The following is a 119,654-nucleotide window of genomic DNA, read 5'->3' on the forward strand; positions in this document are numbered from 1 at the left end:
TTTAATGAAGAATTTAAAATTGCCGCTCTTAAATCACGTGATCAAATGTAATATACATCGTGTAGAAAACTTGGCACGTAATATACGTAGTATTATACACGTAGAAAACCACGTATTATACGTCATGTATTATACGTACCCATCACTGAATAAGATAGAAAAAGACACAATTAAATATTTTTCTATCTTTTTCTGTCGTATTGGAAACAGGGATGGGTAAGTATTATACGTGACGTATTATACGTGGTTTTCTACACGTATAATACGTGGTATTATACGTCTTTAGTTTTCTACGTATGTCACGTATAATACTTAGATCACGTGACGCGCGGGATTTTTAAATTTTAGAATGTGAAAAATGTGATTTTAATAATTTATTTCACAAAATTTTCAAGTAATTTCTATTTAACAATTTATTAATTAATATGAAAGGTAATAAAAGAATTGTAATTAGGATTCAGAGAGTGGGAAATTTTTTTAAAATGATCTGATTCAATAACTGAAAATGGAATGTTACATCCGAAAAAGAATTTTCCCAAATATAAATTCATATCTTGAGGAGTTTTTGTGTTTTGCGATTCCTGTAAAATAAAACCGGTATAATAATTTTTAGAATATAAATATAAGTAAATACAAAGTACTATATTATACTATATATACTACATTATACGATACATTGGTATCGTATAAGCATAATTTTAATTAATAATATAGAAGTTTATTTTTACATACTTTTTTCATGGAAAAACCTTTGAATAAAAAAATAATAAAAATACATATTTAAATTAATTTACAAGGTTTTTTAAAATTCCAATAACTTTTTTTATTCTAATTAGTACAGGTAAAAGTAGGTTAAAATTAAAAACCAAATGAAAAATTAACAAATATATATTATATACATTTTTTGTAAACTTACCTTGCATTTAACTGTTTTTTGGTTTTTTCTTGGCATTCTTGGCTACCCATCCCTGATTGGAAATACAATTTACCGATTTACGTCTTATTACGATTTCACTGTGCATTGGCCTTAGAAATCAGATCAACAAGTGTTTAAATGTATCTTAATTTAAAATAATTAACTACAATTCTGATCCTAATAAAATAATTAACAAATTGTCTGTGGAGTATTCACCGCATTCAATTTATTCGAAATTTGTTTGTTACCTTAATTAAAAAATTTCGATATTTTTTTTTTTTTTTTCGCTTTTAAAGCAAAATACAAAAATTCGTGCCTTTTTAAAACACGTGAGTATTACAACAAAAAAGACTTTTTATTTTTTTAATGCAATAAATCTTTTAAATTTATATTGCATGCGTTGATATCATACAGTATGTAATATATTAATTCAAAAATTGAATTGACATTTTTATTTACTGATATAATTTATCGAAAATAACAATTCGACAACCATAACCTCTATCTATATACGCATTAAAAGTTTTTTAAACTATAAATTAAAAATTTTTTTAATTATCATTTAATATGATCGTATAGATTTTTTTAAATTGTGAAATTTTTTGCAAAGTAAAAATATTACTTTAGAGATAAAATTAAGATTATTGCTGATACAGTGATAATTTTTAAGATAAAGAATATTGTTCCATTATTTCGCGCGACATTCCGAAATTTGTTTCCGAGCCAATTAGTTTCTATTTGGATCTAAATTTTAATGAAACTTAATAATATTCTTTCCAAATCAATTTCTTTCATTACGAAGCTAAATTTTAATTATTTTTGATTCCTTTTTCTTCCGAATCAATTCGTTTTATTTTGAAACTAAATTTTAATTTTAAATTCTGTTTTTTCTTTTTGAATCAATTTTAATTTTTTTTTTTTTTTGTATTTTCTTTCCCAATTATTTCGTTACATTCCGAAACTAAAATTTTAATTTTTTTCAATTCTGTATTATTTTTTTTTCCGAATAAATTCGTGTCATTCCGAAACTAAATTTTAATTCTATATTAAATCCTTTTTTTTATTTCCGAATCAATTCGTTTTATTTCGAAACTAAATTTTAATCCTTCTAAATTCTAAATTTTTTTCTTTTCGAATCAATTTGAATTCTTTTCAATTCTGTATACTATTTTCTTTATTCGAATTAATTCGTTTCATTACAAAACTAAATTTGAATTCTTTTCAATTCTGTTTCATTTCGAATCAATTTAAGAACTAATTGAATCAGAATGAAAAAACAAGATTCTAAAGGATTAAAATTTAACTTTGAAATAAAACAAATTGATTTGAAATAACTCGGAAAGAATATTTTGTTGATTTACATTAAAATATAGATATTCGGATAGAAACTGATTGACTCAGAAGAAATAAATTTTGAAATCTCTCGGCATAATATTTATTAAAACTGTTTGAAATAAAATCTGAAACTTTAGTTAAGGCCCTAAAAAAAATGTCAGAATAATATTTCATTAAGTTTTAATAAATATTAATCCGAGTATTTCCGAAATTTTTTTTCCAAGTCTATTGGGTTTTATTCTAATTTAAATTTCTATATATATTTTATTCTATAACAAAAAATTATTTCCAAATAATTCCAAATCCCATTGAATTTCGAAATTGAATTTCAATACTTTTGAATCGTGAAAAATTACGAATCAATTCTGCGAGGGATTGTAAATAAATAAATAAATAAATTTTATTGGCTTAAAAGCGAATTGATTTGAAATTAAATTTCAGGATTCAATATAAAATTTGAATTTAGTTTTGAAATAAAATGGAAAAATAATATTGGTTTAGAAACGAATTGATTCGGATTTATTCGAAATAAAATTTCAATTAAAATTTAGCTTCGGATTGATTAGTATTGATTTGGAATTAAATTTCAAGATTCAAACTTTTTTTTCGGTATAATAAATAAAAATTAATAATTTTTTTTTAATGATTTTTAAAATTACAATATCATTTTAATATTAGGGACAAACAGTGATTATGATTTAATGATTTTTTGCTTTTTATTCTGCAAAATTATTTTAACACTATTTTTTGTATCCTCAATACGGGAAAGTCAACGCGAATCTGATGCATGAGATAGAAGAGGACATAAAGATAATTCCCTCTTTTTCTATGTCTCCTTTCTTTCGCATTCGCATATAAATTTCGCACAACTTATTGTGCTGAGACCTTTAGAAAAGATGTCTAGAATATGTTATTATCATTATTATCAAATTTATTCATTACTAAATGGATTAATTTTTTGTAATTATACAATTATACATTTACAGAAAGTAAATGTATTTAGTAAATAAATTAATTTTTTAATTTTTTGTGAATAATTATATTGACGCATTATTTAATGAATTTTTAAATCATGTTTTGTTTAATAAAATATTTAAAATTGAAAATCTCAATTGCACAATATTTTTTTTATTAACAAATGTGTTAATAGCATAATATTAATAATACAATTACGAATACATTATTAATAAAAGACACATGAATATGTTCTAAAAATCATTAGTTAGAATTTTCATTTTATGGAATTTCAATTTGTCATAATTATTTTTGAGTCGAATTTTTATTTGTTCGAATTAGTATTCTGCATAATTTTTATCTAACTGATTTTCTATATTACAGAATTGGCATTTTAAAGAATTTTATTGCATAGAATTTTCTTTCAGATGAATTTTCATTTGTTCGAATTATTATTTCATATAATTTCCATATAACCGATTTTTCATACTATAGAATTTTTACTTAACCGAGAAATCATTTAACAGAATTTCTAATTAATAGAATTTTCATTTGTCCGAAAATTTGCAAATGTCTGAACAAACAATCGACAGAAAGATTTCGGCGCGATTTTTAAAATCAACCAATCAAAAATTATCCATAAAATTGTTTTCTCTAGAAATTCTTAAAATTAATTTCTTTTTACAGATTTGAAAAAATTCTCGTTTTTTTTTAAATTCCTTTCTTTTTTTCCAAATTACTTCCTTGCTAATTGTAAGATGGCTTTTTATTTCCTTAAATTTTCTATTTTCTTTTCATTTTAATAATTTTCGTTTCAGTAAGCGACTTTTTTATCTCTAATTCTTCTTCCTTTAGAATTCCTAAAAAAATATTCTCAATTTTTCCGCAAATTCTTTTTTTATTTTAGAAATTTTTTAAATACTTGATTTTCCTTTCATTTTTATTCAACATGGTGTTTTCTTAAATTTTCTATTTTATTTTTTAAAATTGGAATTTTGTAGGTAGGGTCAGTTGGGATAAATGGGGACAAGAGGTTTTGGAGCTTAATTTACAGTTTTAAAATGAAGTTCAACGTCAATATTTTAACCTCAGATCACCTGCAAGAGGTTATGAGTATTGACAAGCTTTTATCTTGACAATTGGCAGCAAGATAAAAAAAGTTATCGCTTAATGCATAAAAACTTGAAAATCAAAGTCAAACTGTTTTAGTATTTTGTCGAGCATTTCAAATAAAACAGACTTCAAAATCATACCAAATTTTTTTCTTATTCCTTATGACTCCCATAACATAAATTCAATTGAATTTTTGATTTTTGTTAATTTGGTTAATAATGACAAGCTGTCGCCATTTACCCTGAGTTTTTAAATTTTTGGGGTAAATGGGGACAGCTTGTCATTATTAACCAAATTAACAAAAATCAAAAATTCAATTGAATTTATGTTATGGAAGTCATAAGGAATAAGAAAAAAAATTGGTATGATTTTTAAGTCTGTTCTTTTTTAAATGCGAGACAAAATACTAACATAAAAAAAAAAATAAAAAAATTTCAATTGGTTCAACTATTATATATCTACTACAATTTTTTTCAAGTTTTTTCATCTCTTAATACAGTAATATACTTAAGGAAACTTTTTTCTTAAAACTTCCTTAGAAACTATGCTGTCCCCATTTACCCCAAATTTTATGAAATTTTCTAAATTTTAGGGTAAATGGGGACAGTCAGTTTCATGCGACCCTATATGTATATTTTAATTTTTTTATTTATCTTTGAGAAAAATTACCTTTAAGATATAATTTCAATTTTTTTAGATTCTTCCATTGTAGTTATATTATTTTTTTATTACATACTTAAAATGTTAAAGAAAAATCTAATAAATTTCTATTAGTAAAATAGAGAAAAACACATTTCAAAAATACTTTGCTTTTGACGACGTTAAATTTAAACAAGTTGTAAATTCAGATGTTCATTACATGAACATTTTGCTTCCTCTTTACGATCAGCAAAAAAATAATTTGCTTCCTCGTGGAGAAAGCATTAACATTTAAATAAACATACAAAAATAATATAATAATATAAACATTTGAGTTAAATTTAAAGAATTAATGGAAGTTAAAAAATCAAAAATTCATATTTTAACCGAAATTTCTAAATATTAATGAAAAATAATATATAATTTATAATTATTTACAATTATATCGATTCGTTTGAATGCAAGGAACACAATTATTTTATATTTAAACTTGAATTTAAATAAATACAAAATTTTTCAGCTAAAATGTAAATTTTTTATTTTTTAACTTTCATTAATTTATTAAATTTACCTCAAATGCAAATTTTATATATACCAATCGATTCGTTTTCATGTAAGGAATACAATTATTTCATCTATAAACTTAAATTTAAATAATCACAAAATTTTATAGCCAAAATGTGAATTTTTGATTTTTTAACTTTCATTAATTCTTTAAATTTAAATTAAAAGTATACTTTATATATACCAATCGATTTGTCTTGACGTAAGGAATACGATTTTATTATATATATAACCTTAAATTTTTCTATTTAAAAATTTTTTCGATTAAAAAATAAATTTTGGAAAAAAGACAAAAAAAATTTTTTTTTTTGGGTATTTTTTAAAATCCTTTGGTCAGATTTGAGATATTAATATGATAAATGAGTCTACCAAATTTTATCTAAATCCATTAAAACCTGTTAAAGTTATCTTCTAAACAAAAAAGGAATCCACACATACACATACATCCGGACAATTGATCAGGATCTCATATAACATGTTTCTATATAGAGAAAAATTTGTTTCCGACACTTTGAAAATTTTTATAAACGAAAGGTCTACAAAGCTTCCTCCACGAGGAAGCAAAAAATCATAACTTCCATAATTTTTATCGAAATAAAAAATCATTTTTGATTAATGCATTAAAAATGTTGCAAAAAAATTTACAAAAAATGACTGTTTTCATTTTTTTTCTGTTATCTATTTTTAAAAAATAATCTTAATTTTTGTCATATTTATTTTTTATTTTATTAGGTCAGAAATTTTATTATTTTAAATTTGTGCTAGCAAATTCAATTGTCAATAACTTTTGAATGTAATAAAAATTAAAATTGAAAATTTAACAGATTTTTTTTTGTCTTAAGGAACAACAGTTCAAGAATTTTCAGCCAAATAAGAATAGTATAAATAACAATTTTCTAAAAAAAAAATCAATTTCGACGTGCATAACTTTGTAAGACTCTACGTGTTTTGGTCTTGGTGTTTACGTTTATTTTCATGAATTTCAAAATCTCTTTTGATATTGTAAATTTTTGTTTTTTTAAAGATATTATGATTCAGTGGAGTATACTCTGTAATTGTTAATAATCAACAGGTCATTGCAATCTTGACCTATGTTATGTCAGTTTAGTTGAATTTCACAACATATTTTTCTTATCAACACCATGCCGCAAATGCTTAGTCTCTTTCTTGCTTTAGAAAGCTGAGTTTGATACAATTAAACTCCTGTGTATTAAAAAATTTGTACATTAACGAAATTTACAAAATTAAATTAAAATTTGTATCTTTCTTTTTCAGAAAGTATCATTATGATTTTAAAATTATATAAATCGCCCGGTTTGAAAGGCGACCACTTTATAAAAAAATTGAAAGCTGTTAATAAAATACTCAATGATGTTGAAAATTTTGAAACTGAATTATGTTATTACATCGAATCAAAAAATGATCTCAACAATGAGGAAATCAATCTTTTGAAATGGATTTTGAGCTCACCTATTGAAAAAGAATTGTTGAGCGAGACAAGTGTTTTTAAAACTGAACAACATGAAGGAAGTGTCTTGATAGAAATAGGACCAAGGTAAATTATAAATAACATATTTATTTTATTTTTCGAGAATTTACAATATTTTTATTTTTAAAGAAATTAATATACCTATAAAATTAGGTATTTCATAAGTTTTTTTTGTTATAAGTATTACTCAAATTTTGTTGATAAAATAAAGTAAAATGTTTTTTCTTATTAAACTGTATGAAAACTTTTAACTACATATTCTGTAAATTATTTTTAAAAAATTGCTAAAAAATTATTATTTTAGGAATTTTATTACAATTACTGAATTGTTTTTAGGTTAGAAATGATATTTTAAACAAGTTTTAAATTTAAAACAATTTAACAAGATCGATACGAAAATATTATTCTTTTTTCTCTGATTTCTAGTTAAAATAAAAAATTTTTTCCTGATTCTAATGAAAATATTTCAAGAGGTTTTCAATAACAGACCTCGGATTACATGACTTATTCGACTTTTTTTTATTTTTTAAAATTAAATTATTAAAAAAATATATTAACTTGAATTGTTTGCAAAATGAATTATTTTCAATAATTTAAAATAAATTCTTCGAAAATTACATGATTTAAATGAGTTTTTAATTGAAAATTCACTAAAATTCAATTATTGTCTAAAGTTTTTCAAAAAATTTCATCAATTCAAAATGAAAGTTTCAATTAATAATCTCCTGAAATTCAATTATTATTTCTAAAAATTTTTACTCGAACTCTTCTAAAATACAATTATTTCTAAATTTTTTATCTAAAATTCTTTGTTAAATAATTTAATTTTAATAATTTCAATCAACATTTTCGAAAATTCAATTATTTAAAACATTTTTTAATTGAAAATTCTTTATAATTTAATTATTTTTAAAAATTTTATTTAAAATTCTTTGATAAATTAATTTTTTTAATTAGGTACTTTAATACAGTTTTTCAACAATTCATGGAAATGAAAAGTTTTTTTAATTAAAAAGACTCTAAAATTTTATTATTCTTTAAAATTTGTAAACAAAATTTTATCAATTAAGGTTTATAAAAGTTTTCATTTATAATCTCCTGAAATTTAATTACTTCAAAAAAAAAATTAAATCGAACTCTTCCAAATTCAATTAGTAATTGAATAATAAATAGGTAAGACCACTCAGCGGCGCCATATTCGAAAAATTAAAAATGGTACATGAGACATTTTTTTGTTCTTTTTAGCCGCCAAAAATAATTTTTTTGCTCAACGCCCTTCCAAGATACCAGGACGCCGCTAGCTTGGTGGCAACTCAGTGCTCAACTCTGATGAATTCATTTAATTCAAAATTTCCATTGGACCATACTTTTTTGCTTTTTTTTTGCTTTCAAATGGCATCCCAGTTGATTTTCTAAAATTAAAAATGGCGGATCTAATATGGCGGAATTTTCTTTAAGTCTATCAAATTCATTAAAAACTGGTACTCTGGGGTTTTTGGGGTCGGTGAATACGAATCTGATGTCACTTTTTAAAAATTTTAAAAAGCGGAACCAAAATAGAGGATTAATTTTTAAAAATGTCTAGATTTGATAACAAATAGTTACTCGGGGAATTATGGGTTCGATAATTACGAATTTTTTTTTGGTCGTAATAAGCGACACTCCAAATTCCTGACTAACAAATTTCAAGCAAAATCTGTTAAATAGGAAAAAAACGACATCTTTCTTAACAACTTCGAAATTATTTTGAATTTTTTTTTTTGTTTATTTCGGTTTTTAATTTTAAAGTATTTTCTTAAAAACTTAGAAAATTTTTTGATTATTTTGCTCTCTGATTATTAATTTAAAACTATTTTTTTTTGCTCTTCGCTTTTTAATTTAAAACTATTTTTCTAAAAACTTAAAAACATTTTGGATTTTTTTGCTCTCCGTGTTTTCAATTTTAAAGTATTTTCTTAACAACTTAGAGACATTTTAGATTTTTTTGCTCTTAGTTGTTAAGAAAATACTATTTTAACAGATTTTGCTTGAAATTTGTTAGTCAGGAATTTGGAGTGTCGCTTATTACGACCAAAATAAAAATTCGTAATTATCGAACCCATAATTCCCCGAGTAACCATTTGTTATCAAATCTAGACGTTTTTAAAAATAATTCCTCTATTTTGGTTCTGCTTTTTAAAATTTTTAAAAAGTGACATCAGATTCGTATTCAGCGACTCCAAAAACTCCTCAGTAACAATTTTTAAGAGAATTTGATAAACTTAAAGAAAATTCCGCCATATTAGATCCGCCATTTTTAATTTTAGAAAATCAACTGGGATGCCATTTGAAAGCAAAAAAAAGCAAAAAAGTATGGTCCAATGGAAATTTTAAATTAAATGAATTCATCAGAGTTGAGCACTGAGTTGCCAGCAAGCTAGCGGCGTCTTGGTATCTTGAAAGGGCGTTGAGCAAAAAAATTATTTTTGGCGGCTAAAAATAGCAAAAAAAGAGCAAAATAATGTCTCATGTACCATTTTTAATTTTTCGAATATGGCGCCGCTGAGTGGTCTTACCTGAATTAAATAAATGTTAATTCAATTTGTAATTTTTTTCTCAAATTCTTATCTATTTAATTCTTTGTTTATTTAATTATTTCAACAGTTTTAGTCTAATTTTTCAAAAATTCAATTATTTAAATCGTATTTTAATTAATGTTTATATTTACAACAAAATTATAATTTTTGAAATATCAAAAAATGCAATTATTTCTAAAAATCTTAATTGTTACTCCATCGAAATTCAATTATTTAGAACATATTTCAATTGAAAATCTCCTGAAATTCAATTGTTTCTAAAAATTTTAAGTCAAATTTTTCCAAATTCAATTATTTTTAAAATTTTAATTAAAAATCTTCTGAAATTTAATTATTTCACAAATTTACGTTTAAAATTAATTTTTTTCAATAATATTTTAATGAAGTTCTTCGAAAATTTAATTATGTAAAATATTTGACATAATTTTGAATTCAAATAATGTGCATAAATCAGACTTGAAAAATTTTCTTTTTTTTTAAATATAAATTATTTTTGAAAATTTGTTCTAAAACTGAAATGAAATCTTGAAAATTTGTCTCAGTTTAATTCGGTGGTTTAAAAAGACTTTTTTTTAATAAAAACAATTTTTAAATGCAAAATTTTTTAATATCTAATTTTTCATAAGGTGGTTTAATTAATTAGTTGTAATTATTTTAATTTTAGAAAATATATTAAGTAATTTTTATTCAAAAAAACCAAATTTAATTATATTGTAGGCTTATTGTAAGCTTACTTAGATTAATTACTAATTAATTTTATTAATAAATTAGTAAGTGTTGTACTAGTAATGCGAATACAGAATTCCGAACAGCGGAACGATGCGCGATTTGGAATCATGTAGTTAATGAAACATGTTTGCAAAATCGCTAACAATAATTTATTATTTTGAACTACAAAGTAAAGTAAATTACAGTAAAAAATAATTAATATATTATATTAATATATTAAAGTATAATTATAACATATAAAACTTAATTCCTGTCAGGGAATTGTATTTATTTGCAAATATGATGCAAATATGACGTACATGTATGTTTCCAAATTTGTTGTTCGGCAAGCTCATAAAACATAAAAGATTATTATTTGAATCACAACAATTCTGTAATACTTGTTTTCTTTTCCTTCAAGTTACAGAGCATTTTTACGTAGTTCTTTTTCATATATTTAATTTTTCATGTTATTTGCACAAACTTCAGCGGCGTAGTTGGTAGAGCGTTTGATTTGGAATTCGTTCTTAACGGCGCCTTACGTTCGAGACCTCGTGATGGTTTCTAAGGAAACAAATAAAGTATAAAATTTTAATGCTTTATGAATCAATTTTTTAAATTATTATTGTTTCATTATTTTTTGTAATATGTTAATTTTAAAATTCTCGCCGAAATCTTTCAGTCGATTGTTTTTCGGCTATTTACAGTTTCGGTCAGATGGAAAATTGTCGTTTTAAGATTTTTGTCAAATAAAAATTTGGTAAATTACATTTTAGATTAAATAATTGTTGGAAAAAAATATTTATTATACAAAATGGTAATTAGAAGAAAAAAAATTATAAAAAATGGCAATTATGTAAAATCAAAAATAGTATAAACAGGTTTTTGGAAAAATAAAAATTATGAAAAATACTAGGGTCATTTGGGGTAAATGTAAACGAATTTGCTTAGTTTCGACAATAACGTAAGTTTTTTATTTTAAAACGCAATACTTCCGGTTTTCTACTGCATGAACTTGTTACTTCACTTCCCTATAAACATTTTATGAGGTACAAAAAAATATTGATCAACTTGAATCGCTTAAAACTGACTGTTTACATTTACCCCGAGATTTTGAAATTTCCCCAAAATTCGGGGTAAATGTAAACACCCCTGTAGTTTAAAGAGGTTTAAGAAAAAAGTTATCCCAAGTATACTACTGTGTAAAGGGATGTAAAAACTGAAAAAAAATTCTTGGTAGATGTAAAATAATTGAACCAATTGATTGATATGCAACATATAAAATAAGCAATCATTACCATAACAAAACTAATAATGTAAAAACTTGAATAACTTCAATAAATTTTAATAGATTTTCATTCAACTTGATGAAAATAAGTCCAAAATGGCAACATAAAAATATTGTTAAAAATTGATCAAATTTGCTTGAATCTCGCTACTCGGGGGTTTTTGAGGTCACTGAATACGAATTTGAAGACAAATTTTAAATTTTCAAAATGGCGATCTATAAATCAATCATCCAAGCAACCAATCTATCCACCAATCAATCACTCAATCAACCAATCATCCAATCAATTAATCAATCAATCAAGAAATCCATCAATCAACCACTCATTTAACCAATCTATAAATCAATTATCCAATCAACCAATCAATCCACCAATCAATCAAATCCACCATTCAATCCACCAATCAATCCACCAATTACTCAATCAACCAATCCATAAATCAATCGTCCAATCAATCAATCCATCAATCTATCAATCAATCAACCAATCACTCACTCACTCACTCTTATTCTAGGATTCCTACGTACCTGAGTTTTATTCACCAATCGTGAAGAATCGCTTTCCTATATTTTAAACACGTAAATGCACTATGCAATACTATGCAGGTCTATACCTGCAACTGACTAACACGAAGGAGATATAAAAGAAGATCCAATTTCGTTTTTTATGTAATTTTACAGGGCCAAAATAATGTAATTGTGAAATAGAAGCAAATTTATTCAATTATTTTCTTTTAAAATGCAGCAGAAATTCTGTTTACATTTACCCCAAGTTTTCGAATTCTCGGGGTAAATGTAAACACTTAATTATCTATTAACTGAATTGACGAAATTAAAAAATCAAAGTCAGCTTTTGTTAAGCGATTCATAAAGAATAATTAGAAATTTTAGTTTGAATTTTTAGTTCATTTTTATTCAAATGCGAGACAAAATACTGACACAGTAAATCTTTGATTTTCAATCTTTCATGCATTAAGCGACAAATTGGAGTATGGCTTTGACAATTGTCGAAAAAAAAATTGGCAATACTCAGAACCTGTTGCAGGTGAGCTGAGGTTAAAATATTGGGGTCGATCTTAATTTTAAATCTGTAAATTAAGCTGCAATATCTGCTGTTTACATTTACCTCTTGTTTACATTTTCCCCAAATGACCCTAATTCTCTACAATAATAATTATGAGAAATGATTATTCGGTAAATTGAAAATTATAAAAAATGTTCTTTCGAAATTAAAAAATTCTGTCAAATAATAATTCGAAAGTATTTTTATTATATAATCTGACGATTCGAATTGAAAAAATTATAGTCAATTCCTTTTAAATAAAATGATTTTCGAGAAAATAAAAATTCGAAAAAACAAATTTGGGGTTTATTCATGCGCCCCGTATTTTTTAAATAAAAAGATTGATAAAGTGTAATTCTATAAAATAAAAATTCTGTCAAATAAATATTCGGTATTTAAAAATGTTGTTTATTAAGGGGGGGGGGTATGGTATTTAATTTTTTTTAATTTTTTTAAATGAATGTATAATATTTCAAGAATATTGTGTAAAAATTTCAAGCCGATCGGAGAAAAATTGATGAAGTTATGAGCATTTGAGCATTCAAGTGTCGGTTGCTCCGCGGGCTGTGTTTTCGTATATTTTGAATTTAGTTTGTGTTTGAACTTTTGCGGGCATTTCTGAATGTTTTTTGATGTCGTTGATGTGTATATATAAGTTTTGGGGTCGCTGATTACGAATCTGAAGTCAGATTTCAAAAATTGTCAAAATTTAAAATTGCGTTTTTCTCGAAATGACATTTTTGAAGTCCGTGTTCACGATATCTCAAAATCTATTGAACCAATCGTTCTGAAATTTGTCACAGTTCTTCTTGACTAAATTCCCCAGGTAACTACGAGATTTTTTTTTTTTTTTTAATAATTATTAATTATACAGTAAAAAATAGATCGATTTTTTCAGTGAAAATCGAGTTTTTGAGTTTCAAGTGCTGCGAAAAATCAAAAAATCGAAAAAAAAAAAAATATTATATTAATATGTGGAAATTAAAAAAGTGCCTTTTTTACACCAAATTAACCATACCTCCCCCTTAAAAGATTTTTTAAAATGAAATTTCGACAAATAAAAATTCGTCTGCAAAATAATTATATAATAATAAAATGCTTGGTCTGTCCTTCTGTCCTAACTTGAAGTTGGCCTTTTCTGATTTCACGTGTTTATTTTAAAAAATAATCTTATGACGTGTCAAATTTTGACAATTCTTTTTCTCATTTTTGCCAAAGTTGTATAATTGTGTTTCCAAATTTCGGAATAAGTTTCTTTAAAATTCCAAATTCGAAAATTCAATTCACGAAGCTGAAGTACACAACGTTTACCAACGAAATCTTTTTTAAAGTTGTATATTGATTCAAAAATTGTATACAAATACAAAAAATTTATGATGAGAAAAAAGATGCGCCAGGTAATTTCGTACAAGATAGTGATTTGAAAAAAATTAATTTTTAAGGTACCAGGGGCCAACGAATACCTATTAAATATTAATTATAAAAACACAGGCCTCGAATCAACTTAAAGACACAAAAAGTTGTTTTAGTCGACTTATATTCCAAAAAAAGTGTATTTGTTTTTTATTTTAACAAAAATATTTTACAGATTTTTAAATAAAATTTTTTTTTAATAATAATCCTTTTCGAAGGGTTAAAGTTGAAATTTTTAGAAATAATTAAATTTCAAAAGATATTGTTAATTTTCAAACAATTATTAAATTTTACAGCACTAAAAATAATTTATCAAACAATTTTTGGAAAACATTTTTTAAATTTAATTGAATTTTCAAAGATTTAAAATTGAGATTTTTGAAATTAATTGAAACTTTAAGTGTTTTGTAATTAAAATTTTAGATGATTTCACTAAAAATTTATTAGAAAATGCGGACAAAATACAATAATTTGAAAATCATTTTTAATTGAAAAATGGTTTCAGATAGTTGAAATTTCAAAGAATATTATTAAAATGGTTAAAAATAATTGAATTTCCTTAGAGTTATAATTGAAATTATTAAATTTCAAAAAAAAAAATTTACGATGGAAAATTTTAGAAATAATTAAATTTTAGATGCTTTTAATTTCAAATTATTGAAAATTCAATTAATTTTGAATTCAAATTTTTGAAAATAATGAAATTTTATTTGATTTTACATTTGGAAAATAATTGAATTTAAGTTCATTTTTGATTGAAAATTTGGATAATTAATTTTGAATAGAAATTTTAAAAAATAATTGAATTTTATTTCATTTTAAATTGAAAACTTGGTAAATAATTAAATTTTAAATTGAAAATTGTGGATAAATAGGTATTGGATTTTGAATTGATTTTGAATTAAAATTTCGGGTAATAATTGAATTTTAGTTTATTTTTAGTTTTCGAGAAAAACTCGTTTAAAGTTTTCATAGCATAATACATTGAGCTAGGACTATCAAACAATTTTTGATTACAACTTTTGTTTTTTTTACATATTTAAAAAAAAACATTTGGGGCAGTAATTTTATGATACTAAGGAACATTTTCAAGCAAAAAAAAGAAAATCGATTTTTTTGCAATTCTAAACCAGAAAGTCCTTTTAATCTGAATTGAATTTTTGTTCGTCAATCTTTTTGTTTGTTTATGAGGATGAATTTCTGACTATTTGATGATCAATGATGAATGTCTTTGTGAAAGTATGTTTTGTCAGTTTTCTTAGAATGAAATTAAAAAATTTATATAATAAATTATGTTACCTTATTATTGATTTCATGATCAGGCCAAACAATTTCTTCAATCCAATCAACATAAGCAGCAACACGTGTATAAATTCCTGGAATTTTGTCAATACCGCAAAATTTTCCACTGCTCGTAATACCAACAATATTGTAAAGACAATTGTTTGGATGACGATTTTGTAATGGACTTCCAGAATCGCCGGTGCACGTGTCCTTCTTCCAATTTCCAGTTAAATCACCAGCGCATATAAAACTATCATCAATACCCCATGGTAAATTCGTGGAATTCTTATAAATTGTCGAACAATAGTTATTCTCAATCACATCAAGTTGTGTTTTTAATAAATATTCATTGAGATCACCACCATAATAAGAAGTACCCCAACCACTTGCCAAGAGTTTTGTTACATCCACTGAATCATCAACATGAAGACACGCGGGTTTCAAATGCAAACCAAATTGAACCTCCTCTTCTAATTCAATCAATGCAATATCTGCATAGGAGTAACGTGGTCTAAATTCCGGATGTATTATTAATCGTTTAACATTAATAACTTGAGCGTTATTAGAATCCATTAGACGATTTGATCCAAGATAGACAATTGCTGTTTTGATGAAAATTTTATATGAACAATGAGCTGATGTTAATATCCATTTTTCAGATATTAAACTAGCAGCGCATGCATAATTTATTTTATCGTTTGATTCTCGATAAGCTAAAATTGCCATATGAGGAATTTCACCAAATAATGCATTTTCACCACCAGCTATTAGTGGATTAATTAATCCAATTAAATGATGACGATCACAATTTAAAAGTGTAATTGGAATTGGATCATAATTTGTTGGATATTGAACCCAAATTCCAATTTTTGACATTTTAGCATATTGCTCACACATTTCTTGACTTTTTCTTTTATGGAAAAAATTTGTCTCTCTTCTGTCACTTTTTTTTGTTTGTAAGGTATTTTTATTTTTACTATTTAGTCTTATTGTCGTTGAAAAATCCCATGATTGAAAACTAGGTCCGTTTGTATTAATGGCTGATTTTTTGTGTATTGGCGATTTTTGAGAATCAATGCTTTTTATCGAAAAAATGAATATAATAAAATATAAATTTACTTTCATGTTGAAATTAAAAATAGTTTTTTTTGTTTGATTTGAAAAAGATTGTTGTAAAACAACAGCGAACTCAATAGAAAAGCACTAGCAGAAGTACAAATGTGAGTGTTGAAGAATATATCAAAAAAGCGGAACGTCGGAACGGGATGGCGCGCGAAATTTTGAAATTTTTCTACAAATTTTTAAAATAAAATGACATTAACAAAAAAAATAATTTAAAAAAAATTTATGTGTGACCTTCCGCATAAAAAGAGACCACTTTGTTAATTACAATAAGGATTATTTTTGCGTTAAACATTAATGCGAATATCGCTCTTATAAATGATACAAAAGTTGTCCCTTTTCATGCGGACGGACACGCATAATATTTAAAACAATTATCTACTTAATTATTTATTTAATAATAGTAATAATAATTATAATAAATAATTAAAAAATACAAGTAATTATAAATGAAATCAAATGTGTTTTACTAGCAAAAATACATCCAGTTTTACCTTCTAAGGATAAAAATTTTAGATTCTAGTTGGAAAAATATAAATTTTTAAAAAATTTTCCGATTTTTAATAAAAACTTTTATTTAAAGCAATTCAAATCAGGCTTGTTCTATTTTTTCTTAAATTTACAAGTGAAAAAACATTAGGTTGTCGATTATGTAATCTGATTTGATTTTGACGTCAAAGTCAAATAAAAAATGAATTTCCCGATTTAAATTTGACTTTGACGTCAAAATCAAATTAAATTACATAATCGACACCCAGCATACCAAATTTTAGCTCAGTAGGTAAACAAATTGTAGATTCTAAGTGGAAAAATTCAGTTTTTAAATTTTTTGTATGTTTTTCGATAAGAAAAAACACTATTAAACTCAAATTCAATCAAATTCGATATACTTTTCCTGAAATTTACTAGTGAAAATACATCAGTATAACTTTTTAGGTTAAGAATTATAGTTTCTAGGTATAAAAAAATTAGTTTTTCAAAAATGTTGGTTTCTTTCTTAAAATAATATTAAATAAAATTCAATTGATTTCGCTATATTTTTCCTAAAATTTACTAGTGAGAATATACTACCATTGCAAGTTTTAACTTCTTATACTAAAAACTGCCGATTCTAGTGTGGATCGTTTTTCAAAAATCCTGAAATTTTTCCACAAAAAAAAAACATTAAAAACAATAAATTCTCTACATTTTTATAAAGAAATGCAAGTAAAATATAAATAAAAATAATAATATACATAAGAGTATCGAATGGTCTCTGAAATTCTTTGGCAAGAAGAGTAATTTAATTATTGCTGTATAAAAACAGCACTGAACGTGAAAATGATAAATATTGATTTTAAAATACCTTTTTTCTCGATATACGGACACTTTTTACAAAATTGGTCAAAATACCGAGGATCCTTATCTTATAAATTCCCTAAATACGAAAGATTGTGCAAATCCATTCAAAAACACGATTACAAAACGAAAAGTAGGAAAGTAATATAATAATAACAGATTCATTACGTCCTGCCGCCATCAGATGGCAGAAGCATGCAGGGAACACAAAGTCGCAGCTGTTTGCATTCCTACTTTTCGTTTTGCAATCTCGTTTTTGTATGGATTCGCACAATTTTTCGTATTTAGAAAATTTCGACGCCTCCCGTCCATATAATCGTAACACAAATGTCCGAACTATATAATCGTAACTCGGAGCTCAGTTCAATATGAACGTAGTTAATTTTCAGAAGAATAAAATCGTATCTCAACGATCAATTCTATATAATCGTATCTCAAAACTCAACGTAATTATTATAATTATTATATAATAATAATAATAATAATAATAATAATAATAATTATTATTATTATTATTATACTCTTTTCAATGAAATCTTTTTATCATTATCATTATAAAAATGATTTTTTGTTTATAAAAGATATAAAATAATTATTTAAATTTAATGATTTTTCTACAGAAATTAATTTTATTCGAAAGAATTCTGCAATGCAATAATTTTATTAAAAAAATTATCTTTTCAAATGGATTCTGAAACATCGATTTTCACCAGTGTATTTAGTTATAAACAAGAATATTTATTTAAAAAAATGTTGTGTACTTTAAATAAAAATTAACTTTTAATATCTTTTTTACAGATTTATTAGAAGATAAGATTATTAATTTATTTTTATTTTACGAAAGCTTAAATAATAATTATAATAATTACGTTGAGTTTTGAGATACGATTATATAGAATTGATCGTTGAGATACGATTTTATTCTTCTGAAAATTAACTACGTTCATATTGAACTGAGCTCCGAGTTACGATTATATAGTTCTGAAATTTGAGTTACGATTATATAGACGGGTGGCGTCGATTTTTAAGATAAGTATCCATGGTATTTTGGCTGATTTTGTAAAAAGTATCCGTATTTTGAGAAAAAAGTTTTTTCTTTAAATTCAATGTTTATGTTTGTTGTGAATTAAGTTTATTTGTTTCAGATTGAGTTTTTCAACTCCATTTTCAAGCAATGCTGTGTCAATTTGCAAATCCGTACATTTGCTAACAGTATCGAGAATTGAAGTCTCAATTCGATACTTAATAAATACTCGAACAGCTGTAAATAAATTAGCAGAACAAAACGTAAGAATTTTTTGACAGAATATTATTATTTATACATTATATACAAATATATGAAATACAATTTAAAACTATCAATTAAATTGAAAATTAAATGTTATTTACAGTTTAACGCCTTTGAAATTTTACAATTTTTTTTATAAATAAATAGATAAATTTTTTTAATTTTCAACTTATGGTTAATGTTGGTTTTCATTTTTATTATTTGTTCTAAATATTGTTGCTAATTTAGTGTTAAAAAAGTCAACCTATGATTCTCTGTATAATGCAACTTCGAATTATTATTGTTCCTTGAATACAAAAAAAAATATGTATTTTTTGTATTTATGACAGAAAATTGAAATTTTTTTCTACTAAGTGTAATGTTAAGAAATCGAATTTTTTATATAGATTGTAGATGCTCTTCATGATCAAATGACAGAATGCCGTTATTTAAAACCAATAGAAACTTTCGATCATGGCTTTCGTCCTGAAAAGTGGTTTGAAGTTGATGTATTAAATTGTGGTCGTAGTGCCTTAGAAGATGTCAATTCAAAATTGGGTATTACTGTTTTCTTTCTCTTTATTTTAATATTTATGAAATTTCACGTTTTTTTTACAAGAAAGATAGAGGTTTATGTAAACTAATCAAAAAATGAAAATGTTTTTTTTTATTGTAATCTTATTGAGAAATAATTTCTACTACAATTGAGTTACCTGTTGGTGTCTTTTACGCCTTCACCCTGCTGAAAGTATAAAGATATCTTACGAAATCTTAAAATTCTAATTTTTCTTTTCTAAAGATTTCTTTTTTTTCAATGTGATAATTTGCAATAATTCAGATTCAGGCTGGTCAAAAATCTGAATCCGAAATGAGTTCTAAATTTTTATGTGCAGTATCCGAAGTTGGTCTACAATAAACCTAACTTAGTCTGCACTAAATTATTCTAATCCAAAATTTGAATATAAAAAATTTCATATATCATATATATAATAAATACTAAGTCGGAAAAATAACGATACTTTACAATATAAACATTATCATTATATTCACGAATATTTCTAAAATTTCAGGTTTAGCATTTGACAATTGGGATTTGGAATTTTATACTGAATTGTTTCAAACAAAACTAAAGAGAAATCCCACAAGCGTTGAATGTTTCGATTTGGCACAATCAAATAGTGAACACAGTCGACATTGGTTTTTTAAAGGTGAATTAATTATTGATGGAAAGAAAAAAAATGAAAGTCTTCTGGACATGATAATTGAAACGCAAAATACATCAAATCTTAACAATGTCATTAAATTCAGTGACAATAGTAGTGCTATAGAAGGATACGATGTTGTTACTCTGTGTCCTGAAAAACCAGATGCTCCGAGTAGTTTCTTTTTAAAAAAATTAAAGCAACATCTAATTTTCACAGCAGAAACTCATAATTTTCCAACTGGAGTTGCACCGTTCAGGTAATTTTACTTTTATTATAAACAAATCTCAAATAATATAAAACTTTATTTAATCAAAATTATCTAAATCAAACATTCATTTGTTCTTAATTGAATTGGATTACATATTTTAATTATCATTTAGGATAATTTTTATTTGACATATTATTGTATTCTTTATCCTTGTCTGTATGTTGATTTTTTATTATAGTGGAGCTACGACAGGTACTGGTGGACGATTAAGAGATATTCAAGGAATAGGTCGAGGAGGTAACTTCATTGCGGGAACTGCTGGGTATTCTGTTGGAAACTTACATATTCCGGGTAGGTAACAAAAGATGAAACTTTCTAGCTTTTATTTGGCTTAATTTTGTTTAATATATATTTATATAAAAATTGCCGTCCGTTATAGTCGGACAATGAAAATTCACTAAATGTGCTTTTATACCTTCTTGGTTTTTGACGAGTGATAAATTTTGTAACACACTTCGCGAGACTTTAGATATTTTAAATTAAATAGAAAGTGGGGGTTCTGCTCGCAATAGCCGATACAAATAAATTGAGCGAAAATCCAAGCGAAATACAAAACTCAAAAAAGGCGATTCGACCTGCGACTCAGTCAAATGAGCAGCTTGCGAGCAATTGATTAGAGACGAGTCCATCCAGATGAGGAATAAAGATCGATTGATCGAACTCATGACATCCTTCGTATATGGCACGATGACACCCCACAGTGTGCCAGGATCGCCGATTTTTGACCAAAAATCCAATTTTTTCACTTTAAATAAGTAGTAAAGAGTTGTCCCGTTGTAATCTATAGTAATTCAAGAATTCATTACATAAATTATATGTAAAAATATTAAAAATTACGTCTTGTACAATTAGTTAAAGTTTGATTTTCAACTTAAAAAAATAATACGTTTCTTTTTGAAATATGTAATATATCTAAAAATTAATGAATTATTTTTAGTTCCATGCTTATTTTTTCTCATCTATAGACATATTTAAGTGAAAAGAGTCAATAACTGGTTTAAAAAAAATAATTTTATTAAAATACAGCGTCATTGTTGTTAACAAATAGCAGATATTTTGAGAATGTACTGACTTTGAATTGATCGTGCCGTTTTGTTCCGCTCAGAATTACAAAAAGTAAGGTATATAATTATTCTTCAGCATATAAACAATAATGCCAATATGCGCCTTTTTGCGCCTTTTCATATTTTTATGAAAAAAAGACAATAGTGCGCATGCCCCACATTGAGCCCATACTGTAATTACATTTTTAATATAAAAAATTAACCAAATTTCATGAAACTTAGTATCCAAGGGTTTTCGGCGTCGCTGATTACGAATCCGGTGTTTTACAAAATTCAAAATGGTGGATCCAATATGGCGGACATCAAATTTAAAAATTGAATCAATTTTTGTGCAACTTGGTATCTAGGGGTTTTCGGGGTCGCTGATTACGAATCTGCAGTCATTTTTTAGAAATTCAAAATGGCGGATCCAATATGGCGGACTTTTTTTAAAAATTCATCGGATTCGCTTGAAAATCGGTACTCGGGGGTTTTCAGGGTCGCTGATCACGAATTCGATGTCAGTTTTTAAAAAGTTAAAATGGTGGATACAGTATGATGATCATACAATTTTTTTATTGAGTTTCTAAAAACTGACTGCAGATTTCAAATCAGCGACACCAAAAACCCTTAAGTAACGATTTTCAAGCCAACCCAATAATTTTTTTTTTAAAAACAGCTATATTTAATCAGCCATTTTAAATTCTTAAAAACTAACTGTAGATTTGTAATCAGCGACCCCGAAAACATAAGGTAGCATACTTGATCGTAGTAAATATCTCCTAGTTTGAAAATTATGATTTTTGGCCAAAAATCGGCGATCCTGGCCCACTGTGCACCCGAATATATGATTCGGTTAACGACCGATCATTGTCGTAGGCTTCAGGCTTACGGCTGGCGCGAGAAATTAGGAAGTAGGGAAACAGCCGGGAACGGCATATTTATCCGAGAAGATAGAAAACGATATGGATTGTTACAATTTTCACGGTCGATTCATCACTAAATTTAAATTTCTCTGGTATAGTGTTCTAAAATTCTTAGTAAAATAAAAAACGGGGAAGGTAAAAAGATTGAGGTAAATTAGCGGTAACAAGAAAATTTATTAGAATATTCTTTTAAATGATAGTCTCAGAGTTTTAAAATAGCAAAACCTTTTTTAAGATCTGAATCTGAGTTCAGGTCACTATCTTCGAATGAATTCTCATCATTCACTGCTTGTAATTTATCTGCTTATAATCAATCTATTTCTTTTTTTGTGTGTATATTTCCATATTTACTGAATGTTCGTTCAGTTGCGGCACTTGTTTCTGGCATACTAAGGACATCAAATGTAATCGACTCTAACTTTGTATCTGAATGATTCCTTTTCCACCAAATTATAGGTGGTAATGTTTTAATTGTATTTTGCAAAAAAGCCGCACTATATGTCCTTTCCTTTTGTTTATAATGAGCGAAATCCGTTAAAACTTCGGTTACCGCGTCACTATTTTCTCTATATAAATAGCTTGCTCTAGTGAGAATTAGTTCCATTCCTAAAGTTTTTTGTGTCCGTGTAAAATTTTCACCGTTGTTTCTCGGGTCCAGGATGTTTGCAGCAAAGTGAATAGCTTGCATTGATGAATCGCTCATTTCTTTTACTTTTTCTCGAAGCGAACTACGAAATTCGCGGAGCATTCGTGGAACACGAGACTGAGATTAAAATTCTGTCCAAAATGTATAAAAAATGATGAAATTGATAGTATTATTGTTATAATCAATAAGTTTTATGCATTTTAAGATGATTATTGTTAAATAATTATAAAAATTTAATGTTTAAATTAATTTCAATCTATTACAATTTATTATCAACATTTGTCGATAAAATCAATACAGCCGCGCTTTTTAGCAGGTAGGTGGCATCACTTTTTTTTATTTTTCTTTTCTGTATTTTTTTATTAAGGGGACTTTCTGGTTTAGAATTGACAAAAAAGGAAGGTTTTAAAACTTTTATTGTAAGAACAGTCTTAAAGAAATTGTAAAAACTATTTTTGGACATTGTAGCACATTGCGTAGAGAAAATTTAAAAAATTTCATAGCTGTAGGTGGCGTCTTCCAAAAGATACCTTTTTTTTGGTACGTTAGATTCCGGGCAACCTGTAATACATAAATTCAAGTTTCAAACGGGAATCTCTTCATAAGGATTTATTCTTGTGCCTAAATCTCAAAAACGATTTTTTTAAAAGTTTTTTTATTTTTTATGTACATTTTTCTCAAAAACTCGCAAAAACGCCGTGTTTTTGGGTCAATTTACCTCCATATAAAAACACAGGGGGTAGAAATATGAGTTTTTAGAGGTTTAGGCACCAGTTTTTTAAATAAAGAATCGAAAATTTTTTGGGATTTCAAAATCGGTTTGGTAGATTTCGAGAAAAGCTCTGTACCAGTTTGAAAAATGAGTTTTCGAGAAAAACGCGTTCAAAGTTTTCATAACATAATTCATTGAGTCATGAATATCAAACAACTTTTTAATACAACAGAACTTCGTATCCCGCTGTTTTTGGGGTCGCTGATTACGAATTTGATGTCCGTTTTGAAAAATCCAAAATGGCGGATCCAATATGGCGGACGAAAAAATAAAAATTCAACCGGATTTGCTTAAAACTTGTTACTCGGGGGTTTTTGGGGTCGCTGATTACGAATTTGATGTCCGTTTTTGAAAATTCAAAATGTCGGATCCAATATGGCGGACGATAAAATAAAAATTCAACCGGATTTGCTTAAAACTTGCTACTCGGGGGTTTTTGGGGTCGCTGATTACGAATTTGATGTCAGTTTCTGTATATGTATTTAAAACGTTCCTAGAACGTTAATGTTTTGTGCCTATAGTCATAACTAGCAATCTCAAAAGGCCACAAGTAACCATTTTCAACTAAATTTAATTAATTTCTAAAATCTTTGTCCGCCATATTAGACCCGCCATTTTGTGTTTTCAAAAACTGACATCAAATTCGTAATCAGCGACCCCAAAAACCCCCGAGTAACAAGTTTTAAGCAAATTCGGTTGAATTTTTATTTTTTCGTCCGCCATATTGGATCCGCCATTTTGTATTTTCAAAAACTGACATCAAATTCGTAATCAGCGACCCCAAAAACCCTCGAGTAACATGTTTCAAGCTAAATATCAATATAAGAGGAACACCAAATATGTAAATAAGATAACTGTAGATTGTTGTTGAAATACATACCGTCATAAATATTGCTATAACTTTTGTTTTTGTACATATTTTTTAAAAAACGTTTTGGGACAGTAATTCTATGATACTATGGAACATTTTTAAGCAAAAAAAGTCGATTTTTTTGAAATTCTAAACCAGAAAGTCCCCTTAAAAGTAAAACTCGTTATTTATTAACAGCATGTGGGAGAAACCCACGTGACCTAGTTTGGAAAAATGTGTTTTGCAATATTCCAACTTTCTCTAAAATGAAAAAAGATTTTAGGCTAAAATTTAGAGGGTTGATAGATTTGGGTACAATGCACCGCGCTGTTCCCCTGAAAAAACTTAATTTTGTGTTAAATTATTTAAAAACTAAGTTTAAAAAGTTTAATTTTTAAATGAAAATGATAACAAAGAGGCGGCGCATACACAGACGTTGCTTGAGTGTGTCAGTGCTCCAGTAAACAGCGACAATTCGAGCGAGTGGTTGCTGAGTGACTTATGATATAATACATTACACGAATTTTTAAAAAGTAGTTGGATTTTTACGAAAATTGGTATCTAGGGGTTTTGGGAGTCGCTGATTACAAATTTATCGTCAGATTATTCAAATTCAAAATGGCGGATCCAATATGGCGGACGAGTTTTTTAAAAATAGTTGAATTTTTATGTAACTTGTCCGATACTGGGGTTCCGAGTCCCTGCATCGTAATACGTTTCCTACGTGTGTCTGCCATGACGGCATCAAAGCCATTATCCAGGGACTTAGACGGATAGCGGACAAACTCCGTTGCCCACCGTCACCGCGCACAGTGGGAAAAAAATGACCCTCTGTGGACAAAAATCTACCGACAACACAAATCTTAATCGATTTTAATATGTTTTTTTTTTAAAATACTCGGAGAGGTTTTTCCTGTAACGCACAACTGCGATAAATTTGATTTATTTCAAACTAACCTTAAAAATGATACCTATATATAAAATTACGTTATTAGGATGGTTTAAAAAATAAAAAAATGATTAATTTTGATATAGCAGAGAGTATTGTGAACCCTTTTTGATCACTGAATGCGAATTTGACATTAAAATTGCAAAATTTTAAAATTCAAAATGGCGGGTGCAATATGGCAGGCAATGTTTTATAAAAGTCACCAAATTCACTCGAAAGTTGTTATTCAGGGGTTTTTAAGGTCGCTGGTTACGAATCTGAAGTCAAATTTCAAAAATTCAAAATGGCGGATCCAATATGGCGGATAAGAAAATCAAAAACTAATTGGATTTGCTTGAAAGTTGTTACACGGGGGTTTTTTGGGTCGCTGATTACGAATCCGATGTCACATTTCCAAAATTCAAAATGGTGGATCCAATATGGCGACCAAAAAAAATTTTAAATTCACTAGATTTGCTTAAAACTTGTTACTCGGGGGTTTTCGGGGTCGCTGATGACGAATCTGATGTTAAATTGTCAAAATTCAAAATAGCGGATATAAAATAAAAAATAGGAAAAGAACTAAGCGCAATTGCGCCTACATCTAGGGTTTCGTGGCGCTTTAAATTTTAATTAAAAAAATCAAAAATAAATAATATAAAAATAAATAATAAAATTTATTTTATAAATTTACCTAAAACATTAGGTAAAATGTCCATTCGATAATGTCCACTATTAAGACATGTCAACTCTTGGACATGTCAACTATAGAGACATGTCAACTATAGGGACATATCAACTACTGGGACATGTCAACTATAGGGACATGTCAACTATATGGACATGTCAACTATTGGGACATGTCAACTATTGGGACATGTCAATTACTGAGATAGGTCAACTACTGGGACATGTCAATTGTAGGGGCATGTTAACTGATGGGACATGTAATGTCCATTCATGTAATGTCCATTCGGGAAAATGTCCATTCAGTAAATGGAGATTTGGGATCTGTGGGGTCCCAAAATTTGAATTTGGGAGCTATGGTGCCCCAAATTTTGAATTTTGTCAACTATAGAGACATGTCAACTATAGGGACATGTCAACTACTGGGACATGTCAACTATAGGGACATGTCAACTATTGGGACATGTCAATTACTGAGACAGGTCAACAACTGGGACATGTCAATTGTAGGGGCATGTTAACTAATGGGACATGTAATGTCCATTCAGTAAATGGAGATTTGGGATCTGTGGGGCTCCAAAATTTGAATTTGGGATCTGTGGTGCCCCAAAATTCAAATTTGGAAGCTATGTTTGCCCAAAATTCGAATTTGGGATCTGTGGGGCCACAAAATTTGAATTTGGGATCTGTGGGGCCTCAAAATTTTAATTTGCGATCTGTGCCTTAAAATTTTATTTTGGGAGCTGTGGTGCCCCAAAATATACTACGGACAGTCGGACGCCAAAGTGAAACTATAAGGCTTTCGGCCATGGGCAACGAAACCCTAAAAATTAATAACTTTTTAAAAATTTGATCGCCATATTGGATCCGCCATTTTGAATTTTTTAAATTCGACTTCAGATTCGTAATCAGCGACCCTAAAAACCTCCAAGTAACAACTTTCATGCAAATTCAATGAGTTTTTAATTTTTTAATCCGCCATATTGGATCCGCAATTTTGAATTTTTGAAATCAGACTTCAGATTCGTCCCAATAGTTGACATGTCCATATAGTTGACATGTCCCTATAGTTGACATGTCCCAGTAGTTGATATGTCCCTATAGTTGACATGTCCAAGAGTTGACATGTCTTAATAGTGGACATTATCGAATGGACCTAATGTTTTAGGTAAATTTATAAAATAAATTTTATTATTTATTTTTATATTATTTATTTTTGATTTTTTTAATTAAAATTTAAAGCGCCACGAAACCCTAGATGTAGGCGCAATTGCGCTTAGTTCTTTTCCTATTTTTTATTTTATATCCGCTATTTTGAATTTTGACAATTTAACATCAGATTCGTCATCAGCGACCCCGAAAACCCCCGAGTAACAAGTTTTAAGCAAATCTAGTGAATTTAAAATTTTTTTTGGTCGCCATATTGGATCCACCATTTTGAATTTTGGAAATGTGACATCGGATTCGTAATCAGCGACCCAAAAAACCCCCGTGTAACAACTTTCAAGCAAATCCAATTAGTTTTTGATTTTCTTATCCGCCATATTGGATCCGCCATTTTGAATTTTTGAAATTTGACTTCAGATTCGTAACCAGCGACCTTAAAAACCTCTGAATAACAACTTTCGAGTGAATTTGGTGACTTTTATAAAACATTGCCTGCCATATTGCACCCGCCATTTTGAATTTTAAAATTTTGCAATTTTAATGTCAAATTCGCATTCAGTGATCAAAAAGGGTTCACAATACTCTCTGCTATATCAAAATTAATCATTTTTTTATTTTTTAAACCATCCTAATAACGTAATTTTATATATAGGTATCATTTTTAAGGTTAGTTTGAAATAAATCAAATTTATCGCAGTTGTGCGTTACAGGAAAAACCTCTCCGAGTATTTTAAAAAAAAACATATTAAAATCGATTAAGATTTGTGTTGTCGGTAGATTTTTGTCCACAGAGGGTCATTTTTTTCCCACTGTGCCGCGTGGAGGTGCCCTGGATGCAGACACATGTAGAAACATAAAGATATTTGACCACCGTACTATATCTGCCATTTTACATTTGAATAATCTGACGTTAAATTCGTAATCAGCGACTCCAAAAAAACCCCATGATACCAATTTTTGTAAAAATCCAACTACTTTTTAAAAATTTGTCCGCCATATTGGATCCGCCATTTTGAATTTGAATAATCTGACGATAAATTTGTAATCAGCGACTCCCAAAACCCCTAGATACCAATTTTCGTAAAAATCCAACTACTTTTTAAAAATTCGTCCGCCATATTGGATCCGCCATTTTGAATTTTTTAAATCTGACGTTAAATTCGTAATCAGCGACCCCAAAAACCCCCGAGTAACAAGATTCAAGCAAATCTGCCATGATTTAAAAAATTTCTCCTGTCATTTAAAATCAGCTATGTTTTTTGAGGTTATGTCAAAATCCTGACGTGATGGAGCTAAACGGACTTCAGATTCGTGTTCAGCGCATCAAAATACATCAAGAAATGGTGGTCTCATTCCCCGGCCCGGGTACTTTTTTTTGTGTGGCTGTGTTATTTTACTATTTATTGCTTTATTACATTCTCATCATAATGAGAAAGTATTACATTTGCCCGATTTTGACCAACCTCTAATTCATGTAAATCTCCACGTTTCAAGCCTTTCTGATGCCAAAAAAATAGGTTTTAAAAAAATGTCTGTATGTATGTATGTATGTATGTATGTCTGTCTGTCTGTCTGTAGACAAAAAAGTTTGCTCGACGATAACTTGAGCAAATTTTAATTAATTGACCTCAAATTTGGTATACACTTTAAGTGTACCAAAATTTCGCCTGAGTTCGTTGGGCAGACAATTTCATAAAGAAACAACAAAATTATTCAAATTTTTAATTTTCAAAAATTTTCATTTTTCAAAAAAAAAATTTTTTCAATTTTTTTTTGAAAAATATAAGTCAAATGAAACACTTTTTTCCTTTAGCATTTTTTGATTCGAGTGAAAACAAGAAAGTTACTCATTTTTTTAAAAAAATGACAAACAAAAAAGTGTGAAAAATGGGTAAAATACAGGGCAAATTTACTTTATTTTTGAAGAAACTGTCCTATTATGTATTATTACTGTTTAAATTACTTTAAAATAACACAAATATCATTAACGTACTCATAATTTTCAAAAAATTTAAATATTTTTTAATTTTTTTGAAATTTTTAAATTAATATTTGTTTTTACATTCTCATCATAATGAGAAAGTAATTACATTTGCCCGATTTTGACCAACCTCTAATTCATAAAAATTTCGTTTTTTTTTTTTTTTTATAAGTCCAACTATTGTTTTCCATTTCCAAACATTGCAATTGTTTTCAAAAAATCCTCTATTTTAAAATAGTTTATATTGCACTGCTTATACCAGAATTTCGTATTTTTTCGATTATTTACTTTTGAAGTGGTTTAAATTTATTTATAGATTTTTTAAATTCTCATCATAAGTGAGAAAGTTTTCGTTTTGGTCGATTTTGACTTTTTTCAAATTTTAGTGAATCTGTACGTTTTGAGTCCTCTTGATGCCAAAAAAGTATGTTTTGAAAACCTGTCCTTCTGTTTGTCGTTTGTAGTCTGTCTGTGGACTCATTTTGTCCCCACGATAACTTGAACATATGTTAACGAATCGCTTTGATATTTGGTACACGTTTTGAACAAGTAAAAATGAAGCCTGAGTTCGTTGGACAGACTAATCCGTCCAAAAATTTAAAAATTATTCAAATTTAAAATTTTTAAATAATTTAATTCTTCTCGAAAATTTTTTTTTTAATTTTCTCTTAAAATACTTCCAAAAGTAAACTTTTTTTTCTTTAACACTTTTCGATACAGATTAAAACAAAAAAGTTATGTTCTATAACGTTTAAGGTATCAAAATTTTTTAATTATTTTCGATGTGATATTTTACTCATTAATTTTTTGTGGCACAGTTTTAACCTATTTTGCCACCTTTTCTTTTAGCAACTTTCCTCTCTAGATTTAAAGTTTTTGAAGCAGTATTCATAAAACATTTTTTCCACTATAACGAAAGCATTGTGAAGTGAAACAAAAATAATAAGTGTAGCAGGCAAAATTATAAAGAATTATAAATTAACTAAGTATAAACATTGCTATTTGTTAAAAGAAAATTCATTTTTCAACAATAATCTTTTTAGCAAATTTAAATAAATCTTTCTACTCCTTGGTTTTTTAGGTCGCTCATACGATTCTGAGATCAGTTTTTAAAAATTCAAAATGGCGTATTGAAACATTTTTGACGCGATATTTTTAGCATTTAAAGCATTTGAGTGTCCCAATCAAATAACTCGACCGACGCTCGGACGAACGCTCTATTACCAGTCAAGTAGCAGTGACAGCCTGTGGGCGGCTCACTGCTACCCGACTACCATTAGAGCGTGCGTCCGAGCGTCGGTCGAGTTATTTGATCGGGACACTCATTTGAAAAGATTAAAAAAATCTTCTTTTTACTGCTTGTAAATTGTTTATTTAAAAATTTTCGGTTCTTTTAGTACACTATTTGATAGAGCCTCAAAGTACCTGTAAAAATTTCGTTAATGGGTGCCTACTTTTCCTATTGTATGTTTCTAATTTTCGAGCGTGAAACGCGAGTGTCGTGATGAGAATGTTATCCTTAAAGTCAAAGTACTTTAAGAAAATGAAATTTAATTTATAAAAACTAAAATTTTCACTTATATAAATTGTACAAAAAAATTTTTATGAATAAAAACATGAGGGCAAGACCTCATATAATAAATTTGTTGCTTTAAAAATGCATTAACATTAAAGTTCTTTTTTTAATGTTTTTAATTTTTCAATTAATTTTTTCTTTTACTTAATTGAAATTAGTTCGAAGCGGAATATCTTATTTTAGTAAATAATTTGGTTTGTCGATTTTCGTTAATTACCAAGACCTGGCCAATCCACGGCGCAAAATTAAGGAACTAATTGTAAGTTTGAATAACTGCAGTGCCGCCATTCTCTTTTTTTGCTCGATAAAAAATTTATTCGGGTGTACTTCCGAAGTAGGGGTACCTCCGATCTTAATGAAACTTGGTATACTAACGTATTTTGGTGCACTGATTGCGAAAAAGATAGTGAAAATTGGCGCAAATTTGATTATCATGGTAAGAAACATAAAAAACACCATAAAATCATGGTTTTTTTACGATTATCTCGTAAAAAACAAAAAATTTCGAAAAAAGTTTTAGACAAAAGTTGTAGATCTCAAAAATACACACATTTTATTTTTTATGCATTTTTTACCAAAAGTCATTATTTTTCGAGAAAAATCCAAAAAACCAAAAACACCATGATAATGAAAACATATACAACAGTCATGGTTAGACATATTATTTGACTCGTATATAGTATATTCACCATTACTCAGGATCCATCGAATTCTGCAAAATACTTTCGGACACATCCACCCCCTCTCGCCAAGATTTCTTAAAAAGAGAAGCGAGCAGTAATTACGCGGCCGAAGGCCGTGTTTACTGTTTTGCGTTTACCGCTGCTGTAGACTCCACCCCACAATTTCCGCAAATTACTTTCGGACCATTTTTCTCGAAAAATAATGACTTTTGGTAAAAAATGCATAAAACATAAAATGTGTGTATTTTTGAGATCTAAAACTTTTGTCTAAAACTTTTTTCGAAATTTTTTGTTTTTTACGAGATAATCGTAAAAAAACCATGATTTTATGGTGTTTTTTATGTTTCTTACCATGATAATCAAATTTGCGCCAATTTTCACTATCATTTTCGTAATCAGCGCACCAAAATACGTTAGTATACCAAGTTTCATTAAGATCGGAGGTACCCCTACTTCGGAAGTATATCCATTTATTCTAATACCTTTATAACTTACCTATTTGTATAATTCAATTTAAAGCATTTTAATATAGACTATGAGTTGTTTCTAATAAATCAACTACAAAGTCTGAAACAACTACAAAATCTCATTCTAACAAATGGATTCTTGGGTCATTCATCTACTTTCAGGTAGTATAATTAATACAATTTTTGAATGTAATTGAAAAATTTTTGAATTACACAGTGTATTTAAAAAGTAATTAATGCTACTAGGTTTTGAATGGTAATAAACAAGCAAAGCGCGTAGGGCGATGCCTAAACAATGCGCGCGAAGCGCGTATCAATATCGGACCGCGAAGCGGGACGATCATCCTTTGCGCGCCCAAGGCGCGCTCAAACTAGCGAGCGAAGCGCGTGATGAGAATGTGGCCGCCCCCGCAGGGGGCTGCCGGATTTTTTTTATTATTTTTACGTTAAGTCAAGAACAGCACTATGCTTTGCATCCTATTTTATCAAGTCTTGAATATTATAACCCGAAATCATTATTTATTTCAGAGAAAGTTGGAATCCACAAAAAAACGTCCTTTGCCCACATGGCCTTAAACGGAAATATTGGTAAAAAAAAATGTATTATTTTATCAAAAAAATTAATATATTAATCAAAACTTTTGGTAATTATAACGGTAATATTGGTGAAAAAATGTATTATTTAATCAAAAATATTGATGAAAATTTATCTTTTTTATCAAAAATATTCGTGACAAAATGAATTATTTTTTCAAAAATATGGCTAATGAAAGATTAATTTTTATTTATTTATTTACTACAATAGTGAATTTTTTAAAAAAAATATTTATGAAAAAAATAATTGTTTTATCAAAAATATTAATTTTTTGGAGAAAATAATACATTTTTTCACCATTATTTCCGTTTAGAATTAATTTTTTTCAACTTTGTTTGATAAAAAAAAATTTTCATCGATATTTTTGAATAAATAATAAATTTTTGTCACAAATATTTCCGTTTGAAATTAATTTTTTTCAACTTTGTTTGATAAAAAGATTTGTTTTTTTACTAATATTTTGATTAATATATTAATTTTTTCAACTTTTTTTTGATAAAAAAATTTATTTTTTTCACCAATATTTTTTATAAAAATATTAATTTTTTTGATAAAATAATACATTTTTTACAAATATTTCCGTTTAACAAATAAAAGTTTTGCTTTTGATAAAAAAAATACACAAAAAATTTAAAGAAATGAAAAAAGTGCTGCCACCTACCTGCTAAAAAGTGCGGCTGTATTGATTTTATCGACAAATGTTGATAATAAATTGTAATAGATTGAAATTAATAAAAACATTAAATTTTTATGATTATTTAACAATAATCATCTTAAAATGCATAAAACTTATTGATTATAACAATTGTACTATCAATTTCATCATTTTTTTAATACATTTTGGACAGAATTTCAATCTCAGTCTCGTGTTCCACGAATGCTCTGCGAATTTCATGGGGCATTCTCATCATACAATCCGCCATTGGAGAAATGGCAAACGAAAGAAATAATATGTCTGACTAATTACTTCGTCACATAATATTTTGTTGTATAAATAATGATTCAGTTTTAGATACTTCTTCGAGTAGCTGTTCTTCCTTAGAGTAATTCCACGTGAACTGATCGATTATTTTTTAGTGTTGTTAGCAATTTTTATGAAACTTTTTTTCTTGTAGTGTGAAGGGTACTAAGTGATAAAGTGAAGATGATTTTCAAAATTTAAAAATTTTTCTTAAAATTTTTTACACGTCAGTCGAAAACTGCTTGGGAACACTTCAGGGGAAGTGGGTAGAATTTAGGTTATGACTGACGCCAGTTTCGTACTTGTGATTTTTAAATTTAAGGTGTATTCAGTGCCCCACTAGTGAAAATCCCCTAGATAAAATTCACATTATTGCGTAAGGCACTTCATACGGCCCTAATTGTAAGTGTTTTTATTTATGAGCGATAAAAATCGCGTCAATCGAGAACGGCATTCGTCTGTTCTCGATTGACGTTTTAGTGTATAAGAAAAGATCGCCGTGGCGCTCCCGGCTTTAGAATAGGGCGCCTGTAGTCCACTGCATGTCGTAAAAGGCGACTAAAATGGGTGCGGAGGGTTGTACCCATCTAAGTACCGCTTCGATGGAGACGCTGAGATGGGACATTACCGATGATGTATGAACGCACTACGCCTGTCAGGTGTTCACCATGTGAAATGGGACCCTCCCCGTGCAAGGTGGCCGTGGAAGTCCGGCCGGAGAATTTGTTTTCCCGTATCCCATCGCGTGTCGTACGAGGGGACTAAAGAGGGAAATTTGAACGCAGTACGCCTCCTCGTCCGGAGGCAGGGTGAGACCGTTGTGGTTTCAGACTGCGGTCTGACACTTTGTTCTGGGCGCAGATGTTCCACGTGGTCCCCGTTGGAAGTGCAGGATTCTTGTCCTCGCTAACTCACGCACACACCTGTTGGGGTGTTATCGGGTCCAAGATGAATGTTACTAACCGTTCCGCCATTTCATTGGGCACCCTATTGTATGAGTGTGTGTGTGAATGAGTGTGTGTGACCTACCAGACCATCGGTGGGTGGAGCTTAGCTCGGAGACGGAACCTTCACGAGGTCCCCGCTGGGTACTTTGATTCCCTTCTTCCGCTCAAGTTCTACTTGCACGGGCGAAGGGAATCAATGCTAACCGTCTCCTCCTGGAAGGGCACCCGGTCTTCTTCGTTGTTTTAGTCCTTAAGGACCTTACAACGGCCATTTTTCCCTCCTCTTTCCCCATGGTGCATCGGTAACGAGGCGGCATGCCAAATCGCCACCGTTTCAAAATGCCGGTAGTTCTATCGCTAGGGAATAGATATGTTTATTTTAAGATCGGGAGTTATAGTCCTTAAGGACCCAGGCCTCCCAGTCGGCCTCGAGCACGACGATAAGCGCAATTCTTTATAAGAAAAGAAAGTTTCATAAAAATTGCTAACAACACTAAACAATAATCGATCTGTTAACGTGAAATTGCTCAATTAAACTACCTTTGTAACGTTTTCCTTACTTACAATAAACGATTTACTGTGACTCAATTCGGTGGACGACGTTGTTGGCTGCAACTTTCAACTGAGAGATAAACAGACACCGATAATCCCAATATAATTATATTTATTGATCATATTCCACTTTATATACTCGATATTTAATCGAACACTCTAATGCGATTCTTATAACTTCACAAATCGCCAACAGACAAGTGTCTTCCATGACAGTCCGAATTGATCTGACAATCGATCACCGCGCGCCCTCTTCCTTCCTTCCAGCTGGTCCCTGTTCCGTGAGATTCCGGAAATATTCAGATTTCCCATTTCTTCCAATGGACTAAACGATCACCTAAGTCAAGAAAGAAAAAAAGGAATAACGTGACACAATAAATATTCAAATTCTAAAGAATATTTATTATAACGAATTTTTCATTATTGAGAGGTGAGAGAGAATCACTAAATCTTGTTCCGTTTTATCAAGTTCCATGAAATTCAACCTGCAAAATAATATGTGTTATAAAAATAAAACCCATGAATCTTTTTAGTAAAAATTATCCATAACATAAATAGAAAATTATTTTAATACTGATAACAGTAAAATTAATTTTCTAAGATATAATAAAAGACGAAAGAGACATTGTAAAAGAAAAAACTCCAAAGAATTCGAGGACCGCATGCAAATTACACATTTTTTTGTTGTTTATCAAGAGACATTAAAAATAAAATAAAATTGAGTTATTTGAATAACTTTCCTTGCTTGTTTTATTTTAATTTGTAAAAGGTATTTTTGAAAAAATTCTTTTCCTTCATCGCTGAGGTACGGTGTTGATTTTTGATCGTCATTAATTTTTGTTTTCGTAATTCCGACCATTGGGATAAATCTTTTTGAAGCTCTTCCATCTTAATAATTAAATTTAACTGAAATGTTTGTGCACTTTCTTCTAAATAATTTTCAAAAACTTGAACTTCCTTGTTGGGAAAATATTTAATCATTCGAGCTTCAGAAATTTTTATCCCTTTTGGTTTTTGCAAGCAGTTTTCAAAAGCTTTTTCGTAATCGATTAAAAGATCTTTTGAATTTTCAACTACAGTAAAAGGAGGTTCTCGTGCATTTTTAATTAAATCGAAATATTTTTTGCTGTCTCCATTCACTCCATTTTTTTCCTTTTTCTCTACGTAAATCCCAAAATTACGATCGCACTGACAGTACGAATGTCTGCGAATTGGAAAAACATGCAAAATCTCTATATTTAATTTGTTTGACAAAAAAAAAGTAAAAACACAGTAATTACGGTTTTGACTACCCGCAGCATCCGAAAACAAAATAATTTTTGAATGGCAAGATTTATCAAATTCGAGAATAATCGCATATTCCAAAAAAACTACAAATTGTATTTGCACCCCTTTTTGGCGTAATCCTCAAGAAATGGGAACATATAACTATTGCTGTGTTATGAATGTGAACGTTGAAAACCCACTTGGAAAGATTCCCCGGAAAGTGCCCCCTGGAGGTTATATCAGAATTCCGCCGGAACATCCAACGTAATTCCGTCGGAATTCCAAAGAATTTCCGATGGGATTCCGAAGGAATTCCGATTAATTTTTTTCAAAATGTTTAGAGTCCTAATTCCGTCGGATTCCCATCGGAAATTCTTTAGAACTCCGATGGAATTACGTTGGAAGTTCCGGCGGAATTCTGATAGAACCTCCAGGGGGCACTTACCGGAGAATCTTTCCAAGTGGGAAGGTAAAAATAAAGTTTTCTTTTATAAAATTGTTCACTGAAAAGCAGTTTAGGCAACATCAAATTTTACGCATAGTCGAATTCGCAGTTAGTTTCTCTCATGAATTAAAACTTGTTAGGCGGAAAATTAAAATTAAATTTTGCATGTTTATTAGGGTGGATATTAAAATGGTCATTTTTTAATTCGATTCATTCTATCCCTTAATTCGATAGGATATATAAAAAAATTCACATAGAATTGAATACAATTTAATGAAATAATAATCATGTACATAGGCTTTAGTGTACATGTGTGTACAAGAGATTTATAAGGTTTTTTAATTTGTAGAATTCTTAAAAGATTCTGAAACATTAAATAATCCATTTATCCAAACCCACATAAAATTAATATTTAAATGTAAGCCGCTACAGACACTTTCTTATTAAGAGATAGGGTTCAATTTTATGTGAAAATTGTTATTTTTTTATTTCCTATCGAATTAGGGAGTGGATTGAATCGAATTTAAAAATTACCAATTTAATTGCCACTAATGTTTATAAATTAAAATAGATTACGATTTACCATGGGAGGAATACGATACCTATCCAAGCAATCTTGCTTCACCCCTTGAAATCATTGTGGAAGCCAGTAATGGTGCTTCTGATTATGGAAACAAGTTTGGAGAACCTGTTATTTCTGGATTCGCAAGAACTTTTGGAATGAAGAACTTAGGTGGAGAAAGACGCGAATGGATTAAACCAATTATGTTCAGCGGTGGAATGGGAAGTATGGACTCCAGTATGACTAAAAAATTGACACCAGAAAAAGGTTTTTATCTTTGTAATAATACATTAGTTTTTAAATTTTTGTGCGTTTTATGTATTAATCAAAAAACATTACTTTATGATTTTTTTATCTGTGCGAGGAAATTAAGATATTCCTAGGATGTCCTGAGAACATTCTAATGATATCTTAATTTCTGGATACTTCTAGGACCCCTGTAGAATATTTTGAAATATTAATTGTTGTGAGGGTAAGAATTTAATTTTTTAAATAACATATTAATTCATATTTTAGGCATGAAAGTTGTGAAAATTGGTGGTCCTGTATACAGGATTGGAGTCGGCGGTGGTGCAGCAAGTTCTGTTGAGGTAAATATGTTACCTTATTTACTTTTTCGCATGTAATTCACTTGTTTTATTCGTTCAGTAACTTGAGAAACTTCAAGTTACCTCAAGATTATGGCTTTTCAATCAGGAAGTTATTCTGTGGAGTCCATCTAAGATGAACGTGATATTTCTTTCTCCAATAATTAAAAATAAGGTTCTTTATTCTGCCCTCTAAAGTTATAGAATGCTTTGATTTGTTATTTCTTCCCTTACTATTATCATATACATACAAATAACTAATTGATGGAAAGTTATAATTAGATTTTATTAAATGAAATAATAAGGAATACACACTTTACTAGGAATAAAATTCATTAACTTCTGCAATCTCAGAAGTTTTAGTTTCCACTTCTACCAGTTCCTGGACAATGTTGACTTTTTGTGCTCTTAAGGCCTTTCTCCAATATGTTCCTAAATGTTTGGGTTGCGTGACTGACACGTTGGTTCGCAAGCGCAGTGACGTCGTCAAAGCATTAATACCAATCGCGAACAAAAAGTTTGGTTTATGTTCCTCTTATCCATATCTTCCAACTTTACAATTTTTAATACAAATGTTTCTCGACGGCTTTTAATAATTTTAATTATTTAATATTTTTAAATAAAAAATCCAGTGACTTTAAATCATTAACCAAACTTTTTGTTCGCGATTGGTATCAATGCTCTGATGACGTCACTGCGCTTGCGAACCAACGCGTCAGTCACGCAGCGTAAACATTTAGGAACATATTGGAGAAAGGTCTTTACTAACATTCGCACGGCTAACTCTACATCTATTCCGTCCATATAAATTGTCGGACGATATTGATTAATGATGGCTTAACTTAACTTTTGAGTTCTTTGAACGTTTCGGAGTCGATTTCACACTCTCTTCTGCACATAGTCTATACGTTCCCTTTTTATAATTTAAAAATCATCCCCATAAGCATTCTCATTGAGAATTGATGCAAAAGTCTTGGAATCGCCATGGCCTATGTAATTGCTTTTTTTTACGCCATACCCTTCTTTTGATCACAAAAACATCTTTTTTAGATTCCACTTCCATTTCTCCTGCAGATCTTTCATGATTTTTGGTACATTTTTCGTCGCCATGGTTTTCTTTCCATTCTAAATATAGAGAATTCTTGGATTTATTCTTCCCTTGTCCATAAGCATGACAGTAACTGCTTCGCACGTCCAGGTCGATTAGTATTATATGCGATACGGGTTGTTACTCCAAACAAAGATTTAATTCGTCTTTTTTTCCAGGTAACGTCTCCAGACACTTTGAAATTCGAAATCGGTATTCATTTTTTGTTTTCTTCTCCAACAACTTTTTTACAATGATAATCAAAAACTGTCTTAGAAGCAGCCTAAGGGCTAAATTACATTTTGATGTAAATGCAGAATGCAAAACCGAAAATAATAAAAGTGAAAAGGATAGTGATATATCCTTTTCCTTTTCACTCTCATTATTTTCGATTTTGCATTCTGCATTTACATCAACATGTAATTCCAACTTAAGAGTCGCATGACAAATACTATTTTGCGATTTATTAAGAACATGAATTTATATATCTAAATCCAGTTACACTTGACAACGAGTTTGAAATCAACACCACAGATTCCAGTTTCTTTAAACCAGGATTACATTTTGCTTGCATTTTTCACAAAATAATGTCTGATAATACTGAAAACAAAATAAAAAATTCAACAATTCGATAAAAATGCAATGGATTAACAATCACATTTTCACTCATAGCACTGGAGAGTTTTATAGAACTAACACTTTGACCTTTCCTATTATCACTCTGACTTTTATTGTGCAGGTTCACATGAAAGGGTCTAGGGGGATAAGTATACAAAAGTTGCCCCCAGACATATTTGGTTCATACTGGCACCATGAATTCCTACCCATAAAATTCTGCAAGTGTGTACCTTCTACCTGCTTTTTGTAGGTGTTATGGAGGGGGAAAAATCAAAAGAAAAACTTATTTTTCTCGAAAGCTACTGAACCGATATTAATAAAATTTAAACATGTTATAAATATGAGTAACACAAGTAGAAAAAAAACTTCTTAACATTTTTTTTTCAAAACTACAATACGAAAAACTGTTCTGTTTTCATTAACGCATTTGCATGTGTTGTCCAGAATTCCTGAAACACCATCGGTATTAGGCTTACATTTTACAAAGCATTTTTATGACGTGCGAGACTCATAACGAAATGGAACTTTTAATTTCAGCATATTACTTTGTTCTTTAACGTATTCAATTTTTACATTTCCATTAGTGTCAACCATTTCAGCTAAATAAAAAATCGATTGGGTGAGTTCGTATGAACCAGTAAACAAAATTTTTAAATCTCGTTCTGTCATTTCAGGGAAGTCTTCAAGATCTTCTGAAGAAATACTTTTAAAATGTACCGTGCGTCGAAGCCACCTGTTTTCCTCTACCTCTTGCAAAAATATTTTCTTTACCTTTTTGGCTGTGCATCCTTTAGAGAACTTCATCAGAAATGTCAATATCAGAAAGAAACCTTTTTCCAAACATGTTGTTAAGAAATGCTGCTATTTTAAAGTAAATTCCAACTTTTAGAATTAGTTTCTTATCAATTTTATGATCTAAAAGGTGATGTTTGTGTTTCATTATACCGGCACACAAGACAATTTTACTGACAAAACGAGAGTCATTGGATTCTTCTGTTGACAATTGTTTTCTTTTTCCTTTTAACGCTGGCATTAAAACACTGAAATTATCTGCTTCTAATTTATCTAAATAATTCTAATTTGGATCTTTCATTACCTCTTCTAAAATTGTAGCATCATTCTAGTTTGCAAAAAATGGCCCAAGTATGTCAACAACAAAGCCGTCAGTTGTGTATATAGTGAACGGTCTACACCGAGGAAAATTTTTCTGACCAGAAAAAGATTTTCTCTGATATTCGCTGTTAGTACCTTTCTGATGTCAAGTGTATGCACCGTCACAAATCAGAAACAATTTATCATTAGCATTTACAATTTTTTGGTATTTCAGTAGTGTGATTCTGAATAAGCTCTTCTCCATTTACAGAATGAATACCAAAACAAGTTGGTAAAACGTCAATTTGGAAAGACTATTAAAAAAGAGCAATAATCATAAACATCGTGCTCGTCTTTTAATTTAAAAATAGAAGTTATCATTCTATTAGAGTTTACAGTTCTTAGTCTAAATAAGAAAATGACAAGCGCTTGAATTACGGATAGATTTTCGGTGTTTCGTAGAAAATTTAACATGTCTTTTAAGCGTTTCAATTCTTCCCAATTTAATCCAGTAAATATTTCTATTTTTGAAAAAAAATTTTAAAAATTTTTCTCCACTTGTTTCACTTATATTTATAACATTTAAATTATATTAAAATCGATTCAGTAGTTTTCGTGAAAAATGAGTTTTTTGATTTTTCTTTTCGCCTCCATAACTCCCATAAAAAAGCAGGTAGAAGGTTTAGACTTTCAGGATTTTTTACTTATATTGGTAGGAATATATGGTGTCAATATGAGCCAAATATGTACGGGGTCAACTTTTGTAAGGATCTTCTACAATACCTCCGAAAGACAAGTCCAACTCCAAGTGCCTTGAAGTTGGATGCGCGCGCATAGTGTTACCAACTGTCACTGAGTTGAAAGAGGACAGTATATTTGCTCCATTAGTAAGAAAAGTTCATACAAATGTAGCAAAATAGTCTTTCATTCTATAGGTAAAGCCTTGATTTTTCTCTCCGAGTACAAGGACAATTTTCCCGTTTTTGTCCTTTATTGATTTATTATTTCCTTTCATTTTTGAAGACAAATCTCTATAATTCTCTTCAACTCTCGAAGAAAGAATACAATCAATATTCTCCAGTTTTGAGCAATCTTCGCATAAAAACGGCTCTACGTTTTCGGCATTTCCAAATTCGTATAACTGGCAACACAACTTTGTATTTTTGGTAGGTAGAATCTCTGTAAAGTATCAATTTTAAAAATAAAATGGCACTATTTTAAACAATGTTGCTACGGTCCTGCAAAATGAGGAAACGTTCTGATTTCCTTTTAAGGGGTTTCCTAAATTTTTTTGCCCTAAAATAGAAGGTTTTTAAAAGATCGTGTACTCATAAGTTTTAAAATATAATTGATCAAAAGTTTTTACATGTTACTATATACGTCAAGAACTATTCAAAAAAAATTGCGATCTTAAAAAATATTATTATGCTCCTTCTACAGAGGTCGCTATGTACACTGGTCAAAATCAAGGTCCTTTACGGTAACCCCTGTAGCTCATCGCAGAATCATCTAAAATAAAAAAATCAAACGTGATTTTAAAGTTTATGACCTAATACAGGTCCTAAACTTCGAGATATTAAAAAAAATCAAAAATTAAAAAAATGGCAAGCTTTGGAACCCAAAAAACTGAAAAAACACCATTTTTTTGACAATCAATCACTCACAAAAACCTGATTATTGAATATTTTAAATATATTAGAGGTTTAGGACCTGCAAAAACTTCCACTGAATCGAATGCAACTTGAATTTTTGAAATCGGTCAAACGGTTTTTGAGTTCTACTGGTTACCATTTTTAAATATAGTGTTTTGAGAAAAAAGCGTTTAAAGTTTTGATATCAAAAGGTTATAATGAGTCAAGCAGAAGTAACTAAATCAGCTTGAAAATTCTTACTCAGGGGTTTTTGGGGTCGCTGATTACGAATATGATGTCAGAATTTAAAAATTCAAAATGGCGGATCCAATATGGCGGACGAAAATTTTAAAACTAATCGGATTTGCTCGAAAATGATGAAATGATATGAATATGATGAATTGTCCGTACTGGGTCCATGACCATGTCGGGTTTATTATCAGCAAACCAAAAAACCTTCTTTATATTTAAATTTTCGAATTCTGTCATCATATTCGTAATCAGCGACCCCATAAATCCTTTGAGTAAGAATTTTGAGCCAATCCAAGCATTTTTGCTTCCTCGTGGAGGAAGCTATGTAGTCCTTTCGTTTATAAAATTTTTAAAAATGGTGAAAACAAATTTTCCTCTATATAGAAACATGTTATATGAGATCCTGATCAATTGTCCGGATGTATGTATGTGTGTGTGTGTATGTGTGTGTAGATAGTTTTTGTGAACACGATATCTTTAACAGGTTTTAATGGATTTGGGTAAAATTTGGTAGGCTTATTTAACACATTAATCTCTCAAAAATGACGAGAGGATTTTTAAAAATACCCAAAAAAAAAATTTTATCGTCTTTTTTCCAAAAATTTTTTTTTAATTGAAAAAATTTTTAAATCGAAAAATTTAAGGTAATATATAATATAATCGTCTTCTTTATGTCAAGATGAATCGATTGATATATATAAAATATAGATTTGATTGAAATTTAAAGAATTAATGGAAGTTAAAAAATCAAAAATTCTCATTTTAGCTAAAAAATGATGTGTTTATTTAAATTCATGTTTATATATGAAATAATTTTATTTCCTGCATTGAAACGAATTGGTTGGTATATATAAAGTATAGATTTGATTGAAAATTTGAGAATTAATAAAAATTGAAAAATCGAAAATTCATATTTTAGCTAAAAAATTTTGTGTTTTTTTAAAATTCAAGTTGATGAATAAAATAATTGTATTCCTTGCATTAAAACGAATCGATTCGTATATATAAAGTTTATGTTACACTCAAAATTAATTAAAATTTTCTTTATTTTTCAAAAAATTTAATTAATTTAAAACATTTTTAACTCGAAATTTTTTAAATCAATCAATTGAATTGGACAAATTTATTGCTTCCTTCACGAGGAAGCGAATTTTTTGCTTCACATAATGAGGAAGCATAATGTTTATGAAATAAACATAAAGGACCCCCTTCTTGTTTAAATTTGTCCGTCATCTTGGATCCGCCATTTTGAATTTTAAAAATATGACTTGAGATTTGTAATCATCGACCTCAGAAACCCCCAAGTAGTAAATTTCAAGCAAATCCAAGCATTTTTTAAAAACTCGTCCGCCATATTGGATCCGCCATTTTGAAATTTGAAAAATGGACACCGGATTCGTAATCAGCGACCCCATAAACCCCCGATTAGGACATTTCGAGATAATCTAAACACTTTTTAAAAAACTTGTCAGCCATATTGGATCCGCCAATTTGAATTTTTAAAATCTGACATTAAATTCGTAATCAGAGACCCCAATAACCCCCGAGTAACAAATTTCAAGCAAATCCATTCGCTCGGTTTATCGTGGGCACGAAAGGGTTAATTATACGATCTGTAGACGCATATATATATATGTATTTTGTTAAATAACTTAAGATTATGAGCGAATTACGATCTAATGATTTAACCACACATTCTTAACATACTTTCCTATCAAAAAAATGAAAAAAAAATTCGATTTTTTTGACCAAAAAAATTTAGGAAACCCCTTAATTTCAGATAACCTCCAAACGATGATCACTTCATCTTCACTTCACTTTCACTCCATTTTCACCTCTTTTTCACACGATGTTTTCTTCATCATCACTTTCATTTCATTTTCACATTATGTTTACTTCATCTTCACTCCATTTTCACCTTACTTTCACACGATGTTCACTTCATCTTCACTTCATTTTTACTCCATTTTCACATCATCTGAAAAGTCTAATAAATTTAATGAAATTATAATATTTAGAAATAGTAGCATACTTGTTAACCCCTTCGCAGTCGAGTAGAAATATCGTTTGTGGGCCCAAAACGGTCCGAAAAAAAATTTCCAAAAACATTTTATACATATCATATGTAATGATGGACTTTCGCGCGTTATAGACAACCCGCTTGCACCGTCCACATTATCGAAACACTCAAACCCACTAATAAAAACTCTCAAAGGGAGATTCGCAACCAACAAGAATCGCTGGTGCATTCACGATTCACAAGATAAAGATGCGACTCACCTACGTTGACCCAAGACTGCCGGACGACGACGACGCTGACAGAAAATAGTCAAGGATAATGAAATCACTTTAAAACTCTATTTAATTAAATTCTATTTATTATAATAATTTAGTTAATAATAACACTGTGCAACTGCACTTAATTCAATAGCGACAAGCAATATATACAGCTACGGAGAATACAGACTCGACTCGACCACTGCGAAATATCGACTGACCATCGACCCGCCAAAACTGCCCAAAATCACCACCAAAAAGAGGGCGCGCTGTCATCCATCCTTGTCAACCCCTGTCGCTCCATCCTTCTCGCTGACGAACTTGGCGGCAACCTGTCTCGGGAAACGGGAACCAACGCTGACAATGAGACCTTTACTCTACACACACGTGCGTAAATTCCAATCTCGAGACTTGCTATGAACACCTGTTTATAGCACGCTGACAACAAACGAACAGCTGACTGATCGAGAGGGGTAAAACGCTAACTTACAAAATTTAATATAAGTAACGATTCACATCGTTACAAATCCCTCCCCTAGGCCGATAATAGTCCGCTATTATCGCCGATCAAACCCAAAACGAAATTAAACGCTGATATCAAAGAACAGATTTATTTCAAAAGAGGGGGGGATACAAAATATTAATAATAGGGGGAGTGTTTAACCCGTCGCTCCTCCAAAAATTGAGCCCCCGCCATTTGGGCCAATTCGTCTGGCCAACTGGCCAACTGGTTCTCCAATAAACGCAAATCCTCCAGAAGAGACCCACTCTCTCTGGACGCTGACAAGGGGCTCGATGAAGGCAAATCGGCGGAGGCACTAATCTGTAAAAAACCTCGATTAGTACCCCTGTTGTATGGCCGACTAACCGCTGTCCCTGTTACGAGAGACGGACGAGGGATAGCGTCAGTGTCCCGCAACAGGGACGCACGCTGAATACCTCGCTCATATTGTCGCTGAACTTGGTGCCACTCCTCGAAATAGTCGGCGCGACGACGCCGAAGTTCGTTGTAACTGGACTCACCGAACTGGCGAACCATGTCCTTTTTGTGCACCCTGGCACAACGCGGGCACGCAGAGAGGACAACTCCTCGCCTGACACAATTCCAGCAGAATGAGCCCAACTCCTGGGGACACTCCGTCAAACGATGTCCCTTCTGCCAACAGTTATGGCACGCGTTCTTTGGCGGATCCAGTTCCCGATCCGTGGGAATGACGTCCAATCCGCCAAACATTCTGCCATGTCGAATGATCGGCAGAGAAACACGATCGTCCGACCTGCTCTGACTGGCCGGCGGGTTGGACGGACGCTGAAATTGCGGGGATCTCGAACGGCGCTGACAAGTACTGGTTATAGTAGAGGACCGTAATGGAGGTCCTGGTTCTGCGGACAACTTTGAGCGGACGGCTCGTGCCGCTGATGATGAGCGCCCAGAAACAAAATCCTCCTTAAAGAGCTGGCCCTCCCTCCGACGACGAATCTCCTCCTTCTGCCTAGCCCTCAGCTCGTCCACCTTGGACCTCTCTTGCTGGGGGGGAGAGTCCAGAAGGACTTGGTCCAATTCGGCCACCGCTTGCCGACTCTCCTGAGCCTCCTTGCTCTCAGCCATCGACTCAAGCCGAATTTGAACCCTTTCGACGCTCGGACGACAGGCTTCTCCGTTGCCTGCGAAACGGACTCAAGCCTCGGACGCTGCGTTTTGGGGACAGCACCGAGAGACCGCGTTACGGCGCTTTCCGCCAACACCGATGGCAATCCTTTGCTCGCCCCGGAAGCTCTTGGCGACGAAGCCTTGCTTGCCTACGCAATTTCGTCTAAGAGATACTTCCGGGCGACATCCATGGGTGGCGGGAATTCGGGGAGGCTACGACGAGCCACGTCTTGCCTACCCGACCACTGTCGACGGTGTGCGGCGGAACTCCACCACATTTTATTACTCCTGGTGGCACGCTTAGAATGGCGGTGATGGTGACTCCTTGCCGACTCCCGACGGCACGCTGGCATTCAACACCTGCAACAAACAAACATCAAGTTGCTATTCCCTAAGAATGCCCGCAACGAGGAGGTACAAACCGTTTCAAGTCAGAAACATGCACCTTAGCAACACGGCGATTATCTTCGGATTTTAACTCGTAAACCGACGCTGACAACTGCTTTATTATTTCATACGGACCTTCATACTTGGGTGCTAATTTGGCCGAAAACCTTTGTGCCGCATTAGACAACTTATGTGTCCGCCGTAAAACACGATCGCCAACGCTGAAAACCGCTTCACGCTTATTCCGATTATAGTGAGCCGTTTGCTTTTCCCTCGCTGAATCAATAAATCTGGCTACCAGATCGCGCAAAGCGTCCAAACGTTTCATGCGATCGACCCATAATTCCGGATCAAGACGCTGAATTTCGCTTTTTTTCTCGACTTCACGACGTAGACTCTTGACCGGCTCTGGCTGACGACCGTAATTCAAGAACGCTGGCGACGCTTTAGTCGATGACTGCACAGCCGTGTTAACAGCATGTCGGAACTCATGGACATGTTTGTCCCAGTCGCGATGGTCCGCACCAACGAACGTCGCGATCATGGTTTTGAGGGTACGGTAACTCCTCTCCACCGGGTTGGCCTGTGGGTGGTAGGGTGGAGTCGTTAAATGTTGCACGCCATATTCTTCCAATGTAGCTTTCAGGACTTTGTTGTCAAATTCTTTACCATTATCGGTCAACAAAAAACGCGGAGTGTTCCAACGAAATACTACTAATTCCACGAACGCCCGGGCTATCGACTTTCCGTCCGCTGACCTAATCGGTTTGACTTCGATCCACCGAGAAAACAAATCCTGGAACACCACTAGATGGCGGCACTGACTCTTACTAGGCGGAAACTCCATACAATCCGCCGCAACTACCACCCACGGATGCTCAACCACACGCTGACCCATCAACCCTTGAGGTCCCTCCTGAGACACTTTAAAACGCTGGCAATCATCACACGACTTAACGAAATTATGGACATCGAACCAGATTCCCTGCCAATAATAATCATCAGCAACGCGCTTATACGTTTTCTCGACACCTAAGTGTCCCGCTGACAACTCGTTATGTGCGTCGCTAATGACACGATCTCTAAATTCCGCTGGCACTACTAACTTCCAACCTTTTTCATCGTTCGAAAAGGGCGACAAAATCGGACAAGCTTTGTGGCGATACAACTTATCACCCACTACCGTCCAACCTGGAAAACGTTGGGGAAATTTCTCGACTAATTCCTTACGCTTTAAATACCATGGGTCGCTAACCGTTTCGAACGCAGACAGTTCCTCGCTTTCTTCGAACATTCTCGATAAAGCATCCGGAACATGATGGTGAATTCCCCTTCTATGCACGATATCGAAGTCCCACTGTTGTAACTCGAGGGCCCATCTTGCCAGCCTACCTGTGGGGTCTTTGAGGTTACGTAACCACTTAAGCGCGCTGTGGTCCGTAATCACCGTAAATTTATACCCCTCAATGTACGGTCTAAACTTTTTGATGGCCCAAAGCAGTGCAAGACACTCTTTCTCGGTCACGCTATAATTCTTCTCAGACGCTGATAACGCTTTACTGATATAAACTATGGGGTGTTCACCATCCGCTGACTCTTGGGTAAGGACCGCCCCAATCGCGAAATCGCTCGCGTCGCATTGAATCGTAAACGGTTTACTAAAATCAGGTCGGGCTAAAACCGGCGCTGATACCAGTTTAGATTTCAATGCCAAAAACGCTTCATTTTGGTCGTCCTCCCACTCCCATTTTCGGTCTTTCCGTAACAGACGTAACAATGGCAACTTTAATTCGCTATCATTTTCAATGAAACGCGAGTACCATCCGACCATACCGAGGAAACGCCTTAATTGTTTTAAATTCTGCGGCGCAGGGTACTCAACAACCGGCGCTATCTTCTCGGGGTCTGGACGCAAACCGCTACTGTCGAGAACATAACCTAAGTAGGTTACTTTCGAACAACCGAATTCGCATTTTTCTGGATTAACCACTAATCCCGCTGACGCTAACTTTTCCAAAACTACCTTCAACCAACGCACGTGTTCATTGTAGTCATTGGTTACCACGATAATATCGTCTAAATAACCAAAAACGACCGGTTCAAACTCGGGACCGAAAAGTGAGTCGATTAAACGCTGAAAAGTCATAGGGGCATTGGTTAACCCAAACGGCATACGTTTAAATTGGAAAAGACCTAATCCAGGAACCGAAAACGCCGTGTACTTCTTACTAGACGCTGACATAGGTACCTGGTGATAAGCTGCTTTTAGGTCAATCTTCGAAATGTAGCGTGCTTTTCTAAGCTTATCAAGGATCGAGTCCACGCTAGGTATCGGATAAGCGTCCTTTACGGTCACTTTGTTAAGATCCCTAAAATCAAAACACAAACGCAAAGTGCCGTCGCTTCTTTTGACCACGACTGGAGCCGTGCTCCATTCGCTCGCAGCTTTTTCTATTACCCCTTGTTGAATTAACTTTTTGACCTCCTCTATCAACCAATGTAACATCATCGGTGACATTCTCCGCGGCCGATGTTTAATCGGCGTCGGGTCTAACACGCTAATATGATGTTCGGTAAGGGTTGTCATACCATGCTCTACCTTTTGGGGTAATACTAGTTCATCAACCAGACTCTGGACTTCCTGACGCTGTTCAAGCGCCAATTCACAAATACCCGCACACTCTGCGTTAATTGTGCCGTCCAGACGCTGATTTCTACTCTCCGCGAATTCATGCCATTCGCGGCCGCTAATTCTCCACAAACCTTTACCTAACTGGACCTCAATGTCCATTTCTTTACAAAAATCATTACCAAGCAACAAATCATGGGACAAAGAGTCGATGGCTATCAACTCAAAAGAGTTGGTGCAACCATCAACAGTCAACCATAACTTCAACTTTCCAAGAGATTTGGTGGATCCGCCTATAGCACTATGTATTGCTGACTTTATGCCTACTAAACGATCCTTGAATTTTTGCGCGAGTTTGGGACCTACAACTGACACTGTCGCTCCCGGATCAAACAACGCTAAATACGGTTGATCCGCTAAAAATACTTTAAAGAAACGTCTGTTGTCGCTGATACTCCCGAAATCCGTCTCGTCGATGATTGGGGATTCAACTGCACCATCTGCAGTTCCCACCCCCTCCTGGACTACACGTGCTGATTCTCGAACAGCACTTGGAGCTCCACTAACACTAGGAGTCGCTAATTCATCCTGCCCGATCGAGACGCTGATAACATCACCCGACAATTCACCGAAATCTCTATTATACCTTTTATTTAACCTTTGCTCAGACCCCTGAGACTGATTCGGATTAGTTATTGGACGTTGCTCACAACACCCGTTCTCCCTAATCGGAATATTATTGCTGTTTAGAACAGTATATTCAAACCTTTGAACATCGTTCACTAGTGACTCTAGGCGTTGTCCACGACACACGTCCTCACTAGTCGCAATAATATTGCTGGGAATTCTCTGTTCACACCTGTGAACATGATTCACCAGCAGTTGAGGACTCTGTTCCCTACAGATGTCCTCATTAGTCGCACTTTTGCTGTTTCGAACATTATGTTCAGACCCTTGAACATCGTTCACTAGTGACTCTGGACGTTGTTCACAACACACGTCACTAGTCGCTCGGTGGCCGACCACCTGACAGACACTACAGGGGGCAAAGTACGGACGCTGATTTGACGCTGGCTGACCAGCGTCACTCTTAGGTCCCCACTGAGGGCCACGCTTCTGCCCATAATTAGGTCCAACCTGGGGTCGGGGTGGTCCGCTATTGGGAACACCTTGAGCAGGTCTAGGAGGTGACGACTTAGATTGACTTCCGTTAGTTCCCCTAGGTGGCGCTTGATCCGCCCTAAATGCTTCGACCACGGGTTCGCTTTCCTTTACACCTGAATCCTTTTGTTTCGGAGACTTTTTCTTACTCTTTTTCTTCTTGGGGGGTTTAAGGGCACTGCCGTCCCCTTCCGACTCCGACGCTGAAATATCTAATAACGCATCTATTTTGTGCGCCTTATTTACTCCAGAAGGAGCCGCTGACGGTACTCTCATTTTATCTTTGGGGGGAGGTGGGGCATACCGTTTATCTATATCGCGTATGCGCTCGTAGCGATGCAAAGTTTTCTCCAATTCGCTAAGCGAAATGTTCTCATACGTTGCTATGAATCGGCGGTACTCCGGTGTCAACCCTATAAACACGATCTTCAACATTTTAGACGCTGAAATCGGACGTTTAAACTGTTGAGAAATTAAACGAAGGCTGGTTAAATAAGAAGAAATTCGCTCTCCTTTTGCCTGAGTGCGCGCTTTTAATTCTTCCCACAAATCCTCTTCGTCGATATCGCCACTGAATTCTCTTAAGAATAACTTTTTGAAAACTCGCCACGATCTAATTTCTCTTCTGGTGACATGATACCAACGACTCGCTGAATTTAATAACACGATAGGGATTGCCGCTAGTAGCTCTTGGTCGCAGATTTGGTAACATTCTCTACAATCCTGCACGCGAATTAAAAATTCGCCCGGATCTTCTTTATCGGACGCTGAAAATTTTAAATTCCAGCTCTTTAAAAGCTTAGCTGCGCGTGCACCCGAAATTTCGCGCGAACCCGGTCCCTGCCCATAGTGAGCCTGGTTTGGGCCGTATTCGTCCTCCGATCCTGACTCGTCCGAAGACAAGTTCAAAAGTGCTGCATAATGGCCTCGCGCTGAGTTACCGCTATGTGAAAGGCCATCCCTACGCTGATTCGCGCTATTTTCCCGGTTTTCCCCATAGTTAAAATTTTGCTCTGTGTTACCGATATGGCTCCCCCCATAAGATTTAGCTTCCTCCCTCCTACCTCTCTTTGCCCACTCATCCCTTTCGGGCGGGTCTAAAACCTTTTTAATATCGTTGACCAGACCGGACACGCGATCATGACACTGATCTGGGAAACTTAAGGGAGGTTCGCTAAATGAGTTTTGTGGTTGTGAAACTTTTGGTACCGTACCTGAACCTAGGTTACTATCGGTACCCTGCATAGGCAGAGCCGACGCTGAATTACGTAACGCTAGTCCCTGACGCTGACTATTTTGTTCGGGAGGCCGCGGCGCCCAATTAACCTCGGTATTAGTGTTATGGGTAAACACCGTACCGTTATGGGGGATATAGCACATTCGAGTGTCGAATTGACTAAACCTCCCTATAGGTGGCACAAAACTAGGCGTAGCCACGCCAGAGTTCGGTAATGCCCAAGTTACTGTTGGAGACGTCCCAGACGTTCCACTTGTCACCGTCGGCGCTACTGACGTTACATTAGACACCGCACTGCTAACAGCCGTATCAGCCGCTGATATTATGGCTGGAGTCATACCCGCTGACTCACAAGTCGTTAGTATCTGCTGATCTAACCCGGTGTTATAATCCACGTCGCTGGCCACGTCACCGCCCAGATTCACCCCCGCTTCGTCGTTCGTGTCAATTTGATCGATTGTCAAATGCACTTCCGGTATAGGTAATTTATCTAGATCCGGCATAGCCTCCACTAGAAAAACCTCCTCCGAATCGCTAGCATCAAATCTTTTTATCCACGGAACAAAAACTATTTCGCCAAAAACTAGTCTTGCCCGTACACGCAATAAACGCTCGCGCAATACCTGCACCGAACCTAATGTGCTCACATTATGACTCATCAGTTCTCTCACGACGTCACTGATAGGCATACGCGTTATCGATTGCCAATTTGCGCTAATATTCGGATTTTCCAAAAGTTTCGCGAAGTGACGCTGATATACCTCCATTGTCGATGAAAGCAAATTTTTCACTCTTCGCGATAACGAAACTAATTCCGGAAAATTATCCACTTTAACCGATCAAATAAATAACGCTGACGAAAAACAAAATACTCTTTATTTAAAAGAAAAAAAACTCTGATATTAAATCGCGGCACTCATACAACTCTTTCCGTTTTCCGAAAACAATTAAGTTGTCGCTGAAATGTCGCTAATAACCTTGTAACGATTTACCGAACACACAAAAAAAAATAAGAATAAGAGAGAAAAATATTTTCCGTTTATACGAAAAGGAAAAAAAAAAAATTCTCTATAAAGTCCACAAAATAAATTTCCAAAATAGCTTAACGAATAATCAATTCCTTAATTTATTCCGATTAAAATTGGACGCTGAAAAGAAACACACTTTTTGTAAAATTATAAAAAAAAAGAATAGTCTCTAAACACAAAAAAAAATTTTTTGTTGCACCCGCAACACTAAATTACGTCCAATCATACAACTTCCCAAACGCCACTGACACAAAAAAAACTGATTTTTTGTACGTAGCGAGTAAGTGTAAATTAAATAAATAATTTTCTTTTTTTTTTTTTTTTTTTTTTATTAGAGAAAGAAAGAAAAATTAACACCTAAAAAACGAATTAATTCACCGAACGCTGACTCACACTAAATCACGCGGCAATTATAATCGCTTAATATCACTTTTCTCAAAAATGAAACTCTCTCAATAATAGTCTCTTCGAGAAATGAGCAAAGCCTCGCTTGTCACTTGACAAGTTTGTAGTTTCACGAACGAGGAAAAAAAAACTAATTTGACGCTAATAAAAAAAAATCTTTCTTTAAAAATCCCGATTTACACTCACGGTGATATTAAAAAAAAATTTGGTCGATTATTTAAAAGTCTTGTCATGTACTTCATGAACACGCTGAAAAATCTCGCGCACTCGCATATCATTTACATTACTTGTCTCAATTGACTCGCAGAGTGCGTTATAAGTCGAGGATATTTTCCTAATACTCGATTTAATCGCACTCGGTGATATAGTCAAATTAAATCCCATTCAAAAAAGAAAACCAATGAGAGAAATTCACATAAAAAAAATAAATATATTCGCACTTGGTTAAAGTTTCAAAATAAATTCTCGAACACTCAATAAAAACAAGAATGTTTGACGGAGAGAAAAAAAAATTTATTTTCGACAATCTTCAAAATTTCTCCGTTCACGCTGCCTTGCTTTCACAGCTGACTACTGCCCGCGCTGCGTCACCCGCGTGACGTCATTTCCGAGCACATGTTTGAGAATTAATCTTTAAAGGGACGCTTATCTTCACTAATACCAAAAAAAATATTCCCAATGCTCCGCGAACAATAATGAGGAAAACAAATTTAAATATTACCGTCAATTCTCACCTTAAAAAAATTCGAGAATTTCATTGATTATTTCCGATAATCAATGACGCTGAAACTATACCTCGCGACACCATTACCGGCACACAACCGCGCGAAACAGAAATTCTTTAATTTCCTTAATTTTTTTTTTTAAATGTCGGACACACACTGACAAAAATAGGAATTTCCTCCTCGCTGACAAACACAACACATAAACAAAATCTTGTTAATATTAGCTTGGTTGCAAATTCCCCTCAAGGGATGCCAAATGTAATGATGGACTTTCGCGCGTTATAGACAACCCGCTTGCACCGTCCACATTATCGAAACACTCAAACCCACTAATAAAAATTCTCAAAGGGAGATTCGCAACCAACAAGAATCGCTGGTGCATTCACGATTCACAAGATAAAGATGCGACTCACCTACGTTGACCCAAGACTGCTGGACGACGACGACGCTGACAGAAAATAGCCAAGGATAATGAAATCACTTTAAAACTCTATTTAATTAAATTCTATTTATTATAATAATTTAGTTAATAATAACACTGTGCAACTGCACTTAATTCAATAGCGACAAGCAATATATATACAGCTACGGAGAATACAGACTTGACTCGACCACTGCGAAATATCGACTGACCATCGACCCGCCAAAACTGCCCAAAATCACCACCAAAAAGAGGGCGCGCTGTCATCCATCCTTGTCAACCCCTGTCGCTGCATCCTTCTCGCTGACGAACTTGGCGGCAACCTGTCTCGGGAAACGGGAACCAACGCTGACAATGAGACCTTTACTCTACACACACGTGCGTAAATTCCAATCTCGAGACTTGCTATGAACACCTGTTCATAGCACGCTGACAACAAACGAACAGCTGATTGATCGAGAGGGGTAAAACGCTAATTCACAAAATTTAATATAAGTAACGATTCACATCGTTACACATATTAAAGGTTTTTGGGGTCGCTGAATCCGAATTTAAGGTCAGATTTTAAAAATTCGAAATGGCAAACTCAATATGGCCGAAAAATTTTAAATTGATTCGATTCGTTCGTATGAAGTTCATACAATCGTAGTATGTTTGTCTTACATACGTTTGTCGTATGAACTTCTTACTGAGAAACTATGAATGTTATAGTGTAATCGTATGAGAAAGTTTCATACATTAAACGTATGCGTCTTCATACTAAAAGCACATGGTTTTTTTCTCCGTGTAATTATGTTTAGTATTTTTTTTCTAATGTGGACATATATGTTCAAAATCACAAAGGTGGCACGACTGTTTTTTACATATATGGGCCATCGGCAGTCAAGGGGTTAAATTAATATAAGGTATTAGTGTATTTTTCATTACCTTTTATCGAATCGTTAATATCTATAACAGGAGAGCTAACTTTGCTACTCTTGTCATAGGAGTCGTTAATTTATTCTTTTTTTTGTGAAAGTTTTGTACACATAATTTTAGCCTCGAGTATATTGGAGCGATCAATATATACTCCAAAAAAAATTGGCAAAAATTTCTGCTCTCATTACATTTGAATCGGAAGCTTTATTATTAAACAAAGATTGTTTAATATTTTTAATTTCTGAATCACATGCAGTACTTGAAGCAGGAATTTTGCCGAATCCAAATTTGTCGACTAAAATGCAGGACCAATGCGGGATACTTTTTATGTCTCGCATAAAACCGTTAACAAGAGAAGGTATGTGGTAAGCATTATCGTGTTCACCGACTTCCTCTACAATTTCACGAGCATTTCTTTTTATTCCTATAGCCCAGTTTGTCTAACAGTTTTCTTTTTTAGGTTCATCGTTGTCATCGTCATCGAAGATATTCTTATCTTCCGGATGACATTTAGTGACATTATTATTTAAAATTTCATCGATGTCTTCCTTTTGTTCATAAGGGTCGATTAATCGTTGGAGTTTTCTCTGCTTTTCACATTCTGTTTCTACATTGCTGTTGATCAATCGGCCATCTGTTTCATATGTCGCAACTATAAAAACAGCTTTAAGTACTGCTGAGGCAGTAGATAAATCGCGACATAGAATAAGTTGACCTATTGCTTTTTTATAAAACATGGACATTTTCTTGGACCTAGTTTGCCTTCCTAAAAAATCGACATATAATTTTATGAAATGAGCTACGTCAATTCTGACGTAACACTTAGGAAGGTTTCCCTCCCAGCAAGCTTTACATTACTTTTCAATAGTGAAATATTGCGTGAAACTTCGTATTACTGCCGTCAGTAATGTTTTTGAACCTTCGCAAATGAATTCTTTCGGATGAGGAGCACCCGAACGAACCTACTCTGCTAGAAAATTTGCAATCTAAACAGTGTTGTGTGATTCACTAATCATTGCAGCAACAATATACTGTCCACATTCATCACCCACTGTTATTAAATATAAAAAAATTACTTTTAATTTCTTTTCATTCGGAAGCGAAATTCTTTTTATTATGGATCCAGTCGCATCCATTGAGGCACTTCCTCCAAAGAGTTTTACGTGGTGTCTCCACAGTCTAATTTGATACGCGGTCCAAAAATGCACGAAGAACGGTGTGTGTCCAATGTTGTAAATTTTGTTCTTCCATTCACTTGATTGCATTATTTCCAAAGTATTGCGCGGATCAGGCTGTAGGAGGCTGTCCAAACTTGCTAACTTTGAACCAGATGATTTCGATGTGTTCACGTTTTAGCTCTGAATACCTTCCTTAATTGTCTTTCGTAGCAATCTACCAACAAAGCAACAGTGTGAAACAAGCTTAACGAAAACTCTCTCACCAAGGAAGTTGTATCAACCTTCACTGAACTGGGCAAAGGGTATAGGGGGTTAAGGATACAAAAATTGCCGTTGCAGGTATTCTGTTCAAATTGACACCATATATTGCTACCCCTATGAATATGAAATTCTGCAAGTATGAACCCATAATTCGAATTTTTGGGGGAGTTATGGTGGGGGAAAGGAAAATAAAGAAATCCATTTTTCTCGAAAACTACTGAACCCATTTTAATGAGCTTTGAATATGTTATACATGTCGCTAAGACAATTCTAAAAAAAAAATCTCAAAATTTTTTTTTGAAAAAAAGTCAAAAAAAATTTATTTTAAAATTTTCAAAAGTTTTTTTTGGGGTGATTTTTTGAAGTGACCACTTTAATTTTTTTTTAAAAGTTACCTTATAATATCCCCTTTAACATATATTTTTTTCAGATTTTTAAAAAATGTAGTTTTTGAATAATTTAACTAAAACCATCGTCGCGCTACATGACGCAGCGCGCACAGTGTGCTGATGCAGTATACAGGGTATTCCAAAAGTATAGAAACTTTCAAATATCTCGAAAAGTAAGAATTTTTGTAGAAAATGTTCAAGACAAAAGTTGTTCCAAACAAAAAGATGTACATCTTTGAAAGCAAAAAATTGGGCCCGGAGCCCAATGTTGGGCCCTACAATGAAAAGTGATTTTCTTAAATGAGACCACTAATTTTCAGTATCAAATTCGTAATCCCCATGAAATTCTGCGTTCAAACATGTGGTATAAGTGCCCAAAATATTGGGCCCAATCCAAGATATTGGGTCCAAAATTTATCAACAGATAAATAAATTTTAGAAAATCGCATCTTGGAGGGATTTTGAGATCACAGGATTAGAAATTGAGCATAGAGCCCGATGTAAGATTTCGCAGCCCAATGTGAGGCAGTAAAAAAATTAGTTTTTTTGTATTTCGTAATCGTTATGAAATTCTGGGCTTAGACTTGTGGTACAAATTCCAAAAATATTGGGCCCTCACAAAGGACTGCAGAATCTTACATCGGGCTCTATGCTCAATTTCTAATCCTGTGATCTCAAAATCCCTCCAAGATGCGATTTTCTAAAATTTATTTATCTGTTGATAAATTTTGGACCCAATATCTTGGATTGGGCCCAATATTTTGGGCACTTATACCACATGTTTGAACGCAGAATTTCATGGGGATTACGAATTTGATACTGAAAATTAGTGGTCTCATTTAAGAAAACCACTTTTCATTGTAGGGCCCAACATTGGGCTCCGGGCCCAATTTTTTGCTTTCAAAGATGTACATCTTTTTGTTTGGAACAACTTTTGTCTTGAACATTTTCTACAAAAATTCTTACTTTTCGAGATATTTGAAAGTTTCCATACTTTTGGAATACCCTGTATACTGCATCAGCACACTGTGCGCGCTGCGTCATGTAGCGCGACGATGGTTTTCGTTAAATTATTCAAAAACTACATTTTTTAAAAATCTGAAAAAAATATATGTTAAAGGGGATATTATAAGGTAACTTTTAAAAAAAAATTAAAGTGGTCACTTCAAAAAATCACCCCAAAAAAAACTTTTGAAAATTTTAAAATTAATTTTTTTTGAATTTTTTTCAAAAAAAAATTTTGAGATTTTTTTTAGAATTGTCTTAGCGACATGTATAACATATTCAAAGCTCATTAAAATGGGTTCAGTAGTTTTCGAGAAAAATGGATTTCTTTATTTTCCTTTCCCCCACCATAACTCCCCCAAAAATTCGAATTATGGGTTCATACTTGCAGAATTTTATATTCATAGGGGTAGCAATATATGGTGTCAATTTGAACAGACTATATGAAACCCTGTTGGTAATACAGGTTAGATAACCATAAAGGTAATTCCAGCATATAAGAAATTTGAGATGAATCATATACGATGTTCACTTGGAAACGAATCAGTCAAATACAAGGAAAATGACTTTGCCATGGGTTGAGTCCGTTCTTAAATCATAATAAACTCCCATGAGAAGAATACATGAGAAAAATGAATTCAAATCGCATATGCCGTACATTGATATGTATAATTGATTTCAGTAACAATTTCCAACGTTCAATCAAAATAGAAACAGTAAAAATAAAATAATGAAAGATTAGATTAAGACTGCTGAAGCCAAGCTCCCTCTGGGAAAAACAAAGTGAGACAAACTCCGATTTGAATCAGAAACATCAATTATATTTGTAACGCGGGAAAATGACAACACCGGGTTTTAAACACATTAAATATACTTAAACCTTGAACAGGGGTATACATTTAAGATATTAAACTAGCGAAGACCACAAATATGCAAGGTGACACCGCAGATACACAAAAGATGTTTACATAGTCTCACAAGGCCTAACAAACAGCAGAGGTCACAGCACGACAACAATGAGTCACTTCTAACTCAGATAAAACAAAAAAATTCATATAAAAAGGCGGGAGTGTAAAACCGCACGGAACAGCATAAAACATGAAAAATGACCCCTTAGAATGACACAAACAATTTGAACAATTCACCAAAACAGTCACAATGAGCGAGAGTAGTATAGTCACACTCGCATTGAGAACAAAACACAGAGCGGACCAGTTTTAGAACCAACTTCTAAGAACAATTCAGAGAGCACGTGGTAGAAATAAAAATTTTAAAAAAGTTATGTTGCTTTCAAAAGCAGAACAAATCATGTGAATTCACTGCACAGAACTTGACTAAAAATAAAACTTGATGTCAGAACAAATCAAAAATAGAACGCAAGAACACAAAAACTCTCTCTCTCCTTTTCCATTGCCTGGGCTTCCGTTTCCTGTTTTTTTTGAGCCCATTTTGGCTTTCTCGAAAATTCCCCTTACAAGAAAAGAAATCTAGATTTTTACGCCCACCCCATATTTAATTTCCCTGCACACTCTTCCTTCTCTCATCTAAATCTTCCATCCATGCCACACCTTGTCCGCTTTCATCCAAAATCCAACTAATTACCTCACCTATTCCCTAATTATCCTTCCAAACATTAATTCCTCTTCCACACCTTTCTAGCACATGCCCCTAATCTTCCACCTCGTACCCACATACCCTGCACATTTTCTCCTCATTCCTTAACCAATATCTACACGTATTCACTCCCTCACCCATTCTAAATCTAACCATCCTACTCCACTTTGACTCCTTTCCTTTGCCATCAAGATTTTTTTGGCACCCCAACCCGCTTCACCATCTTGTACCATATGTTGTACTTCGACCTTAGTATCCTTTGCCATCTTTCTACCTTATCCATCTCTTTCCTCCCATTTTGACATTTCTTTTTCCCCCCTTACCTCCCTTTCCACTACCATTTCTCTGCATCGTTGAGTCCACATAAGACGATAATAAAATCGAATATAAAATGATTATTTCAATCAAAATTAATTTTCGTACTCAAAAAAACTTTTTTTTATGTAGATTGAATTAGAAATAAGGTTTTTATTTTAGGTTCAAGGTGACAACGAATCGGATCTGGATTTTGGTGCTGTACAACGAGGTGATGCTGAAATGGAACAAAAACTTAATCGTGTTATACGCGCTTGCGTGGAAATGGGAGAAAAAAATCCTATTTTGAGTATTCATGATCAAGGTGCTGGTGGCAATGGTGAGTTTCTTTTTACTAATTCTATTACGGTAAGCAGTCATAGTCATTTTAAAAATTCAAAATATATTTAAGTGTCATTTGTAAAAGTTGTACTTCTTGTTTAAACTCTAATATATCACTACGTTTTATTTGTTTTAAAACTGTATCTATTTATTTATTTTTTAATCGATCTACTTATAATTCATAAATAAAATCTCCGTGAGGAATCAAAGTGTTCGTTATATAAACACAAAAATTCATACTTTAACTTGTATTTGTTATTTTTATTTCAGCTAATGTTTTAAAGGAAATCGTTGAACCTGCTGGAGCTGTAATATTCACCAAGAAATTTAATTTGGGTGATCCTAGCTTATCAACTTTAGAACTTTGGGGTGCAGAATACCAAGAAAATGATGCTTTCCTTTGCAAAACTGAGGATACAGAATTATTAAAACAAATAGCAGAAAGAGAGAAGTGTCCAATAAATTTTGTTGGAACTGTAACTGGAAATGGAAGAATTATTTTGTCCGAGGAAGAAGATTGTGACGAGAGCAAATATTTAAATGGCTCTACTAAAAATGTTAAACATCCAGTCGATCTTGATCTTGAATTAGTCCTTGGAAAAATGCCGAAAAAGGTAAGTAAATATTTAAATTACTTGTTATTATTAAATAAATCTTTCCATAGCGAAATAATATCACACTCATCGACCAGCGGAATATTGGCGATGCCCAAACACACAAAAGGCATTGACGTTTTGAAATCCTTGCTTGATACCATCATCAAACAATGAGTCGATTTGCTTGTATCTTCATGCATAACAAAATGTTTACTAATTTGTTCATTGCTAGAACATTACCGCTGAAACATTATTTTAAAATCATCAACAAACCGTATTGCATTGTTTTAAATGAGAACCAACTATTTTCGCTTTCACAATCATATTTTAATCCATGAACTTTAGAATCTTTAGGTTATATGCGTTTTGAAGGATCAATATATTTATTAAATTCTGCATAATTACATGTAATGACAATTTGTAAGATATCATTTGTCATACTAAATTCTCCTATTTCTCAATCAAAGAAGACTGTTTAGAGAGAAGAAGAAATAAAAGATTTACTTTCCTCTGTATAGGTCAAATTAGTAGAAGCAACAGCGGACATTTCTAAGTTATGTCTTCTTTTTGATACTTCAGTTTTAGTCTTTGCTTCTTTAGCCGGTGTCGATTTAATTTAAAAGGTGACATTCACATTTTCATTGACCTTAATTTTGCAGATTTATTAACTCTCTCATTATGCTCCGTTAAATTTAATCCAGGACTTAAACTAAACTTTTTCAAAACATCCTGAACTTATTGCTATTTGGTTTCATCGCTTTGGCTGAACCCCCATAAAATTGTTTCCAGTTTTTTTTTTTTTTTTAAATGACCTTTATCACATAATCTGCATTTTTATATCTTAATTCATATAGAAATTAATACTAAAAAGTGGTTTTTATTTTGAATGAATAAATTGTAGTTATACTTCTAATAAGATTTGACGAAAGTCACTTTTTCATTTACGTTGAACGAAAGAAAGAATGCAGAAAGAGAAAACAAGACAAACCTATGTGAAAAAAGAGACAGACCAGTTGCCGTGCAATATATTTTCTCCCTATTGACGATTCAAACAGCTACACTAGCGCCACAGTTGAACTAACGTAAGCGTGACTCGCTCTGAAGCAGTCTCTGTTTTGACAGTTTATTTCAAATTATTTAATTATTCTGATATTTTTATTCCCTTTGTAAAATAATTTTTAAGGGTTAAATAAAGAAAAATAATTTAGAATACATTGAGTGATACAAAGCGAGTCACGCTTACGTTAGTTTAACTGTGGCGCTAGTGTAGCTGTTTGAATCGCCAATAGAGTTCTGAAGTATGTTCTTAGCGCCAACTGGTGGTGAAAATTTCAAATACAGTAGAACCTCGATTATCCGAACCGAAAAACATTTTAACCGAACTTCTATTATCCGAACTATTTTTTGGTCTCCCGAATTTTAAATTTTATTTTCTCTATTTATTTTATCATTCAAAGCAAAATAACCAAATTTATGCCAAAAAAATCTTAAAAATTTCCGAATTTTTTGAGTTTTTAATATATTATTAATTAATATATATTTACATATATGTATATACTTATGTATATTTAAAAACATATGTATTAAGTTTCATATATAGTTCAATTGTACATATTTTTACTTTAATTATTAAAAAAAATTTAAATCTCTATTATCCGAATTTTTGATTATCCGAACCCGGCCTTGCCTAGATTAGTTCGGATAATCGAGGTTCCACTGTATGTAGGTATCTTGTTGCATTGAATATAATTTGTCCTGATCGCAGAATTTAATTAATTAATGATTGGAAAAAAACATCCGCTATTGGCGCTTCGAGCAACTTTATATAGATACTTCAGAACTCTATAGAATATGAAACTTTTTTATTTTCAGGGAATTGAAGTAAGTAACAATTTACTTCGTTACAAATATTACAGATTTCAATAACTAAAAATACATACTCTCGATGATATAAACTTAATAATGCTAAAATATATTTGATAGCTTTTATAACATATCTAAATTTGATGTCATTTTTTATCTAACAGACATTCAATCTAGAAAGAAAGTACCAACAGCTTAATCCTTGCCTACTGCCTCAAGATTTAACTGTGAGAGCAGCTTTAGATAGAGTTTTGAGATTACCTTCAGTGGCAAGTAAGCGTTATTTAACCAATAAAGTTGATCGTTGCGTAACAGGATTAATTGCTCAACAACAATGTGTTGGTCCTTTGCACACTCCTCTTGCTGATGTTGCAGTGACAGCTGTATCACATTTTTCATTGGTAAGTTCCACCCCTTGCTTAACTAAGATAAGTTAGTTCAATATTATATTTTTCTGTTTTCAATAACTACCCTAACAGCACTAATCATTTCCTCAACATTACATACTCATTTTCTGCATTGATTCTCAGCGTCAGGAAATTATTTCTTAATTTAATTCAAGCTAACTGAAAATGATTGCAATGTGGAAATGATCTCAAAACATTCCAAAATCTTTGTAATGTCAATTAAAAAACCAAATTAATTGTAGGTTGGCATAGCATCAGCAATTGGTGAGCAACCTATAAAAGGTTTGGTAAATCCAGCGGCAGGTGCAAGAATGTCAGTAGCAGAATCTCTTACAAATCTAATGTTTGCACCCATTTCAAATTTAAAGGTAATGAAAATTAATATCTGTTGAATTATTTATGAGTGTATTAATCATATTAGGTCTAATTTTATTTACATATTTATTTATGGCGTTTCAAATTTATAAAAGTTCGTCGAATTCACTTGAAACTTATTACTTGAAGGTTTTTGGAGTTGCTGATTACAAAATTGATGTCGGGTTTTCAAATTTCAAAATGGCGGATCCAATATGGTGTTCGAAATTTATAAATGTTATTAATTTTTTATAAAACTTCGTATCTATGGGTTTTTGGGGTCGCTGAGAACGCATCTGAAGGTAGATTTTTAAAATTCAAAATAGATCTAATAATGTGGAAGATTAGAAAACAAAATATAAAAAATAAAAATTTCCACATATGTGTTTTTTGTATATTTGACAAAGTTAAAACAAATGACAGTTGTTTATATGTTCGTTTTCAGTTGCATAGTTACGAAAAATAGTACATAAAACAAATGACAATTGTAGACTTTTTTACTTTGCACAGCAGTTTTAAACAATCACTTCACATCTTTAAATTCATCTTACTTGAGCTTATTACTGTTATCTAATAAAAATATTGTTACTTACTACAAAGCCAGTTTTGTTATTTAAAAAGTTTTCAATATACAAAAAACACATATGTGGAAATTTTTATTTTTTATATATTGTTTTCTAATCTACATTATTAGATCTATTTTGAATTTTAAAAATCTACTTTCAGATGCGAACTCAGCGACCTTAAAAACCCCTAGATACCAAGTTTTATAAAAAATAATTAATATTTATAAATTTCGACCGCCATATTGGATCCGCCATTTTGAATTTTCAAAATCTGACATCATATCTGACATCCGAGATACCAGGTTTCATAAAAAATTATTAATTTGTACAAGATTTCCTATCACCCTTCATTTAAGGGTTGTTTTTACCCCTAAAAGCAAAAAATGACCTGATCTAGCAAAACGGCCAGACACGGGTATCTTTTTTTTTGGTCCTAGTTTCTGAAAATCATTGATTTTTTCGTGTGTGAAAAAAAAGTTGAATTTTGTCGGACAGGGTTATAAAAAGTTTTAATTCATAAACCAACTAGTCTTCTATATTTCCAACATGGTTGAAGCTGCTCACAAAACGAGACTAGTCTCGGTCTCGTTTCGATTTTCAGTTACGAGACCGAGACGAGACAAAACAAAAAAATTCGAGACTAGACCGAGACGAGACTAGTAAAAGTCTGAAATTCTCGTCGAGAGTCTCGACTGACTGGATTTTCATACGTAATTTTGTAAAAATATGTTTTTATAATAAAATATTTTTAATTTGAATCATAATAGTTTTATATTGTTAAATATAACCTAATAAAAATAGAGAACAATCTGTGAATCTTATTTTCCATCAAAAATGGCTCGAAATGTATTTTCGGTTACTGCAATATCGGTTCCCGTTGAGAGGCTCTTCTCTTTAAAAGGTTTAGTTGTAACTCAACTTAAAAATTCGTTAAAAAATGAATCGATTAGATCACTTTTGTGCTTAAATTCTTGGGACTCATCTGAATTAAAGTCAAAGTTAAAAATTTAAGTCTGCCTATTTTATCTTAAAAATTATTATCTTTTTTTACATTATTTATAGGGAAGAGGGCCCCAAGATGGACATAGTTTTGATTTTGTGCTCTAGAGTCCAAACGTTTCAGGAAATTTAAAAATGGTGCATACCGTATGAAAGTACAATAAATAAGGTATCCTTTGTCCATAAAGAAAAAATTTTAATTTGAAAACAAACATTTTTTAAAGAATTTTTTCAAATTGTTGTAAATTTCGATTTGAAAAAAGTGGCCCCAAGATGGACACCTTCATAAAATGCATTAAAAAGCGAGTAAAATAAAAATAAAATATCAAGTAAGGATTTTTAAACCAATTTTCTGTTTCTTTATTATATTTTTTAAAAGTTCTAACATTTTTTAAATGTTAAAAATTAAATAACATTGTAAGAAAATTAATTTTAATGAGAATAATTTAATTAAATTAATTTATAATTTATTTAATAAGAGATTAGTATTTTATAATTAATTAATAGAAATTAACAATAAATCCAGCTCTAAGCTGAATTGTCTGAGTCACAATTCGGACATTCATACCAGGGTCCGCAGATTTTGGCGCACTTTAAGTGGACTTCTCTCTGACAGTTATGGCACGCAATCATATTCTCTATTGATAACAACACAATTTCGAAGTAGAAAAAGAAAAAATTTTAATTATAAAGCTTAGAGCATTATTAAGAAACTGTAACATTGAAAATAAATAAAATTATGAAATTAAGGTGTGATATCCATCTTAGGGCCACCAGACTGTCCATCTTAAGACCAATGACACCGTTTTTTTTGGCGCAAATAAAAATTATTTATAAACACAATGTCAACCGAGTCATTTTAGAATACTATTATACGATAAATAAGTGAGGTTATTACGATATGCACCTATTCGAAATCTAAAATATAGATAATTTTACCGACTGAAATAAAAACTGTTACAAAACTTTTTAAAACGTAAAATCCACGTAATATGTGTTACAGGAAGAAAAATAATTCTTTCCGATCCGTGTTTATATAAATAGCATCATCTAAACAAATTAAATCAGTTAAAAAAATCACGAGGCGATATAATACTTATACGAAAATTTTATATCAAATGTCCATCTTTATGCCCTCTCCCCTAATATTATATTATAAGTTTATATAATAGTTTTTATTTCATTTATCTTTTTAATTTATGTATTTCAATTTCAATAAATATAATATTGTTTAAAAGGAATCAGTTCTTTTTTCTATTCTTCTGCTCGAGACTTTAAGGAGACCGAGACTTCAAATTTCTATATTTAACGAGACCGAGACGAGCCAGGTTAAAAAAGATAACATAAATATATTTTAGTTTAAATATACATAATACCGTGGACCAACATAAGAAAACGGAAATAAATATTAAGAAAATATTAATTTAAAATAAAGTAAATTGAGACCACCCAAGTGCGAGCACATAGAAAAGTCTTCGTGAGCCAAACTAGCACAGATCCGAGGAGCTCCTCGAGAACTGTCGTGGACAGCACTGAAAATTTCGGCAAGCGGGCGACGCTTTTATAGAAGTGATCATTACTGAGAGAAAGGAAAAAGCATTGGGTGAGACTAATACGTCTTGTATCCCACCTTACGTCCTGCAGTTTAACTCCCACTATTTCAAAAAGCTGCCTGATTTCTCCCGAATGACACTAGACTTATAGCGATGAGAGAAAGGATAAATTTTACATCGTTATATGGAGAAAAAAATCAAGCGAATATAGTAGAGACAGTAACACAATAAGCGCTTTCTACGATATTTGCAAGGATCTATACTCTTGGTATAGGACCCTGCAAATTGGGTATGTTGTTCTACGAATATCGTAGAAAGTGCCTGCGCGAAATTAGTATATGTACGATCTCTACTATATTCGTTTGATTTTTTTCTCCATATACAAGTATATCAAATACTGATAAACCAGAAATATGTTAAACTTTGCTGTAGTTCGTGCTTTTTACTAAAAATGATGAACATATTTTATAAATATATTAAATAGTTAGACTTAATGACGAATACCATACATTTTTGTTAGGTTTTCGATTTAAGAGAAATAAGAGAAAATTAAAACTATTTTTTCTCGAAATCATGAAAAATGCAGATATGCTGTTACGCCTTTCTGAATTTTACTTCTACAATTCCTTTATAAACCACAATTATCTATCTACAAATTTTTTGTCTCCAAATTGTAACGAGAAAGGTGTAATATAATAATAAATTAAAAAACTAAACTTTATTAAGTGTACTAATAAATTAAATTCAATATATTAATTTAAAAATAATTAGTTTATTGAATTTAATTAACTTTAATAGGGGAGCCCATGTTGCTAAATGGGGATTTACTCGAGCGTCGTCGGGATGATGATATTTTGTAGTTTAGATGATAAGGAAAATAAATAACAGGTTCTATAAATATTTCCCTTTCAGTGGTGCGTTATGCGTATACAAATGTTCAAAAATGTAAAAAAAACAATTACATGGAAATACTTGAGTGTATCAGATATTAATACTTTTGATACTCCAACGTATCTCTGATAACAAAGGTAAGTTCATCTGCCGGTTTTTGTGCTGCTGGTGGTAATTTGGATGAATACAAAATAGAAAAAAATACAGTGGAGTCCGGTTATAACGACATTTAAGGGACCGGAGATTTCCGTCGTTGTAAGCGATAAAAAAATATAAGTTAAAGTATGCCAAAAAAGTATATTTTTATAATATAACTAGCTGTCGCACCCGTCTTCGACGGTTATAATATTTAGATTTAATAAATTTTGAAATTTATAATTACATCCAACTATACGTGTTCTCCTGTATTAAAATATCTTTTTATAAATTTTTAATTATTATTTATTCAATTCAATTTAATATTTCCACTGCTTTTAATAAAATTAAAATAATTTAAAATTGTATTTAATTTTATAGTATTGAAAATAAAAATTATTTTAATCAATACAATTTAAATTAAAATTTTAAAAAACTTTAAAAATTTTAATTTAAATTGTATTGATTAAAATAATTTTTATTTTCAATACTATAAAATTAAATACAATTTTAAATTATTTTAATTTTATTAAAAGCAGTGGAAATATTAAATTGAATTGAATAAATAATAATTAAAAATTTATAAAAAGATATTTTAATACAGGAGAACACGTATAGTTGGATGTAATTATGAAAATAATTTAATTTTATTATATTTATTATATTATATTTAAGTTAATTTAGTTTATTTAGTTTTATTATATTTAAAAATAATTTGTATCTATAATAATAATAATAATAATAATAATAATAATAATAATAATAATAATAATAATAATAATAATAATATTCAATAATAATAATAATAATTTAAATATAATAATTGTTAATTTCAAAGAGTAAAAAAGTAATTTTCGATTTTTTATTTTTACAATATCTGATTTCATATTCAGATTTGCAATTATTAATTTTAAAATTCTGATAAAATTCTTAAATTAAAATTCTTAAAATTTCTTGTTAAAAGCATACTTAATTGGTCACAAAATTTTAAATAAAGAACGTTTAGTAAAGAATTATCAAAAAATAAAAAATGTTAAACTTTTTAAATTTTTTGAAAGTGTCATATTTTTGTTTAAATTAATATTTTTCATTGGTGTGCAGCTAAGATTGCGTTTAATACCCAACAGACTAAAAACATTATTGTTTTACTTATAAAAAGTTGAACATAACGAATTCTTAGATTACAATGTTATTAAAAAAATTGGAAATTCAAAAATTTGATTTAGACTTTTAAATTCAGACTATTTACTTAATTTAATAAAAAAATTGATTGTATTTATGTGAAAAAATTAGGTACAAATAGTTTCAAATCAATCTGACAAAAAATAAAAAATTTGCATTTTTTTGACTTTTTTAAATATTTTGAAAAAATGTCATAACTTTCGTTCATGTTAATATTTTTTAATCAAATATGCCTAAGATTTTAAGTTACGTTAAGACTGAATACACTGCCAAGTTTCACCTCAATCGGTTGAGCCGTTTTAAAGTTGTGCCGGTACAAAATATTGACGACAGACAGACAGATAGACAGACAGACAGAATTTTTATTTATGGCATATTTGTTATCTTTACTACTTAAAATGATAAACTATGCAAGAAAAAATTAATTTGAAGCAATGTACAGACAAAAGTCTGATTTTATTAATATAGATAGATTATATACAGTGTACTTGATAAAATAGGAAAATCGTACTTGTACCATAAAACTAAGAACTTAAAAAAAATCTGTAATTTTTGTTTGTTTCTCCTTTACTTTTACCTCACAGTAAGATTTACGAATTGCATTGTGAAGGCGAGACATAGAAATTTTAATATCGTCATCATCGTAAGTAGAATGGACAAATGTACTTAATAAATTTGCATTCAATAATGCTGCAGATACGTTAGGCGTTGGACATATCTCATCGTCCTGCATTTCGGATTCGTCATCGTCGTCACTATGGTTGTTTTCAGGGATTATGTCCTGCACTGCAAAAAAAAGTATCTTAAAATGCATTGTAATTAATTTTTGAACGTTTAAAACATGTTAATAAGATGCTTACTTTTTAGAGATTGTACAATGGACTCATCTGATGGATCTTCACTTGTGATAAGTTCATTATTGAAATCGACATATTCTTCAAAGCTGTCTTTCGTCAATGATATAGAAAAATCGGTAGCTTCCACCAAAGTTGAAATTGGAATATCGACTTCTTCAATGAAATCCGTGGACGTACTGGGAATATTTTCGTCTATTTTAGAAAATCCGGCATGTTTATAACAATTTGAAATTGTTTCTTGTGATATTTTTGTCCATGCAACGTAAATCATTAAAATTGCGTCAAGTAAATTGTCAACCGTTTTCAAAACAAGGTTTTTACGAAAATTTGTTTTCAGTGCTCGAATTATCCCTTGATCCATTGGTTGCAATACAGAAGTAGTGTTAGGGGGAAGAAACGCAAGAGTCTTATTTTTCAGTCCTCCGATTGCAGTATGCGATTGACAGTTGTCAACTAGAAGTAGGATCTTTTCCTTATTTTTTGTAACTCACGATCCCAAGAACGTATCCAGTTTTCAAAAATTTCCGACGTCATCCAAGCTTTTTTATTATTTTTATAATCCACTGGTAATGATCTTACATTTTTAAAACACCTTGGTTTCACAGAATTACCGATAACTAAAAGTTTTTTTTTTAATTGAACCACTCATGTTCGTTGCAACCATAACAGTTATTCTATCTTTCGAGAGTTTGCCACCCGCACATGTTTTACCTTTAAATTTTAAAGTTTTGTCTGGTGTTAATCTGAAAAACAGCCCTGTCTCATCAGCGTTAAATATTTGATCTTCAGTAAACTTTTTAAGTAAATTTGGCCACACTTTTTCCGGCCAATCACTTACATCATTTTGGTTAACTGACAACGATTCTCCACTTATCTTACCGACAACAATATTGTGTCTCGTTTTAAATCTATTAATCCAACTCGGTGTACAAGTAAAATTTGAAATATTAGACTGCGATGCAAAAAAATTTGATTTTTCCTGTAATATAGGTCCATTCACAGGAATTCCTCTGTTTCGTTGCATCTTGAACCACTGTAATAAAGTTCGATCAATTTCTTCGTGTGAAGATGTCCTCATGCGTTTTGGTTTTAAAACATTTGAATTCACCGCAGCAGTAATTTCTATATAAACCAAACTAAAGGGTCTGCATAGGTCCTTATAAGCGAAGTCGTTATAAACGGATTCCACTGTAATTTTATTCGAGCGCGTCAGATATTTGGATGTTAAATGAACCCTAAAAATGCTCCCATTCAAAAGACTGATGTTTCGGAAGTGAAACAAGATCGTAGCAAATTTTTGAAAATGCAAAAAAAATCGTCATCTTGAAATACTCGAGCGTGTCAGATTTTTATACAGATGGTTCAGCTTGATGTCTTCAGTCATGATAGTCCAAAATCTGACGATTATTTTGAGGAATATTGTTAATCTAACAGCTGCTGCTTTGTGATCAGCTGTATAATGGTGTCATGGAGTTCTTGTGTTATTTACGCACTAATTTTATCGACATTAAAATTTGAAATTCGCTTCCGAAAGATTCGAATCTACCTAACCAAGATATATAACGCATTTTGTCTTAACAACTAACTTGTTTTTCAAACTAATTTTTATCGAAATGATGACAAATTCAGATATGTTGTTATGCCTTTCAGCCACAGATTTTTACTTCTACAATTACTTTATAAACCCAAATTATCTATTTACAACTTAATCGCTATAAATTTTAAATTACTCACATTGAAACAATGGAATCGGCATATAATTTGGTTATTCTTATGCGAAAGAACTTTTGGGGATATTTCTTCACTTATGGAAGGCAAAGGAATCCTCAAAATTATCTTAAAATAAATAATACATTTGGTTTTAATTTCTGAAATTATTTCCTAGGATGTGAAATGCAGTGGAAATTGGATGTGGGCCGCAAAACTACCTGGTGAGGGTGCAGCATTATATGACGCATGTTTGGCTATGTGTACAATAATGAAAGAATTAGGGATTGCCATTGACGGGGGAAAGGATTCTTTAAGTATGGCTGCTAGAAATGGTAAAGAAATAGTAAAAGCACCTGGAACTCTTGTTATTTCGAGTTATGCTCCTTGCCCAGACATTACAAAGGTATTTATTTCAGGTCTAAGTCATTGATTTATAATTAATTCGTTAACCCTTTGTTCCAATCTTTTCTTTAAAATGTCCGCTTATATTTTATTTTCAACTGGATTAAATTTATTTTTGTCTAATGATCAGATTGTTACACCCGATTTGAAAATGCCATCATTCAAGAAGGAGGGAAGCATAATTTTTGTAGATTTATCCAATGGAAACAGTCGAATAGGAGGAACAGCTGTAGCACAAGTTTTTATGCAACTTGGTAATGAGGCACCAGATGTTAACAATGCATCTTTGTTGAAGAATGCTTTTAATGCGACTCAAAGTTTATTAAAAGGTATGATTCAATTTTAAAAACCGCTGCCAAGTTGAAGTATGTATTTTTGTGTTCATTCCATGAACACTTTGCTTCCTCATGGAGATATTTTGCGATCAGTTTACGATTTTTTATTTATATTTATTTATATAATAATAAGTAAAAAATTAAACTAAAAATTAAAATAAAATAATGTGTGTATAACTTTATATTTAAAAATGATTGGTATCCTTAAGTGTCCGACTACTAGCGCATTCACCCTATATTAGGAATAATAAAAGTTTTGGGTATGTTTTGCATAAAAATTAAAAAAAGTTTATCACCAAGAAAAAGCTTTCTAATCTAATTATAATGATTTTACAGATACATAAAGATTTTTGAACAAAAAATGCAAACAGGTTTTTATCAATATTATTTATTTTTAAAATGTCAATAACTTTGGATAAAGTAATCGTAAAATGTTCGTTAATAGGTCAAAAGATGCGTCTTGAAAATCTCTACAAAATGAAACTAAAAAAACTGTAGGTGTCAAAACATTTTTTTAAAGTTATGAGCAAAAAACGATTTTTTATGATTTTTAAAATGTCAATAACTTTGGATAAAATAATCGTAAACTGTTCGTTAATAGGTCAAAAGATGCGTCTTGAAAATCTCTACAAAATGAGACTAAGAAAACTGTAGGTGTCATAACATTTTTTTAAAGTTATAAGCAAAAAACGATTTTTTATGATTTTTAAAATGTCAATAACTTTGGATAAAATGATAGCAGATTGTTCGTCAATAGCTCAAAAAATGCGTCTTAAAAAACTCTACAAAATTAAGTAAAAACATCCCAACTTTCAAAACATGTGTTTCAAGTTATGGGCAAAAAACGACTTTTCAAAAATTTTAAAAGTCAAAAAAAATATAGTTAATATGTATTAATTTGTCCCAAAGTTTTCTCATTTTATGTCCCCAAGTGAGATCTACAATTTAAAAAAAAATTCAGCCCTAAAGCTCTTATAGAATTTGAGATATTTATGAAAATGTAATGTATATATACACACACACACACACACACACATACGGAATGACATTTTCTAAAAATGTCATTTTTGGATTCCTGAGGTCAAAAAACATAAAGATATGTAAAAAAAATGAGTTCGAAAAATTTCGCGAAAACAATACTTCCTCCATGAGGAAGCAATAAATTAATCAAACACAAATGGTAAGAAAATTAGTCTTTACTGTTTATTTCTTTCCGGTTCTGAATTTGAATTAAATTACATTTATAATTCCCTTCCGAGTTAGATTCTAATTTAAATTAGTTTTTTAATTATTTAAATTCGGGTTTTGTTCCTAATCTTAATACTACAGTTTTTTTATAACTGTCAGTAAATGAAACTTTTTTAAATTTGCAGATCGAAAAATATTATCTGGACATGATATAAGTGACGGAGGTTTGATAACATGTATTTTAGAAATGTGTTTTGCTGGCATTTCTGGAGTTAATATTAATATTACTCATAAATTAGGATCATCAATAGAAATACTATTTGCTGAAGAAATAGGTTGGCTCCTTGAAGTTGAAAAGAATGAGGCTGATTATGTTTTAGAAACGTTTAAGAATGTTGATGTTAATGCCTATTTGATAGGAGAATCTGTAAATTACGGCTTAAACTCGAAGGTTGAATTAATAATTTAAATACACGTTATTATAAGAATTAAGTCAGTAATAGGAATATTAAATTTGTAAAATATTTCAGATTGTGATTGCAGTTAATGATCAAAATGTACTGAATAATACAGTTCATGATTTGATGGAAATTTGGGAAGAAACCAGTTTCAAACTAGAATGCCGTCAAACAAATGAGGATTGTGCATTGCAAGAATACACAGAATTGAAAGATAGACATGCTCCTGTATACAATGTTACGTTTAATTCTGACTTTACATTGAATTTGGAAAATCCAACGCTACGTAAGTATACCATTAATAGACATTTTATTATAAATTTATTTCCATAACTATTAATCACTTTATAGACTCAAATAGTAAAATTGCCTTTTTTATTTTATGTATTTTTATATACGGTTTGTAGTTTTATCCCAGGTTGGAGTGGATTATAAACCTCATAATGCCTTTTTTAATAATGATTTTATCAAATGTTTTACTTTTATTTCGAATCATAGTATGATTATTATAACGAGGTATTTTATATCAGGGTAAAAAGATATCTCCATGGATAACGGAAGAAATTAAATTTCTTATTAGAGAAAGAAACAGATTGAAGCTTGTAAACGCACTGAATCGGACGACTTTTGTAGGGCTTTTAATCAATAAAAAGCAATTCAATAGATGCAGAAAGAATGGTAAATTAATTTATTTGAAGTTAGTGACCGTTAAGTATATTTTGGTGATTTGATGACCGAAAAGCCTTTTAAATCACCAAAATGGTAAATTAAATTAGTAACAAAAATGAAAAAAAATTTAATTTTTTAAACATTTAAACAGAAAACAATTATTCTTATCAATTCAAACCTCCACATTAAAAACATTGTGAAAACAGTGTACTGTTGGTAATTTTACGATGCAATTCGAAAAATATTGTTTTCTACCTTACCGACACTAGATATTAATTTAACACGGGTTTTTTGATTTTTCAATTTTAAAAGCAATCCAAAAGTATTTAAAACATTATTAAACATAATTTAGTGCTTATTTTTATTTACTTTTCCATTGTTTCTGCATCCATATAATTGCTTTTTCTTGATTAAAAGCCCTACAAAAGTCGTCCGTTTCAGTGCGTTTACAATCTTCAGATCATTTCGGATACCAAAAGTGCTCGTATCCGAGATGCTCACAGATTTGTTCTGGTATCGCATTTCTGGTATCTTTTATTTTTTACTGGGTATTACAAAAATGTTCTCTTTTGATTAAATCTTACCTATTTACGAATTTCTAAGAATCTAATGATTAGAGTTGCTCTACCTACCCTTTCGATTATTATTTTTATCGAGTTAAGACTCTTTTGTATAGATTTCTTAATCTTAAAACAAATTAAAGATTAGGTTAATCGGATTGGGCTGTAATTTGCACATAGTTTAGTCCTATGAGTACTTTATCCACGAAGTATTGAAATGTTTTTTTAAAAACTGTAGGAGAGGGAGGAAAAATTGAAACAATGAATTTTTAACGACTTGTAACATTTAAACAGAAAGATGAAAGAAATTTTGACCCATATGTTTTCAAAAGGTTTTTCCCTACTCTTTCGAATGGTGCAAAAAAAATTTCAAAAAATTCAAAATTTGACCATTTTTTTGAAAATCAAAATTTTTCTGACTTTTTTTCAAAATCAGTCTTTTTTAAACATTTCTTTTCAAAATTATACATGTGTATTTTCACTATAAAAAATATTGAGATATCCTTTTTTGTTATTTTCCAGATATTAATTAATTAATTATAGTTAATAAAATATAAAATATTTTACTAATAAATAAAGTTATTGCAATTCAGGAGCTACTAATTGAAAGCTAACGTAATTCCGCATGCAACGAGCCCTATATGAAATATTTTGGATTAGAGGATTTTTTATGAACAATTTCAATGTTAGCCAATTGTTTATTAACAATCAACTAACCCAAAATAGTTTATTTAAGGCTCGTTGGATGCGGAATTACGTTGGCTTTAAATCGGTAACTCCAGAATTGGAATAACTTTATTTGTTTATAAAGTATATTAGTACGCTACAGGAATTTTACCCCATTTACAGTTTTAAATTACTGATGATACTGCAATGTTCAAATGAATCAAATAATATTATCTACACTCTAAATATGAATTAGTAAAAATGTTATTAGTAACTTTTACTAACAATTAGTAAAATTTAACTAATTCTAAAGCAAAAAGTGACTCACTAATTTAAATTAGTAAACATTTTTACTAATTCAGATTTAGAGAGTATAATTAAATTAATTATTTCCTTAAATAATTATAATAATAAAATAAACATAACCTCAATTTTCGCCAGACTGAATTCACTTACATTAAAAAGAAATACACATTTTACAGCATGTCAATTTAATTGCGCTAATAATTTATTTAATGAAATTAAATGAAAAAAAATGAAACACATTATTAGTTTCAAATAGAAAATTCCAATGTATATTGGGAAGAAGCTTCTTTTCATATACATTCATGTGAAATCGATCTATTACATTTATACAACCTGCATTGCTTACAATAACAATTGTTGCATTTTAACTCACTGTTGGTAGAATCGCCATCACGATAGTAACAGTGTTGAAAAGCATATTCATCGTCTTTCTTGGATGTTCGATGATAATCTATAAAATTAAACCCACATTCAATATTCTTTTTAGTGCATAAATAATATATGCGAATGTTTGGTTTGCCGTGTGATATATCAGTATTATATGGAAGCTTAATTAAAATTTCTATGCAATGTTTTACATTTGACACTGTTGTTTGCAAATCTAGTATTATTTCCTCTTTGTAGTTAATAATGTTACTGCTTAAAGTGTCAGCAATATCCTCTGTTTTATTTCCAAAAACTGATAAAATATTTAACATTTCATTTCTAAAATTTACATATGTATTACTTCCATTACAGGGTATAGATTGATTCAAAATTTTCTTTTGATTTTGATATTTTTCTTGGACTTGTTGTAGTAAATTTTTAGATTTATTAGCATTTTGGACGTTTAATGATTCAATTAATATTTCGAGACTGACATTCACGTTAATTAACGACTTTATTGCATCCATGTAATTTTCTTTTATAGTCACATTGTTGTAAGAAACATTGCAAGCAATATTATTTATAAACTCCAAATTTAATTTAATCGACTCTTGTGTTATATTTTTGACAATTTGAGCAATCTGCTTTGACTCATCTGCAATCTGTAAAAAGTTCAATATTTTATATAAACTATATTACAAAGAAAGTCATGTTTCTTTTTGATTTTTATTCATTAACCCTTTCGTTTCTAAGGTACTGTTTTAACCCGCGACTTCTTAAAGAAGAGTATATACGCTTGAAACTTTAAAGGTTATTATTATTATTATTATTATACCATTACGGTGACTACAATTTTTTCAAAACCGCTGAACGGATCAGGCTAAAATTTTCAGGAATTCTTTATACATACACTAGATAGGGCATAAACGAAAGAATTTTAATTGGAAGCAAATTTATATTTTTTGGTCAAAAACCCAAATACCTATTCTTTGACTTATTTTTCATATTTTCTCACAAACCCAATGTCCCATTTTTATATTTATACAGTTTTATTGGAAAAAATCTCACCATTCCAATGAAAATTTTTCAGAGGGATAAAAGCTAAGAATGAAAAATATGAATTATTTACAAAAAAAGGTTAAAAAAATTTTATGTTGAATTTCTTTCAAACTGTTATTATATTTATGTTAAGTCAACCAATAAATAAACATCTTAACTGTAAAAGGGCTCTAAACATCATTAACAAACACAGTTAAAAAGATTTGTTTAAAAAAATCTTTTGGCATTGCAAATACATGAAAAATCCAACAAAAACACTATTCACTGAAAAAAATTTGCTTTGCATTAATGACTATTAACCATAGCAACATTAAATCTAGTCAGCGTAACCAAGCATCCTAGTTAATTCAGTTATGTAGCCTGGTTATTATTGTCAAAGTCGATTTTAGTAGAATTGACCCCTTGTTTCCTAGTTATATTAACTAAGGTGTTTGGTTAATATCGCATGTATCTATAGTCAATTTTGCTAAAGTTTATTTAGTCAAAGAGATTCTAGCCAATGTAACTAAGATATCTGGTTATTCTGATAAGCCTCCCTAGTCATTCCAAATAATTGTCGAAATCAATTTTGACCAAGATTGCCTAGTGGGTTCCTCTCGTAACCAGGCAAATTAGTCAATTCCTGGTATACGGGTGTTAGGAATTTTTTTCAGTGTTGATAAATTAAAATCTATACACTATTGTAAAAGTCATATGCATTTGAAAATAACAGTAAATATGACTGCAACCATTTTAAATATGCTTTTTAAGTCGCTATTACATTCAGAACTATATAAATTCTACAAAAATTTATGGATTTCAATTTATCAGTAAAGTTTATTGTTTGGTTTTTTTATGTACTTTTCGATCTCAGAAAAAATTTTAAAAAAGCAATCATAAAATTCATAAGTTGTGTCATTTTAATTTAAAAAAATTTCAAATTAACAAAAATCAACAATTAAAATTAACAAAGACTTCATATTATTGTGTCTCGATATAATGATTATGTTGCAGATGATATTCTAACAATAAGTTATCTTAGAAGTGTTAACGATAACATAAATTTTTAAAAAGAGTGACTGCAAATTATAATACTAGGGGAGCTAATCCTACTTTTGGAAAAATTTAAAAATATTTTTAAAAAATTGAACTTTTGTTAGAAAAATTTTTTTGAGAAATTAAAACTTGTTCGAAAAAATTTTTCTTTGAAAACTGATTTCATTAAAAATTGTTTTTTCTTAGAAACAAAGGATTAGAAAATATTTTACAGAAAAAGTGACCACCAACCCAAGTAAGGTTCAAATGTAACAATAATCGGACTATTCTTTTAATATTTAAAAAATTGTAATTTTCCAATTAGTATATATTACCTTTGGTTTTAATTTAACACATTCATGTATTTTATTTTTCTCTGATATCAAAAAATCGTTTAATAATGTTCTGTTAGTAGAAATATTTGAAAAATCAAAATTTAAAATTTTTTCATTTAATTTCAACACCTGATAAACGCTTTTTTTATAGCAGTTATTGTAACTAACATCATCATTGAATTTGTCAGGAAAATTGAGATATAATTCATTAAAAATAGAACAGAGTAATTTAATGGTGTGCTCATTTTTCTTATTTTGTGGCCCACATATTGTTGGTTTCAATTTTAACATTTCTTCACTCTTATTAACTGTATTGGAGTTTAAATTTATGTAAGAATTTGGGTCAGGATAATAATAGACTTTTATCCTTTCAGTTATAAAATTAATTAATTTCGAAATATTTACTTCAGCAATTTTTGAATTATTGTTTATATTTACATTATTGCATTTATAATTATTATTCATTGTTTTGAAAAAATCAGTTGCAATTTTGAAATATTCCTTAAGTTTGCAATCCATTAATGTACGATTTTTTTTTTTATTGTCAGTTAATACAGGCTTAGTATCACTTTCCTGTAAATATTTAAATAAAATTAATTTTATTAGAGTAAGAATTTCTGAAACGTGCCACTTAAAACTAAAAAAATTTATTTTTTTTGAAATATTATTTTTTTTATGGTATTTTATATACACCCAATCACTCCCTAAAACGATTTTGCAAAAAATTTTATGTTGTCAACAATTTAATTTTTTTGACACTTCTTAAAAAAAATTAATTTAAATTAAATTTATCAATCGATTTTAATGATCGAAACGGCATTCTACTTGTCTTATGAATCATTATATTTTTTTTTATTTTTTTAATATAAAAAAAATTGTTTATTTATAAACAAATTGTAAAAAAACAAGAAAACAATCAAATTTTAAGATTAAAAAAATAGCTATTTACACTTGATACACTTCTGAACAATGTGGTGCCGTAATTTTCCCCAAATCTCAAATGTCATAATATTCATTTGACATAAAACCAGTTGACATAACCAATATTTATCATAATTTTTTTGGTCATAATTTTACTTTAGCATAAATTTTAATTGAGATACTAATTATTCAGCATAATTCGCATTTGACAGAATGTTTATTTAGTATAAGTTATATTCGGTATAACTTTCAATTGTCAAAATTTTTATTTGGCATAATATACATTTGTCATAATCTTTATTTGACATAATTTTCATTGATCATAATTTTAATTTGGCATAATTATCATTTATCATAAAATGTATTTGATATAATGTTCATTCGTCATAACTACTTTTTGACATAATATTTATTGGTAATAATTCTTAACTGGTATAACGCTAATTTAACATAATGACTATTGGACATAATGCTCATTTTTCATAATTCTTAATAATCATAACTGTCATTTGTAATAATCACTGTTTGATATAATGTTTATTATTAATAATCAGCAATTGACATAACGCTTATTTAGTATAATGTGTATTTGACATAATATTCATTTGTCATAATTTGCATTTCACAAAATGCTCATTTGTCATAATTCTTATTAGTCATAACTTTCATTTGTCATAATTTTTATTTGGCATAATTATCATTTAGTATAAAATATATTTGATATAATGTTTATTCGTCACATCGATTGTTTAATATAATTTTCATTTATAATAATTCTTAATTGGCATAAATTCAATTTAACATAATTGTTATTTGATATAATGTTAATTTGTCATAATTTACAATTCTCATAATGCTCATTTGTCATAATTCTTATTAGTCATAACTGTTATTTGTCATAATTACTGATTGACATAATGTTAACTTTTTATAATAAGCACTTGACATAATGTTTATTTCGCATAATTTAAGTTTGACATAATGTTCATTAGACATAATTTTAATTTGACATAATGTTCATTGTTCATAATTTTTATTTGTCATAATTATCATGCAGTATAAAATGTACTTGATATAATGTTCATTTGTCATAACTATTTTATGACATAATGTTTATTTGTAATAATTTTTAATTGGTATAACGCTAAATTAGTATAATGTGTATTTGACATACTGTTCATTTGTCATAATTTTCATTTGACATAATTCCCATTTGTCATAACTTTATGTGTCAACGATTTTTTGCTGTATCTTCCCATCCTTGGTTTTTTAATTAGTAGTTTGTATATGTTGGTAAAGTAGATTAGGTGGCGCTGTCTAATATTTCTGAAATTAATTCTATCTTGCTTTTAAATATGAAAATTACAATTTTAATATTGTACAATTTTTTAATGTCATCATTATTAATATGAATTGTCATATTATTTTTAAAAAAATGTAATTGAATTGTACAATATTAAAATTGTAACTTGGAAAAAAAAGTAATTTTTCATATTTAAAAGCAAGATAGAATTAATTTCAAAAATATTAGACAGCGCCACCTAATCTACTTTACCAACATATACAAACTACTAATTAAAAAACCAAGGATGGGAAGATACAGCAAAAAATCGTTGACACATAAAGTTATGACAAATGGGAATTATGTCAAATGAAAATTATGACAAATGAACAGTATGTCAAATACACATTATACTAATTTAGCGTTATACCAATTAAAAATTATTACAAATAAACATTATGTCATAAAATAGTTATGACAAATGAACATTATATCAAGTACATTTTATACTGCATGATAATTATGACAAATAAAAATTATGAACAATGAACATTATGTCAAATTAAAATTATGTCTAATGAACATTATGTCAAACTTAAATTATGCGAAATAAACATTATGTCAAGTGCTTATTATAAAAAGTTAACATTATGTCAATCAATAATTATGACAAATAACAGTTATGACTAATAAGAATTATGACAAATGAGTATTATGAGAATTGTAAATTATGACAAATTAACATTATATCAAATAACAATTATGTTAAATTGAATTTATGCCAATTAAGAATTATTATAAATGAAAATTATATTAAACAATCGATGTGACGAATAAACATTATATCAAATATATTTTATACTAAATGATAATTATGCCAAATAAAAATTATGACAAATGAAAGTTATGACTAATAAGAGTTATGACAAATGAGCATTTTGTGAAATGCAAATTATGACAAATGAACATTATGTCAAATACACATTATACTAAATAAGCGTTATGTCAATTGCTGATTATTAATAATAAACATTATATCAAACAGTGACTATTACAAATGACAGTTATGATTATTAAGAATTATGAAAAATGAGCATTATGTCCAATAGTCATTATGTTAAATTAGCGTTATACCAGTTAAGAATTATTACCAATAAATATTATGTCAAAAAGTAGTTATGACGAATGAACATTATATCAAATACATTTTATGATGAATGATAATTATGCCAAATTAAAATTATGATCAATGAAAATTATGTCAAATAAAGATTATGACAAATGTATATTATGCCAAATAAAAATTTTGACAATTGAAAGTTATACCGAATATAACTTATACTAAATAAACATTCTGTCAAATGCGAATTATGCTGAATAATTAGTATCTCAATTAAAATTTATGCTAAAGTAAAATTATGACCAAAAAAATTATGACAAATATTGGTTATGTCAACTGGTTTTATGTCAAATGAATATTATGACATTTGAGATTTGGGGAAAATTACGGCACCACAAGAAAAATAAAATTACATCAAAAAATAAATGTTATTCAGTTTTAGGTGTCACGTTTCAGTAATTCTTACTCATTAATATTTTGTTATTTATTTAATTTGTGTGATATTTACTTTCTCAAAGAAGGTTATTGATAAACTTCTAGTGTATCCTAAAATTTGAGTTAAATTTTTTATTATTATACTATTGCCATTATCTGGTGAATGAGCTTGTAAAACTGTTTCAATAGACTTCATGGTAGAAGAATAATTTGTTAAGAATTCATTGAAATTAATGTCGTCAAATGGATGATTGTAAAGTTTAGATTTTAAGTTAAAAAACATATTTGTATATTCGATATAAATCTTATTTAGAATGTCCATTTCTTGGGTATTATTTTCAATTTCTTTATTTTTTGGTAAAGTTCCATTTGGTGTTTGACAATTTTGTATTAAGTTATCTACATTGTAGTTTTTCGAATTTATTATAGATTGAATATCATTATTTTGGTAATACTGTCTTATCTTCACTTCACTTATATTGTCTTGTAAGATTTTTTGAATTTGATATGTAGCTTTAATAGAATTAGAAATACTCTTTTCTTGAAAAGTCATTATCGGATTCTTTGAACCGGGACAGTTATGGTTATATGTGAGGGTTATGTAATTTATATGGCTTAAGTAGTCAATAAAAATATTTGACACATGTTTCTTCAAAGTTACAGAATTCTCATTTTTCAACTGCAGAAGAAGGTAATAAAAATGATTAGTAAACATAATTCAAATATATTATTAATATTAAATTTTTTATACCTGATTGTAAAGTTTTTGTATTTTATTTGACTTTTGAATGTCATTATCGTTACTGGAAAGAATTCTCTGCATATCAAACAATAAAATATTAAAATGGCTAATTTGATAATTTATATTTAATTTTGTAAAGTCTTTATAGCATATCAATTCTAACATGTCATCTATAAAGTTTTTAATATCTTCTGTTATTCTGAAAAGGAGAGAAAAAAATTTGCGTATATTTTTAGTAAGGTTGCGTCTATCTTTCGCAATTCTAGTTAATTGTTTAGTAGAAGAATTTTGATATTTATTAAGTGTGTTTTGAAAGTATTTTTTTGTATTTTCAATTATCGTTAATATTTCTCCCATATTTAAATCAGACCTATCTCCATATTCAGAATTTAAAAAGTTAGAATTTTTTTGAATATAATTTGTAAGGTCACTGAATACTTCATTACTCCATAAATTAGAAATATTTTGGTTCATTGTTAAATAATCATTCGAATTTAAAGAACAATAAGTAATATCTATATATAATTGGTTTGTTTTTGCGTATTTTTTGAGGATTGTAATTAAATTTTGATACGCTTTTTCGACGTCATTAAATTTGGTGTTGCTCTCCTGTAATTTAGAAGTTGTATTAATTTTTTCCATATGTATTTGTTAAAAACGAACGACTATTGACTGAAATCTAGAAGATTTAGAGACGAAAAAATTTTCTTTTCTATTTGGGTTGTTCGAATTGCACTAAGCTAAGGGTTGAACAGAGAAGAAAATCAATGATTTTCTTAAAAATATGTCGCAGTTTTTTTAATTCAACGAATATGCTTGTAATTTATTACTCTAAAGCGCCACGATCTGGTCTATGCAATTTTATTTTAGTTTGCTAACATTAACAACGATTAGCTTAAACATGTATAGAGAATAACGGACGTCTCGGACAAAACGGGTTAAACTTTATTTATATTATATATTTGTCATTATTTAAGTTAGCTTTACTAGTATTGTTACCAAAATTACAAATGTTTAAAATATTTATGCTTTATGTCTGCAATTTTTTTTTCTACTAATATCGAATAAAGTGAAGCTTATCTTCTAAAAAGATTAAAAATTTATATAATTAAAATCTCTTGCTGTTAGTTGCGCTTTTTCATCTCTTTATTGAATTGTTGTCGTCTAATTTTCAGTGAATCTTTCGGATCTCAGTGAATAGCCCACCCATTAAAAACAACCATGTGTCAAAATTCCTGTAGTGTACAAATTCAAAATTTACCCTTTTTGAAAATCAAGAATATATTTGACTTTTCTTTAAAAAAGTACCCTTTTTTCTTTTTTTACCCCTTAATGGCCCACTTGTTTAGTACGCCGGAGGATTAAATTTAACCCTCCTGATTGGCTCTCGGTGTAGCTAGCCTCTATATCGGTATCGAAGATATAAATTAGTGAAATGTTGCGATTATTATAAACTTAGGTCGGTGAAACACAAAAATTAAGTAAAACATAATATAATAGAATATAAAAATAACTTAAAAAGGAAAAAAAGAAAGCATTGTTTTATGTTAATTTTCTCAATCTATCTTGTCGATAAAATTTATTTTATGACTGCGTCCTTATAGGAAGATAAGGATATATATATATATAAAAAATTCAAATCTACATTGCAATGGACACACATTAAGTTTATGGCATTACACATGTTGTAAATTGGAGCTCGAAACCCTATAGATGAGTTGGGCATTGGTATCGCAAAGGGTTGATAGTATCTACAAAATTCAAGAGGAACTCTGAAATTAATTATAAATAGTAATTTTAAACAGTCAATAGTATTATTAACTAATTTAAACAAAAACGTAGATAGCGATAAAAATCGTTGTTTGGATACTGTTAAAAATTTAAACTTTCAAGTAAATACTGAAAATAATTTTCCAAAATTTTAGTTTTGATATAGGGGGTGCTGCCTTACTAGGATCTAGCCTTAAAAAGTTGTTTATGAGAAAATGTTCACTAATGTGTCCTTTTTCAGATATGACATACACTTCTTGCCCCTTTTCGATATTTTCATAGTTAAAGCTCGCGAACATGGAGATTTTCATCTTGAAATTGACTAGACGAAACTCTTTGTTGAAAATTAGTTCGTTTAATGGTTACACAACTGTATGCTTAATAGTATTTTAGATCGCTGATTATGAATCTGAAGGCAGATTGAAAAAATTCAAAATGGCGGATCCAATATGGCGGACATTAAATTACAAAATTCAATGGAACTTGATGAAACTCTGTGTCTGGGGGTTTTTGGGGTCTCTGATTACGAATCTGGAGTTAGTTTTCAAAAATTCAAAATGGTTAATCCAATAAGGCCGAATATTTTTTAAAAATTGGTCGGATTCGACTAATAATAATTCTTACTCCGGGGTTTTTGCCTATGTTGATGCGAATAATTCAGTCATAGATTTTAAATGCAGTAATAATTTTTAATTACGCGTGACTAGATAATAAAAAAATGAAGTGCTAAAGATTTTGCAATTGTGAAGATTTAAATTTTTGAAAAAAAAATTCAGATTCGTATTTAGCGACCTCGAAAACCCCTAGATACGATGTTTTATTAAAATCCATTAATTTTTTTAGATTAACGACCGCCATAATGGATCCGCCATTTTGAATTTTTAAAAACTAACTTCTGATTCGTAATCAGCTACCTCAAAAACCATCGAATAATGAATTTCAGCCCCATTCGTCGAAGCTGTTTTGTGAAAACAGTAAATGTAAACACCCCTGTAGTTTAAAGAGGTTTAAGAAAAAAGTTATCCCAAGTATACTACTGTGTAAAGGGATGTAAAAACTGAAAAAAAATTCTTGGTAGATGTAAAATAGTTGAACCAATTGATTGATATGCAACATATAAAATAAGCAATCATTACTATAACAAAACTAGTAATGTAAAAACTTGAATAACTTCAATAAATTTTAATAGATTTTCATTCAACTTGGTGAAAATAAGTTTTTAAGGTTGCTGAATAAGATTCTAAAATCGAATTTTTAAATTTCAAAAAAGCGGATCCAAAATGGCGGACAAACATAAAAATATTGTTAAAAATTGATCAAATTTGCTTGAATCTCGCTACTCGGGGGTTTTTGAGGTCACTGAATACGAATTTGAAGACAAATTTAAAATTTTCAAAATGGCGATCTATAAATCAATCATCCAAGCAACCAATCTATCCACCAATCAATCACTCAATCAACCAATCATACAATCAATCCACCAATCAATCAGTCAATCAATCAAGCAATCCACCAATCACCCACTCAATCAACTAATTAATCCATCAATCAATCCATCAATCAATCCATTAATCAATCTATCAATCAATCCATCAATCAATCTATCAATCAATCAATCAACCAATCAATCATTCACTCTTATTCTAGGATTCCTACGTACCTGAGTTTTATTCACCAATCGTGAAGAATCGCTTTCCTATATTTTAAACACGTAAATGCACTATGCAATACTATGCAGGTCTATACCTGCAACTGACTAACACGAAGGAGATATAAAAGAAGATCCAATTTCGTTTTTATGTAATTTTACAGGGCCAAAATAATGTAATTGTGAAATAGAAGCAAATTTATTCAATTATTTTCTTTTAAAATGCAGCAGAAATTCTGTTTACATTTACCCCAAGTTTTCGAATTCTCGGGGTAAATGTAAACACTTAATTATCTATTAACTGAATTGACGAAATTAAAAAATCAAAGTCAGCTTTTGTTAAGCGATTCATAAAGAATAATTAGAAATTTTAGTTTGAATTTTTAGTTCATTTTTATTCAAATGCGAGACAAAACACTGAAGCAGTAAATCTTTGATTTTCAATCCTTCATGCATTAAGCGACAAATTGGAGTATGGCTTTGACAATTGTCGAAAAAAAAAATTGGCAATACTCAGAACCTGTTGCAGGTGAGCTGAGGTTAAAATATTGGGGTCGAACTTAATTTTAAATCTGTAAATTAAGCTGCAATATCTGCTGTTTACATTTACCCCTTGTTTACATTTTCCCCAAATGACCCTATAGGAGATACGATGATTTATGTTTTAAAAATTATTTAAATTTAAAAGGAAAAGTTTTCTAGTTTTTTCATTTATTAAGGAAAATATTAGACTTAGAAGAAAAATTCGTTAGGAAAAAAGTTGCGATTTTGCTTCCTCGTGGAGGAAGCTATGTAGTCCTTTCGTTTATAAACTTTTTAAAAATGGTGAAAACAAATTTTCCTCTATATAGAAACATGTTATATGAGATCCTGATCAATTGTCCGGATGTATGTATGTGTGTGTGTGTGTGTGTGTATGTGTGTGTGGATCGTTTTTGTGAACACGATATCTTTAACAGGTTTTAATGGATTTGGATAAAATTTGGTAGGCTTATTTAACACATTAATCTCTCAAAAATGACGAGAGGATTTTTAAAAATACCCCAAAAAAAAAAATTTTATCGTCTTTTTTCCAAAAATTTTTTATTAATTGAAAAAATTTTTAAATCGAAAAATTTAAGGTAATATATAATATAATCGTCTTCTTTATGTCAAGATGAATCAATTGATATATATAAAATATAGATTTGATTGAAATTTAAAGAATTAATGGAAGTTAAAAAATCAAAAATTCTCATTTTAGCTAAAAAATGATGTGTTTATTTAAATTCATGTTTATATATGAAATAATTTTATTTCCTGCATTGAAACGAATTGGTTGGTATATATAAAGTATAGATTTGATTGAAAATTTGAGAATTAATAAAAATTGAAAAATCGAAAATTCATATTTTAGCTAAAAAATTTTGTGTTTTTTTAAAATTCAAGTTGATGAATAAAATAATTGTATTCCTTGCATTAAAATGAATCGATTCGTATATATAAAGTTTATGTTACACTCAAAATTAATTAAAATTTTCTTTATTTTTCAAAAAATTTAATTAATTTAAAACATTTTTAACTCGAAATTTTTTAAATCAATCAATTGAATTGGACAAATTCATTGCTTCCTTCACGAGGAAGCGAATTTTTTGCTTCACAGAATGAGGAAGCATAATGTTTATGAAATAAACATAAAGGACCCCCTCCTTGTTTTATTTTATATAAGGTAATGCATTTGTGACGGGAAAATATTTTTTGACATTATTTTGAGAAATAAATGATCAAATATCTTAGGATAAGGGTTAGGGAAAAAGGTCAATAACCTTACTCTTTGTCCGTACGTCTTATTGTATGTTGGGAGTATATCTCCTTGTGTGTATTATATCAAATTATATTGAATTATTGGATCAATTAAATATTAAAACTGTATAGAACTTGAGGATCGACGTTATCCATAATTATTATCGTATTGTTTGAACGAAATTTAGGAAAAGAGTCGATATTTGATCATTATTGATCAGACAAGTAAGTGGTTAATGTATTTCATTTGATCTTTTATAATAAATTTTATATTCCTGGAAGTCTCCTAATATTTTATTTTTATATTTGGGTTCACCAACTTCCCTCCCTGTGATCTAAGTCTTTTGTTGATTTTAATTAATAAATTAACTAGCGTCCGCGTACATCTAAAATTATTATTTTATTTTATATCGTCAAATAGAGCTCCAGCAACTCTGAACCCGGTCGCGCTGGGTGAGGAATAATTTTAACTTTGATCATTTATTCTTATTTTATTATATTTTCTCTTAATAACAAATTGTTCCGTCTCACATTATAAAAATTAAAATTTTGAGTTTAAAAATTTGACATCTTTTGACCGGTCTGACACGCTTAAAAACGATCGTCCTAGCGTAATGGTTGATATTGTATTATATATATATATATATATTTACATCGTTCCGAAAGCGTCTCCCCTCCGATTTTAATGAAACTTGGTATACTAACGTATTTTTGTGTCCTGATTACGAAAATGATAGTGAAAATTGGAGCAAATTTGATTATCATGGTAAAACCCATAAAATACACCATAAAATCATGGCTTTTTGTAATTATCTCGTAAAAAACGCGAAATTTTGAAAAATTTTTTAAATAAAAGTTGTAGGTCTCAGAAAAACACACATTTTATGTTCTATGTGCTTTTTTTTACCAAAACTGGTTATTTTTCGAGAAAAAACCATAAAACACCAGGAAAAATAATAATTACAGAAAACTTTGGTACTTGAAAGTATATAGGGGAAGGTGGGGTAATGGGAGGTTTTTAAATTCAATTACACAGAGCCTTTGAATTTCGTGGAAATAACTCGGAAAACTTGAACAATCTTCCTGTATGTCATACGAAAACAAACAATCACATTCACAGAAAATTAAAAGGCATTAAATTAAGCTGCAACGCATTTTTTTGAAAACTTACTTTTTTGTTCTTAATTTCTAATTAATTATAATTAAAGATAAATAACAAAAGGAGTAAAAAATGACCATAACAATATTTTATTATAACAATAAGTTGGTTTTTTAATCATTGTCCTTAAGAGGCTCCAATTCCCCCACCTTCCCCTAACTATGATTAAAGAAACTTAGGCGGGGGGGCAGAGGTGGCCGAAAGTATTTTGCGGACAAAGTTGGGTGGGATCCACAGCAGCAGTTCACGCAATTTGATTATGCTTAAAGTACTGTTTTTATGTATTTTAAAGAAACCTTAGCGGGGGGGGGTTAGACATGGCAAGAGTATTTTGTGGACAAATTCGGGTGGGATAATTAGCAGCGGTTTACGGAATTCGGTGTACGCTAACTTCAGCCGCGTAATGATGGGGGAGCACAGAAAAAACTTAGTCCCATTTTTATATGCAGCAAAAATGAGTCAATACTAAACGACATAGACAGTGGCGCCACCAATCTGACTTATTTTTGCTGCATATCAAAATGAGTAGCATACGCTATCATTTTGAGTTCAGGTTTTTTCTGTGAGGGTCGGATACAATGACTGTGATTGGTATATTTGTATTAGTTTTCATGGTGTTTTATGGTTTTTTGGATTTTTCTCGAAAAATAATGTTTTTTGATAAAAAATGTATAGGACATGAAATGTGTGTTTTTTGAGACCTACAACTTTTATTTAAGGGGTAAGTACCACATCTTTTTTCCAAAAAATCGATTTTCTCAAAACTGCATATTCTTGTAATAGATATATGTAGAAATGCTATGGAAACTATTATTTTGGTTGTAAACTTCGGTAACATATCGAAAAACGGGGTACAATGCAACAATCACGCGCTCATGTAGCGTACTCTGCGCGAGTACAATGTATGCTTTTATATGGGCAATTCCACGTGAGATTTATCTATTACCTTTTAAATTCGTCTAAATATATTATATTTTTCTTATTCTTTGTAGAAAAAAAGGTTTACATATTTTTTTTATATTTGTATAAATGCTCAAATTTTCGAGTTATTAATTTTTAAAAATCTGATTTTTTCAAGTTCTTTTGAAATACACCTAATTTCAATGACATGTAACTCTAAAAGTATTGAATTTAGGAATTATGACCAAGATACAAAGAAGTTTCAATTTTTCATCGACTTTCAAAATATGTTAACGAAAAAAAAATTGAATTTGTTTATAAAAAACAGCGATTTTTTTAAATTCAGGAGTAATTTTTTTTTATTTTTATACTCATGAAAATATGAAGAAAATTTTGCAATATGTTTTGGAGTGAGCATGATATGATGATCCTTTTGTTTATATAATTTGTTTCAAAAAAAAATTTTTCTTCTTTTTGGTTTTTTTTTATTTTTCAAAATAAAATGTATTTTAATTTAGTTTTCTATGAGTTTACTAGTAGATCCTAGTGTCAAAAACACTTTTCATTTTAAAAAATAAAAAAAGAAAACGAAAAAAAAGTAAACTTTTTTTTAAAACAAATTATATAAACAAAAGGATCATCATGCCCACTCCAAAACTTATTACAAAATTTTCTTCCTATTTTCATGTGTGTAAAAATAAAAAAAAATCACGCCTAAATTTAAAAAAATTTTATTTGTTTATAAAAAATCGCTGTTTTTAATAAACAAATTCAAATTTTTTTTTCGTTAACATATTTTGAAAGTCGATAAAAAACTGAAACTTTTTTGTATCTTGGTCATAATGCCTAAATTCAATACTTTTAGAGTTACATGTCATTGAAATTAGGTGCATTTCAAAAGAACTTGAAAAAATCAGATTTTTAAAAATTCATAACTCGAAAATTTGAGCATTTATAAAAGTATAAAAAAAATACGTAAACCTTTTTTTCTACAAAGAATAAGAAAAATATAGGTATATTTAGACGAATTCAAAAGGAAATAGATAAATTTTATGTGGAATTGCCCATATATATATATAATATATCCTGTCGCGTAAGGGGGTATTTTTTTGAAAAAGGACATGTTTTCCTAAATTCGCTTTTTCTGAAAACAATGTCTTTTGATCTGGCGGACATCATAAAAAAAACTATTGCACCGATTAAGCTCAGAATTTTATGGCTTATTCTACACATATACCGCTATCGTCGAAACTAGAGTCATAATTTTTCATTATTATTTAAAAATTTTTTTAAACAATTTAAGTTGAAAAAATAAGGTCAAAAATGAAAAAAGTCTACCATTTTGTTTTTTTTTCATCGAAAATAGTTGATTGTAGTTCCGACGATAGCGACGAGCTTACTTTTCAAGAAAATATCAAAAATTTTATTTTTCGATGACCTGAATTGGAGATATCGTGTCCGCCAATCACAAGTAGGAGTATTTTCAGGCGATTATGACAGCAAGATAATCCATAATAAATAAAAGAATAAATTTTTTTTAATAGTTTAAAATCCCTTTTTTAGGTATAAAAAGTTTGATGTAAATAAAATAAATTTTGCAATAAAAAAAAATATTTAAGAAAAGTCAGTGGGATGTGGTACTAACCCCTTAAAACGTTTTTCGAAATTTTGTGTTTTTTACGAGTTAATTGCAAAAAAACCATGATTTTGTGGTGTTTTTTTATGGTTTTCACCATGACAATCAATTTTGCACCAATTTTCACTATCATTTTCGAAATCAGGGCACCAAAATACGTTAGTACACGGAAAAAATAAACTAACTATTTTAGCACCAAACTGCTTTATCCTTTAATAGTATATAATTTCGTTTATCTATTAAAGTATGAAATAATGCTTTTTTAGTTTAAAGTAAGTCCATACTAAATATGTGTAATGGTTATACTCTTATAGTAATAGTGACATACTTTAAAAGCATAAAATTGATGCCCGCGAAGTACGACATATAGTCTACCTAAAATAGCAAGAGCTTCTTCCTTTTTGGTGCGGATAAATTCTTGCAACCTGCGTTTTGGCCTATACCCTGTTAAAAATTCCTATGTGAGAACACATAGGGATCGTTCACATATTACGTCACGCTATTTTTCATTATTTTTTAACCCCCCCTCCCCCACGTCACACACTATTCTATACATTAGCGCCATTTTTTCTACAGGTCGTCACACATTCAACAGACCCCTCCCCCCCCCTAAGCGTGTGACGTAATATGTGAACGATCCCATATGGGATCCCATCCAGGATCTCTTGTGAGTTCTTATGTGGGTTCCCATACAGGTTCACACATAAGATCCTGTATGAAAAGGTTCCTGGGATGAACTTGCGTGAGAGCAAGCGCATGATCTTATGTCTCTGTAAAAGCAATAACACAGGATCCCATGAGGTTTCCTGTTAAAGGATAAAGCAGTTTGGTGCTAAAATAGTTAGTTTGTTTTTTCCGTGTATACTTACAAGTACTAAATTTTTCTCTAGTTATGATGTGCACTGTTTTTTCCGTCATTTTTCCTGGTGTTTTCTGGTTTTTGGATTTTTCTCGAAAAATAACCACTTTTGGTAAAAAATTCATAGAACAGAAAATGTGTTTTTTTAGACCTACAACTTTTATTTAAAACATTTTTTATAATTTTGCGTTTTTTACGAGATAATCTCAAAAAAACCATGATTTTATGGTGTTTTTTTATGGTTTTTACCATGATTATCAAATTTGCGCCAATTTTCACTATTATTTTTGTAATCAGGGCACAAAAATACATTAGTATACCAAGTTTTATTAAAATCGGATGGGAGACGCTTTCGGAACTTCACCCGAAGAAGTCAAAAATAGTATTGATTTTCAAAAAAGTGGTAAACTTTGAATTCAAAAAAAAAAAAAAAATGCACCATTCGAGAGAGCAGAAAAAAACCTTTCGAAAACATATAGGTCAAATTTTTTTTATCCATTTATACAATATAGTTATCATTTTTTAAACAATTCACTGTTCACATTTGACCAAAATTTTAAATCTCTTCCCCCTCTACAGTTTTTAATAAAAATGAATAATAATTTGTGAGTAAAGTACTTATGCATAGTACTAAATGTCATGCAAATTACAGTCCGTTCTATGAAATTTTTTTTTTTTTGAATTGGTACACTTTAGAAATTTTGCCTCATATTTAAAAAATCAAAAAGTTTATACCTTCTCAATTATAGTTCTCAATTTTTTATTAATCTCGTTCAAGAAAGTCGAAGACCAGTTTTGTTCTTTCCTAACATGGTTGAGGATATTAATTACTTTATTCACTGTTTCTTTAATCAAATTTAAATTTATTCCATTAGCATTTTGTTGCTGTGAATTTAAATTATTAATAGACTCGAGAATCATATAACGAATTAATATAACAAATCCCAATAAACGTTTTGTAGAGTTAAAATTTTCATTGTTATACATACATTTATTCTCTTCTAAAGGACAATCAAATGAGACGTTACTTTTAAAATTATTAACTTCACTTAAAAAATATTGATAATTGACATTCTCTTTTTCCCCATTGATTTTTTTATTATAAAGAAAAAGAGATTGATCGAGAATATTAATCAATAATTGTTTATTTTCATTATCTCCTTTATTTATACTTATTTCAAAACAGCATGCTTCTTTAAATTTTTCGTAAAATATTTCAACAATAGAATCTAGTATCATTTCAATATTTTCACCATCTTTCAATATTAGTTTAGCAATGTCTTGTTGATCCTAAAAATAAATTGTCACATTCAACACCAAAACAATAATATTATTATTAACCCTCACGTGCTTGACTTTATGTTTGAACGTGAGTACCTGAGCAGTGTCCGAGGGACCCATCTGCTTAAATTTCATTAAAAAAAAGATTTAGTATCAGGATATTAAATATTTTTATTCTAAATTATAATTGTAATATTTTGCAAATATAATTGCAAAAAATATTTAATCTTTTGACACTCTAGGGTATATAAATAGCCCATAAAAAGTCGTGTCGTCACACCTTTTTCGACAGGGCGAACTTAAGTGTACAGTATAAAAGAAATAACTAAATTAATTTGAGTATTACTGGGTATTCTTAAGTTGTTGGGGTCACTGATTACTAATCTGACGCCAGATTTAGAAAATTCAAAATGGCGGATCAAATATGGCCGACGAATAAAAAAAAACGTTCAGATTCGCTTCAAAATCGTTACTCGGGGTTTTCAGGGTTGCTGATGCGCGTTCCACACTTAAACCTTTTGGAGATCCGTCACGACGCGACGTGCCCCCTTAAGTCACTCTGCGCATAGGGGAAGTGAGTGTTTCTCAGTTAAATGCTTCTCGCTTTAAATCATCGTTAATATAAAAAGTAAATTATTATTCTTATAACGACAACATATTATAGACATTAGTGAAATTACTACAATTATAAAAAATCATCACTTAGTATACATAATTAAAAATCCGATTTTAGATGAAAAAGAAATGACAATAGTAAGAAGTTTACCAATTCCAGAACGAATAATTAATGGTCAAGCTATGGTGTTTTTACCAAACCACGAATATATTTTGCAAACGAAAACTGAATAGGGGTAAGCGGTACAGTTGTTGCCCCCCTCACAGTGATTGCCACCATTACATTACAAACAGAAATAATAACGAAATTTACATATAATATTTTGTTTTATTTATTTATATAAATTCTACAGAATATTCTGCTAATAGTGTAAAAAGATTTTTATTCTTCGACTCACTATTATGAAAATAATAGCGCTTTTCGAGAACAGTGTTCTTAGCTCTTTGAAATTTTGTCAATTTAGTTGTCAATTTGCATGAAAATAGGTTTAATAATAAGTAAAAAAATTTGTTTTAACGTAATTTGACTCGATTTACCGAAAATTATAGAGAACAACTACTATCTTGCAATTAATAACAAATAACAGTCATTGCCCTCCCCGGGCAATGTTTACTTTTTGATTATTATGTCATTTTTCAGTGATTAACCGTTTATTTTCAAGACTTTTTTGAGGTAAGTATTTTTAATTTTTGGACGTTTTTTCATATTTGGTGAATTAATTTTTTAAAATAAAGATGTAATTAGAGCCGCAGCATGTATTAGAATGATTTGTAATATTTTATTAACAATTTTTTAATATGAAGTATGATTTTAGGCTATCGAAAAAATGCCGAAGGTAAACAAAGGTGTTTCGTATATGCTTCTTTAAGCAATAAAAAACTTCAAAATCATGTAATCATTATATTAAAACAAAATAGCCAAAAAGAATTTTTATTTTTACAATTGAGTCAGATTCGACAATTTTCCCAATTTTTTAGGTTAATAGTATTATTTACACTTAAAAGTCATATTTAATGAATCTTATTATTGTTAATAAAAGAAAATTATTTTAAAAATTACTTCTTCTTTATTAATTTCAAATTATATTTATTTTTTCTGTCATGTGAAAATTTTTTTATTTTTTTTAAATTTATACTAATATTAAATAAACAATTCATTATTATTTTCAGATTAATGAAATATTTTAATTCCTTTACAAATGGTTTCATTTCTCATTTCGATAATTAAACATTTGTAATTTGTATAAATATATCCCCTTTTTGCTTATAGGTACTGGTAATCACTGTACGGTTTACCCCTACCAGTGTTGTCAGATGCCTATGTCGCTTTTCCCCTAGATCGCTAGATATTTTCCACTAAAAGTAAATTTTTTTCACTAAAAATATTTTCCCTAATTTTCACTAGAAAAATAAAAATAAATAAATAGAAAACGTAAAAATCTTTAACTCAACGCAAAATTTAAAATTTTTGACACTAATTATGCAAAAGTTATTTAAACTTAGAGAATCGTTTAATAAAATTTAATATAATTCAATGTAATAAATATATAACAATAATGATAGACATTTTTTTGGAATTTCATTTATTTAAATATTAATTCCAGTTAAAATTTATTTATAAAATTTATGAACTTAAGAACATGGAATAGACATTGCATTAATAAAATAAGCTTCACAAATAAACTGTACTAAACAGCAGTGCAGGACTTGGCACGTAGAAGAGCATCCTTCCTTATAGAACTGTGTGACTAATTTTGATTGGGCCAGTCTGAACATATGCTGAATCTCCATCAGTATAACCAATCAAATTCACTTGAATAGTTTAAACTTAGTGACCACACTTTTAATACTTCAGATACAATTTACGTAGAAAAAATGACATTTAGGTAAAAACACTAAAAAAACCACGAAAGAAAAAAAAAGATACTAAATTTCCTACTAAAATATTTCTCTCACTAAAAATGTTACTGAAGGACCAAAATCTTACTAAATTTAGTGGGAAAACCACTAACTTGGCAACACTGACCCCTACGTACCTATTGACAAGACAGATTTAGAAAAATGTAGTAGGGTAACGGCACCAGTGAAAGAACATTTAAGGAAATGCATACTTTTATCATTTATTATTTTTGAATGCAGTTATTGAAAATTTTTTTACCAATTTTTTTTCGATAGCTAATTAAGTGTAGAATGCGAAGGTCATATTTAATTTTCATAAATATAAGATGTTAATTAAAATTTTAATTAATAAGTAAAACATACCTATTTCACCAGTGAAAGAACAAATTGTCTAATGAAATAATTTTCTGCATCCAGTGAAAGAACAATGTGAAATATATATTTAAAATATATTTAAAAAATATATTAAAACAAAGATAAAGTAATAAAATGTTTGTAATATACTAAAATAATGGTAAATTAATGATAATTATGAATATTTTTTAACTAAGTTTGCAGAATCTTATTTTTAATTGAAAATGCATTTATAACCTACAATCAATCATCTAGTTGCAATTTATTTTGACAATATTATTGTAACCTAACAGTGTTAACCTATTTGATTTTTATTTTTTCATTTTTTTGTTTGACTTCAGACTATTCGTTAAAGGTGTTCCTTCATTGGATTGCATTGGAACCAGTGAAAAAACATTTCTGTTCTTTCACTAGTAAATAAAAAAAAAAAATCCCAATGACGGTATTTGCTTTTCTTATGGCAAATTAATATTTTATTAGCTTTTAAATGAAAAGAAGTATTTCTAATACACAAGATAAATTTAGTTTAAAGAAGACCGACGATTTAAGGCAGTTTAAATTAGTTAAATGTGAAAAAAGAAGTAACGTGTCAGAGAAGAGTTCTTATTGTTGAAGATAAATTTGCAACACAACATTTTAAAAAATTTTTTTTATAAAATTTACGTGTTAACTCTCTAGGTATCTTAGATACTAAAGACGTAAATTAAATAAGGAACATAAAAATATATAATTTATAATACCAAATTGCTTATTACACTAATTAGAATGCAAAACATGAAATTTGTTCTTTCACTGGTGTCAGTTCCTTCACTGGTGCCGTTACCCTAATATAGAAGACTATAAAATTTGTAAGAGAAATCAACCGAATTATTTAATATATCAAACAGAAAATTGTGACGCGGATTTAATAAAAATGTCTAACAGAAATTGTCTAAAATCTCCATTACTACTCAGGGATGAAACATTTATGAAAACAGAAACAGGTTATATATGTATATTTGTAAAAGAAACAGTTATAGATATAGTATGCAAAAATAATAATTATAATGGTAAAAAATTGGGTACTTATCTAATAACAGGGAATAGATGTAAGCTATATATGAATAAAATAAAGCTAGATCTTAATAAACCGATGAAAAATATAAGTAGATACTTTGAGGATACAATCACAATAGAATTAGATTTTGAGAAAGACGATTTAAAATTAATTAATGATAAATTACCAAGAATTTCTTAAGATTTCTTAATTTAGATAGAATAAAAGAAGCGAAAATTAGTATGGACGATACCGAAGCGATGCTAGATAAATTAAAGACACATGAAAGATTTAAGAGTTGGACAGAAAAGTCTTTGACGTATTTAGAGTACATAGGATATGCAAGTATTGTAATTATAATCTTCTATATAATGTTTAAAACGGGAATTATACAGTGTATTTTAAATTTAATAAGATATTGTATTGGTAACTGTTATACAAATTGTAGTTTTAACAATACAGGTCCAACGCAGCTTGTAGCTACTGAGAAAAATCTACCAGGATTAAATTTTGAATTACATTCGAAACCTCCTAGAAGGAAACCTGCATCGAATTTTTAAATAAATGTTAATTCGAAAAGCATCGATAGTTTAAAGGGGGGAGGTGTCGACAGTATGAAGTATGAGTGTGTATTGTAAAGAGTGGGGACTATTACACAGTCCTTTAAAACTAATGCATAAGAAGGTGTGGTCAGATTAATTAGTCGCTACTCAAAGTTATAGCACGGTTAGTAAATTGTCTTCCAAAAAGACTCAGTGAAGCTTTGGAAGGATTGATTATCTCCAAGTTTTTGTACTTTGCTTGTTAAATAAATAAAGTAGAGTTTGTTCTCAGTTGAGTAACCAACGCACAAAAATAATATTATTTTATTTATTTTATTAACTTATTTTATTTCTATCTATGAAAGTGATTTAAGGAATGTAGACATTGTGATTTAGAGAAAATCAGTATTATTGAACAAAAACAATTATTTTTAAAATTAATTGATATAATGGTAAAGCAGATTCAATTTATCAAAATTAATCTTCTCCTTTGATTTGATTTATGTTATTCTTTACTGTACAAACTTATACTGAACTTTAACCATTATAGCGCCTACCTAGATTTAGTTAATATTTTATATTTTGTATTGTTACTTACGTAACTATTAGAATTTAGGAGTACTTTTGTACGAAAGGGCATGTCCCGTTAATAAATTGAAATTGAAATTGAAATTATTAATTGTTTCTTACTGCGACAACAATATATATAAAATTAATTTATAAAAAATACATGTTTAAAAAAGAAAATTCATTATTAACAATAAATTAAAACAAATTTTCTTTTAAATAAAAATAATTAATTCCATTAAAAAAATTTATCAATTAATACTTGATTAAATGTCAAATTTAATTGAATTAAATATTCACAAAATTTTCTGAAACATATTAAATCTATTAAATTTAACATATGATTTAATTGTTGTTATAAGAATAATAATTTATTCATTATATTAAAAATGATTTAAAGCGAGAAGCATTTAACTGAGAAACACTCACTTCGCCTACGCGCAGAGTCACTGGAGGGGGCACGTCACGTCGTGTTGTATCTCCAAAAGGTTTAAGTGTGGAACGCGCATGATTAAGATTTCGGTGTCCATTTTTCAAAATTAAAAATAGCGGATCCAATATGTCGGACAAAATTTTAAAAAATCGTTCGGATTCGCTTGAAAATCGTTACTCGGGGGTTTTCGGGGTCGCTGATTACGAATTCGCTGTGAGTTTTTGAAAATTTTAAATTTCAGATTTGTAATCAGCAACCTTGAAATCCCTGAAGAACGACTTTTAAGCAAAACCGTCAAATTTAAAAAATATATCCGCCATTTTGAATTTTGAAAAACGGACACCGGATTCGTAATCAGCGACCCCGAATATCCCCGATTAACGATTTTCAAGCTAATATGTTAAAGTACATGAAAAAAAAGTTGCCTGGGTCCGAGGGACCCAGCTCAGGCAAGCAAGGGTTATAACGTACTATAACAATTCAAATATCTTTAAATATGCACAGAAGTCAACTTCTTTTTGATATAATTTCATAAATTTATAAAAATAATTTAAACAGTTTTTAAAAAGTTAAAAACGTATATGACTTTTTAACAAAAAGTACATTATTATTTATTTGTAATTTACCTTATTTTGATGTAATTGAATTAGTTGTCTTGATAAATTTTTCGCTTCATTCACATTCTCTTGCTTAACAGATATTTCATAGTTTTCATTTTTATTTTTGACAGTAGTATACGCGTCAGAAACTGCATTATTGTTTGGAATACTTTTGCAATGTACCAAAAGAATCAATGAATTGACACTCAGGTAGAGAAGAAAATAAAAATTGCATCTCATTTTTACTTTATTCTTGATGTAGGTATGACTGGGTATAGATAGAATTTCAAAAAAATTCCTCCTTTTATGCAAAAGTTTCAGAGCCACGTATATAAAAAACTTTGAATATGTGCCCTAAAAATATTGGTCAGAGCGCACTTAAAATACTTTTTTAATGCCAATTTACAAATTAGAAAGCAACACATTCATTTATGTTAAGAATATATAATGCAAACTATAGCCAATGAAAATTCTTCACAGTAATAAAAAAGTTATGTTTAGTTTACAAAGAGACAAATTTTTTATTTCTATGTCGTGGCTTCTTTTTGATAATTAAAATTGTGGATACACAATAATAGTTGAAAAATATTTGAGAAATGTTTTAACTACTTTAAAATATTCCTATTTGAAATTAAATTCTAAAATTGAATTAAAATATTGAAGAAATTAAAACTTTTATTGTATAGTTTTAAACAAATTGATTATTCTCAATTTGAGAAGAAAATATCCCAATTACTAAATTTATTTTTTAAAAACTTCACAACTACACAGATAGTATAAAAGCTTGTATTTAACTTAGAGAAAAATTACTATATGTCAGCAGAAAATTTTTTTATTATATTGGAAATCAAAACCGAGTTTATTTCACGCAAATTGAGAACATTAGTCGACCTACTACAATAAGCAACAATTAAAGAAAAAATTTTTTTCTACCTTTTGAATCAATAATTTGACCCACTCTAGAAGGAGCCAAATCTTTCTTGGATCAAAATTAAAATATCAACAGGAGTTTAAATAAATGTTTTATTTTAATGAAACTAGGCCACCAGGATAATTCATCAACAACAAAATTCACTATTTATAACTTGAAATATTTCATCAATTCTAAAAGATAGCTTTAATCGATAATAATCAATAATACTGTGAGGAGAAAAATCTTTCATTCGCTGATTATGAATCTGATATTAGTTTTTCAAAATTTAACTCTACTCGGGGTTCTCAAGGTCGCTGATTACGAATCTGAATTAGTAAATTCATTTTGATTTTTAATTTTCCTATCTGCCAAATCGGATCCACCATTTTGAAAAACTAACATCAGATTCGAAATCATCGACCTTTAAAACTCCCAAATAGCGTGTTTCAAATGAAACTAACTTCATATTCATAATTAGTAATCCCAAAAACAACCTCAGTGACGAGTTTCAAGCGAATTTCAAAATAGGTCACTTATGATAAGACATATTGAATTAGGGTTTTCGAATTTTTAATTTTTGACCTCAAATTCGGTTTCAGAGTTTAAAATACCTTAAATAACGTCAGTGTGATGTATATCTGTTATTTTTTATTTTAAGTTTTTTGTAAGTAAGTGTATAGACATATCTCATAGTGAGGGCCCACCTTACAAAGTACGTCTATACACGCACATCACAGTCAAGGAATTAAAGATAAAAAGTCATTTTTCTCAATTGACGTACTGATCGATTTTTTTCAAAAATTTTTCAAAATAACTATTTCCTTTTATGAAAATATTGAGCTTAGTTCGATCAATGGGCAGACAATTTTTACAAAATTTTCGAAATTTTTAAAAATATTTTTGGATTTTTTTATACTACCTATACTTTTATGTATTTTGATGGAAAATCATAGTGACGTAGTATAAAAAAAACCAACAATATTTTTAAAAATATTGTAAAAGTTCTTTTCCCACGATCGGACTAGGCTTAAAATTTTCGTAATAGGAAATAGTTTTTTTGAAAAAATTTTGAAAAAATCAATTAGTACGTTAATTCAGAAAAATGAGTTTTTATCTTTAAAACTTAAAATTTTAATAGTAGAGTAGAGTGGAGCGAGAACACCACTTTTTCAGTTTTCATTTTTCAAACTGTATCTCCGGTCCCCGAGCCGATAAAGACAAAAACCAAAAAAAGTTTGAAAGATAGCCTTATTGTCTACATTTTACTTCGTTAACGCAAATTCTGGTCTCTTCATTATTTCGAGCTACAGCCATTCTACGCTACCGTTGTAAGTAGTGATCTTTTTTTGAAGTAAAAATTAAAAAATTAATTAAAAATTTTATTGAATCGCACAAATTTGTTATATAAAATAAAATGTCTCATAAATAAAAATTAAAAATTGAATAAACCTAATAATAATATCGTGGTGGTGATCACGTCTTGTCTTTGTCATCTAACGCAAGAATTTAGCGCTTTTCTTTCTTCATCTATCACAATGAAATAGCATGAGAATGTCTTTGTTTAAAAACTTTTTTCTTCTTCTACCTAAGGAAAATAGCATAAGACCCTTTTCTTCTTAAAATTTAACGCAATCATTTTCTCTCTTCTGTCTATGAAAATAACATAAGAATGTCTTGCTCTTGCCTAATTTGCATATCTACTCATTTCATAGTAAGGAACACTACATTTCGAATGCCGTGTGACAAAAATTGTAATTCAAAATGACGAATTCAATATGAGTGAAAAATTTGAAAAAATGAAAATTTTTGTTTGAAACTGCATATAAAGGGGTTTTTTTTAGATCTCTGAACTCGAATTTGAAGTCAGAATTTCAAAATATCGGAACCAATATAAAGGACAAAATTTGCAAAAATTAATCATTTTTACTTAACCTACAAAACTTTCAAATTTATGCATTAAGATGCATGAATTTACAAAAATTTCCGAATTATAGAATTGCTACTTACCGACAATTATTTATCAATTTTGTCACTTTTTGATTTGAATTTCACTTATTCCCTCACTTTTTGAAATTCACAGGTATTTATGTAGGAATATTTTTATTTACTTTTCGTCGAGAATTGGCGATTCAAATAACTACACTAGAGCTACTTTTGAAGTAATATTGGCCTAACTCACTCTGTATGTAGCACTCAATGTATTAAGACAGTTTTTTTTGTATTCAATATAAATTATATATTTGGAAACTACTCATAAAGAGAGCTTTCGTGATTAGTTCTCTTTTCTGCAACACCGTCCGACACAATTTTTGACCCACAAAAAATTTAACATTTTCGGAAACTAGGACCCAAAAAAATAGCCGTATCTGGATGTTTTGCTAGATCAAGTCGTTTGTGGTTTTTAGGGGTGAAAACAGCCCTTAAATAAAAAGTGACAAAATATCTTTTAAAAATATTAATATTTTATAAAACTTGGTATCTGGGGGTTTTCGGGGTCACTGATTATTAATCTGATGTCAGATTTTCAAAATTCAAAATGGCGGATCCAATATGGCGATCAAATTTTTAAAAACTTATTAATTTTTTATTTTATATCCGCCATTTTGAATTTGGACAATTTAACATCAGATTCGTCATCAGCGACCCAAAAAACCCCTAGATATCAAGGTTTAAAAAAAATTTAATAACTTTTTAAAATTTTGACCGCCATATTGAATCCGCCATTTTGAATTTTAAAAATATGACAGATTAATAATAATCAGCGACCCCGAAAACCCCCAGTTACCAAGTTTTATAAAATATTAATAATTTTTAAAAGATATCTTGTCACTTTTTATTTAAGGGCTGTTTTCACCCCTAAAAACCACAAACGACTTGATCTAGCAAAACGGCCAGATACGGGTATTTTTTTGGGTCCTAGTTTCCGAAAATGTTAAATTTTTTTGTGGGTCAAAAAAAAAGTTGAATTTTGTCTGACGGTGCAATATATTTAAATTTAAATCATTTTGTTTTGCAAACTTTCCCTTGTAATGTTCATTGTTACATTATATTCTGAGCATGTTTTAAAATATTTTTAATTCTATACGACGTTTCGAAATGTAAAAAATACGTTTTTTAATTTTATGTGTAATTTTATTTTACTAAATACATAATACAGACAAAAAAAATAATTTTCTTTGTGAAATGTTAATAATATTATTATCTGTTTAATAAAAAGATTGAACATACAAATTCGTGTGGAATAAAAATAATTTTAACAAAATTATATTTTTCTAGATAAAATCAAAGTTGCTGTAATACGAGAAGAAGGCATAAATGGAGATAGAGAAATGGCTGCTTCATTATTGCAAGCTGGCTTTGAAGTATGGGATATTACAATGCAAGATCTTTTACAAAATCATATAACTTTGGAAAGTTTTAGGGGAATTATCTTCCCTGGTGGTTTCAGCTATGCAGGTAACTAAAAGTTTAAAAAAATTATGAATAATAATTCAATTGTATTTCATAATATTAACATAATATGTTTTAATATAATAGAAGCTATCAATTTCTCCGTGTCAATACACAGACTTTTCTTTACTGTTTAAACAGTAAAACTGTCCTTAACAGAAAAAGTGTTTATAAGATAATTTCTAAAATTATTATCAAAGAGTTCAGAAAAAACAGGCAGCATGGTGAGATACTATACCGAGTGATAAATTCTATTATAATGTATTTTAAGTATTTTCAAGCTGATATACTTGAAAAAAATTTCTTGCAAAATTATTGTATTCCTATTAGGGGTCATCCATAAAGCATGTGATACTTTAGGGGGTAGGGGGGGGGTCAGCAAAATATCACACTCCATATTAATCGGTATTGAAAAAAGCATCACAAGGGGGAGAGGGGGTGTTAAAATTCTAAAAAAATGTATCACATGCTTTATGGATGACCCCTTATATTCTATGTGAGATTTTGTAAATTAATTTGTACCTAATTTTTTCCTGTACAACATCCTGTATAAAATGTTTTACACCTAAATAATTAGTAACGGATCATGAAGAATCTCACTTATAATTTCTAGGCGAGATATATATAAACGGCAAATACTCAGCGATCACGGGATGAACAATTAAACTTCATAGGTGAAGATCCCTGGGATCTAGCTATCGCAACCCTTTCCGTTGCCATTCTTTCTGGTTTATTTATTCTTCGTTCATACGAGAGTCTTCTTGGACTCCTCAAGGGACATTCTAAAGAATCCACATCCTCTGCTGCCTGCGATGTTGCTAATGTTCGTTTTATTGTCATACTTTTCTCTACATAAGAAGTAGCTTGGGCTCCTACTGAAGTTTGCAAACTTATGATCGACTTCACCGGACTTGAAGAACGCAGTCGATCTGTCCGCTGCCTTAAAAACTCTTCCTATGTAGCCGTACGCCATACACAGAACAACCGTCATTCTTCTTTTTATTGGGTACACATAAAGCCAATTCTTATGCGTCCCACTTTCTCCAGACTGTACCCCTCCTCTAGGTTGGTGACTACAACTGCGAGCTTCATTCCTCGTCGGTTGGATCCTAGGACCGTCAATCCCCTGCTTCCTGGCTTTTGGAGCACTTCCTACAATGCCTGTTAGATATCTTCTTTCTGGATAAGGCAATCCAGGTCGCGGATTTCCACTGTGACTTGACTATTCACGTTCTACACCTTACACATGCTTTCAACCGCTTTAGTGGCCTCAGCCGTGAATGCTTCCTTTAGTGGAGTCTCTTCCGATTTTGATCAGATCTCCCCTTCTTGTAGGCCTTTAAAGTGTGGCTGACGTCCGGATTCACTTCCCTCCGAATTTTGCTCAATACGTCTGCATACGTTGTTCTTGTTGCGACTCGGATCACCAATATAGATTCACTCGTCGCTTTCTTTTTACTGGTTTGCTTAGGATTCGTTATTACCGTCACCTTCGCAATCTTTTTGACAAGAGGTTTCTCCTCTTGCTTTCTTTTATTAGCCTCCGTGTCAATCCTTTCCAGACTGCCAGAGCTTTTGCTTCGTATCTGCGCCTCTTTGACTGCGCGCCGAAATCGCTTGTCATGGATTTGTTCTCTTTTCCTGTTTCTTGGTTCACTTCCGCATTATCTATAGCACCATCAAGGTTACTATCTCCATTATCTGCTAGAACATGCTTTGTCTTCGCCTTACTGACAAGATCCTGAAGAGTCTTAAGTCTATCCTTAATAGTCATGTTGATATTTTTCGGGACTTCGCAAGACTTTACCATCTTGGCGATCTGCTCTTCATTCCTCTAAAGACACTCAGCTTCCGCTTGCCTAAGCTTTAAACAGATCTCGCGTTCTTCTTCAATTGTCTCATTGTCTAGGTCAGACGGAATCAAACTTCTTTCGCTACTGACACTCGAAACCCTTAAAGAACTTTAAGAAACTGGGTGTCCACATGGCCTTCCCTGCTCCGTAAGCATCTTTATTTCTTTCCTTTTTATATCTGTTTCTCCTTATCTTACATCTTGGTTTTTGAATGTCCTTTAGTGAAAAGCCCCACCACCACGACAAAGTTTACCAAGAATTTTCAAGTCTTTTGGTACCGAACAACTATTGGCAGCGACATGCGATTATATTTCGATATCTTGATAGTGCGGAGATCAGTTTCAATCTCGTCAGAAAAGCTAAAACTTGATTCCACAGACTAATTTCGTTTTAAAATATTTTTCGATGTATAAAAAAACCATAATAGTTAAGAACCAGTGTTGGGTAAGTTACTTTCTTTTAAGTAACTCGTTACATTTAAGTTACTTAATGAAAAAAAGTAACTAGTTACTATTACAGTTACTTTTATAAAAAAGTAAATCGTTACAGTTACAGTTACTTACAAAGTAACTTAAGTTACATTTCAAGTTACTGAAAAATTATTTTAAAATTTGTCTTATCGAAATTCAATTTTTTCATCAAATGGGAATCAAATTAAAATGTGAAATATAATTGTAATACATGTATTTATTCAAGTTCTTCACATAGATTTGCATTGATTTTAATAAAAGCATCATCTATTCTTTCCCTTAAAGTTTTACGTATAAACATTTTTAAATTTCCTGGTAATCCAAGTAACACTAGGTCTTTAAAAGATGATTTTTCTACAACATTTCTATTACATAATCCATAATTTTTTTATCCAATATTTTTTGAGTAACTAGCATTGAATCGGAAGTCCAGTTTTCCAAAAGAGTTTGCTTCTCATTTGACTGTGATGAAGAATCTGAGAATTGTTCTTCGAATTTTATCTTTTTTTTCTTTCGCTATAGCTGCTTCCCTATTGAAAATCGTCACATGGGATCCTATATATGATTCCATATAGGTTCCTTTATAAAAACCGTTATGAAATCCTAGGTCGACATAGGAATCCACATAGAATTCCATGTAAAATCATATATGAAATTCGGACACGATTTGGTGTATGATTTGATGTAGGAATTTATGATATTGTTTCTACATTTTAAATCTATGTGAATTCCTACATTATTTCCTATAATTTTTCTCGCATATTATTTTTGTCAATTTCCTTCATAATCAACTCACATCAAATCTTATAAAAAATATCATATAAAATTCTAAAGATTTCCTTATATGAAATCTAACATACAAGTTTTAATATAGGAAACCATATGGGATTTCATGTGCATTCTTACATATGATTCCACATGGATTTGAACATAGGAAATCACATGGGATTTCATGTTGGCTGCTTTATGCAGAAGGCAGTTAACAAAAATTAAATAATATTACTGCAATTTATCTGAAAAGAAAAAAATTTGTGCTTTGCAATACACCTTCTGAGTTAAATTCTCAGCTTATATAGTATTTAATAATGATCTCAACTGTGAGAAAAAAAATTATCACCATCTGGCGGCGTAAGAGTGGAATTATGATTTACATTTACATTTCCTATGTAGGAATCCATGTGAGAACATATATAGGATCTTATGTAAGATACTACATATACGATTTTACATAGATTCCTACATACATGATGGAATCCATGTAGAATCTTAAATAATATCTTACATAAGATCCTGCATATGTTCTCACATGGATTCCTACATAGGAAATGTAAATGTGAATCATAATTCCACTCTTACGCCACCAGATGGTGAAAATTTTTTTTTCTCACAGTTGAGATCATTATTGAATACTATATCAGCTGAGACTTTAAATCAGAAGGTGTATTGCAAAGCACAATTTTTTTTCTTTTCAGATGAATTGCAGTAATATTATTTAATTTTTAATTAATTTTTATTAACTGCCTTCTGTATAAAACAGTCAACTGAAATTTATCACATGAAATCCTATATTGTTTCCTATATATTAATCAATGTGATTACCTATGTTCAAATCAATGTGAAATCATATGTAAAAATGCACATGAAATCCCATATGGTTTCCTATATTAAAACTTGTATGTTAGATTTCATATAAGGAAATCTTTAGAATTTTATATGATATTTTTTATAAGATTTGATGTGAGTTGATTATGAAGGGAATTGACAAAAATAATATGCGAGAAAAATTATAGGAAATAATGTAGGAATTCGCATAGATTTCAATGTAGAAACAATATCATAAATTCCTACATCAAATCATACACCAAATCGTGTCCGAATTTCATATATGATTTTACATGGAATTCTATGTGGATTCCTATGTCGACCTAGGATTTCATAACGGTTTTTATAAAGGAACCTATATGGAATCATATATAGGATCCCATGTGGGGATTTTCAATAGGGTTCTAATTCTTTAATGCATCGATGTTTAACCTATCCAAGTATTTATTTATAAAAATTTAAAAACTATTATCATTATTAGAAAATTAGTTTTTATAATCATGGATTTTGTTTGCCATTTTAAGAATTAATTTACAAATCAATTAATAAGGTACAATTTCGACACGGGGTTGCTAAAAATGATTTTTATAAACTCTTAAATAAAAGTCTATATATAAAACTGCCGAATACAAATAAATTAATTAATTAAAATCTTATTTTAAAAAAACTTGTACACTGTTTAAATTATGCAGGTAAATCCCCTATATTGCAACAGTAAACCAAACGAATACGATACGTCCGTGAAGCTGGCCGGAACATACCATAATATGAAAATATTCACTTCATGAGAATTAAGGGCTCATTAAGGGCTAATTAGGGCTGTGTGTCTTGAATTTTGGGCTTTTGATTTATTTAAGGAAAATGACACCCGACTAACTTCATATTGAAGCTGGCCGGAAATACGCATAGCTTCTATATTACTGCTCCAATTAACTTCTAAGTGGCAGAAACATTTAGGGCTCATTAAACCCTTTAAGAATACTTTATATTATTAGTTGAAAAGTTTCAGTTTTTTAAAAAAAGTCGTGGTTCCGGCCTGCTTCACGTTGAAGCTGGCCGGAAACACGCATAACTTCTATGGCACTGCTCCTATTAACTTCTAAGTGGTTAAAAGAATTTAGGGCTCATTCAGGATTACTAAAAAAAATCCAATAATCATAACTTTTAAAGTAAGTTAGGATAAATAGTAGGGGTGTGCAAAAAGCTCAAATGACCGAGCCGAGCCAAAAATTTTTCGAGCCGAGCCCGAGCTTGGCTTGAAGTATCATATCGAGTACTCGAATTTTTACAGTCATGTTATCCGTAGATAATAACCTTGTATAAATTAATTCGATGCCCCCGTCGATAAAATGTTTATTAATGCTATCTATTTAAACATTCATTTTTTCGACAATAATTTCAAAGAAGAAAAGGTAATCAGAATGAAATTGACATGACATTTAAAGAAATTAATGTTTCAATAGAAAATTGTAAATTTATTCAATTTTTAAATGTTAATTTGTATTCGATTGTACTTTTTTCTCGAAAAATGCCTAACTTTTTACTTAATGAAAAATAATATTTTGAAGCAAAATTTTGTGTTAATTAGACTAGAGATCCATGTGTCTTTTATTAAAATTCCATTTTCTTCATATTTTGTCAAGAATTATTTTATGTTTTGTAAGAAAACTGGTGAGAATATTAATACATGTATCAATTGAAGTTGGCTGGTTCTACATGTATTTTCGAAATTTTCCTATGCATTATTTTTAATCTGGGCCTAGAAGATTTTCAATATTACGTATGTTATTAGTCAGTGTTATAATGAAACTTTCAATTCAAGAGAACACATCAGGTGGAGAATTGCACCCAACAAGGTTAGAGTTAGGCTATGTCTACAAAAAGCTCTTTTTATGTCCTTATGTTGAACATAAAAACACAATAAATTTCATTATATTATTATATTGTTTTCAACATAAGGGTATAGAAACAGCATTTTGTGAAAATAGCCTTAGGCAGTTGCCAAAGAACTAAAAAATTTCATTCAGTATGCTTAAGTAGTTGACATAAAAATGTCGCATTTAAAAAACAATGGAATCCATTCATGTTATGTTCATAATAGTGGACAAATATGTCTTGGGCAATGGATAGCTTCTGTTGTAGAGGTTTGCATTATAGAGCCCTGCAGAGGCTATTGGGAAGTCCGTTACTACAAATCGCTCTCTGGTGATATTATTTGTAACTACTAAAATTAGGATAATTGCCAACATCCATCAATCAGAAATACTTTTAACTATTGTAACGAGGTTTTTGAATTTATAATTAAATAAATTTGGCATCTAACCCGCCAATTCAAAAGATACTTTTTACTAACAAATCTCACAAGGGGATCCTCCAAGACACAAACATCTTTTGCCGGACGTTGAGGCAGGCCAACACTAACCACTTACCTTGAGGACGCTCAGCTGACTCAAACCGACGCCGCTTCTCAAGTTGTAGAAAGAAATCCGCAAAGGAGAAAACACTTAGTTAAAACACTCCAAATTAACACTAATAAAACTATTTATTAAATTGCTAAAATTACAATAAAAGATATTATAAAATAGATATAAAAAATATAATTGGAACGAAAGCGCATCCGCTCTCTAACGATCGAGTAATTGAACTGCTGATAGATCCCCCTGCCGGTCCTTGGATCTCCACCTATGGTTCGATCTCTCTCACTCCTATGGACAATCCTAGCCTACGAAAATGACATTCGGCCCTATTCGCCGCCCCCCGTGAAAGTTCGTACGTCACGCCTGCGCAAATCAGTCCCTTGACAGATTTCGCGAAAGCAACTGAATTAGACTGCCACATAGAAAAGCAAGACCAAAAACCGACTAACGAATGCTTCGTTACACTATGGTGGTGAAAAATGGAACTACTAATTGTAGGATAAATGATTAAGCCACGCCCCCAGCGAACATACCAATGCATTTCTCAAGGCTTGAGCAGGATATCGTCGTAAACGCAATTGCAAACGTAAACAGAAGAATGAGTTGGAGAAGGATAGGTATATTGTTTATCCTTCTCTAACTCATTCCTCCGTTTATGATTACGATCTGTGTTATGCAATTCTCTTGAATTCGACAAAGCTGTATTCAACTTTCAAACTCTCTATTCGTCCCAATTCAATGGACAAACTTTTGAGATTTAATCTTTTCAATTCGTCGGGGCTTCACTGAATCTTGCTTAGCGATAAATATGAATTGAATCTTGCCAAAAAAGTTAATTCATTTTAATACATCTAAATTAGTTTTTTCTCAGAAGGGAGAAAAACAATAATAATTAATAATAATGTTACAATATTAGTTTGGTTATTAATTATTTAATAATGATTTAATTTTTAATTTAAAGTTAAATATTTATTTCAAGTATGGTGAATTGCAAAATTAGGAAAAACTCCATTATGTAAAAAGTTAGTAAACAGCAATTGTCCTTTATTTAAAAATTGTTTGAACAAATAAGTTTATTTTAAATCTAAATCAGTGTGTAAATAAAGTTTGGTAAATTGCAAAATTTGTGAAAACTACTTCTTCCGTGGTAAAATCCTTAATACGTTTGTAAATAAGAATAATATTTATTTATACAAATGATAAAGTTATTATCATAACTTAAATTGTTTTGTGACAAAAAATACTTATTTTGATTAAGTTAAAGATTAAGTAAAAAAATGTACTGTTTCTGATTTTTTTGCAATACCTATATTAAGTAGAAAATATTTACTTCACCCCGAACAATTGACAGTGGTCTCGTACGTACATGAATGTTTATAGTAACTTCAATTTTCAATTAGATTGATGCAAAAAGTTACAAGATTCCCAGTAAAAAAAAGTATTGAATAGAGTCCTTTTTTTAATTAATTTCAGAAGACCATACTCTTACGTATTTGTCCTGTACCCCCACTACCGAAGTTGTACCTCCTGTTTCTAGACTTGTATTTCTCTTAGAAATTTAATAGTGAGAAATATCTCAAACCAGATTAATTTTCTTGTAAAGCATTTCGAATTTCGAAAATTTATTTATATGTCACGTTTACGGCAAATTATAATTGCCAATAAAACGTTATTTAAATACAAAATTTTACATTAAATTCACATGCAACACACTTTACCATCACTGAGTGCACTGCTGTATACGTACATGAACATTGCTTATAATAAAACAATTAAAATTACATCATTTTCTGTTGAAGAAGCGGCGGGTATCATAATATCGGTTACGATAGAAACCTTAAAATACATAAAAATCTTTATTGAAGAAATTTCTTATAAAATGGTAGTGCTCTGAATAAGAAATTGCGTTTTTTTAGTAATCCTGAATGAGCCCTAAATTTTTTAACCACTTAGAAGTTAATAGGAGCAGTGCAATAGAAGTTATGCGTGTTTCCGGCCAGCTTCAACGTGAAGCAGGCCGGAACCACGACTTTTTTTAAAAAACTGAAACTTTTCAACTAATAATATAGAGTATTCTTAAAGGGCTTAATGAGCCCTAAATGTTTCTGCCACTTAGAAGTTAATTGGAGCAGTAATATAGAAGCTATGCGTATTTCCGGCCAGCTTCAATATGAAGTTAGTCGGGTGTCATTTTCCTTAAATAAATCAAAAGCCCAAAATTCAAGACACACAGCCCTAATTAGCCCTTAATTCTCATGAAGTGAATATTTTCATATTACGGTATGTTTCGGCCAGCTTCACGGACGTGAATAGATGGAACACGAGCACATGAAAAACAGAATGTAAACACTCGGTACAATGCGAAGCATGCGAGCGCAGAGGCCATGTTCTTTTGCTATCACTTTGCGCGCTTTTTTTGAAATACGAAATTATTAAGTTTTTAAAGCAATAAAAAAGTGCAAAGAAAGTAACGAAATAACTTAAAATTAAAAGTTACTATTAAAATAGTAACTAAGTTACGTTACAAGTTACTTTTAAAAAAAGTAACTTAGTTACGTTATAAGTTACAAGTAAAGTAACTTTTTCAGTAACTTAGTTTCTAATAACTAGTTACTACCCAACACTGTTAAGAACATATAAATTTTCACAAAATACTATAATATTTTTTTGTAAAACTTTACATGCGATATAAACATTAATTCCAATCAAACTCCATAGTATAACAGAATATAATTAGGGCTTTACTTCTTATATAGAGAATTTATTTTACATAGTTTAAAGAATTTTAACTTAAATCATATCTTCGTTGAAGACGTGGTTTTTCACATAACTAAACAAAACTTTGGCTGTTTCTTGCTAGTACAATATTTATCGTTACAGGCTTGATTAATAGTCTCTTAATGCAAACAAGAAAAAAAATATTATTTTAAATTTATTTTTTTTTCCTTCCAGACGTTTTAGGGTCAGCGAAGGGATGGGCAGCCAGTCTACTTTTTAATTCAAAATTACGAGATCAGCTTAAGATTTTTAGGCAACGCAAGAACACTTTCAGTTTCGGTGTTTGCAATGGTTGTCAATTAATGAGTTTATTAGGCTTCTTTGACGAATCAGAAGAAGGTAAGAATTAATGTTTAATAGACTTTGAAGTGTTTAGAAAAATTAAAGAAACGTAATTCGGTTAGTTAAAAAATAATTATCTAATTAGGTTTTTCGCAAATTTTTAGATTTTTTTTAAAGTTACTAATAGAAGGTAGAAAATAGTTTCATGGAAAATAATAAAAAATGTTTATCTTATAAATAGAAAAATAAGTAGAATATATGTACAATTTAATAGGTAAACCAGGAATATTCCTTGATCAAAATAAATCCGAAAGATTTGAATGTCGATGGAGCACTGTTAAAATCGAAAAATCAACTTCAATTATGCTGAAGGATATGGAGGGAACACAGTTTGGAATTTGGGTAGCTCATGGAGAAGGAAGATTTACATTCCGAGATGATGCAATTTTAAACAAACTTAAAAAGAACAGTTGTCTTCCAATTAAATACGTTGACGAGGAAGGAAAACCCACTGAAAGATATCCATTAAATCCTAATGGTAGTATAGGTAAGCATGTATTTAAGGGAGCTTATACAGTTGAAAGAACAAAAAATTAAAGGTTTTTCTCAAATATTTTATATAAAAGCAAGTAAAGTAATTCATTTAGTAACTTATTTTGTCTGACAGTAAGTAGGAATGTGCTGCAAATTAAAGTTAAGCGAGCTTATACAAAAAAATATTTTTAAACAATTTTATAAAATCAGCAAACTAATTTTGAAGTATATTTACGTAATTACGAGTCATAAATGCAAAGAATTTAGGATAAATATCGTAAAATTAATGAGATATTGGCAAAAGAAAATTGTTATACCAGCCCTGAATATTTCATTGAAAGACTCGAAATATTTCAATGAAAGGTCAATGAAATTTTGATGCAAGCAATGAAATGTCCGCCTATAAGAAATATTGCAGTTCCGATTGTAATAAAAATTTCAGCGAAATGTTCAAGAAATGTGAGAATAAAAAATTACTGACATATTATTTTTTAATATTTGCAAAATATAAAAATGAAATATGTTACAAATTTTTAAGTGAAATATTTTGAAAAGATTATTTATTAAAATTCTAGAAATATCGAAAGGAAATATTTCTAAATTGTTAAAAATACATATTTAGGCAATATCATCCGGATATATTTGTGAAAAATAAAAAAAATGAATTACAGAAATAAATTGCGGTAGAGATTGTGAAAATATGTGACAAAATTAGTTGACCGATAGTAAACCTTTGTAAAAGAAAAATTTTTTCGATAATATCAATTCATATGTACCGCTTGTCTTTTGCAATTTTAGACAAATTAAATTTTAAACATTTGAATACTCTGAAAAATAGAAATGTTATCAAATGACAATTCTGCGAAAAAAATTTTTTCTTCAATTATAATTATGCAGTAAATTAAGAATTGAATTAAAAAGTTACGAATATTGAAAGTCCAGTCAAGTAAAATTTGTAACAAATTGACTTTTATAGTATATCCTTGCGTACCTGAGCGGATCTTATTTATTTTAAGTATTCTATTTTTTTTTATACTTACTGTTCATATATATTAATCATGTTTCGCTTGTTGCATCTTACGTGTAATAATTTCTTTATAATAAATATATTGTCACTATTTCACTAAATACACAAATTTTGTCACATATTTTCACAATCACTACCGCAATTTATTTCTGTAATTCATTTTTTTTATTTTTCACAAATATATATTTTAAAGTTTGACCAATTCTAAGAAACTAACACCTGGCCGGTTTGCCCCAGTCTCCCCTACTTTTTAAAAATTTTAAATTAATATAATTTCAATTTGACGAAATTAATGTCTAGAAAAATTGATAAAAAAGAGCTACACTCTAAATCTGAATCACTGAAAATTCCACTGAATTCAAATCAGTGGCTCAGTTTTCTTCAATTCACCAGTGGAATTTCACTGGGAATCAGTAAAAATCACTGATGACAGTGAAATTCCACTGGTGAATTAAAGAAAACTGAGCCACTGATTTGAATTCAGTGGAATTTTCAGTGATTCAGATTTAGAGTGTAAGTAGAATTTTTCTTGAATGAGAATTCTTTTAAATAAGAATTAGTTGGAATTGAAATTTTCTTTAAAAAAACTTTGTTAATTAAGAATTTTTTTAAATAGAAATTCTGTTAATTGTGAATTTATTCAATGACAATTTTGTTAAGTAAACATTTTGATAAATCGAAATTTACTAAAATAACAATTCTGTTAAAAAAATTTTTCTTTATGCAATTTTTCTTGACATAAATTCCGTTAAATTGAAATTGTATTAATTTAAAATTCGATGTACTAGAAAATTTGCTTTATATAATTTTACTAAATAAAAATTTGATAATTTAAGATTTGACGCCGTCAAAATCAATTTTGTATCAAAATAAATTTTAATTGATAAAAATAAAAATTTTTTAGTGTAATTCAGGTCAGGGAAAAGTCAGTGAAAAGTCAGGGAATTTTTTTACTAGCAGTTAGTTTTTAGACACCCTGGTAACATTTGATCAATATTAGGTAATTTTATCAAATCATATGTTTATATATATTATTTATCTCTTGTACAAGACATGGTTTGAATATCTGAAATTACTTAAATAGGGTCAGCCGGGGTAAATCCGAACGCTAATTATTTCAGCTTAATTAAAATTTAAAAAATTAAGTTAGACATGAGAATTTTTACCTCAGATCCTCTTGAAGAGATTCTAAGTATTATCCCATTTTTCGTTTGTTAATTATCAACAGCATAAACAAAGATAACGAGTATTGCAAACAAGATTGAAAATCAAAGATGACACTCTTTTAGTATTTTGTCTCGTATTTGAAGAAAAAGATGCTAAAAATTCATTTTATTATTTATAATTGTTTGTTATGAATACTAGAACAGAAACTATTTTTGATTTTTGCCTTCTGTAAAATTTTATTAATAATATCAGACGGTTCGTATTTACCCCAGAAAATTGGAAAACTGGGGTAAATCCGAACGGTATTTTCAATAATTTTTTCTTATTTGATTACACTATTATTTTAACATTATAAAAGTACATAGAAAAAAGTTTTTCTTTCTATACGTATCCTCGTTAGTAATTAATAAGCAGAAACTTAATCTCTGTTCTCTCGAAGGAGTGTTCCACTTTTTTTGCTTTTCAGGATCTTAATAAAATTTGGTATTCTAGGGTTTTTGGGGTCGCTGATTACCAATTTGAAGTCAGTTTTTCAAAAATTCAAAATGGCGGATCCAATATGGCGGACGAGATTTAAAAAATTCATTGGATTCGCTCGAAAATTGTTACTCGGGGGGTTTCAGGGTCGCTGATTGTAATTTATCAAAAAAATTTGCTACCCCATAAAATTGTACTATGGAAGTAAAGTAACAACTTCATACACCAGAATACCGGAAGTATTGTCTTTTAAAAGAAAAAACTTATGTTATCGTTGAAACTTACTAAAAGCGTTCGGATTTACCCCGGCTGACTCTATTCTTTTAATCATGAAAATATCTTAAATTTTTTTTGAGTGAAATTCACAATAACACTGTAAATTACATACATACCTTTGATAGATTGAAAAAAGTAAATAAATTTAAAATTTAATCTTCAGACGGAATTGCTGCTGTATGCTCAGTTGACGGAAGACATTTGGCAATGATGCCTCATCCGGAAAGATGTACTTTATCATGGCAATTACCATGGGTTTCGGCAGATTGGAATTCTAAATACTCTCCATGGCATAAAATTTTTGTAAATGCATACGAATGGTGTACATCTTAATAATTGACCGTAAATTTTTTACAAAAATGTAATAAATTTAAAAATTGTAAAATGATTTATAATTTTGTTAAAATAAAGGATATGTCTAAAATTTTAAAACGCCCTTAAAATTTTATATTAATTTATTTAAAATATATTTTATCTCAATACATTTGTACCAAATTTAAAGGTTATACTAAAATGGAAATAGAAAATTTAGAGATCTTCAATTTAGCGAGTGTATTACGTGTAATTACATTTATAACAGATTACAAATGTAAAAGAATTTCTTTACATACATCAAAAATTATTATTCTGTTCATTCATCCATTCATTTAAAACTAAAATATATCTTTTTTTTTAAATAATTAATAAAGACAAACAAATATTTATCTCTATTGGGCACACACCAGCACGTTTCATTAAAAATGAACTCGCCTTTGACGAACTGATGGCTTACAGTGAAAAAAAATGTTAATTTTTGTGTCAAAATCGTAAAACTTTTGAAAGAATTTATATAATTTGATGAAAAAAAAAATTGGATATTAAAGCTGTGACTACAGATTAAAGAAAAAATATAGAGAAATTCTGGCATTAATTGATGCCAGAATGGACGGATGAACAGAATAATCATTTTTGAAAATTTGCGCAATTTCTAATTAATGCTTTTTACAAGTTGGGTTTGTGAACTCTGGTCTCTTTTCTTAAAATTTTTCATAGAAAAGATTGTAAATGCCAAGATTTAGGCCTGGATGCTGCTGAACAGTTGTAAAAACTTACCGGGTAAGGAGATCGTTTTCTAATCAATTTTTAATACCTATTTCTTAATTACTTTTATTCAATTTAGAGTTCCATTTTTGTTAAATTATTATTACATTCTCATCATAATGAAAATCAATTTTTAAGAATATTTTTTATAATTATTCTAGTTCAATTTTTCTTCATGTTTTTGAGTTGTATTTTGCTTCCTCATTGTGTAAAGAAAAAAATTTGCTTCCTCATGGAGGAAGCTATGAATTTCTCTGATTCAATTAAGGGGGAAGTCTACTGTTAAATTTTCAAAAAATCAATTTTTTGTTTATTGGCTTAAAAACTACTTTGAACCCTCTAAATTAAGGTAGAATAGGTGTTAAAGCTGGTCGAATTTTTTTTCATTGAAATTTCGACTTTTTACCGAAGCGCTCCGAAAGGCGTATTTGCGGCAAATTACTATCTGCTCGGCGGGTACAGCATAGTGGCTTGCAATTCAATTTAAAAAAT

At 30.1% G+C, this 119,654-nt stretch overlaps 4 protein-coding genes across 5 annotated transcripts; 1 reads left to right on the forward strand and 3 right to left on the reverse strand.

Moving 5' to 3' along the window:
• Positions 1-1,018: 1,018 nt before the first annotated feature.
• LOC127278123 (phosphoribosylformylglycinamidine synthase) lies at positions 1,019-118,514 on the forward strand. The gene is made up of 20 exons (XM_051299677.1): positions 1,019-1,245; positions 6,797-7,076; positions 18,948-19,089; positions 19,477-19,627; positions 20,140-20,530; positions 20,721-20,833; positions 37,606-37,863; positions 38,113-38,186; positions 60,627-60,783; positions 61,056-61,399; positions 63,409-63,645; positions 63,894-64,019; positions 72,074-72,301; positions 72,431-72,629; positions 74,009-74,274; positions 74,354-74,567; positions 105,026-105,205; positions 114,494-114,658; positions 114,876-115,148; positions 118,246-118,514. Exons 2-20 carry the CDS (start codon positions 6,808-6,810, stop codon positions 118,413-118,415), a joined length of 3,957 nt encoding a protein of 1,318 aa, XP_051155634.1. The 5' UTR covers positions 1,019-1,245; positions 6,797-6,807; the 3' UTR covers positions 118,416-118,514.
• On the reverse strand, positions 10,448-16,608 carry LOC127278141 (serine protease snake-like). Its single transcript, XM_051299700.1, has 2 exons — positions 15,358-16,608; positions 10,448-10,858 (listed from the first exon to the last, which is right to left on the reverse strand). Exons 1-2 carry the CDS (start codon positions 16,465-16,467, stop codon positions 10,760-10,762), a joined length of 1,209 nt encoding a protein of 402 aa, XP_051155657.1. The 5' UTR covers positions 16,468-16,608; the 3' UTR covers positions 10,448-10,759.
• Positions 69,753-72,094, reverse strand: LOC127278146 (tigger transposable element-derived protein 4-like). The gene is made up of 2 exons (XM_051299705.1): positions 70,192-72,094; positions 69,753-70,117 (listed from the first exon to the last, which is right to left on the reverse strand). Exons 1-2 carry the CDS (start codon positions 70,547-70,549, stop codon positions 69,864-69,866), a joined length of 612 nt encoding a protein of 203 aa, XP_051155662.1. The 5' UTR covers positions 70,550-72,094; the 3' UTR covers positions 69,753-69,863.
• Positions 76,663-101,126, reverse strand: LOC127278127 (putative histone-lysine N-methyltransferase 1). 2 transcript variants are annotated; one of them, XM_051299679.1, is made up of 6 exons: positions 100,864-101,126; positions 94,246-94,800; positions 83,766-84,365; positions 83,088-83,693; positions 79,257-79,829; positions 76,663-77,510 (listed from the first exon to the last, which is right to left on the reverse strand). In XM_051299679.1, the coding sequence occupies exons 1-6, from the start codon at positions 101,074-101,076 to the stop codon at positions 76,773-76,775; spliced, it is 3,285 nt and encodes a 1,094-aa protein (XP_051155636.1). In that variant the 5' UTR covers positions 101,077-101,126; the 3' UTR covers positions 76,663-76,772. The 2 variants fall into 2 exon arrangements, with proteins under 2 accessions (XP_051155636.1, XP_051155637.1); XM_051299680.1 differs by lacking the exons at positions 79,257-79,829; positions 83,088-83,693; positions 83,766-84,365; positions 94,246-94,800.
• Positions 118,515-119,654: the final 1,140 nt, after the last annotated feature.

The sequence above is a fragment of the Leptopilina boulardi genome, unplaced genomic scaffold (assembly GCF_019393585.1).
Source record: "Leptopilina boulardi isolate dan_hultmark-lab unplaced genomic scaffold, ZJU_Lbou_2.1 LbouV2_195, whole genome shotgun sequence".
Lineage (NCBI taxonomy): Eukaryota > Metazoa > Arthropoda > Insecta > Hymenoptera > Figitidae > Leptopilina > Leptopilina boulardi.

Coding starts and splice junctions, on each gene's coding strand:
- LOC127278123 (XM_051299677.1), top strand. CDS start 6,808: ATGATTTTAAAATTATATAAATCGCCCGGTTTGAAAGGCGACCACTTT. Junction 7,077..18,947: donor TTGATAGAAATAGGACCAAG/GTAAATTATAAA, acceptor TATTTGTTTCAG/ATTGAGTTTTTCAACTCCAT. Junction 19,628..20,139: donor AGATGTCAATTCAAAATTGG/GTATTACTGTTT, acceptor CTAAAATTTCAG/GTTTAGCATTTGACAATTGG.
- LOC127278141 (XM_051299700.1), bottom strand. CDS start 16,467: ATGAAAGTAAATTTATATTTTATTATATTCATTTTTTCGATAAAAAGC. Junction 10,859..15,357: donor ATCATGAAATCAATAATAAG/GTAACATAATTT, acceptor TTGTTTCCTTAG/AAACCATCACGAGGTCTCGA.
- LOC127278146 (XM_051299705.1), bottom strand. CDS start 70,549: ATGGATCAAGGGATAATTCGAGCACTGAAAACAAATTTTCGTAAAAAC. Junction 70,118..70,191: donor CATTGTACAATCTCTAAAAA/GTAAGCATCTTA, acceptor TTTTTTTTGCAG/TGCAGGACATAATCCCTGAA.
- LOC127278127 (XM_051299679.1), bottom strand. CDS start 101,076: ATGAGATGCAATTTTTATTTTCTTCTCTACCTGAGTGTCAATTCATTG. Junction 83,694..83,765: donor TACAAAAACTTTACAATCAG/GTATAAAAAATT, acceptor CTTCTTCTGCAG/TTGAAAAATGAGAATTCTGT. Junction 79,830..83,087: donor CAATAACCTTCTTTGAGAAA/GTAAATATCACA, acceptor AAATATTTACAG/GAAAGTGATACTAAGCCTGT.